This window comes from Ranitomeya imitator, chromosome 10, assembly GCF_032444005.1.
Source record: "Ranitomeya imitator isolate aRanImi1 chromosome 10, aRanImi1.pri, whole genome shotgun sequence".
NCBI lineage: Eukaryota > Metazoa > Chordata > Amphibia > Anura > Dendrobatidae > Ranitomeya > Ranitomeya imitator.
Window position 1 is genome coordinate 1,579,855 of NC_091291.1, and position 143,577 is coordinate 1,723,431.

Consider the following 143,577-nt stretch of genomic DNA (forward strand, 5'->3'; position numbering starts at 1 on the left):
GCCTCTCCCCATTTCCTGTAGCACCGACACTTGCCCCTGTTAGGGGTTCCTCAGCCATCTCACTCCGCAGAGCGACGTGGCTGGGCACACTTGTACCTATGGACACATTAACCTTCACAGAAAAATCATTATCAGGTTCAGTTGGCACAGGTACAACATTTTCACCATCAATCCTAGGGAAAAAATGGTTACTAGATGCATCATTGCAAGATAAAGCATGGTCAGATAACACATGCGATTTCCCATCATTATCATCATCATCATCATCATCATCAGGCTTGACGTTACCCTCATTAGTAGATTGCGGAAGGGTGTCAGGAACATAGTATGCAACCATCCTCCCCAAATCAGTCCCCAACAAAACATCAGTGGGCAAATTATCAGACAGCCCCATTTCCTTCACCCCGCTCCCGGCACCCCAATCAATATAAGCCCGGGCCATCGGTAAGGGACAGCTGATGCCCCCAATCCCAGTGACAGGGTTTTCCCCGGAATGATGTCTTCAGGGGCCGCCAGTTTGGGTCGGATGAGGGTTCGTTCAGCCCTGGTGTCCTTGAGGCCTGTAGCAACATGGCCTCCCACAGTGACGTGCTGCACGTTGTCACACACCCTCCCAACCACATCACCCACCAAAAGAACTGCTCATTAGGCCATGGGGCCTTGGCTGGGAGGTTCTTCTGCTTGTCTGGACAGTGGGTACTGATATGACCAGGCCGCCTGCAGTGGTAACGCTGGCGAGGTTTGGTGGTAGGTCTAGTGTTGTTGGCCACGGGGGCAGGACATTCTGGTGTGTTGGCTGGCAGGGGTACTGGCGTTGGATGCAGGCCTACCCCCTCTCCAGCTGGTGGTGACTGGCTTCCACGCTTCCGATCTACGGTTGGCCTCATAGGCATCGGCAATCTGCGCTGCTTTCGTCACATCTTTGGGTTCTCTGTCCATCACGAACTGCCGCACCTCAGCTGGGCAAAGATGAAAGAACTGGTCTTTGATCATCAGGTCTCGCAGCTGTGCAAAGGTGGTCACTGACAGTCCTTGGGTCCACTGGTCAAAGTGGGTCCCCAGTCCATGCACCACATCACTGTAACTGTCGTGTGGGCCACGTTGGAGGGTCCGGAACTTTCTACGGTACACCTCGGGAGTAAGCTGGTACTTGGTTATCAGGGCCTGCTTGATGATCTCATTGTCTCCATCTTGTTCTTGAGGGAGGGCAGCAAACGCCTCCAGAGCTTTGCCTATTCATCTGTAGGCAGCCGGTACTGTCTGCAGGCTTTCTCAAAGGCCCGCAGAAAAGTGTCCAAGTCCCCGTCCTTTTCCATAACAGGAAAGTGATCGGGCCGGGGCTTAGGTATCTGAGCGGTGCTGGGCTCACGGCTCTGGGTGGTGGAGGGCATCCCCACCTGCCGGAGCATCTCCAGTTCATGTTCTCGCTGGGCTTGGCGCTCGGCTCTCTCAGCCTCCCGCTCGGCTCGCTCCTGGTATTGCTGGATCAGCTGCAGACGTCTCTCTAGGTCATCTGCTGAGCATTGTTGCAGAGCCAGCTGCAGGAGGAGGTCTGCGCCCCCCTGGTTGCCAGTAGGGCCCGTATTCAGTGGTTGGACCTCTGCTGCAGCACCATGTTCGCTTGTGCTGGCTTCCGTGGCCTCTGGGCTCTGTGGCCTGGCTTGGTCTGCTTCAAATTGCACCAGGTCAGCAACCATTTGAGCCTTGGTCTTACCCTGGGGGTTCAGGCCATGGTACGTGCATATCCCAGCAAGAGTGTCCTTCTTCTGCTGGGTGTACCAGGCTTCTCCTTTCGCAGCCATGGTTGCCAAATAAAAGATAGGATAGAAAAACGAAGAGAAAGGGAAGGGATAATTACCAGTACATACAATTGTCTCAGGACTAATAAACACTGAGTTCGTTGTCCAAACTTATTTGCACAGAGTCCTCGCAAGAACTTTGCAAGTTTTTAGTGAGAGGAATGATTGCTCAAACCAAATCACTAATGCTCTAATATATCCCACCGCTTTGCCACCAATTTGTCACGATTCACACCGTGACCGTCACCCCGTCACGGGTCGGGGTAACTTTAGGCCAACAGACGGCTATCACATGTGCAGGGGGGGGGGGTTATCTTAGTTATCCCTCCACAATGTGATGAAAACACACACAAGGCTATTGACCTCTTAGTTTACGGCAGGGGCTTATTTTAGGTATCCCACTGCTCTTCAATATACCACGAACTGCAGGGATTTATGTATATCCCGCTTACAGTTCCACTTAAGACTTGCAGCTCTCTGGCGCCCCTCTTACTCTCAGGTCAGATTAGGTACTGCACCTGGGGTAATTAGTCGCCAGAAAGGCTGCCTGCTATGTACTGGCTATTGGGCACGCTGCAGCGACGCGATAAACTACTCCCACTCAGGCAGGAACAATAATTATCAACGCCGCAGTCTCTACAACGACACCCAAAAGCCTGCACACGGTATTGCTGCCACCAGCTTCGATTAAACAGGTCCGAAGCTAACCCAAAACAATAGCGTAATTTCCTTCAGGAGACGGGGTACGTTTTAGAACAGGAGAACGAATCTAGTATATTAAATATTATACTCCATAAATGATTTTCAGACAGTGTTTATAAAAAGTTATATAAAGATGTTACAATATGAGACAATTGAAAAATATGTACAAGGTAATTATAAAATAAACAAGGATTAAATGAGAAAAGGTACAACTCACATGTTCTCAGTCCATATCAGTTCAGGCAACTAGGCTAGGCCCATATGTCCCAATGCATTAGGACTGGTTAGCAACAGCTCTTCAGGTCAGACTCACATGGCTTCCAGCAGCAGACTGACTGCTGGAGTCTGGCCAACAAACTTATAGCTGCAGCCTGTGACATCACTGAAAGGGGTTGGATTACCCTGTCCCTCCTACCTCTTCAGTTTAACTAACTATAACCTAAATTCGTCTTATGCTTGTAACTCCGCTACAGAACATGTTATGGTCATAACAAACCCAGCATTCATCTCGTATTAACATTGGCATTCTAATATCAAATATGTCATATGTGGGATGCATAATTACAGAGAAATCCCTACTTTTTTACCTGATGGAGTTAGAAGCTCCTGTTTACAGCGGTTAACAGATCCGTCGCTGGACATAAAGAATATGTATTTTCCTTTTTTCTAGCCTAGCTCATTTGCCCAATATCTGATCATATTGGGACAAAGGACTCTCATGGATTTCTGGAAACTTCTAGACAGTTCTGCTAGAGGGAGATTTGAGCCTAGTCGTAAATACCTTTCGGCAATAAAACTCCCCCACATGCATTGGCAAGACAGGCTCTTGCCTGAGTGAAGGGGAAGGGGGGCGGGGAGGGGTTTGGCCCACCGTCTGGCTAACAAGAGAAACTAAACTTATATGATATTTCACACAATATCGTGACAAGTATCATCTCCATGCTGATGACACACAGATTTACATCTCTGGACCAGATATCACCTCCCTACTAACCAGAATCCCTCAATGTCTGTCCACTATTTCATCCTTCTTCTCCACTAGATTACTGAAACTTAACATGGACAAAGCAGAATTCATCATCTTTCCCCCATATCACGTGAGCCCCCCCCCCCATGAACCTATCCATTACAGTAAATGGCTGCCCACTCTCCCCAGTCCCACAAGCTTGCTGCCTCAGGGTTATCCTTGACGCTGATCTCTCTTTAAAACCACATATCCAAGCCCTTTCCACTTCCTGCCGACTTCAAATCAAAAATATTTCACGAATCCATTCATTCCTCAACCAAGAATCTGCAAAAACCCTAGTCCATGCCCTCATCATCTCTCGCCTCGACTACTGTAACCTCCTTCTCTGTGGCCTCCCCTCTAAGGGTACCGTTACACAGTGCCATTTTGATCGCTACGATGGTACGATTCGTGACGTTCCAGCGATATCGTTAAGATATCGCTGTGTCTGACACGCAGCAGCGATCAGGGATCCTGCTGAGAATCGTACGTCGTAGCAGATCGTTTGGAACATTCTTTCGTCGCTGGATCTCCCGCTGTCATCGCTAGATCGGTGTGTGTGACACCGATCTAGCGATGCGTTCGCTTGTAACCAGGGTAAACATCTGGTTACTAAGCGCAGGACCGCGCTTAGTAACACGATGTTTACCCTGGTTACCAGCGTAAATGTAAAAAACAAACAAACAGTACATACTTACATTCCGGTGTCTGTCCCTTGCCGTCTGCTTCCCGCACTCACTGACTGCCGGCCGTAAAGTGAAAGCAGAGCACAGCGGTGACGTCACCGCTGTGCTCTGCTTTCACTTTACGGGAGCAGTCAGTGAGTGCGGGAAGCAGACGGCAAGGGACAGACACCGGAATGTAAGTATGTACTGTTTTTTTTTTACGCTGGTAACCAGGGTAAACATCGGGTTACTAAGCGCGGTCCTGCGCTTAGTAACCCGATGTTTACCCTGGTTACCCGGGGACCTCGGCATCGTTGGTCGCTGGAGAGCTGTCTGTGTGACAGCTCTCCAGCGACCACACTACGACTTACCTACGATCACGGCCAGGTCGTATCGCTGGTCGTGATAATTGGTAAATCGTATAGTGTGACGGTACCCTTACAATCTCGCACCCCTCCAATCTATTCTAAACTCAGCTGCCCGACTAATCCACCTGGCCCCCCGCTATTCCCCAGCTTCTCCCCTCTGTCAATCCCTTCACTGGCTCCCCATTGCCCAGAGACTCCAGTACAAAACCCTAACCATGACGTACAAAGCCATCCACAACCTGTCTCCTTCATACATCTGTGACCTCGTCTCCCGGTACTTTCCTACACGCAACCTCCGATCCTCACAAGATCTCCTTCTCTACTCCCCTCTTATCTCCTCTTCCCACAATCATATACAAGATTTCTCTCGCGCATCCCCCTACTCTGGAACCCTCTACCACAGTGTTCCCCAACTTCGCTCCTCAAGAGCCACCAACAGGTCATGTTTTCAGGATTTCCTTAGTATTGCATAGGTGATAATTGCATCACCTGGACAGGTAAGCATTCAATCACCTGTGCAATACTACGGAAATCCTGAAAACATGACCTGTTGGTGGCTCTTGAGGACTGGAGTTGGGGAACAATGCTCTGCCACAACACATCAGACTCTCGCCTACCATCGAAACCTTCAAAAAGAACCTGAAGACCCACCTCTTCCAACAAGCCTACAATCTGCAGTAACCACCGATCGACCAAACCGCTGCATGACCAGCTCTATCCTCACCTACTGTATCCTCACCCATCCCCTGTAGATTGTGAGCCCTCGCGGGCAGGGTCCTCTCTCCTCCTGTATTCTCACCCATCCCTTGTAGATTGTGAGCCCTCGCGGGCAGGGTCCTCTCTCCTCCTGTATCCTCACCCATCCCTTGTAGATTGTGAGCCCTCGCGGGCAGGGTCCTCTCTCCTCCTGTATCCTCACCCATCCCTTGTAGATTGTGAGCCCTCGCGGGCAGGGTCCTCTCTCCTCCTGTATCCTCACCCATCCCTTGTAGATTGTGAGCCCTCACGGGCAGGGTCCTCTCTCCTCCTGTATCCTCACCCATCCCTTGTAGATTGTGAGCCCTCGCGGGCAGGGTCCTCTCTCCTACTGTATCCTCACCCATCCCTTGTAGATTGTGAGCCCTCGCGGGCAGGGTCCTCTCTCCTCCTGTATCCTCACCCATCCCTTGTAGATTGTGAGCCCTCGCGGGCAGGGTCCTCTCTCCTCCTGTATCCTCACCCATCCCTTGTAGATTGTGAGCCCTCGCGGGCAGGGTCCTCTCTCCTCCTGTATCCTCACCCATCCCTTGTAGATTGTGAGCCCTCGCGGGCAGGGTCCTCTCTCCTCCTGTATCCTCACCCATCCCTTGTAGATTGTGAGCCCTCGTGGGCAGGGTCCTCTCTCCTACTGTATCCTCACCCATCCCTTGTAGATTGTGAGCCCTCGCGGGCAGGGTCCTCTCTCCTCCTGTATCCTCACCCATCCCTTGTAGACTGTGAGCCCTCGCGGGCAGGGTCCTCTCTCCTCCTGTATCCTCACCCATCCCTTGTAGATTGTGAGCCCTCGTGGGCAGGGTCCTCTCTCCTCCTGTATCCTCACCCATCCCTTGTAGATTGTGAGCCCTCGCGGGCAGGGTCCTCTCTCCTCCTGTAACCTCACCCATCCCTTGTAGATTGTGAGCCCTCGCGGGCAGGGTCCTCTCTCCTCCTGTGTCCTCACCCATCCCTTGTAGATTGTGAGCCCTCGCGGGCAGGGTCCTCTCTCCTCCTGTATCCTCACCCATCCCTTGTAGACTGTGAGCCCTCGTGGGCAGGGTCCTCTCTCCTCCTGTACCAGTTGTGACTTGTATTGTTTAAGATTATTGTACTTGTTTTTATTATGTATACCCATCCTCACATGTAAAGCGCCATGGAATAAATGGCGCTATAACAAAAAATAATAATAATAAATAATAATAATACTGTGTGACATTAGGAGTATATACCGTGTGATAGTAGAGGCATATATACAGTGTGATATTAAAGCACTATATGCAGTGTGATATTAGAGGAGAATATACCGTGTGATATTAGAGAATATACAGTGTGATATTAGAGGAGTATATACAGTGTGATATTAGAGGAGTATATACAGTGTGATATTAGAGGGGTATATACAGTGTGACATTAGAGGGGAATATACAGTGTGATATTAGAAGAGTATATACAGTGTGATATTAGAGGAGTATATACAGTGTGATATTAGAGGGGTATATACAGTGTGATATTAGAAGAGTATATACAGTGTGATATTAGAGGAGTATATACTGTGTGATATTAGAGCAGTATATACCGTGTGATATTAGAGGAGTATATACAGTATGATATTAGGGGAGTATATACCGTGTGATATTAGGGGAGTATATACAGTGTGATATTAGGAGTATATACAGTGTGGTATTAGAGGAGTATATACAGTGTGATATTAGAGGAGTATATACAGTGTGATATTAGAGGAGTATATACAGTGTGATATTAGAGGAGTATATACAGTATGATATTAGAGGAGAATATACAGTGTGATATTAGAGGAGTATATACAGTGTGATATTAGGGGAGAATATACAGTGTGATATTAGAGGAGTATATACAGTGTGGTATTAGAGGAGTATATACAGTGTGATATTAGAGGAGTATATACAGTGTGATATTAGAGGAGTATATACAGTGTGATATTAGAGGAGTATATACAGTGTGATATTAGAGGGGAATATACAGTGTGATATTAGAGGAGTATATACAGTGTGATATTAGAGGGGAGTATATACAGTGTGATATTAGAGGAGTATATACAGTGTGATATTAGGGGAGTATATACAGTGTGATATTAGGGGAGTATATACAGTGTGATATTAGGGGAGTATATACAGTGTGATATTAGAGGAGTATATACAGTGTGATATTAGAGGGGAATATACAGTGTGATATTAGAGGAGTATATACAGTGTGATATTAGGGGGGGTATATACAGTGTGATATTAGAGGGGAATATACAGTGTGATATTAGGGGGGGTATATACAGTGTGATATTAGAGGAGAATATACAGTGTGATATTAGGGGAGTATATACAGTGTGATATTAGAGGAGTATATACAGTGTGATATTAGAGGAGAATATACAGTGTGATATTAGAGGAGTATATACAGTGTGATATTAGAGGAGAATATACAGTGTGATATTAGAGGAGAATATACAGTGTGATATTAGAGGGGTATATACAGTGTGATATTAGAGGAGTATATACAGTGTGATATTAGAGGGGTATATACAGTGTGATATTAGAGGAGTATATACTGTGTGATATTAGAGCAGTATATACCGTGTGATATTAGAGGAGTATATACAGTATGATATTAGGGGAGTATATACCGTGTGATATTAGGGGAGTATATACAGTGTGATATTAGGAGTATATACAGTGTGGTATTAGAGGAGTATATACAGTGTGATATTAGAGGAGTATATACAGTGTGATATTAGAGGAGTATATACAGTGTGATATTAGAGGAGTATATACAGTATGATATTAGAGGAGAATATACAGTGTGATATTAGAGGAGTATATACAGTGTGATATTAGAGGAGTATATACAGTGTGATATTAGAGGAGTATATACAGTGTGATATTAGAGGAGTATATACAGTGTGATATTAGAGGGGAGTATATACAGTGTGATATTAGAGGAGTATATACAGTGTGATATTAGGGGAGTATATACAGTGTGATATTAGGGGAGTATATACAGTGTGATATTAGGGGAGTATATACAGTGTGATATTAGAGGAGTATATACAGTGTGATATTAGAGGGGAATATACAGTGTGATATTAGAGGAGTATATACAGTGTGATATTAGGGGGGGTATATACAGTGTGATATTAGAGGGGAATATACAGTGTGATATTAGGGGGGGTATATACAGTGTGATATTAGAGGAGAATATACAGTGTGATATTAGGGGAGTATATACAGTGTGATATTAGAGGAGTATATACAGTGTGATATTAGAGGAGAATATACAGTGTGATATTAGAGGAGTATATACAGTGTGATATTAGAGGAGAATATACAGTGTGATATTAGAGGAGAATATACAGTGTGATATTAGAGGGGTATATACAGTGTGATATTAGAGGAGTATATACAGTGTGATATTAGAGGAGAATATACAGTGTGATATTAGAGGAGTATATACAGTGTGATATTAGAGGAGTATATACAGTGTGATATTAGAGGAGAATATACAGTGTGATATTAGAGGAGTATATACAGTGTGATATTAGAGGAGTATATACAGTGTGATATTAGAGGAGTATATACAGTGTGATATTAGAGGAGAATATACAGTGTGATATTAGAGGGGTATATACAGTGTGATATTAGGGGGGGTATATACAGTGTGATATTAGAGGAGAATATACAGTGTGATATTAGGGGAGTATATACAGTGTGATATTAGAGGAGTATATACAGTGTGATATTAGAGGAGTATATACAGTGTGATATTAGAGGGGAATATACAGTGTGATATTAGGGGAGTATATACAGTGTGATATTAGAGGAGTATATACAGTGTGATATTAGAGGAGTATATACAGTGTGATATTAGAGGAGTATATACAGTGTGATATTAGAGGAGTATATACAGTGTGATATTAGAGGAGTATATACAGTGTGATATTAGGAGAGTATATACAGTGTGATATTAGAGGAGTATATACAGTGTGATATTAGAGGAGAATATACAGTGTGATATTAGAGGAGAATATACAGTGTGATATTAGAGGGGAATATACAGTGTGATATTAGGGGGGGTATATACAGTGTGATATTAGAGGAGAATATACAGTGTGATATTAGGGGAGTATATACAGTGTGATATTAGAGGAGTATATACAGTGTGATATTAGAGGAGTATATACAGTGTGATATTAGAGGAGTATATACAGTGTGATATTAGAGGAGTATATACAGTGTGATATTAGAGGAGAATATACAGTGTGATATTAGAGGAGAATATACAGTGTGATATTAGAGGAGAATATACAGTGTAATATTAGAGGAGAATATACAGTGTGATATTAGAGGGGTATATACAGTGTGATATTAGAGGGGAATATACAGTGTGATATTAGGGGGGGTATATACAGTGTGATATTAGAGGAGAATATACAGTGTGATATTAGGGGAGTATATACAGTGTGATATTAGAGGAGTATATACAGTGTGATATAAGAGGGGTATATACAGTGTGATATTAGAGGAGTATATACAGTGTGATATTAGGGGAGTATATACAGTGTGATATTAGAGGAGTATATACAGTGTGGTATTAGAGGAGTATATACAGTGTGATATTAGAGGAGTATATACAATGTGATATTAGAGGAGTATATACAGTGTGATATTAGAGGAGTATATACAGTGTGATATTAGAGGAGAATATACAGTGTGATATTAGAGGAGTATATACAGTGTGATATTAGAGGAGTATATACAGTGTGATATTAGAGGAGAATATACAGTGTGATATTAGAGGAGAATATACAGTGTGATATTAGAGGGGAATATACAGTGTGATATTAGAGGGGAATATACAGTGTGATATTAGAGGGGTATATACAGTGTGATATTAGAGGAGTATATACAGTGTGATATTAGAGGAGAATATACAGTGTGATATTAGAGGAGAATATACAGTGTGATATTAGAGGGGTATATACAGTGTGATATTAGAGGGGAATATACAGTGTGATATTAGGGGAGTATATACAGTGTGATATTAGAGGAGTATATACAGTGTGATATTAGAGGAGAATATACAGTGTGATATTAGGGGAGTATATACAGTGTGATATTAGGAGAGTATATACAGTGTGATATTAGGGGAGTATATACAGTGTGATATTAGAGGAGTATATACAGTGTGATATTAGAGGGGAATATACAGTGTGATATTAGGGGAGTATATACAGTGTGATATTAGGAGAGTATATACAGTGTGATATTAGAGGAGTATATACAGTGTGATATTAGAGGGGTATATACAGTGTGATATTAGAGGGGAATATACAGTGTGATATTAGGGGAGTATATACAGTGTGATATTAGGAGAGTATATACAGTGTGATATTAGAGGAGAATATACGGTGTGATATTAGGGGAGTATATACGGTGTGATATTAGAGGAGTATATACAGTGTGATATTAGAGGAGTATATACAGTGTGATATTAGGGGAGTATATACAGTGTGATATTAGGGGAGTATATACAGTGTGATATTAGAGGAGTATATACAGTGTGATATTAGAGGAGTATATACAGTGTGATATTAGAGGGGAATATACAGTGTGATATTAGGGGGGGTATATACAGTGTGATATTAGAGGAGAATATACAGTGTGATATTAGAGGAGTATATACAGTGTGATATTAGGGGAGTATATACAGTGTGATATTAGAGGGGAATATACAGTGTGATATTAGGGGAGTATATACAGTGTGATATTAGAGGAGTATATACAGTGTGATATTAGGGGAGTATATACAGTGTGATATTAGGGGAGTATATACAGTGTGATATTAGAGGAGTATATACAGTGTGATATTAGAGGAGTATATACAGTGTGATATTAGAGGAGTATATACAGTGTGATATTAGGGGAGTATATACAGTGTGATATTAGAGGAGTATATACAGTGTGATATTAGAGGAGTATATACAGTGTGATATTAGGGGAGTATATACAGTGTGATATTAGAGGAGTATATACAGTGTGGTATTAGAGGAGTATATACAGTGTGATATTAGAGGAGAATATACAGTGTGATATTAGAGGAGTATATACAGTGTGATATTAGGGGAGTATATACAGTGTGATATTAGGGGAGTATATACAGTGTGATATTAGAGGAGTATATACAGTGTGATATTAGAGGGGTATATACAGTGTGATATTAGGGGGGGTATATACAGTGTGATATTAGAGGAGAATATACAGTGTGATATTAGAGGGGAATATACAGTGTGATATTAGAGGGGAATATACAGTGTGATATTAGGGGAGTATATACAGTGTGATATTAGAGGGGAATATACAGTGTGATATTAGGGGAGTATATACAGTGTGATATTAGGAGAGTATATACAGTGTGATATTAGAGGAGAATATACGGTGTGATATTAGGGGAGTATATACGGTGTGATATTAGAGGAGTATATACAGTGTGATATTAGAGGAGAATATACAGTGTGATATTAGAGGAGTATATACAGTGTGATATTAGGGGAGTATATACAGTGTGATATTAGAGGAGAATATACGGTGTGATATTAGGGGAGTATATACGGTGTGATATTAGGGGAGTATATACGGTGTGATATTAGAGGAGTATATACAGTGTGATATTAGAGGAGAATATACAGTGTGATATTAGAGGGGTATATACAGTGTGATATTAGGGGGGGTATATACAGTGTGATATTAGAGGAGAATATACAGTGTGATATTAGAGGAGTATATACAGTGTGATATTAGAGGAGAATATACAGTGTGATATTAGAGGGGAATATACAGTGTGATATTAGGGGAGTATATACAGTGTGATATTAGGAGAGTATATACAGTGTGATATTAGAGGAGTATATACAGTGTGATATTAGAGGAGTATATACAGTGTGATATTAGAGGAGTATATACAGTGTGATATTAGAGGAGAATATACAGTGTGATATTAGAGGAGTATATACAGTGTGATATTAGAGGAGAATATACAGTGTGATATTAGAGGGGTATATACAGTGTGATATTAGAGGGGAATATACAGTGTGATATTAGGGGGGGTATATACAGTGTGATATTAGAGGAGAATATACAGTGTGATATTAGGGGAGTATATACAGTGTGATATTAGAGGAGTATATACAGTGTGATATTAGAGGAGTATATACAGTGTGATATTAGAGGAGTATATACAGTGTGATATTAGAGGAGTATATACAGTGTGATATTAGAGGAGAATATACAGTGTGATATTAGAGGAGTATATACAGTGTGATATTAGGGGAGTATATACAGTGTGATATTAGAGGGGAATATACAGTGTGATATTAGAGGAGAATATACAGTGTGATATTAGAGGAGAATATACAGTGTGATATTAGAGGAGTATATACAGTGTGATATTAGAGGAGAATATACAGTGTGATATTAGAGGAGTATATACAGTGTGATATTAGAGGAGTATATACAGTGTGATATTAGAGGGGAATATACAGTGTGATATTAGAGGAGAATATACAGTGTGATATTAGAGGAGAATATACAGTGTGATATTAGAGGAGTATATACAGTGTGATATTAGAGGAGAATATACAGTGTGATATTAGGGGAGTATATACAGTGTGATATTAGAAGAGTATATACAGTGTGATATTAGAGGAGTATATACAGTGTGATATTAGAGGAGAATATACAGTGTGATATTAGAGGAGTATATACAGTGTGATATTAGAGGAGAATATACAGTGTGATATTAGAGGAGAATATACAGTGTAATATTAGAGGAGAATATACAGTGTGATATTAGAGGGGTATATACAGTGTGATATTAGAGGGGAATATACAGTGTGATATTAGGGGGGGTATATACAGTGTGATATTAGAGGAGAATATACAGTGTGATATTAGGGGAGTATATACAGTGTGATATTAGAGGAGTATATACAGTGTGATATTAGAGGAGTATATACAGTGTGATATTAGAGGAGTATATACAGTGTGATATTAGAGGAGTATATACAGTGTGATATTAGAGGAGAATATACAGTGTGATATTAGAGGAGAATATACAGTGTGATATTAGAGGGGTATATACAGTGTGATATTAGAGGAGTATATACAGTGTGATATTAGAGGAGTATATACAGTGTGATATTAGAGGAGTATATACAGTGTGGTATTAGAGGAGTATATACAGTGTGATATTAGGGGAGTATATACAGTGTGATATTAGAGGAGTATATACAGTGTGATATTAGAGGAGTATATACAGTGTGATATTAGAGGAGTATATACAGTGTGATATTAGAGGAGTATATACAGTGTGATATTAGAGGAGAATATACAGTGTGATATTAGAGGGGAATATACAGTGTGATATTAGAGGGGAATATACAGTGTGATATTAGAGGAGTATATACAGTGTGATATTAGAGTATATACAGTGTGATATTAGAGGAGTATATACAGTGTGGTATTAGAGGAGTATATACAGTGTGATATTAGAGGAGTATATACAGTGTGATATTAGAGGAGTATATACAGTGTGATATTAGAGGAGAATATACAGTGTGATATAAGAGGGGTATATACAGTGTGATATTAGAGGAGTATATACAGTGTGATATTAGAGGGGTATATACAGTGTGATATTAGAGGAGTATATACAGTGTGATATTAGAGGAGTATATACAGTGTGATATTAGAGGAGAATATACAGTGTGATATTAGAGGAGTATATACAGTGTGATATTAGGGGAGTATATACAGTGTGATATTAGAGGGGTATATACAGTGTGATATTAGAGGAGTATATACAGTGTGATATTAGAGGAGTATATACAGTGTGATATTAGAGGGGAATATACAGTGTGATATTAGAGGAGAATATACAGTGTGATATTAGAGGAGAATATACAGTGTGATATTAGAGGAGTATATACAGTGTGATATTAGAGGAGTATATACAGTGTGATATTAGAGGGGAATATACAGTGTGATATTAGAGGAGTATATACAGTGTGATATTAGAGGAGTATATACAGTGTGATATTAGAGGAGTATATACAGTGTGATATTAGAGGAGTATATACAGTGTGATATTAGAGGGGAATATACAGTGTGATATTAGAGGGGAATATACAGTGTGATATTAGAGGAGAATATACAGTGTGATATTAGAGGAGAATATACAGTGTGATATTAGAGGAGTATATACAGTGTGATATTAGAGGGGAATATACAGTGTGATATTAGAGGAGAATATACAGTGTGATATTAGAGGAGAATATACAGTGTGATATTAGAGGAGTATATACAGTGTGATATTAGAGGAGTATATACAGAGTGATATTAGAGGAGAATATACAGTGTGATATTAGAGGGGAATATACAGTGTGATATTAGAGGAGTATATACAGTGTGATATTAGAGGAGTATATACAGAGTGATATTAGAGGAGTATATACAGTGTGATATTAGAGGAGTATATACAGTGTGATATTAGAGGGGAATATACAGTGTGATATTAGAGGGGAATATACAGTGTGATATTAGAGGAGTATATACAGTGTGATATTAGAGGAGTATATACAGAGTGATATTAGAGGAGTATATACAGTGTGATATTAGAGGAGTATATACAGTGTGATATTAGAGGGGAATATACAGTGTGATATTAGAGGAGTATATACAGTGTGATATTAGAGGAGTATATACAGTGTGATATTAGAGGAGTATATACAGTGTGATATTAGAGGAGTATATACAGAGTGATATTAGAGGAGTATATACAGTGTGATATTAGAGGAGTATATACAGTGTGATATTAGAGGAGAATATACAGTGTGATATTAGAGGGGAATATACAGTGTGATATTAGAGGAGTATATACAGTGTGATATTAGAGGAGTATATACAGAGTGATATTAGAGGAGTATATACAGTGTGATATTAGAGGAGTATATACAGTGTGATATTAGAGGGGAATATACAGTGTGATATTAGAGGAGTATATACAGTGTGATATTAGAGGAGTATATACAGTGTGATATTAGAGGAGTATATACAGTGTGATATTAGAGGAGTATATACAGTGTGATATTAGAGGAGTATATACAGTGTGATATTAGAGGGGAATATACAGTGTGATATTAGAGGAGTATATACAGTGTGATATTAGAGGAGTATATACAGTGTGATATTAGAGGGGAATATACAGTGTGATATTAGAGGAGTATATACAGTGTGATATTAGAGGAGTATATACAGTGTGATATTAGAGGAGTATATACAGTGTGATATTAGAGGAGTATATACAGTGTGATATTAGAGGGGAATATACAGTGTGATATTAGAGGGGAATATACAGTGTGATATTAGAGGAGAATATACAGTGTGATATTAGAGGAGAATATACAGTGTGATATTAGAGGAGTATATACAGTGTGATATTAGAGGGGAATATACAGTGTGATATTAGAGGAGAATATACAGTGTGATATTAGAGGAGAATATACAGTGTGATATTAGAGGGGAATATACAGTGTGATATTAGAGGGGAATATACAGTGTGATATTAGAGGAGTATATACAGTGTGATATTAGAGGAGTATATACAGAGTGATATTAGAGGAGTATATACAGTGTGATATTAGAGGAGTATATACAGTGTGATATTAGAGGGGAATATACAGTGTGATATTAGAGGAGTATATACAGTGTGATATTAGAGGAGTATATACAGTGTGATATTAGAGGAGTATATACAGTGTGATATTAGAGGAGTATATACAGTGTGATATTAGAGGAGTATATACAGTGTGATATTAGAGGGGAATATACAGTGTGATATTAGAGGAGTATATACAGTGTGATATTAGAGGAGTATATACAGTGTGATATTAGAGGAGTATATACAGTGTGATATTAGAGGGGAATATACAGTGTGATATTAGAGGAGTATATACAGTGTGATATTAGAGGGGAATATACAGTGTGATATTAGAGGGGAATATACAGTGTGATATTAGAGGAGTATATACAGTGTGATATTAGTATATACTCTGCCCTTACCTTCCTCTCCTCGGGGCCATGCACCAGGCTCGTGCTCTCGTTTGCAGCAGGCTTCGCCTCTTTCTCTTCGTTTTCTGGCATTTTGAGGAATAATAATCTGGCACAGGAGACCCCCGAAGCCTCCTCCAATCCCTCCCTTCAATATCTCAGTCTCTAGGCTGCAGCTTCTGATGCTCCTTCCCGACTCTGCTGCTCCCAATGACATTCATCAACCTCCTCCTCCTGTATCTCCACCCCCTCCTCATCGTATATCTGCCCCTCCTCATCATATATCTGCCCCTCCTCATCGTATATCTGCCCCTCCTCATCGTATATCTGCCCCTCCTCATCGTATATCTGCCCCTCCTCATCGTATATCTGCCCCTCCTCATCGTACATCTGCCCCTCATCTTATCCCCGTATATCTGCCCCTCCTCATCTTATCCCCGTATATCTGCCCCTCCTCATCTTATCCCCGTATATCTGCCCCTCCTCATCATATCCCCGTATATCTGCCCCTCCTCATCTTATCCCCGTATATCTGCCCCTCCTCATCTTATCCCCGTATATATCTGCCCCTCCTCATCTTATCCCTGTATATCTGCCCCTCCTCATCTTATCCCCGTATATCTGCCCCTCCTCATCATATCCCCGTATATCTGCCCCTCCTCATCTTATCCCCGTATATCTGCCCCATCTCATCGTATATCTGCCCCTCCTCATCTTATCCCCGTATATCTGCCCCTCCTCATCTTATCCCTGTATATCTGCCCCTCCTCATCTTATCCCCGTATATCTGCCCCTCCTCATCTTATCCCCGTATATCTGCCCCATCTCATCGTATATCTGCCCCTCCTCATCTTATCCCCGTATATCTGCCCCTCCTCATATTCCTGTATATCTGCTCCTCCTCATCTTATCCCTGTATATCTGCCCCTCCTCATCTTATCCCCGTATATCTGCCCCTCCTCATCTTATCCCTGTATATCTGCCCCTCCTCATCTTATTCCCGTATATCTGCCCCTCCTTATCCCCGTATATCTGCCCCTCCTCATCTTATCCCTGTATATCTGCCCCTCCTCATATTCCTGTATATCTGCTCCTCCTCATCTTATCCCTGTATATCTGCTCCTCCTCATCTTATCCCCGTATATCTGCCCCTCCTCATCTTATCCCCGTATATCTGCCCCTCCTCATCTTATCCCCGAATATCTGCCCCTCCTCATCATATCCCCGTATATCTGCCCCTCCTCATCTTATCCCCGAATATCTGCCCTTCCTCATCTTATCCCCGTATATCTGCCCCTCCTCATCTTATCCCTGTATATCTGCCCCTCCTCATCTTATCCCCGTATATCTGCCCCTCCTCATCTTATCCCCGAATATCTGCCCCTCCTCATCATATCCCCGTATATCTGCCCCTCCTCATCTTATCCCCGAATATCTGCCCTTCCTCATCTTATCCCCGTATATCTGCCCCTCCTCATCTTATCCCCGTATATCTGCCCCTCCTCATCTTATCCCCGTATATCTGCCCCTCCTCATCTTATCCCCGTATATCTGCCCCATCTCATCGTATATCTGCCCCTCCTCATCTTATCCCCGTATATCTGCCCCTCCTCATCTTATCCCCGTATATCTGCCCCTCCTCATCATATCCCCGTATATCTGCCCCTCCTCATCTTATCCCCGTATATCTGCCCCTCCTCATCTTATCCCCGTATATCTGCCCCATCTCATCGTATATCTGCCCTTCCTCATCATATCCCCGTATATCTGCCCCTCCTCATCTTATCCCTGTATATCTGCCCCTCCTCATCATATCCCCGTATATCTGCCCCTCCTCATCTTATCCCCGTATATATCTGCCCCTCCTCATCTTATCCCCGTATATCTGCCCCTCCTCATCTTATCCCTGTATATCTGCCCTTCCTCATCTTATCCCCGTATATCTGCTCCTCCTCATCATATCCCCGTATATCTGCCCCTCCTCATCTTATCCCCGTATATATCTGCCCCTCCTCATCTTATCCCCGTATATCTGCCCCTCCTCATCTTATCCCCGTATATCTGCCCCTCCTCATCTTATCCCCGTATATCTGCCCCTCCTCATCTTATCCCCGTATATATCTGCCCCTCCTCATCTTATCCCTGTATATCTGCCCCTCCTCATCTTATCCCCGTATATCTGCCCCTCCTCATCTTATCCCCGTATATCTGCCCCTCCTCATCTTATCCCCGTATATCTGCCCCTCCTCATCTTATCCCCGTATATCTGCTCCTCCTCATCATATCCCCGTATATCTGCCCCTCCTCATCTTATCCCCGTATATATCTGCCCCTCCTCATCTTATCCCCGTATATCTGCCCCTCCTCATCTTATCCCCGTATATCTGCCCCTCCTCATCTTATCCCCGTATATCTGCCCCTCCTCATCTTATCCCCGTATATATCTGCCCCTCCTCATCTTATCCCTGTATATCTGCCCCTCCTCATCTTATCCCCGTATATCTGCCCCTCCTCATCTTATCCCCGTATATCTGCCCCTCCTCATCTTATCCCCGTATATCTGCCCCTCCTCATCTTATCCCCGTATATCTGCCCCTCCTCATCTTATCCCCGTATATCTGCCCCTCCTCATCATATCCCTGTATATCTGCCCCTCCTCATCATATCCCCGTATATCTGCCCCTCCTCATCTTATTCCCGGATATGCTGCCTTCCAGGTGCGATGATCAAGGATGTGACCGATAGGATACCAAAGCTCTTCAGCTCCAAGGACGTCCACCCATTTCTTCTGATACATGTTGGCACCAATGACACGGCAAGGAAGGACCTACCGACAATCTGCAAAGACTTTGAAGAGTTGGGGAAGAAAGTAAAGGAACTGGATGCACAGGTAGTTTTTTCTTCTATCCTTCCAGTAGACGGGCATGGCACCAGGAGATGGAACAGGATCCTTGATGCAAACAACTGGCTAAGACGATGGTGCAGACAACAAGGATTTGGATTCCTGGACCACGGTGTGAATTACTGGTATGATGGACTCCTCGCCAGAGACGGACTACACCTCAACAAACCTGGGAAACACACATTCGCCAGAAGACTCGCTACACTCATCAGGAGGGCGTTAAACTAGAAGAAGAGGGGACGGGAAGAAAAACATTAGACTCGAACAAAGACGACCCAGGAAAACATACTCAGATGGGAGGTAAGAACATTTCTAAAACAATCCACAGTGAGGAGATTGGAACAAAACAAAATCCTCTAAACTGCATGCTCGCAAACGCCAGAAGCCTGACAAATAAGATGGAAGAACTAGAAGCAGAAATATCTACAGGTAACTTTGACATAGTGGGAATAACCGAGACATGGTTAGATGAAAGCTATGACTGGGCAGTTAACTTACAGGGTTACAGTCTGTTTAGAAAGGATCGTAAAAATCGGAGAGGAGGAGGGGTTTGTCTCTATGTAAAGTCTTGTCTAAAGTCCACTTTAAGGGAGGATATTAGCGAAGGGAATGAGGATGTCGAGTCCATATGGGTTGAAATTCATGGAGGGAAAAATGGTAACAAAATTCTCATTGGGGTCTGTTACAAACCCCCAAATATAACAGAAAGCATGGAAAGTCTACTTCTAAAGCAGATAGATGAAGCTGCAACCCACAATGAGGTCCTGGTTATGGGGGACTTTAACTACCCGGATATTAACTGGGAAACAGAAACCTGTGAAACCCATAAAGGCAACAGGTTTCTGCTAATAACCAAGAAAAATTATCTTTCACAATTGGTGCAGAATCCAACCAGAGGAGCAGCACTTTTAGACCTAATACTATCTAATAGACCTGACAGAATAACAAATCTGCAGGTGGTTGGGCATTTAGGAAATAGCGACCACAATATTGTACAGTTTCACCTGTCTTTCACTAGGGGGACTTGTCAGGGAGTCACAAAAACATTGAACTTTAGGAAGGCAAAGTTTGAACAGCTTAGAGATGCCCTTAATCTGGTAGACTGGGACAATATCCTCAGAAATAAGAATACAGATAATAAATGGGAAATGTTTAAGAACACCCTAAATAGGCAGTGTAAGCGGTTTATACCTTGTGGGAATAAAAGGACTAGAAATAGGAAAAACCCAATGTGGCTAAACAAAGAAGTAAGACAGGCAATTAACAGTAAAAAGAAAGCATTTGCACTACTAAAGCAGGATGGCACCATTGAAGCTCTAAAAAACTATAGGGAGAAAAATACTTTATCTAAAAAACTAATTAAAGCTGCCAAAAAGGAAACAGAGAAGCACATTGCTAAGGAGAGTAAAACTAATCCCAAACTGTTCTTCAACTATATCAATAGTAAAAGAATAAAAACTGAAAATGTAGGCCCCTTAAAAAATAGTGAGGAAAGAATGGTTGTAGATGACGAGGAAAAAGCTAACATATTAAACACCTTCTTCTCCACGGTATTCACGGTGGAAAATGAAATGCTAGGTGAAATCCCAAGAAACAATGAAAACCCTATATTAAGGGTCACCAATCTAACCCAAGAAGAGGTGCGAAACCGGCTAAATAAGATTAAAATAGATAAATCTCCGGGTCCGGATGGCATACACCCACGAGTACTAAGAGAACTAAGTAATGTAATAGATAAACCATTATTTCTTATTTTTAGTGACTCTATAGCGACGGGGTCTGTTCCTCAGGACTGGCGCATAGCAAATGTGGTGCCAATATTCAAAAAGGGCTCTAAAAGTGAACCTGGAAATTATAGGCCAGTAAGTCTAACCTCTATTGTTGGTAAAATATTTGAAGGGTTTCTGAGGGATGTTATTCTGGATTATCTCAATGAGAATAACTGTTTAACTCCATATCAGCATGGGTTTATGAGAAATCGCTCCTGTCAAACCAATCTAATCAGTTTTTATGAAGAGGTAAGCTATAGGCTGGACCACGGTGAGTCATTGGACGTGGTTTATCTCGATTTTTCCAAAGCGTTTGATACCGTGCCGCACAAGAGGTTGGTACACAAAATGAGAATGCTTGGTCTGGGGGAAAATGTGTGTAAATGGGTTAGTAACTGGCTTAGTGATAGAAAGCAGAGGGTGGTTATAAATGGTATAGTCTCTAACTGGGTCGCTGTGACCAGTGGGGTACCGCAGGGGTCAGTATTGGGACCTGTTCTCTTCAACATATTCATTAATGATCTGGTAGAAGGTTTACACAGTAAAATATCGATATTTGCAGATGATACAAAACTATGTAAAGCAGTTAATACAAGAGAAGATAGTATTCTGCTACAGATGGATCTGGATAAGTTGGAAACTTGGGCTGAAAGGTGGCAGATGAGGTTTAACAATGATAAATGTAAGGTTATACACATGGGAAGAGGGAATCAATATCACCATTACACACTGAACGGGAAACCACTGGGTAAATCTGACAGGGAGAAGGACTTGGGGATCCTAGTTAATGATAAACTTACCTGGAGCAGCCAGTGCCAGGCAGCAGCTGCCAAGGCAAACAGGATCATGGGGTGCATTAAAAGAGGTCTGGATACACATGATGAGAGCATTATACTGCCTCTGTACAAATCCCTAGTTAGACCACACATGGAGTACTGTGTCCAGTTTTGGGCACCGGTGCTCAGGAAGGATATAATGGAACTAGAGAGAGTACAAAGGAGGGCAACAAAATTAATAAAGGGGATGGGAGAACTACAATACCCAGATAGATTAGCGAAATTAGGATTATTTAGTCTAGAAAAAAGACGACTGAGGGGCGATCTAATAACCATGTATAAGTATATAAGGGGACAATACAAATATCTCGCTGAGGATCTGTTTATACCAAGGAAGGTGACGGGCACAAGGGGGCATTCTTTGCGTCTGGAGGAGAGAAGGTTTTTCCACCAACATAGAAGAGGATTCTTTACTGTTAGGGCAGTGAGAATCTGGAATTGCTTGCCTGAGGAGGTGGTGATGGCGAACTCAGTCGAGGGGTTCAAGAGAGGCCTGGATGTCTTCCTGGAGCAGAACAATATTGTATCATACAATTATTAGGTTCTGTAGAAGGACGTAGATCTGGGTATTTATTATGATGGAATATAGGCTGAACTGGATGGACAAATGTCTTTTTTCGGCCTTACTAACTATGTTACTATGTTACTATGTATATCTGCCCCTCCTCATATCTCCGTATATCTGCCCCTCCTCATCTTATTCCCGTATATCTGCCCCTCCTCATCTTATCCCCGAATATCTGCTCCTCCTCATCATATCCCCGAATATCTGCCCCTCCTCATCTTATTCCTGTATATCTGCCCTTCATCTTATCCCCGAATATCTGCTCCTCCTCATCTTATTCCCGTATATCTGCCCCTCCTATCTCCGTATATCTGCCCCTCCTCATCTTATTCCTGTATATCTGCCCCTCCTCATCTTATTCCTGTATATCTGCCCCTCCTCATCTTATCCCCATATATCTGCCCTTCCTCATCATATCCCCGTATATCTGCCCCTCCTCATCTTATCCCCGTATATCTGCCCCTCCTCATCTTATCCCCGTATATCTGCCCCTTCTCATCGTATATCTGCCCCTCCTCATCTTATCCCTGTATATCTGCCCCTCCTCATCTTATCCCCGTATATCTGCCCCTCCTCATCGTATATCTGCCCCTCCTCATCTTATCCCTGTATATCTGCCCCTCCTCATCTTATTCCCGTATATCTGCCCCTCCTCATCTTATCCCCGTATATCTGCCCCTCCTCATCTTATCCCCGTATATCTGCCCCTCCTCATCTTATCCCCGAATATCTGCCCCTCCTCATCTTATTCCCGTATATCTGCCCCTCCTCATATCCCCGTATATCTGCCCCTCCTCATCATATATCTGCCCCTCCTCATCTTATCTCCGTATATCTGCCCCTCCTCATCTTATCCCCGAATATCTGCCCCTCCTCATATCCCCATATATCTGCCCCTCCTCATCTTATTCCCGTATATCTGCCCCTCCTCATATCCCCGAATATCTGCCCCTCCTCATCTTATCTCCGTATATCTGCCCCTCCTCATCATATCCCCGAATATCTGCCCCTCCTCATCATATCCCCGTATATCTGCCCTTCCTCATCATATCCCCGTATATCTGCCCCTCTTCATCTTATCCCCGTATATCTGCCCCTCCTCATCATATCCCCATATATCTGCCCCTCCTCATCATATCCCCGTATATCTGCCCCTCCTCATCTTATCTCCGTATATCTGCCCCTCCTCATCTTATCCCCGTATATCTGCCCTTCCTCATCTTATCCCTGTATATCTGCCCCTCCTCATCTTATCCCTGTATATCTGCCCCTCCTCATCTTATCCCTGTATATCTGCCCCTCCTCATCTTATCCCTGTATATCTGCCCCTCCTCATCTTATCTCCGTATATCTGCCCTTCCTCATCTTATCCCCGTATATCTGCCCCTCCTCATCTTATCCCCGTATATCTGCCCCTCCTCATCTTATCCCCGTATATCTGCCCCTCCTCATCTTATCCCCGTATATCTGCCCCTCCTCATCTTATCCCCATATATCTGCCCCTCCTCATCATATCCCCGTATACCTGCCCTTCCTCATCTTATCCCCGTATATCTGCCCCTCCTCATCTTATTCCCGTATATCTGCCCTTCCTCATCATATCCCCGTATATCTGCCCCTCCTCATCTTATTCCCGTATATCTGCCCCTCCTCATCTTATCCCCGTATATCTGCCCCTCCTCATCTTATCCCCGTATATCTGCCCCTCCTCATCTTATCCCCGTATATCTGCCCCTCCTCATCATATCCACGTATATCTGCCCCTCCTCATCTTATCCCCGTATATCTGCCCCTCCTCATCATATCCCCGTATATCTGCCCCTCCTCATCGTATATCTGCCCCTCCTCATCTTATCCCCGTATATCTGCCCCTCCTCATCATATCCCCGTATATCTGCCCCTCCTCATCATATCCCCGTATATCTGCCCCTCCTCATCTTATTCCCGTATATCTGCCCCTCCTCATCATATCCCCGTATATCTGCCCCTCCTCATCTTATCCCCGAATATCTGCCCCTCCTCATCTTATCCCCGTATATCTGCCCCTCCTCATCTTATCCCCGTATATCTGCCCCATCTCATCTTATCCCTGTATATCTGCCCCTCCTCATCTTATCCCCGTATATCTGCCCCTCCTCATCTTATCCCTGTATATCTGCCCCTCCTCATCTTATCCCTGTATATCTGCCCCTCCTCATCATATCCCCGTATATCTGCCCCTCCTCATCTTATCCCCGTATATCTGCCCCTCCTCATCTTATCCCCGTATATCTGCCCCTCCTCATCATATCCCCGTATATCTGCCCCTCCTCATCATATCCCCGTATATCTGCCCCTCCTCATCTTATTCCCGTATATCTGCCCCTCCTCATCATATCCCCGTATATCTGCCCCTCCTCATCTTATCCCCGAATATCTGCCCCTCCTCATCTTATCCCCGAATATCTGCCCCTCCTCATCTTATCCCCGTATATCTGCCCCTCCTCATCTTATCCCCGTATATCTGCCCCTCCTCATCTTATCCCCGTATATCTGCCCCTCCTCATCTTATCCCCGTATATCTGCCCCTCCTCATCTTATCCCCGTATATCTGCCCCTCCTCATCTTATCCCCGAATATCTGCTCCTCCTCATCATATCCCTGTATATCTGCTCCTCCTCATCTTATCCCCGTATATCTGCCCCTCCTCATCTTATCCCCGTATATCTGCCCCTCCTCATCATATCCCCGTATATCTGCCCCTCCTCATCATATCCCCGTATATCTGCCCCTCCTCATCTTATCCCCGAATATCTGCTCCTCCTCATCATATCCCTGTATATCTGCCCCTCCTCATCATATCCCCGTATATCTGCCCCTCCTCATCATATCCCCGTATATCTGCCCCTCCTCATCATATCCCCGTATATCTGCCCCTCCTCATCTTATCCCCGTATATCTGCCCCTCCTCATCTTATCCCCGTATATCTGCCCCTCCTCATCATATCCCCGTATATCTGCCCCTCCTCATCATATCCCCGTATATCTGCCCCTCCTCATCTTATCCCCGAATATCTGCCCCTCCTCATCTTATCCCCGTATATCTGCCCCTCCTCATCTTATCCCCGTATATCTGCCCCTCCTCATCTTATCCCCGAATATCTGCCCCTCCTCATCATATCCCCGTATATCTGCCCCTCCTCATCTTATTCCCGTATATCTGCCCCTCCTCATCATATCCCCGTATATCTGCCCCTCCTCATCATATCCCCGAATATCTGCCCCTCCTCATCATATCCCCGTATATCTGCCCCTCCTCATCATATCCCTGTATATCTGCCCCTCCTCATCATATCCCTGTATATCTGCCCCTCCTCATCATATCCCTGTATATCTGCCCCTCCTCATCATATCCCCGTATATCTGCTCCTCCTCATCTTATCCCTGTATATCTGCCCCTCCTCATCTTATCCCCGTATATCTGCCCTTCCTCATCATATCCCCGTATATCTGCCCCTCCTCATCATATCCCTGTATATCTGCCCCTCCTCATCATATCCCTGTATATCTGCCCCTCCTCATCATATCCCTGTATATCTGCCCCTCCTCATCTTATCCCCGTATATCTGCCCCTCCTCATCTTATCCCTGTATATCTGCCCCTCCTCATCTTATCCCCGTATATCTGCCCCTCCTCATCATATCCCCGTATATCTGCCCCTCCTCATCTTATCCCCGAATATCTGCCCCTCCTCATCATATCCCCGTATATCTGCCCCTCCTCATCTTATCCCTGTATATCTGCCCCTCCTCATCTTATCCCTGTATATCTGCCCCTCCTCATCTTATCCCCGAATATCTGCCCCTCCTCATCATATCCCCGTATATCTGCCCCTCCTCATCATATCCCTGTATATCTGCCCCTCCTCATCATATCCCTGTATATCTGCCCCTCCTCATCATATCCCTGTATATCTGCCCCTCCTCATCTTATCCCCGTATATCTGCCCCTCCTCATCTTATCCCTGTATATCTGCCCCTCCTCATCTTATCCCCGTATATCTGCCCCTCCTCATCTTATTCCCGTATATCTGCCCCTCCTCATCTTATCCCCGTATATCTGCCCCTCCTCATCATATCCCCGTATATCTGCTCCTCCTCATCATATCCCTGTATATCTGCCCCTCCTCATCATATCCCTGTATATCTGCCCCTCCTCATCTTATCCCTGTATATCTGCCCCTCCTCATCTTATCCCCGTATATCTGCCCCTCCTCATCTTATCCCCGTATATCTGCCCCTCCTCATCATATCCCCGTATATCTGCCCCTCCTCATCATATCCCCGAATATCTGCCCCTCCTCATCTTATCCCTGTATATCTGCCCCTCCTCATCATATCCCCGTATATCTGCCCCTCCTCATCATATCCCCGAATATCTGCCCCTCCTCATCTTATCCCCGTATATCTGCCCCTCCTCATCATATCCCCGTATATCTGCCCCTCCTCATCATATCCCCGAATATCTGCCCCTCCTCATCTTATCCCCGTATATCTGCCCCTCCTCATCTTATCCCCGTACATCTGCCCCTCCTCATCATATCCCCGTATATCTGCCCCTCCTCATCGTATATCTGCCCCTCCTCATCTTATCCCTGTATATCTGCCCCTCCTCATCTTATCCCCGTATATCTGCCCCTCCTCATCGTATATCTGCCCCTCCTCATCTTATCCCTGTATATCTGCCCCTCCTCATCTTATTCCCGTATATCTGCCCCTCCTCATCTTATCCCCGTATATCTGCCCCTCCTCATCTTATCCCCGTATATCTGCCCCTCCTCATCTTATCCCCGAATATCTGCCCCTCCTCATCTTATTCCCGTATATCTGCCCCTCCTCATATCCCCGTATATCTGCCCCTCCTCATCATATATCTGCCCCTCCTCATCTTATCTCCGTATATCTGCCCCTCCTCATCTTATCCCCGAATATCTGCTCCTCATCATATCCCCGAATATCTGCCCCTCCTCATCTTATTCCCGTATATCTGCCCCTCCTCATATCCCCGTATATCTGCCCCTCCTCATCTTATCTCCGTATATCTGCCCCTCCTCATCATATCCCCGAATATCTGCCCCTCCTCATCTTATCCCCGTATATCTGCCCCTCCTCATATCCCCATATATCTGCCCCTCCTCATCTTATTCCCGTATATCTGCCCCTCCTATCCCCGAATATCTGCCCCTCCTCATCTTATCTCCGTATATCTGCCCCTCCTCATCATATCCCCGAATATCTGCCCCTCCTCATCATATCCCCGTATATCTGCCCTTCCTCATCATATCCCCGTATATCTGCCCCTCTTCATCTTATCCCCGTATATCTGCCCCTCCTCATCATATCCCCATATATCTGCCCCTCCTCATCATATCCCCGTATATCTGCCCCTCCTCATCTTATCTCCGTATATCTGCCCTTCCTCATCTTATCCCTGTATATCTGCCCCTCCTCATCTTATCCCTGTATATCTGCCCCTCCTCATCTTATCCCTGTATATCTGCCCCTCCTCATCTTATCCCTGTATATCTGCCCCTCCTCATCTTATCCCCGTATATCTGCCCCTCCTCATCTTATCTCCGTATATCTGCCCTTCCTCATCTTATCCCTGTATATCTGCCCCTCCTCATCTTATCCCTGTATATCTGCCCCTCCTCATCTTATCCCTGTATATCTGCCCCTCCTCATCTTATCCCTGTATATCTGCCCCTCCTCATCTTATCCCCGTATATCTGCCCCTCCTCATCTTATCTCCGTATATCTGCCCTTCCTCATCTTATCCCTGTATATCTGCCCCTCCTCATCTTATCCCTGTATATCTGCCCCTCCTCATCATATCCCCGAATATCTGCTCCTCCTCATCTTATTCCCGTATATCTGCCCCTCCTCATCTTATCCCCGTATATCTGCCCTTCCTCATCTTATCCCTGTATATCTGCCCTTCATCTTATCCCCGAATATCTGCCCCTCCTCATCTTATCCCTGTATATCTGCCCCTCCTCATCTTATCCCTGTATATCTGCCCCTCCTCATCTTATCCCCGTATATCTGCCCCTCCTCATCTTATCCCCGTATATCTGCCCCTCCTTATCTTATCCCCGTATATCTGCCCTTCCTCATCTTATCCCTGTATATCTGCCCCTCATCATCATATCCCCGTATATCTGCCCCTCCTCATCATATCCCCGTATATCTGCTCCTCCTCATCTTATCCCCGTATATCTGCCCTTCCTCATCTTATCCCCGTATATCTGCTCCTCCTCATCTTATCCCCTGTATCTGCCCTTCCTCATCTTATCCCCGTATATCTGCCCCTCCTCATCCCCGTATATCTGCCCCTCCTCATCTTATCCCTGTATATCTGCCCCTCCTCATCTTATCCCCGTATATCTGCCCCTCCTCATCATATATCTGCCCCTCCTCATCTTATCCCCGTATATCTGCCCCTCCTCATCTTATCCCCGTATATCTGCCCCTCCTCATCTTATCCCCGTATATCTGCTCCTCCTCATCTTATCCCCGTATATCTGCCCCATCTCATCTTATCCCCGTATATCTGCCCCTTCTCATCGTATATCTGCCCCTCCTCATCTTATCCCCGTATATCTGCCCCATCTCATCTTATCCCCGTATATCTGCCCCTTCTCATCGTATATCTGCCCCTCCTCATCTTATCCCCGTATATCTGCCCCTCCTCATCGTATATCTGCCCCTCCTCATCTTATCCCCGTATATCTGCCCCTCCTCATCGTATATCTGCCCCTCCTCATCTTATCCCTGTATATCTGCCCCTCCTCATCTTATCCCTGTATATCTGCCCCTCCTCATCTTATCCCGTATATCTGCCCCTCCTCATCGTATATCTGCCCCTCCTCATCTTATCCCCGTATATCTGCCCCTCCTCATCTTATCCCTGTATATCTGCCCCTCATCTTATCCCTGTATATCTGCCCCTCCTCATCTCATCCCCATTTATCTGCCCCTCCTCATCATGTGCCTGTATATCTGCCTGTCACGAATCCCACCGGCTATGTCAGGGATCCCACCAATCTGTCACGGTTCACAGGGAGGATACCTTTATCATCCCCGCCACTCACATCAATTTGCCATGAACCGGGGTTGTTTGGTTGCCCCTAGTTGATTCTGAAGGGGGTTTATCTATATTCCACTTCCGGTTAGGAATTTGCAGCTCTCTGGTGCCTTCTTACCCTCAGGTCAGACAGGGTACTGCACCTAGGGTAATTAGTCGCCAGAACGGCTGCCTGCTATGTACTGGCTATTAGGCAGGCTGCAGCGAGGGTGATATAATTACTCCCACCCAGGCAGGAACAATAACTACCAACATCGCCGTCACTAAAAAGCCTCCCAACGCACAGCACAAATCCTGCTGCCACCAGCTCCGATTTTCCAAATATTAACAGGTTAGAGCCAACCCAATCAGTAACGTAATTCACCTCAGAGGACGCAACAGTTCATTATAGAGCAAGGAGGGACAAGCTAGTAATTTTATATTTTACTCCAAAAAAGGTAGGCAGAGTTTACAAAGTATAAAACGATATTATAAAGGAGACAAATCATATGTACAATACAATTACAAATAAAAAAAAGGATTAAAATTGAAAAGAACACTTACAGGTCGTAATGTCATTGCATCATCATGGCTGGCCGTGTGCTGAGGATGATGCACACATCTAAATGCATCACACATCTGTACAGCAGCTAGACCCCGGACAAAAGACACGTGAAGACTGCTGCTTCACAGTTATTTCCTAGCCTAAAACCAAAGCCCTCCCCCTGTGGTGACCTTACTTAGAGGCTGAAACCTCCCCTTTACTTAGAGGTATGAAATGCCATTTTTACGCTTATCTCGCTGTATGAACCTCGTATAAGAAAGACACTATGATCAGGAGGTGCACCACATCATGGGGATTCTTTTAAGTGTAAACAGGGAGTAATTACCTGAACCGCTTATGGAGAACTCCACTCTTTGCGTTTAGCTGCTATCGGTTTCAGGGTGTTATAAATCTATCGAGAGACATCCAGAATATATAATTCTTATATCTCTAGCCCTGATCAGTGCCCCTTTATATCACTTTAATAGAACAATAGAAGCTCATGGTTTCTCCACCAGTTTCAACCAGTACCAGGTGGGAGGGGGAATGAGTTTAGGGAGACTGGTCTGCCCGCAGCATAGAACCATATAAAATCTTGTGGGAGGCATGAAATTAGAGGTTTAGGATTCACTCACACACAGGCAGCAGAGTGAGAAGAGGGGGGTCAGAATGGCCCACAGCGTGTGTCTGCCATGGAACCTTCTGGAACTAATTTCACAATATGACATTTTTACATTATCGTGACACTGCCCTTCCTCATCTTATCCCCGTATATCTGCCCCTCCTCATCTTATCCCAGTATATCTGCCCCTCATCATCCTATCCCCGTATATCTGCCCCTCCTTTTCCTATCCCTGTATATCTGCCCCTCCTCATCATATACCTGTATATCTGCCCCTCCTCATCTTATCCCTGTATATCTGCCCCTCCTCATCTTATCCCTGTATATCTGCCCCTCATCTTATCCCAGTATATCTGCCCCTCATCATACACCTGTATATCTGCCCCTCCTCATCTTATCCCCGTATATTTGCCCCTCCTCATCCCTGTATATCTGCCCCTCCTCATCTTATCCCTGTATATCTGCCCCTCCTCATCTTATCCCCATATATTTGCCCCTCCTCATCTTATCCCCGTATACCTGCCCCGCCTCATCTTATCCCTGTATATCTACTATCTACCCCTCCTCATCTTATCCCTGTATATCTGCCCCTCCTCATCATATCCCCGTCTATCTGCCCTCATCTTATCCCCGTATGTCAGTCCCTCCTCATCATATCCCTGTATATCTGCCCCTCCTCATCATGTCCCTGTATATCTGCTCCTCCTCATCTTATCCCGTTATGTGTTACGGAACCACTCAGCACCCAGAATATGTTGTGCAGTTATATGTATGTATAACAGGTTCCATGTGCGATGCATGTCCCTAATGCATCGGCCTACAGGCTGCACCCCTGGGCAGAGGGGACACGATATTCCCCTTTTGTCCTCCCCCCACCTTTGTAATTCCCACAGTAAATATCGGCAGGCTCCGGCCACCTGCAGCTATTGTAATGTATGTCTGGCCTGCTGCTTTTCTATTGGCCTGCCCTCTGTATCTGTGTGATATTTTCTGTGTCCTGTGAGTAAAGTGTTGTCAGACTGTTAATAAGTGGAGAAGCTGTGATCTTTTATATGCGCCCATGTAACCAAGCAATTCCAGCCAGCGTCCTTCATTCAGACTCCAGCCAAAGCAGAGTGGACCTCCTGAAACACGGGGTGGTACTGAAAGAGGTACCCTAGCTTGGTAGACCCCGTTACACTGGTGGCAGACAGCGGGATATGATACCCCTTCTACAGGAGGAAAGGAATGAATGGAAAACAACTACCAGAAGTTAAAGAGGACTACATTAAAAGATCTGGTGGAAGCCCAAAGGTTGATCGCCAGCAACAAAACAAAAGCGGATTTGATAGCAGCCATCATGGAACACGACAGTGCAGCGCCCCCCAATGTGAATGTGGAGGAGACTGAATTCCAGAGGGAGATAAAGAACAGACTGGCATTCTATGGCCCAAACCCTGCAGTAGAGATCATATGAGAGGTGATGGCTGATGTGCGTACTGATCTGAAGGAAAAGATGGCCGAGCGGACCAGGATAGAGCTAGCCAAGATGGAGATGGCAGAGCGGAGAGTCAGTGAGCAGGAGGAGCTCTGGCCTTCGACCAGGTACCTTCAACAGTAAGCCACAAAAAGATCCAGTATAATGCCTTCTGACAGTTGGGGGAGGCAGAGGAAGACATTGATGGCTTTCTGCAGGACTTTGAGCGGCAGTGTGCCCTTCATCAAGTGAAGCTGGAGGAACGGGTTCAGATTCTGGCCAGCAAGCTGACAGGCCGGGCAGCGGACGCCTATCGCACGGTACCTGATGAGGACTGTATGGACTATGAGCAGATCAAAGAAGTGAACCTGGCCCGGTATGCGCTGACACCAGAGGCATACCGCCAAAAGTTCTGCTGACTTAAAAAACGTGTAACCGATACCCACGCTGAATGGGCCTGTAAATTACGGCGGTCACTGCTACAGTGGGTACAAGGGAGCCAAGCAACCACTAAGGAGGACGTCCTCCAGCTCTTCTTGTTAAAACGATTCTTTAATGGACTAAACCCCGAGACACAGGAATGGCTTCGGGACAGGCGGCCAACGACTCTTGAGGAAGCCGCTCGTCTGGCCGATGAACATCATGATGCCAGGAGGCCTCAGTTGTCCGGATCAAAGATGGTCACTAGGGGTCCGCCCATGGATCTGGAGGGCCCCAAACCACCGAAGATTGTAGGGGGACCAGCTAGAAACCCGGCCTACCACAGTTCCCCTGGGGCGTGATGCCACACCTGCCATCAGCTGGGCCACCTGCAAAGACAATCTCCCAACCGGACTCAGCATACTCAGTGGTCAAAGGTGGGAACAGCTACCTTCAGCCGGACTGCTGTACACTGCTACCAAGGCGAAGCTGACCCGGCATTGGGGGCTACAACTAACCAAGGGGTGGAAGACATGGAGGAAGTTCTGCATGAAGGAGACCCTGTGCAGGCAGCCTGGGCAGATAATCGACAACAGCATCGACAGGTCGTGTGGGTTAATGGGAAACGTATGCAGGGACTAAGAGATTCCGGGGCAACTTTGACCCTTGTGAAGCCTCATCTCGTCCGGGACCAAGAGAAGACGGACCGGACAGTGGCAGTCTGTGTAGCAGGGGGAGCTATACATCGACTGCCCACTGCCAGGATTCACCTGAACTGGGGAGTCGAGGATGGCCTTGTTGAGGTCGGCTTGATGGGAGGATTTGCCTGCAGACGTCTTGCTGGGAAATGACTTGGGGCCCATGTTGTCTGCCTTCTCAATTGCTCCTCTGGCTGAGACATATCCTGTGACCACCCGTAGACAAGCTCGATCTGCGGAGGCGGAATCACACTCAGAGGAGGCCCAGGTAAGACATCCCAGCCCTACACGTATTCCCATAGCCAGACACATTTCTTGGGCCACCCCAGATGAATTTAAGAGGGAGTTACTTGAGGATCCTTCATTGGAGGGATATCGTGGGAAGGCACAGGAGGGGAGAGGGGTACTGGAAGGGGAACAGTTTATATGGAAGCAGGGACTCCTCTACCGGATCACAGAGCAGCACCACACAGGGACGAGCCCCACTATAAAACGACAGCTGGTAGTTCCCAAGAAGTATAGGCAGGAGTTACTGCGAATCTCTCATGACATACCCTTGGCCGGGCACTTCGGCGTCAGTCGCACCAGGCATCGTCTGACACAAAACTTCTTTTGGCCGGGGGTAACCTATGATGTTCGTCAATACTGCCATACCTGTGACAGTTGCCAGCGTATTGGCAAGAGGGGAGATCGATGCAAGGCCAAATTACGCCCCCTCCCATTTGTGGAGGAACCATTTAGCCGAGTAGCGGTCGATCTGATAGGGCCATTAGCCAAACCCAGTCCGTCAGGGAAAAGGTATATATTGACAGTGGTAGATTATGCCACACGGTATCCAGAGGCGGTTGCGTTACCTAACATACTGGCAGAGACGGTGGCGGCAGCCCTGCTCCAGGTTTTCTCATGGGCTGGATTTCCCCGGGAGATTATCTCAGACCAGGGTACCCAGTTTACAGCAGAGGTGACCAACAAACTGTGAAAGTCCATTAGAAGTGCCCCGTACCACCCGCAAACCAATGGGTTGTGTGAACGCTTTAACGGGACGTTAAAACAACTCATTGGGACTTTTACCAGGACCTACAGGGACTGGGAGAAATTCTTGCCTCACCTCCTGTTTGCCTATCGGGAGATGCCCCAAGAATCCATGGGGTTCTCCCAGTTTGAACTGGTATACTAGAGACAGGTAAGGGTACCCCTAGACTCAGTGCTAGAACACTGGGAAGGGGAGGGCATCATAGAAGGGGTACCTATTGTACCCTATGTGCTGGAATTCCGGGACCGTCTACAGGAGCTGACCCAGGCTGTACGTGGGAACATGCAAGTGGCCTAGCGGCGCCAGCGCGTATGGTACGATCGGAGGGACAGAGAGCGCACCTTGGAAATAGGGCAGAAGGTCCTGGTGTTAGAGCCCACCAAGCAGAACAGGTTCCAAGCTGCATGGCAGCGGCCCTACCAGGTAGTGGGGAAAATAGCCGACACAACCTATGTCGCTGATTGTGACGACCCCAGGGTTATCCGCATGTTCCACGTGAATATGCTGAAGCCCTACCAGGAGCGCCCTGAAGAGGTAGTGGCCATCTGTGCACCTGAAGCAGAGGATTTAGCCGGACTTCCCTTGCCTGATGTCTTAGGGGAGAGGACTCAGTCTAAAACATGGGACCAGGTACACTGGGGTGAAGACTTAGGTCCCCGGGAGAGACAGCAGGCGGAGTTGTTGAGGCAGCGACAGAGGATGTTTTCGGGGAGACCAGGGTACACTCGCCTGGCACAATACAAGGTTGAGACCCAGGATCAGACCCCTCTGCGACAACCCCCCTTCCGCGTCCCTGAGTCTGTACGAGAGGGGATGCAACAAGAGATACAAGAGATGTTGCATTTAGCGGTCATTGAAGAGTCAGTCCCTGGGCATCCCCCGTAGTGTTAGTGCCCAAGAAGGATGGGACTACACGGTTTTGTGTAGACTATCGTAAGCTCTATGAGAAAACAGTGATGGATGCATATCCCATGCCGCTTGTGGATGAGTTGTTAGACCGGCTGGCGGGGGCAAAGTATTTTACCACCATTGATCTATGCAAAGGCTACTGGCAGATTCCCCTTAGTCCTAACGCTATTCGGCTTATTCCAGTTTCGAGTTATGCCATTTGGGATGAAGAATGCCCCGATGACATTCCAGAGGCTGGCTGACCGGCTTCTGGATGGTCTCCAGGACTATGCGTGTGCCTACCTGGATGACATAGCCATCTACAGCGCAACATGAGAAGAGCATCTAAATCACCTAGAGACAGTATTAGACAGGATCCACAAGGCCGGAATCACCCTGAACCCAAACAAGTGTCACGTGGGCAAAGCAGAGGTTCAGTATTTAGGGCATTGGTCCGGAAGTGGGAAACAGAGACCAGAACCAGCCAAGATTGAGGCCATAGCCAAATGGCCCACCCCACGCACTAAAACCCAGGTCATGGCGTTTCTAGGGACAGCGGGATATTAGAGGAAATTCGTTCCCAATTACAGCAGCGTGGCCAAGCCCCTCACTGATCTGACCCGTAAGAACCAACCCCGCCAGTTAACCTGAACCCCAGAGTGTGAGGAAGCCTTCCACCAACTAAAGGACGCCCTCACCAATACCCTTGTATTGGCCGCACCCGATCCAGCTAAACGTTTCCTTGTTCACACAGACGCTTCTATGTTTGGATTGGGGGCAGTACTGAGCCAAGTCGGGACGGATGCCCAAGAACACCCGGTAGCTTACCTGAGTTGGAAACTACTGCCCCATGAAGTAAGCTATGCGGCCATAGAGACGGAGTGCCTGGCGGTAGTATTGGCACTCAAAAAGTTGCAACCATATTTGTATGGACGACAGTTTTCCCTCCTAACGGACCATAATCCCTAAGTCTGGCTTAATCGGGTCCCCGGAGATACCACCAGATTGCTGTGGTGGAGTTTAGCTCTACAACCTCTGGACTTCACCATCCACTACAGACCCTGCAAACAAAACGGTAACGCCGATGGACTAAGTCGACAAACGGAACTTGTACCAACCCCATAAACTTCGGTCATCCCCAAACCGATCCGTTAAGGATCAGACTGTGTTTGCCGATCGCGTCGCTGAAAAGGGGAGCCGTGTTACGGAACCACTCGGCACCCAGAATATGTTGTGCTGTTATATGCATATATAATAGGTTCCATGTGAGATGCATGTCCCTATTGCATCAGCCCACAGGCTGTGCCCTGGGCAGAGGGGACACCATATTCCCCTTTTGTCCGCCCCACCACCTTTGTAATTCCCACAGTAAATATTGGCAGGCTCCGGCCACCTGCGGCTATTGTAATGTATGTCTGGCCTGCCGCTATTCTATTGGCCTGCCCTGTGTATCTGTGTTATATATTCTGTGTCCTGTAAGTAAAGTGTTGTCAGACTGGAAATACGAGGAAAAGCAGTGATCTTTTATATGCACCCATGTAACCAAGCAATTCCAGCCAGCGTCCTTCATTCAGACTCCAGCCAAAGCAGAGTGGACCTCCTGGAACACGGGGTGGTACTGAAAGAGGTACCCCAGCTTGGTAGACCCCCGTTACATCCCCGTATATCTGCCCCTCCTCATCATATCCCCGAATATCTGCCCCTCATCTTATCCCCGTATATCTTCCACTCATCTTATCCCCGTATATCTGCTACTCATCTTATCCCCGTATATCTGCCCCTCCTCATCTTATCCCTGTATATCTGCCCCTCCTCATCATATCCCCGAATATCTGCCCCTTCTCATCTTATCCCCGTATATCTGCCCCTCCTCAGCTTATCCCCGTATATCTGCCCCTCCTCATCTTATCCCTGTATATCTGCCCCTCCTCATATCCCCGTATATCTGCCCCTCCTCAGCTTATCCCCGTATATCTGCCCCTCCTCATACTCCTGTATATCTGCCCCTCATCAAATCCCCATATATCTGCCCCTCCTCATCATATCCCCGTATATCTGCCCCTCCTCATCTTATCCCCGTATATCTGCCCTTCCTCATCTTATCCCTGTATATCTGCCCCTCCTCATCATATCCCCATATATCTGCCCCTCCTTATCCCCGTATATCTGCCCCTCCTCATCATATCCCCATATATCTGCCCCTCCTCATCGTATCCCCGTATATCTGCCCCTCCTCATCATATCCCCATATATCTGCCCCTCCTCATCATTTCCCCGTATATCTGCCCCTCCTCATCTTATCCCCGTATATCTGCCCCTCTTCATCTTATTCCCATATATCTACCCCTCCTCATCTTATCCCTGTATATCTGCCCCTTCTCATCATATCCCCGTATATCTGCCCCTCATCTCATCCCCGTATATCTGCCCCTCCTCATCTTATCCCTGTATATCTGCCCCTCCTCATCTTATCCCTGTATATCTGCCCCTCCTCATCTTATCCCCGTATATCTGCCCCTCCTCATCTTATCCCTGTTTATCTGCCCCTCCTCATCTTATCCCCGTATATCTGGCCCACATCTTTTGTGGCCCCTACTGTTCTTTCCCTTCTGTGGCCCCTCCGGGTCTCCTGTGGCCCCTCCGAGTCTCTCTCTCCTTCTGTGGCCCCTCTGGGTCTCTCTCCTCTGTGGCCCCTCCTGGTCTCCTCTCCCTTCTGTAGCCCCTCCTGGTCTCTCCCTTCTGTGGCCCCTCCTGGTCTCTCTCTTCTGTGGCCCCTCGGGGTGTGGCCCCCCCTCTCTTCTGTGGCCCCTCCTGTCTCTTCTGTGTCCCCTCCTTGTCTCTTCTGTGGCCCGTCCTGGTCTCTTTTCTCTTCTGTGGCCCCTCCTGGTCTCCTGTCTCTTCTGTGGCCCCTCCGGGTCTCCTGTCTCTTCTGTGGCCCCTCCTGGTCTCTCTCTTCTGTGGCCCCTCCTGGTCTCGTCTCTTCTGTGGCTTCTCCTGGTCTCCTGTCTCTTCTGTGGCCCCTCCTGGTCTCCCTTCTGTGGCCCCTCCTTGTCTCCTCTGTGACCCCTCCTGGTCTCCTGTCTCTTCTGTGGTCCCTCCTGGTCTCCTGTCTCTTCTGTGGCCCCTCCTGGTCTCCTGTTTCTTCTGTAGCTCCTCCTGGTCTCCTGTCTCTTCTGTGGCCCCTCCTGGTCTCCTGTCTCTTCTGTGGCCCCTCCTGGTCTCCTGTCTCTTCTGTGGCCCCTCCGGGTCTCCTCACTCTTCTGTGGCCCCTCCGGGTCTCCTGTCTCTTCTGTGGCCCCTCCTGGTCTCCTGTCTCTTCTGTGGTCCCTCCTGGTCTCCTGTCTCTTCTGTGGCTCCTCCTGTTCTCCCTTCTGTGGCCCCTCCTTGTCTCCTGTCTCTTCTGTGGTTCCTCCTGGTCTCCTGTCTCTTCTATGGCTCCTCCTGGTCTCCTGTCTCTTCTGTGGCCCCTCCTGGTCTCCTGTTTCTTCTGTAGCTCCTCCTGGTCTCCTGTCTCTTCTGTGGCCCCTCCTGGTCTCCTGTCTCTTCTGTGGCCCCTCCTGGTCTCCTGTCTCTTCTGTGGCTCCTCCTGGTCTCCTGTCTCTCCTGTGGTCCCTCCGGGTCTCCTGTCTCTTCTGTGGCCCTTCCGGGTCTCCTGTCTCTCCTGTGGTCCCTCCGGGTCTCCTGTCTCTTCTGTGGCCCTTCCGGGTCTCCTGTCTCTTCTGTGGCCCCTCCGGGTCTCCGGTCTCTTCTGTGGCCCCTCCTGGTCTCCTGTCTCTTCTGTGGCCCCTCCTGGTCTCCTGTGGTCCCTCCGGGTCTCCTGTCTCTCCTGTGGTCCCTCCGGGTCTCCTGTCTCTTCTGTGGCCCTTCCGGGTCTCCTGTCTCTTCTGTGGCCCCTCCGGGTCTCCGGTCTCTTCTGTGGCCCCTCCTGGTCTCCGGTCTCTTCTGTGGCCCCTCCTGGTCTCCTGTCTCTTCTGTGGCCCCTCCTGGTCTCCTGTGGCCCCTCCTGGTCTCCTCTCTCTTCTGTGGCTCCTCCTGGTCTCCTCTCTCTTCTGTGGCCCCTCCTGGTCTCCTGTCTCTTCTGTAGACCCTCAGGGTCTCTTCTGTGGCCCCTCCTGGTCTCTTGTCCCTTCTGTGGCCCCTCCTGGTCTCCTCTCTATTCTGTGGCCACTCCTCGTCTCCGGTCTCTTCTGTGGCCCCTCCTGGTCTCCGGTCTCTTCTGTGGCCCCTCCTGGTCTCCTGTCTCTTCTGTGGCCCCTCCTGGTCTCCGGTCTCTTCTGTGGCCCCTCCTGGTCTCCTGTCTCTTCTGTGGCCCCTCCTGGTATCCGGTCTTTTCTGTAGACCCTCAGGGTCTCTTCTGTGGCCCCTCCTGGTCTCCTCTCTCTTCTGTGGCCCCTCCTGGTCTCCTGTCTCTTCTGTGGCCCCTCCGGGTCTCCTGTCTCTTCTGTGGTCCCTCCTGGTCTCCTCTCTCTTCTGTGGCCACTCCTGGTCTCCGGTCTCTCTTTTGTGGCCCCTCCTGGTCTCCTCTCTCTTCTGTGGCCCCTCCTGGTCTCTCTGTTCTGTGGCCCCTCCTGGTCTCCTGTTTCTTCTGTGGTCCCTCCTGGTCTCCTGTCTCTTCTGTGGCCCCTCCTGGTCTCTCTCTTCTGTGGCCCCTCCTGGTCTCTCTCTTCTGTGGCCCCTCCTGGTCTCCTGTCTCTTCTGTGGCCCCTCCTGGTCTGTCTCTTCTGTGGCCCCTCCTGGTCTCCTCTCTCTTCTGTGGCCCCTCCGGGTCTCCGGTCTCTTCTGTGGCCCCTCCGGGTCTCCTGTCTCTTCTGTGGCCCTTCCTGGTCTCCTCTCTCTTCTGTGGCCCCTCCTGGTCTCCTGTCTCTTCTGTGGCCCCTCCTGGTCTCCTCTCTCTTCTGTGGCCCCTCCGGGTCTCCTGTCTCTTCTGTGGCCCCTCCGGGTCTCCTGTCTCTTCTGTGGCCCCTCCGGGTCTCCTGTCTCTTCTGTGGCCCCTCCTGGTCTCCTGTCTCTTCTGTGGCCCCTCCTGGTCTCCTCTCTCTACTGTGGCCCCTCCTGGTCTCCTCTCTCTTCTGTGGCCCCTCCTGGTCTCCTCTCTCTTCTGTGGCCCCTCCTGGTCTCCTGTCTCTTCTGTGGCCCCTCCTGGTCTCCTCTCTCTTCTGTGTCCTCTCCTGGTCTCTTCTGTGGCCCCTCCTGGTCTCCTCTCTCTTCTGTGGCCCCTCCTGGTCTCCTCTCTCTTCTGTGGCCCCTCCTGGTCTCCTTTCTCTTCTGTGTCCCCTCCTGGTCTCTTCTGTGGCCCCTCCTGGTCTCCTGTCTCTTCTGTGGCCCCTCCGGGTCTCCTCTCTCTTCTGTGGCCCCCCAGGGTCACCTCTCTCTTCTGTGGCCCCTCCGGGTCTCCTCTCTCTTCTGTGGCCTCTCCGGGTCTCCGGTCTCTTCTGTGGCCCCTCCTGGTCTCCTGTTTCTTCTGTGGCCCCTCCTGGTCTCCTGTCTCTTCTGTGGCCCCTCCTGGTCTCCTCTCTCTTCTGTGGCCTCTCCGGGTCTCCGGTCTCTTCTGTGGCTCCTCCTGGTCTCCTCTCTCTTCTGTGGCCCCTCCGGGTCTCCTGTCTCTTCTGTGGCCCCTCCTGGTCTCCTGTCTCTTCTGTGGCCCCTCCGGGTCTCCTGTCTCTTCTGTGGCCCCTCCGGGTCTCCTGTCTCTTCTGTGGCCCCTCCTGGTCTCCTCTCTCTTCTGTGGCCCCTCCGGGTCTCCTGTCTCTTCTGTGGCCCCTCCTGGTCTCCTGTCTCTTCTGTGGCCCCTCCAGGTCTCCTGTCTCTTCTGTGGCTCCTCCTGGTCTCCTGTCTCTTCTGTGGCCCCTCCTGGTCTGTCTCTTCTGTGGCCCCTCCTGGTCTCCTCTCTCTTCTGTGGCCCCTCCGGGTCTCCGGTCTCTTCTGTGGCCTTTCCGGGTCTCCTGTCTCTTCTGTGGCCCCTCCTGGTCTCCTCTCTCTTCTGTGGCCCCTCCTGGTCTCCTGTCTCTTCTGTGGCCCCTCCTGGTCTCCTCTCTCTTCTGTGGCCCCTCCGGGTCTCCTGTCTCTTCTGTGGCCCCTCCTGGTCTCCTGTCTCTTCTGTGGCCTTTCCGGGTCTCCTGTCTCTTCTGTGGCCCCTCCTGGTCTCCTCTCTCTTCTGTGGCCCCTCCTGGTCTCCTGTCTCTTCTGTGGCCCCTCCTGGTCTCCTCTCTCTTCTGTGGCCCCTCCGGGTCTCCTGTCTTTTCTGTGGCCCCTCCTGGTCTCCTGTCTCTTCTGTGGCCCCTCCGGGTCTCCTGTCTCTTCTGTGGCCCCTCCTGGTCTCCTGTCTCTTCTCTGGCCCCTCCTGGTCTCCTCTCTCTTCTGTGGCCCCTCCGGGTCTCCTCTCTCTTCTGTGGCCCCTCCTGGTCTCCTCTCTCTTCTGTGGCCCCTCCTGGTCTCCTGTCTCTTCTGTGGCCCCTCCTGGTCTCCTCTCTCTTCTGTGGCCCCTCCTGGCCTCCTCTCTCTTCTGTGGCCCCTCCTGGTCTCCTCTCTCTTCTGTGGCCCCTCCTGGTCTCCTCTCTCTTCTGTGGCCCCTCCTGGTCTCCTCTCTCTTCTGTGTCCCCTCCTGGTCTCTTCTGTGGCCCCTCCTGGTCTCCTCTCTCTTCTGTGGCCCCTCCGGGTCTCCTGTCTCTTCTGTGGCCCCTCCTGGTCTCCTGTCTCTTCTGTGGCCCCTCCGGGTCTCCTGTCTCTTCTGTGGCCCCTCCTGGTCTCCTGTCTCTTTTGTGGCCCCTCCTGGTCTCCTCTCTTCTGTGGCCCCTCCTGGTCTCCTCTCTCTTCTGTGGCCCCTCCTGGTCTCCTGTCTCTTCTGTGGCCCCTCCTGGTCTCCTCTCTCTTCTGTGGCCCCTCCTGGTCTCCTCTCTCTTCTGTGTCCCCTCCTGGTCTCTTCTGTGGCCCCTCCTGGTCTCCTCTCTCTTCTGTGGCCCCTCCTGGTCTCCTCTCTCTTCTGTGGCCCCTCCTGGTCTCCTCTCTCTTCTGTGTCCCCTCCTGGTCTCTTCTGTGGCCCCTCCTGGTCTCCTGTCTCTTCTGTGGCCCCTCCGGGTCTCCTCTCTCTTCTGTGGCCCCCCAGGGTCTCCTCTCTCTTCTGTGGCCCCTCCGGGTCTCCTCTCTCTTCTGTGGCCTCTCCGGGTCTCCGGTCTCTTCTGTGGCCCCTCCTGCTCTCCTGTCTCTTCTGTGGCCCCTCCTGGTCTCCTGTCTCTTCTGTGGCCCCTCCTGGTCTCCTGTCTCTTCTGTGGCCCCTCCTGGTCTCCTGTCTCTTCTGTGGCCCCTCCGGGTCTCCTGTCTCTTCTGTGGCCCCTCCTGGTCTCCTGTCTCTTCTGTCGCCCCTCCTGGTCTCCTGTCTCTTCTGTGGCCCCTCCTGGTCTCCTGTCTCTTCTGTGGCCCCTCCTGGTCTCCTCTCTCTTCTGTGGCCTCTCCGGGTCTCCGGTCTCTTCTGTGGCTCCTCCTGGTCTCCTCTCTCTTCTGTGGTCCCTCCTGGTCTCTTCTGTGGCCCCTCCTGGTCTCCTCTCTCTTCTGTGGCCCCTCCTGGTCTCCTGTCTCTTCTGTGGCCCCTCCTGGTCTCCTCTCTCTTCTGTGGCCCCTCCTGGTCTCCTCTCTCTTCTGTGTCCCCTCCTGGTCTCTTCTGTGGCCCCTCCTGGTCTCCTGTCTCTTCTGTGGCCCCTCCGGGTCTCCTCTCTCTTCTGTGGCCCCCCAGGGTCTCCTCTCTCTTCTGTGGCCCCTCCGGGTCTCCTCTCTCTTCTGTGGCCCCCCAGGGTCTCCTCTCTCTTCTGTGGCCCCTCCGGGTCTCCTCTCTCTTCTGTGGCCTCTCCGGGTCTCCGGTCTCTTCTGTGGCCCCTCCTGGTCTCCTGTCTCTTCTGTGGCCCCTCCTGGTCTCCTGTCTCTTCTGTGGCCCCTCCTGGTCTCATGTCTCTTCTGTGGCCCCTCCTGGTCTCCTGTCTCTTCTGTGGCCCCTCCTGGTCTCCTGTCTCTTCTGTGGCCCCTCCGGGTCTCCTGTCTCTTCTGTGGCCCCTCCTGGTCTCCTGTCTCTTCTGTCGCCCCTCCTGGTCTCCTGTCTCTTCTGTGGCCCCTCCTGGTCTCCTGTCTCTTCTGTGGCCCCTCCTGGTCTCCTCTCTCTTCTGTGGCCTCTCCGGGTCTCCGGTCTCTTCTGTGGCTCCTCCTGGTCTCCTCTCTCTTCTGTGGTCCCTCCTGGTCTCTTCTGTGGCCCCTCCTGGTCTCCTCTCTCTTCTGTGGCCCCTCCTGGTCTCCTGTCTCTTCTGTGGCCCCTCCTGGTCTCCTCTCTTTTCTGTGGCCCCTCCTGGTCTCTTGTCCCTTCTGTGGCCCCTCCTGGTCTCCGGTCTCTTCTGTGGCCCCTCCTGGTCTCCTCTCTCTTCTGTGGCCCCTCCTGGTCTCCTCTCTCTTCTGTGGCCCCTCCTGGTCTCCTCTCTCTTCTGTGGCTCCTCCGGGTCTCCTGTCTCTTCTGTGGCCCCTCCTGGTCTCTTGTCTCTTCTGTGGCCCCTCCGGGTCTCCTGTCTCTTCTGTGGCCCCTCCTGGTCTCCTCTCTCTTCTGTGGCCCCTCAGTGTCTCTTCTGTGGCCCCTCCGGGTCTCCTCTCTCTTCTGTGGCTCCTCCTGGTCTCCTCTCTCTTCTGTGGCCCCTCCTGGTCTCCGGTCTCTTCTGTGGCTCCTCCGGGTCTCCTGTCTCTTCTGTGGCCCCTCCTGGTCTCTTGTCTCTTCTGTGGCCCCTCCGGGTCTCCTCTCTCTTCTGTGGCCCCTCCTGGTCTCCTCTCTCTTCTGTGGCCCCTCCTGGTCTCCTGTCTCTTCTGTGGCCCCTCAGGGTCTCCTGTCTCTTCTGTGGCCCCTCAGGGTCTCCTGTCTCTTCTGTGGCCCCTCAGGGTCTCCTGTCTCTTCTGTGGTCCCTCCTGGTCTCCTCTCTCTTCTGTGGCCCCTCCTGGTCTCCTGTCTCTTCTGTGGCCCCTCCTGGTCTCCTCTCTCTTCTGTGGCCCCTCAGGGTCTCCTGTCTCTTCTGTGGCCCCTCAGGGTCTCCGGGTCTCTTCTTTGGCCCCTCAGGGTCTCCGGTCTCTTCTGTGGCCCCTCAGGGTCTCCGGTCTCTTCTGTGGCCCCTCAGGGTCTCCTGTCTCTTCTGTGGTCCCTCCTGGTCTCCTGTCTTTTCTGTGGCCCCTCCTGGTCTGTCTCTTCTGTGGCCCCTCCTGGTCTCCTCTCTCTTCTGTGGCCCCTCCGGGTCTCCGTTCTCTTCTGTGGCCTTTCCGGGTCTCCCGTCTCTTCTGTGGCCCCTCCTGGTCTCCTCTCTCTTCTGTGGCCCCTCCTGGTCTCCTGTCTCTTCTGTGGCCCCTCCTGGTCTCCTCTCTCTTCTGTGGCCCCTCCGGGTCTCCTGTCTCTTCTGTGGCCCCTCCTGGTCTCCTGTCTCTTCTGTGGCCTTTCCGGGTCTCCTGTCTCTTCTGTGGCCCCTCCTGGTCTCCTCTCTCTTCTGTGGCCCCTCCTGGTCTCCTGTCTCTTCTGTGGCCCCTCCTGGTCTCCTCTCTCTTCTGTGGCCCCTCCGGGTCTCCTGTCTCTTCTGTGGCCCCTCCTGGTCTCCTGTCTCTTCTGTGGCCCCTCCGGGTCTCCTGTCTCTTCTGTGGCCCCTCCTGGTCTCCTGTCTCTTCTGTGGCCCCTCCTGGTCTCCTCTCTCTTCTGTGGCCCCTCCGGGTCTCCTCTCTCTTCTGTGGCCCCTCCTGGTCTCCTCTCTCTTCTGTGGCCCCTCCTGGTCTCCTGTCTCTTCTGTGGCCCCTCCTGGTCTCCTCTCTCTTCTGTGGCCCCTCCTGGCCTCCTCTCTCTTCTGTGGCCCCTCCTGGTCTCCTCTCTCTTCTGTGTCCCCTCCTGGTCTCTTCTGTGGCCCCTCCTGGTCTCCTCTCTCTTCTGTGGCCCCTCCTGGTCTCCTCTCTCTTCTGTGGCCCCTCCTGGTCTCCTCTCTCTTCTGTGTCCCCTCCTGGTCTCTTCTGTGGCCCCTCCTGGTCTCCTCTCTCTTCTGTGGCCCCTCCGGGTCTCCTGTCTCTTCTGTGGCCCCTCCTGGTCTCCTGTCTCTTCTGTGGCCCCTCCGGGTCTCCTGTCTCTTCTGTGGCCCCTCCTGGTCTCCTGTCTCTTCTGTGGCCCCTCCTGGTCTCCTCTCTTCTGTGGCCCCTCCTGGTCTCCTCTCTCTTCTGTGGCCCCTCCTGGTCTCCTGTCTCTTCTGTGGCCCCTCCTGGTCTCCTCTCTCTTCTGTGGCCCCTCCTGGTCTCCTCTCTCTTCTGTGTCCCCTCCTGGTCTCTTCTGTGGCCCCTCCTGGTCTCCTCTCTCTTCTGTGGCCCCTCCTGGTCTCCTCTCTCTTCTGTGGCCCCTCCTGGTCTCCTCTCTCTTCTGTGTCCCCTCCTGGTCTCTTCTGTGGCCCCTCCTGGTCTCCTGTCTCTTCTGTGGCCCCTCCGGGTCTCCTCTCTCTTCTGTGGCCCCCCAGGGTCTCCTCTCTCTTCTGTGGCCCCTCCGGGTCTCCTCTCTCTTCTGTGGCCTCTCCGGGTCTCCGGTCTCTTCTGTGGCCCCTCCTGGTCTCCTGTCTCTTCTGTGGCCCCTCCTGGTCTCCTGTCTCTTCTGTGGCCCCTCCTGGTCTCCTGTCTCTTCTGTGGCCCCTCCTGGTCTCCTGTCTCTTCTGTGGCCCCTCCTGGTCTCCTGTCTCTTCTGTGGCCCCTCCTGGTCTCCTGTCTCTTCTGTCGCCCCTCCTGGTCTCCTGTCTCTTCTGTGGCCCCTCCTGGTCTCCTGTCTCTTCTGTGGCCCCTCCTGGTCTCCTCTCTCTTCTGTGGCCTCTCCGGGTCTCCGGTCTCTTCTGTGGCTCCTCCTGGTCTCCTCTCTCTTCTGTGGTCCCTCCTGGTCTCTTCTGTGGCCCCTCCTGGTCTCCTCTCTCTTCTGTGGCCCCTCCTGGTCTCCTGTCTCTTCTGTGGCCTCTCCTGGTCTCCTCTCTCTTATGTGGCCCCTCCTGGTCTCTTGTCCCTTCTGTGGCCCCTCCTGGTCTCCGGTCTCTTCTGTGGCCCCTCCTGGTCTCCTCTCTCTTCTGTGGCCCCTCCTGGTCTCCTCTCTCTTCTGTGGCCCCTCCTGGTCTCCTCTCTCTTCTGTGGCTCCTCCGGGTCTCCTGTCTCTTCTGTGGCCCCTCCTGGTCTCTTGTCTCTTCTGTGGCCCCTCCGGGTCTCCTGTTTCTTCTGTGGCCCCTCCTGGTCTCCTCTCTCTTCTGTGGCCCCTCAGTGTCTCTTCTGTGGCCCCTCCGGGTCTCCTCTCTCTTCTGTGGCTCCTCCTGGTCTCCTCTCTATTCTGTGGCCCCTCCTGGTCTCTGGTCTCTTCTGTGGCTCCTCCGGGTCTCCTGTCTCTTCTGTGGCCCCTCCTGGTCTCTTGTCTCTTCTGTGGCCCCTCCGGGTCTCCTCTCTCTTCTGTGGCCCCTCCTGGTCTCCTCTCTCTTCTGTGGCCCCTCCTGGTCTCCTGTCTCTTCTGTGGCCCCTCAGGGTCTCCTGTCTCTTCTGTGGCCCCTCAGGGTCTCCTGTCTCTTCTGTGGCCCCTCAGGGTCTCCTGTCTCTTCTGTGGTCCCTCCTGGTCTCCTCTCTCTTCTGTGGCCCCTCCTGGTCTCCTGTCTCTTCTGTGGCCCCTCCGGGTCTCCAGTCTCTTCTGTGGCCCCTCAGGGTCTCCGGGTCTCTTCTGTGGCCCCTCAGGGTCTCCTGTCTCTTCTGTGGCCCCTCAGGGTCTCCGGTCTCTTCTGTGGCCCCTCAGGGTCTCCTGTCTCTTCTGTGGTCCCTCCTGGTCTCCTGTCTTTTCTGTGGCCCCTCAGGGTCTCCGGTCTCTTCTGTGGCCCCTCAGGGTCTCCTGTCTCTTCTGTGGCCCCTCAGGGTCTCCTGTCTCTTCTGTGGTCCCTCCTGGTCTCCTGTCTTTTCTGTGGCCCCTCAGGGTCTCCGGTCTCTTCTGTGGCCCCTCAGGGTCTCCTGTCTCTTCTGTGGCCCCTCAGGGTCTCCTGTCTCTTCTGTGGTCCCTCCTGGTCTCCTCTCTCTTCTGTGGCCCCTCCTGGTCTCCTGTCTCTTCTGTGGCCCCTCCTGGTTTGCTCTCTCTTCTGTGGCCCCTCAGGGTCTCCTGTCTCTTCTGTGGCCCCTCCGGGTCTCTTCTGTGGCCCCTCAGGGTCTCCGGTCTCTTCTGTGGCCCCTCAGGGTCTCCTGTCTCTTCTGTGGTCCCTCCTGGTCTCCTCTCTCTTCTGTGGCCCCTCCTGGTCCCCTGTCTCTTCTGTGGCCCCTCCTGGTCTCCTCTCTCTTCTGTGGCCCCTCAGGGTCTCCTGTCTCTTCTGTGGCCCCTCCGGGTCTCTTCTGTGGCCCCTCCTGGTCTCCGGTCTCTTCTGTGGCCCCTCAGGGTCTCCGGGTCTCTTCTGTGGCCCCTCAGGGTCTCCGGTCTCTTCTGTGGCCCCCTCAGGGTCTCCTGTCTCTTCTGTGGTCCCTCCTGGTCTCCTGTCTTTTCTGTGGCCCCTCAGGGTCTCCGGGTCTCTTCTGTGGCTCCACCGGGTCTCCTGTCTCTTCTGTGGCCCCTCCTGGTCTCCTGTCTCTTCTGTGGCCCCTCCGGGTCTCCTCTCTCTTCTGTGGCCCCTCCTGGTCTCCTCTCTCTTCTGTGGCCCCTCCTGGTCTCCTGTCTCTTCTGTGGCCCCTCAGGGTCTCCTGTCTCTTCTGTGGCCCCTCAGGGTCTCCTGTCTCTTCTGTGGCCCCTCAGGGTCTCCTGTCTCTTCTGTGGTCCCTCCTGGTCTCCTCTCTCTTCTGTGGCCCCTCCTGGTCTCCTGTCTCTTCTGTGGCCCCTCCTGGTCTCCTCTCTCTTCTGTGGCCCCTCAGGGTCTCCTGTCTCTTCTGTGGCCCCTCCGGGTCTCCAGTCTCTTCTGTGGCCCCTCAGGGTCTCCGGGTCTCTTCTGTGGCCCCTCAGGGTCTCCTGTCTCTTCTGTGGCCCCTCAGGGTCTCCGGTCTCTTTTGTGGCCCCTCAGGGTCTCCTGTCTCTTCTGTGGTCCCTCCTGGTCTCCTGTCTTTTCTGTGGCCCCTCAGGGTCTCCGGTCTCTTCTGTGGCCCCTCAGGGTCTCCTGTCTCTTCTGTGGCCCCTCAGGGTCTCCTGTCTCTTCTGTGGTCCCTCCTGGTCTCCTGTCTTTTCTGTGGCCCCTCAGGGTCTCCGGTCTCTTCTGTGGCCCCTCAGGGTCTCCTGTCTCTTCTGTGGCCCCTCAGGGTCTCCTGTCTCTTCTGTGGTCCCTCCTGGTCTCCTCTCTCTTCTGTGGCCCCTCCTGGTCTCCTCTCTCTTCTGTGGCCCCTCCTGGTCTGCTCTCTCTTCTGTGGCCCCTCAGGGTCTCCTGTCTCTTCTGTGGCCCCTCCGGGTCTCCGGGTCTCTTCTGTGGCCCCTCAGGGTCTCCGGTCTCTTCTGTGGCCCCTCAGGGTCTCCTGTCTCTTCTGTGGTCCCTCCTGGTCTCCTCTCTCTTCTGTGGCCCCTTCTGGTCTCCTGTCTCTTCTGTGGCCCCTCCTGGTCTCCTCTCTCTTCTGTGGCCCCTCAGGGTCTCCTGTCTCTTCTGTGGCCCCTCCGGGTCTCTTCTGTGGCCCCTCCTGGTCTCCGGTCTCTTCTGTGGCCCCTCAGGGTCTCCGGGTCTCTTCTGTGGCCCCTCAGGGTCTCCGGTCTCTTCTGTGGCCCCCTCAGGGTCTCCTGTCTCTTCTGTGGTCCCTCCTGGTCTCCTGTCTTTTCTGTGGCCCCTCAGGGTCTCCGGGTCTCTTCTGTGGCCCCTCAGGGTCTCCGGTCTCTTCTGTGGCCCCTCAGGGTCTCCTGTCTCTTCTGTGGTCCCTCCTGGTCTCCTGTCTTTTCTGTGGCCCCCCAGGGTCTCCGGTCTCTTCTGTGGCCCCTCAGGGTCTCCTGTCTCTTCTGTGGCCCCTCAGGGTCTCCGGTCTCTTCTGTGGCCCCTCCTGGTCTCCTGTCTCTTCTGTGGCCCCTCAGGGTCTCCGGTCTCTTCTGTGGCCCCTCCTGGTCTCCTGTCTCTTCTGTGGCCCCTCAGGGTCTCCGGTCTCTTCTGTGGCCCCTCAGGGTCTCCGGTCTCTTCTGTGGCCCCTCAGGGTCTCCTGTCTCTTCTGTGGCCCCTCAGGGTCTCCTGTCTCTTCTGTGGCCCCTCAGGGTCTCCTGTCTCTTCTGTGGCCCCTCAGGGTCTCCTCTCTCTTCTGTGGCCCCTCAGGGTCTCCTCTCTCTTCTGTGGCCCCTCAGGGTCTCCTCTCTCTTCTGTGGCCCCTCAGGGTCTCCGGTCTCTTCTGTGGCCCCTCAGGGTCTCCTGTCTCTTCTGTGGCCCCTCAGGGTCTCCTGTCTCTTCTGTGGCCCCTCAGGGTCTCCTGTCTCTTCTGTGGCCCCTCAGGGTCTCCTCTCTCTTCTGTGGCCCCTCAGGGTCTCCTCTCTCTTCTGTGGCCCCTCAGGGTCTCCGGTCTCTTCTGTGGCCCCTCAGGGTCTCCGGTCTCTTCTGTGGCCCCTCAGGGTCTCCGGTCTCTTCTGTGGCCCCTCAGGGTCTCCTGTCTCTTCTGTGGCCCCTCAGGGTCTCCTGTCTCTTCTGTGGCCCCTCAGGGTCTCCTGTCTCTTCTGTGGCCCCTCAGGGTCTCCTGTCTCTTCTGTGGCCCCTCAGGGTCTCCGGTCTCTTCTGTGGCCCCTCAGGGTCTCCGGGTCTCTTCTGTGGCCCCTCAGGGTCTCCTGTCTCTTCTGTGGCCCCTCAGGGTCTCCTCTCTCTTCTGTGGCCCCTCAGGGTCTCCTCTCTCTTCTGTGGCCCCTCAGGGTCTCCGGTCTCTTCTGTGGCCCCTCAGGGTCTCCGGTCTCTTCTGTGGCCCCTTCTGGTCTCCTGTCTTTTCTGTGGCCCCTCAGGGTCTCCGGGTCTCTTCTGTGGCCCCTCAGGGTCTCCGGTCTCTTCTGTGGCCCCTCAGGGTCTCCTGTCTCTTCTGTGGTCCCTCCTGGTCTCCTGTCTTTTCTGTGGCCCCCCAGGGTCTCCGGTCTCTTCTGTGGCCCCTCAGGGTCTCCTGTCTCTTCTGTGGCCCCTCAGGGTCTCCGGTCTCTTCTGTGGCCCCTCCTGGTCTCCTGTCTCTTCTGTGGCCCCTCAGGGTCTCCGGTCTCTTCTGTGGCCCCTCCTGGTCTCCTGTCTCTTCTGTGGCCCCTCAGGGTCTCCGGTCTCTTCTGTGGCCCCTCAGGGTCTCCGGTCTCTTCTGTGGCCCCTCAGGGTCTCCGGTCTCTTCTGTGGCCCCTCAGGGTCTCCGGTCTCTTCTGTGGCCCCTCAGGGTCTCCTGTCTCTTCTGTGGCCCCTCAGGGTCTCCTGTCTCTTCTGTGGCCCCTCAGGGTCTCCTGTCTCTTCTGTGGCCCCTCAGGGTCTCCTCTCTCTTCTGTGGCCCCTCAGGGTCTCCTCTCTCTTCTGTGGCCCCTCAGGGTCTCCGGTCTCTTCTGTGGCCCCTCAGGGTCTCCTGTCTCTTCTGTGGCCCCTCAGGGTCTCCTGTCTCTTCTGTGGCCCCTCAGGGTCTCCTGTCTCTTCTGTGGCCCCTCAGGGTCTCCTCTCTCTTCTGTGGCCCCTCAGGGTCTCCTCTCTCTTCTGTGGCCCCTCAGGGTCTCCGGTCTCTTCTGTGGCCCCTCAGGGTCTCCGGTCTCTTCTGTGGCCCCTCAGGGTCTCCGGTCTCTTCTGTGGCCCCTCAGGGTCTCCTGTCTCTTCTGTGGCCCCTCAGGGTCTCCTGTCTCTTCTGTGGCCCCTCAGGGTCTCCTGTCTCTTCTGTGGCCCCTCAGGGTCTCCTGTCTCTTCTGTGGCCCCTCAGGGTCTCCGGTCTCTTCTGTGGCCCCTCAGGGTCTCCGGGTCTCTTCTGTGGCCCCTCAGGGTCTCCTGTCTCTTCTGTGGCCCCTCAGGGTCTCCTCTCTCTTCTGTGGCCCCTCAGGGTCTCCTCTCTCTTCTGTGGCCCCTCAGGGTCTCCGGTCTCTTCTGTGGCCCCTCAGGGTCTCCGGTCTCTTCTGTGGCCCCTCAGGGTCTCCGGTCTCTTCTGTGGCCCCTCAGGGTCTCTCTCCCCGGAGGACCCGGATGAGCTGTGTAGTGATTCCGCTCCTGATTGGCTGTTGCTAGGTAACCCGGTGATGGCGGCCGCTGTGCCGGGACGCGTGCGCTCCTGTATCAGAACAAAAGCCGTGGAGACCGGAAGCGGCGGCAGAAGAGCAGAGCGGGTCCGGAGCCGCCGTCACACCGGCCGCAGAGCTGAGGGCCCCGGGACGCTGCAGGTGACCGGTGTACGGGGTGGGCGGAGACAAGAGCTCGGGGCGGAGCTACAGGGGCAGAGGATGTGTGTCTGGGGGGCTCCCGTGTGTCTGGGGGTCTGCCGTGTGTCTGGGGGTCTCCTGTGTCTGGGGGTCTCCTGTGTGTGTGGGGGTCTCCTGTGTCTGGGGGGCTCCTGTGTCTGGGGGGCTCCTGTGTGTCTGGGGGCTCCTGTGTGTCTGGGGGCTCCTGTGTGTCTGGGGGTCTCCTGTGTGTCTGGGGGTCTCCTGTGTGTCTGGAGGTCTCCTGTGTCTGGGGGTCTCCCGTGTGTCTGGGGGTCTCCTGTGTCTGGGGGCTCCCGTGTCTCTGGGGGTCTCCCGTGTGTCTGGGGTCTCCCGTGTGTCTGGGGGGTTTCCGTGTGTCTGGGGGTCTCCTGTGTGTCTGGGGGTCTGCCGTGTGTCTGGGGGTCTGCCGTGTGTCTGGGGGTCTCCCGTGTGTCTGGGGGTCTCCCGTGTGTCTGGGGGTCTCCTGTGTGTGTCTGGGGGTCTCCCGTGTGTCTGGGGGTCTCCTGTGTCTGGGGGTTTCCTGTGTGTGTGTGGGGGTCTCCCGTGTGTGTGGGGGTCTCCCGTGTGTCTGGGGGGTTTCCGTGTGTCTGGGGGATGCCTTGTGTGTCTGGGGGTCTCTTGTGTGTGTGTGTGTGTGTGTGTGTCTGGGGGTCTGCCGTGTGTCTGGGGGTCTGCCGTGTGTCTGGGGGGCTCCTGTGTCTGGGGGTCTCCCGTGTGTGTCTGGGGGTCTCCCGTGTGCGTCTGGGGGTCTCCCGTGTGTGTGGGGGTCTCCCGTGTGTCTGGGGGGTTTCCGTGTGTCTGGGGGATGCCTTGTGTGTCTGGGGGTCTCTTGTGTGTGTGTGTGTCTGGGGGTCTGCCGTGTGTCTGGGGGTCTGCCGTGTGTCTGGGGGGCTCCTGTGTCTGGGGGTCTCCCGTGTGTGTCTGGGGGTCTCCCGTGTGCGTCTGGGGGTCTCCCGTGTGTGCGGGGGTCTCCCGTGTGTCTGGGGGGTTTCCGTGTGTCTGGGGGATGCCTTGTGTGTCTGGGGGTCTCTTGTGTGTGTCTGGGGGGGCTCCCGTGTGTGTGGGCGGTTTCCGTGTGTCGGGGGGGGGGGGCTCCTGTGTGTCTGGGGGATGCCTTGTGTGTCTGGGGGGGCTCCCGTGTGTGTGGGCGGTTTCCATGTGTGTCGGGGGGGGGTTTCCTGTGTGTCTGGGGGATGCCTTGTGTGTGGGGGGGGGCTCCCGTGTGTGTGGGCGGTTTCCGTGTGTCGGGGGGGGGGGGCTCCTGTGTGTCTGGGGGATGCCTTGTGTGTGGGGGGGGCTCCCATGTGTGTGGGGTCTCCACTGTGTCTGGGGGGATGCCTTGTGTGTCTGGGGGTCTCTTGTGTGTGTGGGGTCTCCTCTGTGTCTGGGGGGTTTCCGTGTGTGTGGGGGATGCCTTGTGTGTCTGGGGGTCTCCTGTGTGTCTGGGGGGTTTCCGTGTGTCTGGGGGTCTCCTGTGTGTCTGGGGGGTTTCCGTGTGTCTGGGGGTCTCTTGTGTGTCTGGGGGGATGCCTTGTGTGTCTGAGGGTCTCTTGTGTGTGTGGGGTCTCCTCTGTGTCTGGGGGGTTTCCGTGTGTGTGGGGGATGCCTTGTGTGTCTGGGGGTCTCCCGTGTGTCTGGGGGGTTTCCGTGTGTCTGGGGGTCTCTTGTGTGTCTGGGGGGGCTCCTGTGTGTCTGGGGGGGCTCCCGTGTGTGTGGGGGTGTCCCGTGTGTGTGTGGGCGGTTTCCGTGTGTCGGGGGAGGGGGGGGGGCTCCTGTGTGTCTGGGGGATGCCTTGTGTGTCTGGGGGGCTCCCGTGTGGGGGGCCTTCTGTGTATGTGGTGTTTGTGTGTCTCGGGGTCTCCTCTGTCTCTGGTGAGCCCTATGAGTCTGGGGGGCTCCCGTGTGTGGCGTATGTGTGTCTAGGGAGACCCTGTGTGTGGCTCCTGTGTGTGTGGGGGTCTCTGCATTTTGCCTCCTTCTGCTCCTGCAATCCCTGTATTTCTGCAGATGACACCTCTCTTGTACTCGCACACGGATGATGGAGTACGGACCCCCTTCCTCCAGGAGACCCGCGGTCCCCCCCTCCAGAGCGGTGCATAGCGGGATCCCAGAGCGGCAGATGGTGAAGGTACTTGTCATACACTGACTGAGGGTCCTGACCCCACTGTGCACCTGAGGGGTATACCACGGTCCCACCACTCAGGGTGTCTGCGATGCAGTGACTAACAGCTTGACTAGCCAATCCAGTACAGAGGTCTGCTGAGCTGTCGGTGTGTTGATCGACAGGTCAACTAGCCAATCTGTGACTGGGGGCGTCGGCTGTCTCAGGTGTTCACTATCCCGGGTAATTACCATGCTACTTAACTGAGCAGCTTCTTCCAGACGTCTACAAAACGTACCTTCATCTTGTGAGGTTTGTGCTTCCTGTCTCTTGAGTTCTGTTTGCGTCATCTTTTGCCTGACCTTGGACTTTGTTCTGACCATTCGCCTGTTTAACCCCTTCAGCTCTGATCCGTTATCCTTCCGGTACTCTGACCTCAGAACGTTACCTGACTACTCTTCTGTCTCTTCCCTCTGTTTCTGATGTACCCTCCTGGCTTCTGACCTCAGAACGTTACCTGACTACACTTCTGTCTCTTCCCTCTGTTTCTGATGTACCCTCCTGGCTTCTGACCTCGGAACGTTACCTGACTACGCTTCTGTCTCTTCCCTCTGTTTCTGATGTACCCTCCTGGCTTCTGACCTCGGAACGTTACCTGACTACGGTTCTGTCTCTTCCCTCTGTTTCTGACGTACCCTCCTGGCTTCTGACCTCGGAACGTTACCTGACTACGGTTCTGTCTCTTCCCTTTGTTTCTGATGTACCCTCCTGGCTTCTGACCTCGGAACGTTACCTGACTACGCTTCTGTCTCTTCCCTTTGTTTCTGACGTACCCTCCTGGCTTCTGACGGCTTACTGCCTTACTCACTAGTGTCTCACAGGGATGCCCAGGATCGGTATGTGCCCTCTTGGCTTCTGACCTCGGAACGTTACCTGACTACGCTTCTGTCTCTTCCCTTTGTTTCTGACGTACCCTCCTGGCTTCTGACCTCGGAACGTTACCTGACTACTCTTCTGTCTCTTCCCTCTATTTCTGATGTACCCTCCTGGCTTCTGACCTCAGAACGTTACCTGACTACTCTTCTGTCTCTTCCCTCTGTTTCTGACGTACCCTCTTGGCTTCTGACCTCGGAACGTTACCTGACTACGGTTCTGTCTCTTCCCTTTGTTTCTGACGTACCCTCCTGGCTTCTGACCTCGGAACGTTACCTGACTACACTTCTGTCCCTTCCCTCTGTTTCTGATGTACCCTCCTGGCTTCTGACCTCGGAACGTTACCTGACTACGCTTCTGTCTCTTCCCTCTGTTTCTGACGTACCCTCTTGGCTTCTGACCTCGGAACGTTACCTGACTACGCTTCTGTCTCTTCCCTCTGTTTCTGATGTACCCTCCTGGCTTCTGACCTCGGAACTTTACCTGACTACGCTTCTGTCTCTTCCCTCTGTTTCTGATGTACCCTCCTGGCTTCTGACCTCGGAACTTTACCTGACTACGCTTCTGTCTCTTCCCTCTGTTTCTGATGTACCCTCCTGGCTTCTGACCTCGGAACGTTACCTGACTACGCTTCTGTCTCTTCCCTCTGTTTCTGACGTACCCTCCTGGCTTCTGACCTCGGAACTTTACCTGATTACGCTTCTGTCTCTTCCCTCTGTTTCTGACGTACCCTCCTGGCTTCTGACCTCGGAACTTTACCTGACTACGCTTCTGTCTCTTCCCTCTGTTTCTGATGTACCCTCCTGGCTTCTGACCTCGGAACTTTACCTGACTACGCTTCTGTCTCTTCCCTCTGTTTCTGATGTACCCTCCTGGCTTCTGACCTCGGAACTTTACCTGACTACGCTTCTGTCTCTTCCCTCTGTTTCTGATGTACCCTCCTGGCTTCTGACCTCGGAACTTTACCTGACTACGCTTCTGTCTCTTCCCTCTGTTTCTGATGTACCCTCCTGGCTTCTGACCTCGGAACTTTACCTGACTACGCTTCTGTCTCTTCCCTCTGTTTCTGATGTACCCTCCTGGCTTCTGACCTCGGAACTTTACCTGACTACGCTTCTGTCTCTTCCCTCTGTTTCTGATGTACCCTCCTGGCTTCTGACCTCGGAACTTTACCTGACTACGCTTCTGTCTCTTCCCTCTGTTTCTGACGTATCCTCTTGGCTTCTGACCTCGGAACTTTACCTGATTACGCTTCTGTCTCTTCCCTCTGTTTCTGACGTACCCTCCTGGCTTCTGACCTCGGAACGTTACCTGACTACGGTTCTGTCTCTTCCCTCTGTTTCTGACGTATCCTCCTGGCTTCTGACCTCGGAACTTTACCTGATTACGCTTCTGTCCCTTCCCTCTGTTTCTGATGTACCCTCCTGGCTTCTGACCTCGGAACTTTACCTGACTACGCTTCTGTCTCTTCCCTCTGTTTCTGATGTACCCTCCTGGCTTCTGACCTCGGAACTTTACCTGATTACGCTTCTGTCTCTTCCCTCTGTTTCTGACGTACCCTCTTGGCTTCTGACCTCGGAACGTTACCTGACTACGGTTCTGTCTCTTCCCTCTGTTTCTGATGTACCCTCCTGGCTTCTGACCTCGGAACTTTACCTGATTACGCTTCTGTCTCTTCCCTCTGTTTCTGACGTACCCTCCTGGCTTCTGACCTCGGAACGTTACCTGACTACGCTTCTGTCTCTTCCCTCTGTTTCTGATGTACCCTCCTGGCTTCTGACCTCGGAACTTTACCTGACTACGCTTCTGTCTCTTCCCTCTGTTTCTGATGTACCCTCCTGGCTTCTGACCTCGGAACGTTACCTGACTACGCTTCTGTCTCTTCCCTCTGTTTCTGATGTACCCTCCTGGCTTCTGACCTCGGAACTTTACCTGATTACGCTTCTGTCTCTTCCCTCTGTTTCTGACGTACCCTCTTGGCTTCTGACCTCGGAACGTTACCTGACTACGGTTCTGTCTCTTCCCTCTGTTTCTGATGTACCCTCCTGGCTTCTGACCTCGGAACGTTACCTGACTACGGTTCTGTCTCTTCCCTCTGTTTCTGATGTACCCTCCTGGCTTCTGACCTCGGAACGTTACCTGACTACGCTTCTGTCTCTTCCCTCTGTTTCTGATGTACCCTCCTGGCTTCTGACCTCGGAACGTTACCTGACTACGCTTCTGTCTCTTCCCTCTGTTTCTGATGTACCCTCCTGGCTTCTGACCTCGGAACGTTACCTGACTACGCTTCTGTCTCTTCCCTCTGTTTCTGACGTACCCTCCTGGCTTCTGACGGCTTACTGCCTTACTCACTAGTGTCTCACAGGGATGCCCAGGATCGGTATGTGCCCTCTGCTCGGTGGTACTCGCCATGCGGGTGCATCACATCTGTATCCCTGCTCTGTCATGCACCATTTTTAGGGTTTCACAAGCTTCTTGGTAACAAAGCGTTATACTCCACCACCTCTTCCTATGGTCTGCTGAAAAATGATGTGTGCACAACACCCTCACAAGGGCGCGCTTCCTGCAGAGGCTTCAGCAGAACCTCTGTGTGCACATCGCCTGAGGGAACATTGCAGAAGGCAGGTCCGTGGCGGACTATAGAGCAAGGGTATATAACTCCGAGCCCACGATATCACACCGGGTCTGAGATCAGGTGTCCTGTGATGCAGGTGATACGGCAGGTGCCCGAGACAGCGGCACGACAGGGGCCCGAGACGGTGGCACGGCAGGCACCCAGTACAGCGGCACAGTACCTGCAGCAGATGTACGCAGCTCAGCAGCAGCACCTAATGCTGCAAACCACAGCACTCCGACAGCAGGTAAGCCCACAGTCCTCCTGAGATCCAAGGGTCTTCTGCATAGAACTAACCTCTGCTGTTATTCTAGGCCAACAGAACGCCCCCCGCAGTCAGTGCCTCACAACCAACTCCATCCCAGCCGCTGATGGTGAGTGAACCCTCAAGTTTACAGCCCACCTTCCCAATGTATACACGCAGCCCATGTATCTGGGACTCCCTATGTAATCTGTGGGGGGGTGTAGAGAACAAATTGGGATACACCATGTCAGGGCACACTGTGTACTGATGTCTGGGTAGGGGGACGTATATCTGGGCGCTGATGGTGGGGCGCAGTCTGGGTAGGATGGATGTATATCTGGGCGCTGATGGTGGGGTGCAGTCTGGGTAGAGGGACGTATATCTGTGTGGTGCAGTCTGGGTAGAGGGACGTATATCTGGGCGCTGATGGTGGGGTGCAGTCTGGGTAGAGGGACATATATCTGGGCGCTGATGTCTAGGTAGGATGGATGTATATCCGGGCGCTGATGTCGGGGCACAGTTTTGGTAGGATGGATGTATATCTGGGCGCTGATGTTGGGGCACAGTCTGGGTATGATGGATGTATATCTGGGCGCTGATGTTGGGGCACAGTCTGGGTAGGATGGATGTATATCCGGGCGCTGATGGTGGGGCGCAGTCTGGGTAGAGGGACGTATATCTGGGAGCTGATGGTGGGGTGCAGTCTGGGTAGAGGGACGTATATCTGGGTGCTGATGTCTAGGTAGGATGGATGTATATCTGGGCGCTGATGTCGGGGCACAGTGGGTAGGATGGATGTATATCTGGGCGCTGATGTCGGGGCACAGTGGGTAGGATGGATGTATATCTGGGCGCTGATGGTGGGGTGCAGTCTGGGTATGATGGACGTATATCTGGGCGCTGATGTCTAGGTAGGATGGATGTATATCTGGGCGCTGATGTTGGGGCACAGTTTAGGTAGGATGGACATATATCTGGGCGCTGATGTCTGGGTTGGGGGACGTATATCTGGGCGCTGATGTTGGGGCACAGTCTGGGTAGGATGGATGTATATCCGGGCGCTGATGGTGGGGCGCAGTCTGGGTAGAGGGACGTATATCTGGGCACTGATGTTGGGGCACAGTCTGGGTAGAGGGACGTATATCTGGGTGCTGATGTCTAGGTAGGATGGATGTATATCTGGGCGCTGATGTCGGGGCACAGTTTTGGTAGGATGGATGTATATCTGGGCGCTGATGTCGGGGCACAGTTTTGGTAGGATGGATGTATATCTGGGCGCTGATGTTGGGGCACAGTCTGGGTATGATGGATGTATATCTGGGCGCTGATGTTGGGGCACAGTCTGGGTAGGATGGATGTATATCCGGGCGCTGATGGTGGGGCGCAGTCTGGGTATGATGGATGTATATCTGGGCGCTGATGTTGGGGCACAGTCTGGGTAGGATGGATGTATATCTGGGCGCTGATGTTGGGGCACAGTCTGGGTATGATGGATGTATATCTGGGCGCTGATGTTGGGGCACAGTCTGGGTAGGATGGATGTATATCCGGGCGCTGATGGTGGGGCGCAGTCTGGGTAGAGGGACGTATATCTGGGAGCTGATGGTCGGGTGCAGTCTGGGTAGAGGGACGTATATCTGGAAGCTGATGTCTAGGTAGGATGGATGTATATCTGGGCGCTGATGGTGGGGTGCAGTCTGGGTATGATGGACGTATATCCGGGCGCTGATGGTGGGGCGCAGTCTGGGTAGAGGGACGTATATCTGGGCACTGATGTTGGGGCACAGTCTGGGTAGAGGGACGTATATCTGGAAGCTGATGTCTAGGTAGGATGGATGTATATCTGGGCGCTGATGTTGGGGCACAGTCTGGGTATGATGGATGTATATCTGGGCGCTGATGTTGGGGCACAGTCTGGGTAGGATGGATGTATATCCGGGCGCTGATGGTGGGGCGCAGTCTGGGTAGAGGGACGTATATCTGGGAGCTGATGGTCGGGTGCAGTCTGGGTAGAGGGACGTATATCTGGAAGCTGATGTCTAGGTAGGATGGATGTATATCTGGGCGCTGATGTCGGGGCACAGTGGGTAGGATGGATGTATATCCGGGCGCTGATGGTGGGGTGCAGTCTGGGTATGATGGACGTATATCTGGGCGCTGATGTCTAGGTAGGATGGATGTACATCTGGGCGCTGATGTTGGGGCACAGTTTAGGTAGGATGGACATATATCTGGGCGCTGATGTCTGGGTTGGGGGACGTATATCTGGGTGCTGATGTCGGGGCACAGTGTGGATAGGATGGATGTACATCTGGGCACTGATGTTGGGGCACAGTCTGGGTAGAGGGACGTATATCTGGAAGCTGATGTCTAGGTAGGATGGATATATATCTGGTGTGAAGAAGCGGGGTCAGTGGGTGCTCTCGTCGGCTGGCCCGGCTGTCTTTAGCAAGACTGCATGGACCACGGCTCATACCACGGAACCATGGAACGCCCGCTCTATCTCCCAGTGGGCAATACACTACATAGACAACACAGGGTTAAGGTAAAACAGTGTGGCAATACTTTATTGAACCACAGCACACAATAGCAAACAGAACAATCCCCCCATGCCTGGAATTGCTTGGTTACATGGGCGCATATAAAATATCACTGCGTCTCCACGTATTTCCAGTATAACATGTCAGAGCTCCCAGGGTCGCTACTCCAGCTGTGGATGAACGCACAGAGAAGAGGTAACGACAAGCATAGGGAGATGACCAAGAACTGTCCATAGAGTCCATACAAGGTCCAAAGCCAGTTGACATGATGTCAGAGCTCCCAGGGTCGCTACTCCATCTGTGGAGGAACGCACAGAGAAGAGGTAACGACAAGCATAGGGAGATGACCAAGAACTGTCCATAGAGTCCATACAAGGTCCAAAGCCCGTTGACACGAGAGTCACCACCTGTCTTATCGGACCAGCTCCATGGAACCAGGCGACCAGCGGGTCCCAACCCTGGCTTTCTCCAAACATATCCATGGTTCAGAGATGGTCACTGGATCAGATCTGTGTCCTTCCAACCGGAGCTGAAAACCCCTAGGTTGTAGCCTATAGCATCCTAGACCAGTGTCCCTCGTGATGGTGCCATGATGAATTGGCTGCAGTCCTTTCTCTTGTCTGTTGGGTGGTTTGCAGAATGTCTGGCTGGTAGCTGTGTTACTTCCATATCCCAGGATGTGATCTCTGAGTCTTTTTATACCCAAGGCATGTAAACTATTTTTAGAATTACCCAGGGTCCTTCAGTCCAACATCAAGATAAGGTAAACAACGGTGATGGGATCAAGTAGCACTATTAGCATATAAGCACACATCAATAAACAAAGCTTAACCCACTCTATGTACAGTCACTATTACAGACTAAAGGTACCGTCACACATAACGATTTAGTTAACGATATCGTTGCAACGTCACGCTTTTTTGTGACGTAGCAACGATCCCGCTAACGATCTCGTTATGTGTGACAGCGACCAACGATCAGGCCCCTGCTGGGAGATCGTTGGTCGTGGGGAATGATCAGGATCTTTTTTTGGTTGCTGATCACCCGCTGTCATCGCTGGATCGGCGTGTGTGACGCCGATCCAGCGATGTGTTCACTTGTAACCAGGGTAAACATCGGGTTACTAAGTGCAGGGCCGTGCTTAGTAACCCGATATTTACCCTGGTTACCATTGTAAAAGTTAGAAAAAAAAAAAAAAACCAGTACATGCATTCCAAAGTCTGTCACGTCCCCCGCCGTCAGCTTCCCGCACTGACTGTCAGCGCCGGCCGTAAAGCAGAGCACAGCGGTGACGTCACCGCTGTGCTCTGCTTTACGGCCGGCGCTGACAGTCAGTGCGGGAAGCTGACGGCGGGGGACGTGACAGGAATGTGAGTATGTAGTTTTGTTTTTTTTTTACTTTTACAATGGTAACCAGGGTAAACATCGGGTTACTAAGCGCGGCCCTGCACTTAGCAACCCGATGGTTACCCGGGGACTTCGGCATCGTTGAAGACAGTTTCAACGATGCCAAAGTCGTTCCCCGGATCGTTGGTCGCTGGAGAGCTGTCTGTGTGACAGCGACCACACAACGACTTACCAACAATCACGGCCAGGTCGTATCGCAGGTCATGATCGTTGGTAAATGGTTTAGTGTAACGGTACCTTTACACAGTATATTCGATAGGATATCAGTTTGCAAGTCTGTCTTCTTGACCCACCAGACATAAACACTTAAATTCACAAGCCAATACACAGATGAAAAGCCAGTACTTTTGGTTTGCAAAAAACATGGTTGTCTGGGAAATTAAGATACAATCTGGTTTCTTCACATCTGATATACATCCATCCTACCCAGAGTCTGGGTAGGATGGGCGGGTCACTCTGCCTTCATCCTCGGGGGGGGGTGTCGCTCCACCATCATCCTCGGGGAGGGGATGGCAGAGCGACCCATCTGGGGTTCGCTCTGCGGGCCATTTTCTGGTAAGTGATGGTTCTCCAGCCCTGAGCTCCTCGCAGGCACGTGTGTATCTGCAGGCACGGATAATGTCGGTGGGCTGTCTTGGAGTCACGGGGGTCTGTGTGAGCTTTTACATTGGTGGTGCCCCCTCTGTCACCCCTACAGCAGTAAATGCCCGTCCGGCCAGGAGATGGTGGCTGACGAGAGGAGGCAGATTTGCCCTTCTGTGTCTGACATCCCAGGGCCGGCGTGCTGTGAATGGCGCCTCCCACATGACTGAGTGCTGACATCACACTCCTCCTCCGGATTGGTTGTTGTTTCCTCCTCCCACTTCTTTAGCTCACACTCTTCTGATTGGCTGATCAGTTCTGCGGGTGAGAGCAGAAAAAGGCTGATAACCCCCCCCCCACTTGGGAGGAGCCTTTTAGTGTGGGTGGGGCCTGCTGATGTCAGGTGATCACAGCTGGGCCCCTGTGCAGTAGGACAGCAATGGTGTCGCCATCCCATGGGGCCACAATCAGCCAGAGATGTGGGTCCTGCCGTGGCCTCATGGACATCCCTGACCGTCCTCCATGTTGTCCCTTTCAGCTGATATTTACCCCGGTCGCCTCTATGAGCAGCGTCCCAGCCGCGGTCACTCCAGGGGCCACTTCTCAGGTGAGTGACCACAAACCAAGTGTTGGGGTCTCAGAGGCCACGATCAGAAGACCACACTGACGTCTGATCTGTAGGTGCAGAATCTCACACTACGAGCAGGAAGCACTGCCCAATCACAGCCTCTCGGGCCCCCGGCAGCCGGGCCCCCCGAGACTGTTACCAGCAGCAACCAGGAGACTTCAAGCAAGACCCCGGAGCCCCTGACTGTGCAGCCCCCCAACACCCCAGGTGAGACTAAGCACGACTACAAAATGCTCTGTATATAATACGATGTCCCCCATTACTGACCCTGTACTCTGTATATAATACGGGATATATAGGGTGTTTGGGTGCTGCATGGGTGGATGGTGGGGTGAATGGATGGATCGGTGGTGGGCTGTGTGGATTGGTGGGGTGACCGGATGGATTGGTGGTGGGCTGTGTGGATTGGTGGAGTGACCGGATGGATTGGTGGTGGGCTGTGTTGATTGGTGGGATGACCGGATGGAGTGGTGGTGCTGGTGGGCTGTGTTGATTGGTGGGATGACCGGATGGAGTGGTGGTGCTGGTGGGCTGTGTGGATTCGTGGGGTGACCGGATGGATTGGTGGTGCTGGTGGGCTGTGTTGATTGGTGGGATGACCGGATGGAGTGGTGGTGCTGGTGGGCTGTGTGGATTGGTGGAGTGACCGGATGGATTGGTGGTGGGCTGTGTGGATTGGTGGGGTGACCGGATGGATTGGTGGTGGGCTGTGTTGATTGGTGGGATGACCGGATGGAGTGGTGGTGCTGGTGGGCTGTGTTGATTGGTGGGATGACCGGATGGAGTGGTGGTGCTGGTGGGCTGTGTGGATTCGTGGGGTGACCGGATGGATTGGTGGTGCTGGTGGGCTGTGTTGATTGGTGGGATGACCGGATGGAGTGGTGGTGCTGGCGGGCTGTGTGGATTGGTGGGGTGACCGGATGGATTGGTGGTGCTGGCGGGCTGTGTTGATTGGTGGAGTGACCGGATGGATTGGTGGCGGGCGGTGTTGATTGGTGGGATGAGCGGATGGATTGGTGGTGGGCTGTGTGGATTGGTGGAGTGACCGGATGGATTGGTGGTGCTGGCGGGCTGTGTACAGTGTTTGAGGGCTGCATGGATGGTGGCAGGCTGTGGCGTGAGTAGATGGATTGGTGGTGGTGGGCTGTGTTGATTGGTGGTGGGCTGTGTTTGGTGGGGTGACTGGATGGAGTGGTGGTGGTGGGCTGTGTGGATTGGTGGGGTGACCGGATGAATTGGTGGTGGTAGTGGGTTGGTGGGGTGACCGGATGGAGTGGTAGTGGTGGGGTGACCGGATAGATTGGTGGTGGTGGGCTGTGTTGATTGGTGGGGTGACCGGATGGATTGGTGGTGGGCTGTGTGGATTGGTGGAGTGACCAGATGGATTGGTTGTAGTGGGTTGACTTGGTGGGGTGACCGGGTGGGGTTGTGGATTGGTGGGGTGACCGGATGGAGTGGTGGTGGTGGGCTGTATTGATTGGTGGGGTGACCGGGTGGGTTGTGTGGATTGGTGGGGTGACCGGATGGATTGGTGGTGGGTGACCGGATGGATTGGTGGTGGTGGGTGACCGGATGGATTGGTGGTGTTGGTGGGGTGACCGGATGGATTGGTGGGCTGTGTGGGTAGGTGGGGTGACCAGATGGATTGGTGGTGGTGGGCTGTGTGGGTAGGTGGGGTGACCAGATGGATTGGTGGTGGGTTGGTGGGGTGACCGGATGGATTGGTGGTAGAGGGGTGACCGGATGGATTGGTGGTGGTGGGCTGTGTGGGTAGGTGGGGTGACCAGATGGATTGGTGGTGGGGTGACCGGATGGATTGGTGGTAGTGGGTTGGTGGCGTGACCTTATGGATTGGTGGTGGTGATGGGCTGTGTAGGTTGGTGGGGTGACCGGGTGGGTTGGTGGTGGTGAGCTGTGTGGGTAGGTGGGCTGACGGGATTGATTGGTGGTGGTGGGCTGTGTGAGTAGGTGGGCTGACCGGATGGATTTGTGGTGGTGAGCTGACCGGATGGATTGGTGGGCTGTGTGGGTAGGTGGGGTGACCGGATGGATTGGTGGTGTGACCGGATGGATTGGTGGGCTGTGTGGGTAGGTGGGGTGACCGGATGGATTGGTGGGCTGTGTAGGTTGGTGGGGTGACCGGATGGATTGGTGGTGGTGGGGTGACCGGGTGGGTTGTGTGGATTGGTGGGGTGACCGGATGGATTGGTGGTGGTGGGGTGACCGGGTGGGTTGTGTGGATTGGTGGGGTGACCGGATGGATTGGTGGTGGTGGGGTGACCGGGCGGGCTGTGTGGGTAGGTGGGCTAACCGGATGGATTGGTGGGCTGTGTGGGTAGGTGGGGTGACCGGATGGATTGGTGGTGGGTTGGTGGGGTGACCGGATGGATTGGTGGTGGTGGTGGTGGGCTGTGTGGGTAGGTGGGGTGACCGGATAGATTGGTGGTGTGACCGGATGGATTGGTGGGCTGTGTGGGTAGGTGCGGCGACCGGATGGATTGGTGGTGGTGGGCTGACCGGATGGAGTGATGGTGGTGGGCTGACCGGATGGATTGGTGGTGGTGGGCTGACCGGATGGATTGGTGGTGGTGGGCTGACCGGATGGATTGGTGGTGGTGGAGTGACCGGATGGATTGGTGGTGGTGGGCTGACCGGATGGATTGGTGGTGGTGGAGTGACCGGATGGATTGGTGGTGGTGGGCTGACCGGATGGATTGGTGGGCTGTGTGGGTAGGTGGGGTGACCGGATGGATTGGTGGTAGTGGGTTGATGGGGTGACCGGATGGATTGGTGATGGGCTGTGTAGGTTGGTGGGGTGACCGGATGGAGTGGTGGTGGTGGTGGTGGGCTGTGTGGGTAGGTGGGGTGACCGGATGGATTGGTGGTAGTGGGTTGATGGGGTGACCGGATGGATTGGTGGTGGTGGGGTGACCGGGTGGGTTGTGTGGATTGGTGGGGTGACCGGATGGATTGGTGGTGGTGGGCTGTGTGGGTAGGTGGGCTGACCGGATGGATTGGTGGTGGTGGGCTGACCGGATGGATTGGTGGGCTGTGTGGGTAGGTGGGGTGACCGGATGGATTGGTGGTAGTGGGTTGATGGGGTGACCAGATGGATTGGTGATGGGCTGTGTGGATTGGTGGGGTGACCGGATGGATTGGTGGTGGTGGGGTGACTGGGTGGGTTGTGTGGATTGGTGGGGTGACCGGATGGATTGGTGATGGGCTGTGTGGATTGGTGGGGTGACCGGATGGATTGGTGGTGGTGGGCTGTGTGGGTAGGTGGGCTGACCGGATGGATTGGTGGTGGTGGGGTGACCGGATGGATTGGTGGTGGCAGGCTGTGTGGAGTGACCGGATGGATTGGTGGTGGTGGGCTGACCGGATGGATTGGTGGTGGCAGGCTGTGTGGAGTGACCGGATGGATTGGTGGTGGTGGGCTGACCGGATGGATTGGTGGGCTGTGTGGGTAGGTGGGGTGACCGGATGGATTGGTGGTAGTGGGTTGATGGGGTGACCGGATGGATTGGTGATGGGCTGTGTGGATTGGTGGGGTGACCGGATGGATTGGTGGTGGTGGGCTGTGTGGGTAGGTGGGCTGACCGGATGGATTGGTGGTGGTGGGGTGACCGGATGGATTGGTGGTGGCAGGCTGTGTGGAGTGACCGGATGGATTGGTGGTGGTGGGCTGACCGGATGGATTGGTGGGCTGTGTGGGTAGGTGGGGTGACCGGATGGATTGGTGGTAGTGGGTTGATGGGGTGACCGGATGGATTGGTGATGGGCTGTGTGGATTGGTGGGGTGACCGGATGGATTGGTGGTGGTGGGGTGACTGGGTGGGTTGTGTGGATTGGTGGGGTGACCGGATGGATTGGTGGTGGTGGGTGACCGGATGGATTGGTGGTGTTGGTGGGGTGACCGGATGGATTGGTGGGCTGTGTGGGTAGGTGGGGTGACCAGATGGATTGGTGGTGGGTTGGTGGGGTGACCGGATGGATTGGTGGTAGAGGGGTGACCGGATGGATTGGTGGTGGTGGGCTGTGTGGGTAGGTGGGGTGACCAGATGGATTGGTGGTGGGGTGACCGGATGGATTGGTGGTAGTGGGTTGGTGGCGTGACCTTATGGATTGGTGGTGGTGATGGGCTGTGTAGGTTGGTGGGGTGACCGGGTGGGTTGGTGGTGGTGAGCTGTGTGGGTAGGTGGGCTGACGGGATTGATTGGTGGTGGTGGGCTGTGTGAGTAGGTGGGCTGACCGGATGGATTTGTGGTGGTGAGCTGACCGGATGGATTGGTGGGCTGTGTGGGTAGGTGGGGTGACCGGATGGATTGGTGGTGTGACCGGATGGATTGGTGGGCTGTGTGGGTAGGTGGGGTGACCGGATGGATTGGTGATGGGCTGTGTAGGTTGGTGGGGTGACCGGATGGATTGGTGGTGGTGGGGTGACCGGGTGGGTTGTGTGGATTGGTGGGGTGACCGAATGGATTGGTGGTGGTGGGGTGACCGGGCGGGCTGTGTGGGTAGGTGGGCTAACCGGATGGATTGGTGGGCTGTGTGGGTAGGTGGGGTGACCGGATGGATTGGTGGTGGGTTGGTGGGGTGACCGGATGGATTGGTGGTGGTGGTGGGCTGTGTGGGTAGGTGGGGTGACCGGATAGATTGGTGGTGTTGGTGGTGTGACCGGATGGATTGGTGGGCTGTGTGGGTAGGTGCGGCGACCGGATGGATTGGTGGTGGTGGGCTGACCGGATGGAGTGATGGTGGTGGGCTGACTGGATGGATTAGTGGTGGTGGGCTGACTGAATGGATTGGTGGTGGTGGGCTGACCGGATGGATTGGTGGTGGTGGGCTGACCGGATGGATTGGTGGTGGTGGAGTGACCGGATGGATTGGTGGTGGTGGGCTGACCGGATGGATTGGTGGGCTGTGTGGGTAGGTGGGGTGACCGGATGGATTGGTGGTAGTGGGTTGATGGGGTGACCGGATGGATTGGTGATGGGCTGTGTAGGTTGGTGGGGTGACCGGATGGATTGGTGGTGGTGGTGGGCTGACCGAATGGATTGGTGGTGGTGGGCTGACCGGATGGATTGGTGGGCTGTGTGGGTAGGTGGGGTGACCGAATGGATTGGTGGTAGTGGGTTGATGGGGTGACCGGATGGATTGGTGGTGGTGGGGTGACCGGGTGGGTTGTGTGGATTGGTGGGGTGACCGGATGGATTGGTGGTGGTGGGCTGTGTGGGTAGGTGGGCTGACCGGATGGATTGGTGGTGGTGGGCTGACCGGATGGATTGGTGGGCTGTGTGGGTAGGTGGGGTGACCGGATGGATTGGTGGTGGTGGGTTGATGGGGTGACCGGATGGATTGGTGATGGGCTGTGTGGATTGGTGGGGTGACCGGATGGATTGGTGGTGGTGAGCTGTGTGGGTAGGTGGGCTGACCGGATGGATTGGTGGTGGTGGGGTGACCGGATGGATTGGTGGTGGCAGGCTGTGTGGAGTGACCGGATGGATTGGTGGTGGTGAGCTGTGTGGGTAGGTGGGCTGACCGGAGGATTGGTGGTGGTGGGGTGACCGGATGGATTGGTGGTGGCAGGCTGTGTGGAGTGACCAGATGGATTGGTGGTGGTGTTGGTGGGTGGCTGTATTCTCCTCGGCCCCCTTGTGTTGGAGCCTGTTGCGCTCACTGACTGTCCGCTTTTCTCGCAGCTTTGTCCCCTGCGCTGTCAGGAGCACTGAAGATTCCACCTCGCCAGCTTTTGCCCCCCACCCAAGTCCCCCAATGTCTTGGCTCTGCACCTGTCGCATCAGCGGTCCCTTGTGCCATGGCCAATGGGCCCAGAGGGGGTCTCGGAGCGCCCTGGAGTCCTGCGGAAGTGTCTGTACAGCGCCAGCTTCTCCTCGGCAGCCCGGCCGCCGTCCTGCAGATTGCCGCTGCTCCTGGTGCGGTGAGTGGAGGGGTCCGTACAAACTATAGGGCCGGACCCCTGTGACTTGTTCTGCTCCTGGGGCACAGCTGAAGGTTGGTTACAGTGTATCAGTGCAGACTGCTGTGACCTGTACATTGTAACAAGTCCTCAGCTGTGCGCAGTTATTGTTCCACCTCCGGATGTTTCTATTCACTGACAGCAAGCAGAGAATGTGTGAAGCCTCCAGCCGAGGCCGTGCTCTGACTTGTGGCTTCTGGGGGGCGCCATGTTTCCTCTTCATTTCCTCTCTTCTCTGTCTTGCAGAGCCCTCCGGCCGCAGAGACCCCCTATAATCCTTCCCTGAAGGGGTGTTCCCCTGTCCCCGCCGCGGAGTCCATCCCCGGAGCCTTGGACCGGTGCCCGGTGCACGGTGAGTGCAGCTCTGGAGGCTGTCAGCAGGAAGGCGCCCCCTCCTGTCCGTGTGCGGGATGACGCGGAGCTGCAGTACCCAACACCACCACAGACAGGAGGGGGCGCTGAGCGTGCAGTGATCCTGGCACGGGGGGACGGTGGTCACTGATCAGCAGAGAATAGGCGCAGGGGGTGGGCACACATTGTTCTGCGAGACCCCCACCACCTGCCACAGAGCGCGCTCATGAAATAGTAATCAACTGCAGGGTCACGGCCCCCTCAGAGAATGAGCCCCCTGAAGTGCTGCTCCCCTCCCCCACACACAGGACCCCAGAGATGGCTGACCCCTGCCTGCTGGGCATCCGAAGTCCCCCATGCTTTACACTGCCACACTGATCACTGGCCTCATCTGTAAACCCCAGAGCTGGTGACCCTGAACGCCCCATCACCTGAGCCCCGAGGTGTCCTGTCCGTCAGGGTGGGGTGTCCTCCTTGTGTCACTCTCTATGATCACCCTCTTCTGCAACTGCACCTCGGTGGGTGCCCCTGTTTGGGAGGGTGAGTGACCCGGTTGTGCACTGGGTGACCTGGTCTGGTGGTGGCGGTGGGTGACCTGGTCTGGTGGTGGCGGTGGGTGACCCGGTTTAAGGGTGGGTGACCCGGTTTGGTGGTGGCGGTGGGTGACCCGGTTTGGTGGTGGCGGTGGGTGACCTGGTTTGGGGCGCTCTGACAGCTGCTGCTGGCCCTCTTCCCCGCAGGCAGACAGCTGGCTTTCTTGCTGGCAGCTGCTGGGTCGCCTCCTCCTCCTCCTCCTCCTCCTTGTTTTGCTTGCTGCCTCGCCTGCCTCTGGGATTGGAGGAGGAGGAGGAGGGACGGGCGGGCGAGGGGGCGACTCACAAAGGGCTGAGCCTCTCATTCATTGTCTGGGCCGTGTGGACAATGTGGAGTCCTAGGCCGGGACCAGCACTTTCCTGAGCGGCTGCAACTCTTGTCTACCGGGGTCACAACAAAGAGCGGTGCACCCCGCAGAGGCTGCGACTCCCGGCCTCCACCGCACCCCGCAGAGGCTGCGACTCCCGGCCTCCACCGCACCCCGCAGAGGCTGCGACTCCCGGCCTCCACCGCACCCCGCAGAGGCTGCGACTCCCGGCCTCCACCGCACCCCGCAGAGGCTGCGACTCCCGGCCTCCACCGCACCCCGCAGAGGCTGCGACTCCCGGCCTCCACCGCACCCCGCAGAGGCTGCGACTCCCGGCCTCCACCGCACCCCGCAGAGGCTGCTTTTGGGGTCACTCTGATGGCCGGCATGTGGGTGTCTGGAGGTGGTGGCTCTTGTGGAGTGGGGTCCTATGTGTGAACTTTCCATGAAAAGTCCATATCTCTGAAGAAGCCGCTGACCAGAGTCGCCTACAGGTCAGTGAATGTGTGGGGGAAGGTAAATCTCCGGGGTTCACAGCAATCAAAAATGATATCCCGAGCTGACAACTGCGCCTGCCTCAGTGTCCTCCCGAACTGACAACTGCGCCTGCCCCAGTGTCCTCCCGAGCTGACAACTGCGCCTGCCCCAGTGTCCTCCCGAGCTGACAACTGCGCCTGCCCCAGTGTCCTCCCGAGCTGACAACTGCGCCTGCCTCAGTGTCCTCCCGAGCTGACAACTGCGCCTGCCTCAGTGTCCTCCCGAGCTGACAACTGCGCCTGCCCCAGTGTCCTCCCGAGCTGACAACTGCGCCTGCCCCAGTGTCCTCCCGAGCTGACAACTGCGCCTGCCTCAGTGTCCTCCCGAGCTGACAACTGCGCCTGCCCCAGTGTCCTCCCGAGCTGACAACTGCGCCTGCCCCAGTGTCCTCCCGAGCTGACAACTGCGCCTGCCCCAGTGTCCTCCCGAGCTGACAACTGCGCCTGCCTCAGTGTCCTCCCGAGCTGACAACTGCGCCTGCCCCAGTGTCCTCCCGAGCTGACAACTGCGCCTGCCCCAGTGTCCTCCCGAGCTGACAACTGCGCCTGCCCCAGTGTCCTCCCGAGCTGACAACTGCGCCTGCCCCAGTGTCCTCCCGAGCTGACAACTGCGCCTGCCTCAGTGTCCTCCCGAGCTGACAACTGCGCCTGCCCCAGTGTCCTCCCGAGCTGACAACTGCGCCTGCCCCAGTGTCCTCCCGAGCTGACAACTGCGCCTGCCTCAGTGTCCTCCCGAGCTGACAACTGCGCCTGCCCCAGTGTCCTCCCGAGCTGACAACTGCGCCTGCCTCAGTGTCCTCCCGAGCTGACAACTGCGCCTGCCTCAGTGTCCTCCCGAGCTGACAACTGCGCCTGCCCCAGTGTCCTCCCGAGCTGACAACTGCGCCTGCCCCAGTGTCCTCCCGAGCTGACAACTGCGCCTGCCCCAGTGTCCTCCCGAGCTGACAACTGCGCCTGCCTCAGTGTCCTCCCGAGCTGACAACTGCGCCTGCCCCAGTGTCCTCCCGAGCTGACAACTGCGCCTGCCCCAGTGTCCTCCCGAGCTGACAACTGCGCCTGCCTCAGTGTCCTCCCGAGCTGACAACTGCGCCTGCCCCAGTGTCCTCCCGAGCTGACAACTGCGCCTGCCTCAGTGTCCTCCCGAGCTGACAACTGCGCCTGCCTCAGTGTCCTCCCGAGCTGACAACTGCGCCTGCCCCAGTGTCCTCCCGAGCTGACAACTGCGCCTGCCCCAGTGTCCTCCCGAGCTGACAACTGCGCCTGCCCCAGTGTCCTCCCGAGCTGACAACTGCGCCTGCCCCAGTGTCCTCCCGAGCTGACAACTGCGCCTGCCCCAGTGTCCTCCCGAGCTGACAACTGCGCCTGCCTCAGTGTCCTCCCGAGCTGACAACTGCGCCTGCCCCAGTGTCTTCCCGAGCTGACAACTGCGCCTGCCCCAGTGTCCTCCCGAGCTGACAACTGCGCCTGCCCCAGTGTCCTCCCGAGCTGACAACTGCGCCTGCCCCAGTGTCCTCCCGAGCTGACAACTGCGCCTGCCCCAGTGTCCTCCCGAGCTGACAACTGCGCCTGCCCCAGTGTCCTCCCGAGCTGACAACTGCGCCTGCCCCAGTGTCCTCCCGAGCTGACAACCGCGCCTGCCCCAGTGTCCTCCCGAGCTGACAACCGCGCCTGCCCCAGTGTCCTCCCGAGCTGACAACCGCGCCTGCCCCATTTCCCCCCCCCCCCCCCCGGCTGATTACCGCGCCTGCCCCATTTCCCCCCCCCCCCCGGCTGACAACCGCGCCTGCCCCAGTGTCCTCCCGAGCTGACAACCGCGCCTGCCCCAGTGTCCTCCCGAGCTGACAACCGCGCCTGCCCCATTTCCCCCCCCCCCCCGGCTGATTACCGCGCCTGCCCCATTCCCCCCCCCCCCCCCCCCGGCTGATTACCGCGCCTGCCCCATTCCCCTTCCCCCCCCAGCTGTGAGCAGGTTGAGTTTCCAGCCTTTTCCGGTGCTTCCTTTCTTGCTCAGTAAGACCCTGTTCACACTCTGACCAGAAGGGGCCCCTGACTGTGGCCATGCGATAGGACGCTGCTCTGTCCAGTTTGGGGCTGCGTCCAGAGACTCACACGACCTTACCACCCCCGCCATCGCCACCCGTTCTGTAATGTACACCGTCACTTTATGGCGTCACCAGTAGATATTAATGATCCGTGCTGGGCCGGAGGAGAAGCCGGGTGTGAACGAGCCCTTACGGCACAGTATCGGGGGTCTCATGTGCCATCTCTCTGCTCCCAGACTCCGCTCCCCCGGGCTCCCCGGACTCTCGCCCTCCGCTGGACATGACATCAGGAAATGGTTCATCTCCAATTCCAGCCGCCGCCACTGGCAACGCCCCGCAGAACGGTGAGAGCCACCCGCCGCAGGCCGCGGTCAAGCCGCAAATCCTCACTCACGTCATCGAAGGCTTCGTGATCCAGGAGGGAGGCCAGCCGTTCCCGGTACGCGGGGGGCCGAGTGGATGGGGGGAGTTGTAGTGCCATGTCTCATTCTTGTCTCTTCTTACTCTGCAGTCGCACCGGAGCAGAGCCGTCCGCGAGGTGGGTTCGCGCTCAGCCCCAGTCATTGCCTGCACGGCACCAGGCCCTGGAGCCTGAGGGGCCTCAAAGCCCCTCTACGGCAATGTCACACGTGGCCAGTGCTAGGGGATGGGGGATGCCCCCTGTACATGTGTGGGGTGCATTACACTTCTGAACTACTGCATGTTACTGAGCAGAGCTGAGGGTTTGGTACAATGTCTGATTGCCCCCATCGGGTCAGGTAAGAGCACGGCCCATTCACTGACAGGAAGCATTGATGGCGGCAGCAGGTGTGGTGATTTTCTCCTGATGTCAGAAAGCTTCTGTGTCAGGAAATGTCCGAGAGGTGCAGCAGCAGCCCCCAGTCTGTCCATCCCGCGGGGTCCCAGTGTTGGCTCCAGGAGCAGCGTACAGCAGCAGCCCCCAGTCTGTCCATCCCGCGGGGTCCCAGTGTTGGCTCCAGGAGCAGCGTACAGCAGCAGCCCCCAGTCTGTCCATCCCGCGGGGTCCCAGTGTTGGCTCCAGGAGCAGCGTACAGCAGCAGCCCCCAGTCTGTCCATTACACGGGGTCCCAGTGTTGGCTCCAGGAGCAGCGTACAGCAGCAGCCCCCAGTCTGTCCATCCCGCGGGGTCCCAGTGTTGGCTCCAGGAGCAGCGTACAGCAGCAGCCCCCCGTCTGTCCATTACACGGGGTCCCAGTGTTGGCTCCAGGAGCAGCGTACAGCAGCAGCCCCCAGTCTGTCCATCACACGGGGTCCCAGTGTTGGCTCCAGGAGCAGCGTACAGCAGCAGCCCCCAGTCTGTCCATCCCGCGGGGTCCCAGTGTTGGCTCCAGGAGCAGCGTACAGCAGCAGCCCCCAGTCTGTCCATTACACGGGGTCCCAGTGTTGGCTCCAGGAGCAGCGTACAGCAGCAGCCCCCAGTCTGTCCATCACACGGGGTCCCAGTGTTGGCTCCAGGAGCAGCGTACAGCAGCCCCCAGTCTGTCCATCCCGCGGGGTCCCAGTGTTGGCTCCAGGAGCAGCGTACAGCAGCCCCCAGTCTGTCCATCCCACGGGGTCCCAGTGTTGGCTCCAGGAGCAGCGTACAGCAGCCCCCAGTCTGTCCATCCCGTGGGGTCCCAGTGTTGGCTCCAGGAGCAGCGTACAGCAGCAGCCCCCAGTCTGTCCATCCCACGGGGTCCCAGTGTTGGCTCCAGGAGCAGCGTACAGCAGCAGCCCCCAGTCTGTCCATCCCGCGGGGTCCCAGTGTTGGCTCCAGGAGCAGCGTACAGCAGCAGTCCCCAGTCTGTCCATCCCGCGGGGTCCCAGTGTTGGCTCCAGGAGCAGCGTACAGCAGCAGTCCCCAGTCTGTCCATCCCACGGGGTCCCAGTGTTGGCTCCAGGAGCAGCGTACAGCAGCAGCCCCCAGTCTGTCCATTACACGGGGTCCCAGTGTTGGCTCCAGGAGCAGCGTACAGCAGCAGCCCCCAGTCTGTCCATCCCGCGGGGTCCCAGTGTTGGCTCCAGGAGCAGCGTACAGCAGCAGCCCCCAGTCTGTCCATTTTACGGGGTCCCAGTGTTGGCTCCAGGAGCAGCGTACAGCAGCAGCCCCCAGTCTGTCCATCCCGCGGGGTCCCAGTGTTGGATCCAGGAGCAGCGTACAGCAGCAGCCCCCAGTCTGTCCATTACACGGGGTCCCAGTGTTGGCTCCAGGAGCAGCGTACAGCAGCAGCCCCCAGTCTGTCCATTTTACGGGGTCCCAGTGTTGGCTCCAGGAGCAGCGTACAGCAGCAGCCCCCAGTCTGTCCATTACACGGGGTCCCAATGTTGGCTCCAGGAGCAGCGTACAGCAGCAGCCCCCAGTCTGTCCATTACACGGGGTCCCAATGTTGGCTCCAGGAGCAGCGTACAGCAGCAGCCCCCAGTCTGTCCATCCCGCGGGGTCCCAGTGTTGGCTCCAGGAGCAGCGTACAGCAGCCCCCAGTCTGTCCATCCCGCGGGGTCCCAGTGTTGGCTCCAGGAGCAGCGTACAGCAGCAGCCCCCAGTCTGTCCATTACACGGGGTCCCAGTGTTGGCTCCAGGAGCAGCGTACAGCAGCAGCCCCCAGTCTGTCCATTACACGGGGTCCCAGTGTTGGCTCCAGGAGCAGCGTACAGCAGCAGCCCCCAGTCTGTCCATTACACGGGGTCCCAGTGTTGGCTCCAGGAGCAGCGTACAGCAGCAGCCCCCAGTCTGTCCATCCCGCGGGGTCCCAGTGTTGGCTCCAGGAGCAGCGTACAGCAGCCCCCAGTCTGTCCATCCCGCGGGGTCCCAGTGTTGGCTCCAGGAGCAGCGTACAGCAGCAGCCCCCAGTCTGTCCATCCCACGGGGTCCCAGTGTTGGCTCCAGGAGCAGCGTACAGCAGCAGCCCCCAGTCTGTCCATCCCGCGGGGTCCCAGTGTTGGCTCCAGGAGCAGCGTACAGCAGCAGCCCCCAGTCTGTCCATCCCGCGGGGTCCCAGTGTTGGCTCCAGGAGCAGCGTACAGCAGCCCCCAGTCTGTCCATCCCGCGGGGTCCCAGTGTTGGCTCCAGGAGCAGCGTACAGCAGCAGCCCCCAGTCTGTCCATCCCGCGGGGTCCCAGTGTTGGCTCCAGGAGCAGCGTACAGCAGCAGCCCCCAGTCTGTCCATCCCGCGGGGTCCCAGTGTTGGCTCCAGGAGCAGCGTACAGCAGCAGCCCCCAGTCTGTCCATTTTACGGGGTCCCAATGTTGGCTCCAGGAGCAGCGTACAGCAGCAGCCCCCAGTCTGTCCATTACACGGGGTCCCAGTGTTGGCTCCAGGAGCAGCGTACAGCAGCAGCCCCCAGTCTGTCCATCCCGCGGGGTCCCAGTGTTGGCTCCAGGAGCAGCGTACAGCAGCCGCCCCCTGGAGTCCCACCATTCTGCGGGATCAGCTACACTGGGCGGTTGTGTTTTTGGCTCTGCTAGTCCCCGTTCACACGGTAGGATAGTTGCCTCGCCTCCTAACTGCAGCTGCTTTTGTGTGACAGGTGGGCCCACAGGAGAAGCAGCAGACGGAAAATCTGCCCAAGCAACACGACCCCAACACCACCACCGACTCTGAGATGGAGGAAACCTTCACAACAGGTGAGCGGCTCCAGATACCTGTCCCAGGAGCTAACGGTCAGGACTGCCCCCCGAGAGCGGCAGCCGCCCTGTCCCACCGGCAGACGCAGCACTTCATTCATTCTTATGTGTTTCCTCAGTGTCCAAAGAAGAAGGGAATCCCCCCAAGCTGAAGTGCGAGCTCTGCGGCCGAGTGGACTTCGAGTACAAGTTCAAACGCTCCAAGCGCTTCTGCTCAATGGCGTGCGCCAAACGGTGATTATATACAGGGGACAGGAGGAGGTGTATACAGGGGACGGGAGGAGGTGTATACGGGGACAGGAGGAGGTGTATACGGGGGACGGGAGGAGGTGTATACGGGGACAGGAGGAGGTGTATACGGGGGACGGGAGGAGGTGTATACGGGGACAGGAGGAGGTGTATACGGGGGACGGGAGGAGGTGTATACGGGGGACGGGAGGAGGTGTATACGGGGACGGGAGGAGGTGTATACGGGGGACGGGAGGAGGTGTATACGGGGGACGGGAGGAGGTGTATACGGGGGACGGGAGGAGGTGTATACTGTATACGGGGGACGGGAGGAGGTGTATACGGGGGACGGGAGGAGGTGTATACGGGGGACGGGAGGAGGTGTATACGGGGGACGGGAGGAGGTGTATACGGGGGACGGGAGGAGGTGTATACGGGGGACGGGAGGAGGTGTATACGGGGGACGGGAGGAGGTGTATACGGGGGACGGGAGGAGGTGTATACGGGGGACGGGAGGAGGTGTATACGGGGGACGGGAGGAGGTGTATACGGGGGACAGACGGAGGTGTATACGGGGGACAGGAGGAGGTGTATACTGTATATGGGGGACAGGAGGAGGTGTATACGGGGGACAGACGGAGGTGTATACTGTATACGGGGGACAGGAGGAGGTGTATACGGGGGACAGACGGAGTGTATACTGTATACGGGGGACAGGAGGAGGTGTATACGGGGGACAGGACGAAGTGTATACTGAATACGGGGACGGGAGGAGGTGTATACGGGGGACAGACGGAGGTGTATACTGTATACGGGGGACAGGAGGAGGTGTATATGGGGGACAGACGGAGGTGTATACAGGGGACAGGAGGAGATGTATACGGGGGACAGGAGGAGGTGTTTACTGTATATGGGGGACAGGAGGAGGTGTATACTGTATACGGGGGACAGACGGAGTGTATACTGTACACGGGGGACAGGAGGAGGTGTATACGGGGGACAGACGGAGGTGTATACGGGGGACAGGAGGAGGTGTATACTGTATACGGGTGACAGGAGGAGGTGTATACGGGGGACAGGAGGAGGTGTATACTGTATACGGGCGACAGGAGGAGGTGTATACTGTATACGGGCGACAGGAGGAGGTGTATACTGTATACGGGGGACAGGAGGAGGTGTATACGGGGGACAGGAGGAGGTGTATACTGTATACGGGTGACAGGAGGAGGTGTATACTGTATACGGGGGACAGGACGAAGTGTATACGGGGACAGGAGGAGGTGTATACGGGGGACAGGAGGAGGTGTATACTGTATATGGGGGACAGGACGAGGTGTATACTGTATACGGGGGACAGGAGGAGGTGTATACTGTATACGGGGGACAGGAGGAGGTGTATACTGTATACGGGGGACAGGAGGAGGTGTATACTGTATACGGGGGACAGGAGGAGGTGTATACTGTATACGGGGGACAGGAGGAGGTGTATACGGGGGACAGGAGGAGGTGTATACAGGTGACAGGAGGAGGTGTATACGGGGGACAGGAGGAGGTGTATACTGTATACGGGGGACAAGAGGAGGTGTATACTGTATACGGGGGACAGGAGGAGGTGTATACTGTATACGGGGGACAGGAGGAGGTGTATACGGGTGACAGGAGGAGGTGTATACGGGGGACAGGAGGAGGTGTATACTGTATACGGGGGACAGGAGGAGGTGTATACTGTATACGGGGGACAGGAGGAGGTGTATACTGTATACGGGGGACAGGAGGAGGTGTATACTGTATACGGGGGACAGGAGGAGGTGTATACTGTATATGGGGGACAGGAGGAGGTGTATACTGTATACGGGGGACAGGAGGAGGTGTATACTGTATACGGGGGACAGGAGGAGGTGTATACTGTATACGGGGGACAGACGGAGTGTATACTGTATACGGGGGACAGGAGGAGGTGTATACTGTATACGGGGGACAGGAGGAGGTGTATACGGGGGACAGGAGGAGGTGTATACTGTATACGGGGGACAGACTGAGTGTATACTGTATACGGGGGACAGGAGGAGGTGTATACTGTATACGGGGAACAGGAGGAGGTGTATACTGTATACGGGGGACAGGAGGAGGTGTATACTGTATACGGGGGACAGGAGGAGGTGTATACTGTATACGGGGGACAGGAGGAGGTGTATACTGTATACGGGGGACAGGAGGAGGTGTATACTGTATACGGGGGACAGGAGAAGGTGTATACTGTATACGGGGGACAGGAGGAGGTGTATACGGGGGACAGGAGGAGGTGTATACTGTATACGGGGGACAGGAGGAGGTGTATACTGTATACGGGGGACAGACGGAGTGTATACTGTATACGGGGGACAGGAGGAGGTGTATACTGTATACGGGGGACAGGAGGAGGTGTATACGGGGGACAGGAGGAGGTGTATACTGTATACGGGGGACAGACTGAGTGTATACTGTATACGGGGGACAGGAGGAGGTGTATACTGTATACGGGGGACAGGAGGAGGTGTATACTGTATACGGGGGACAGGAGGAGGTGTATACTGTATACGGGGGACAGGAGGAGGTGTATACGGGGGACAGGAGGAGGTGTATACTGTATACGGGTGACAGGAGGAGGTGTATACGGGGGACAGGAGGAGGTGTATACTGTATACGGGGGACAGACGGAGGTGTATACGGGGGACAGACGGAGGTGTATACTGTATACGGGGGACAGGAGGAGGTGTATACTGTATACGGGGGACAGACGGAGGTGTATACGGGGGACAGACGGAGTGTATACTGTATACGGGGGACAGTAGGAGGTGTATACGGGGGACAGGAGGAGGTGTATACTGTATACGGGGACAGGAGGAGGTGTATACGGGGACAGGAGGAGGTGTATACGGGGGACAGACGGAGTGTATAATGTATACGGGGACAGTAGGAGGTGTATACGGGGGACAGGAGGAGGTGTATACTGTATACGGGGGACAGGAGGAGGTGTATACGGGGGACAGACGGAGGTGTATACTGTATATGGGGGACAGACGGAGGTGTATACGGGGGACAGGACGAGGTGTATACTGTATACGGGGGACAGGACGAGGTGTATACTGTATACGGGGGACAGGAGGAGGTGTATACTGTATACGGGGGACAGGAGGAGGTGTATACTGTATACGGGGAACAGACGGAGTGTATACTGTATACGGGGGACAGGAGGAGGTGTATACGGGGGACAGACGGAGGTGTATACGGGGGACAGGACGAGGTGTATACGGGGGACAGACGGAGGTGTATACTGTATACGGGGGACAGGAGGAGGTGTATACGGGGGACAGACGGAGGTGTATACTGTATATGGGGGACAGACGGAGGTGTATACTGTATACGGGGGACAGACGGAGGTGTATACTGTATACGGGGGACAGGACGAGGTGTATACTGTATACGGGGGACAGTAGGAGGTGTATACTGTATACGGGGGACAGACGGAGGTGTGAGGTGTATACGGGGGACAGGAGGAGGTGTATACTGTATACGGGGGACAGACGGAGGTGTGAGGTGTATACGGGGGACAGGAGGAGGTGTATACTGTATACGGGGGACAGGAGGAGGTGTATACTGTATACGGGGGACAGGAGGAGGTGTATACTGTATACGGGGGACAGGAGGAGGTGTATACTGTATACGGGGGACAGGAGGAGGTGTATACGGGGGACAGACGGAGGTGTATACGGGGGACAGGAGGAGGTGTATACTGTATACGGGGGACAGGAGGAGGTGTATACGGGGGACAGGAGGAGGTGTATACTGTATACGGGGGACAGACGGAGGTGTATACGAGGGACAGACGGAGGTGTATACGGGGGACAGACGGAGTGTATACTGTATACGGGGGACAGGAGGAGGTGTATACGGGGGACAGGAGGAGGTGTATACTGTATACGGGGGACAGGAGGAGGTGTATACTGTATACGGGTGACAGGAGGAGGTGTATACGGGGACAGGAGGAGGTGTATACTGTATACGGGGGACAGACGGAGGTGTATACGGGGGACAGGAGGAGGTGTATACTGTATACGGGGGACAGACGGAGTGTATACTGTATACGGGGGACAGTAGGAGGTGTATACGGGGGACAGGAGGAGGTGTATACGGGGGACAGGAGGAGGTGTATGGTGTATACGGGGGACAGACGGAGGTGTATACGGGGGACAGGAGGAGGTGTATACTGTATACGGGGGACAGGAGGAGGTGTATACTGTATACGGGGGACAGGAGGAGGTGTATACTGTATACGGGGGACAGGAGGAGGTGTATACTGTATACGGGGGACAGACGGAGGTGTATACTGTATATGGGGGACAGACGGAGTGTATACTGTATACGGGGGACAGGAGGAGGTGTATACTGTATACGGGGGACAGGAGGAGGTGTATACTGTATACGGGGGACAGGAGGAGGTGTATACTGTATACGGGGGACAGACGGAGGTGTATACTGTATATGGGGGACAGACGGAGGTGTATACTGTATACGGGGGACAGGAGGAGGTGTATACGGGGGACAGACGGAGGTGTATACTGTATATGGGGGACAGGACGAGGTGTATACTGTATACGGGGGACAGGACGAGGTGTATACTGTATACGGGGGACAGTAGGAGGTGTATACTGTATACGGGGGACAGACGGAGGTGTATACTGTATACGGGGGACAGGAGGAGGTGTATACGGGGGACAGGAGGAGGTGTATACGGGGGACAGACTGAGTGTATAATGTATACGGGGACAGTAGGAGGTGTATACTGTATACGGGGGACAGGAGGAGGTGTATACTGTATACGGGGGACAGGAGGAGGTGTATACTGTATACGGGGGACAGGAGGAGGTGTATACTGTATACGGGGGACAGGAGGAGGTGTATACGGGGGACAGACGGAGGTGTATACGGGGGACAGGAGGAGGTGTATACTGTATACGGGGGACAGGAGGAGGTGTATACGGGGGACAGGAGGAGGTGTATACTGTATACGGGTGACAGGAGGAGGTGTATACTGTATACGGGGGACAGGAGGAGGTGTATACTGTATACGGGGGACAGACGGAGGTGTATACGAGGGACAGACGGAGGTGTATACGGGGGACAGACGGAGGTGTATACGGGGGACAGGAGGAGGTGTATACTGTATACGGGGGACAGACGGAGTGTATACTGTATACGGGGGACAGGAGGAGGTGTATACGGGGGACAGGAGGAGGTGTATACGGGGGACAGGAGGAGGTGTATACTGTATACGGGGGACAGGAGGAGGTGTATACTGTATACGGGTGACAGGAGGAGGTGTATACGGGGACAGGATGAGGTGTATACTGTATACGGGGGACAGACGGAGGTGTATACGGGGGACAGACGGAGGTGTATACGGGGGACAGGAGGAGGTGTATACTGTATACGGGGGACAGACGGAGTGTATACTGTATACGGGGGACAGGAGGAGGTGTATACGGGGGACAGGAGGAGGTGTATACGGGGGACAGGAGGAGGTGTATGGTGTATACGGGGGACAGACGGAGGTGTATACGGGGGACAGGAGGAGGTGTATACTGTATACGGGGGACAGTAGGAGGTGTATACGGGGGACAGGAGGAGGTGTATACGGGGGACAGGAGGAGGTGTATACTGTATACGGGGGACAGACGGAGGTGTATACTGTATACGGGGACAGGAGGAGGTGTATACGGGGGACAGACGGAGTGTATAATGTATACGGGGACAGTAGGAGGTGTATACTGTATACGGGGGACAGGAGGAGGTGTATACTGTATACGGGGGACAGGAGGAGGTGTATACTGTATACGGGGGACAGGAGGAGTTGTATACGGGGGACAGACGGAGGTGTATACGGGGGACAGACGGAGGTGTATACGGGGGACAGACGGAGGTGTATACTTTATACGGGGGACAGGACGAGGTGTATACTGTATACGGGGGACAGGAGGAGGTGTATACGGGGGACAGACGGAGGTGTATACTGTATATGGGGGACAGACGGAGGTGTATACTGTATACGGGGGACAGGAGGAGGTGTATACGGGGGACAGACGGAGGTGTATACTGTATATGGGGGACAGACGGAGGTGTATACTGTATACGGGGGACAGACGGAGGTGTATACTGTATATGGGGGACAGGACGAGGTGTATACTGTATACGGGGGACAGGAGGAGGTGTATACGGGGGACAGACGGAGTGTATACTGTATACGGGGGACAGTAGGAGGTGTATACTGTATACGGGGGACAGGAGGAGGTGTATACTGTATACGGGGGACAGTAGGAGGTGTATACTGTATACGGGGGACAGGACGAGGTGTATACTGTATACGGGGGACAGGAGGAGGTGTATACTGTATACAGGTGACAGGAGGAGGTGTATACAGGGGACAGACGGAGGTGTATACTGTATACGGGGGACAGGACGAGGTGTATACTGTATACGGGGGACAGACGGAGGTGTATACTGTATACGGGGGACAGGACGAGGTGTATACTGTATACGGGGGACAGGACGAGGTGTATACTGTATACAGGTGACAGGAGGAGGTGTATACTGTATACAGGTGACAGGAGGAGGTGTATACTGTATACAGGTGACAGGAGGAGGTGTATACAGGGGACAGACGGAGGTGTATACTGTATACGGGGGACAGGACGAGGTGTATACTGTATACGGGGGACAGACGGAGGTGTATACTGTATACGGGGGACAGGACGAGGTGTATACTGTATACGGGGGACAGGACGAGGTGTATACTGTATACGGGGGACAGACGGAGGTGTATACTGTATACGGGGGACAGGACGAGGTGTATACTGTATACGGGGGACAGGACGAGGTGTATACTGTATACGGGGGACAGTAGGAGGTGTATACTGTATACGGGGGACAGACGGAGGTGTATACTGTATACGGGGGACAGGAGGAGGTGTATACGGGGGACAGGAGGAGGTGTATACTGTATACGGGGGACAGACTGAGTGTATACTGTATACGGGGGACAGGAGGAGGTGTATACTGTATACGGGGGACAGGAGGAGGTGTATACTGTATACGGGGGACAGGAGGAGGTGTATACTGTATACGGGGGACAGGAGGAGGTGTATACGGGGGACAGACGGAGGTGTATACGGGGGACAGGAGGAGGTGTATACGGGGGACAGGAGGAGGTGTATACTGTATACGGGGGACAGACGGAGGTGTATACGAGGGACAGACGGAGGTGTATACGGGGGACAGACGGAGTGTATACTGTATACGGGGGACAGGAGGAGGTGTATACTGTATACGGGGGACAGGAGGAGGTGTATACTGTATACGGGTGACAGGAGGAGGTGTATACGGGGACAGGAGGAGGTGTATACTGTATACGGGGGACAGACGGAGGTGTATACGGGGGACAGGAGGAGGTGTATACTGTATACGGGGGACAGACGGAGTGTATACTGTATACGGGGGACAGTAGGAGGTGTATACGGGGGACAGGAGGAGGTGTATACGGGGGACAGGAGGAGGTGTATGGTGTATACGGGGGACAGACGGAGGTGTATACGGGGGACAGGAGGAGGTGTATACTGTATACGGGGGACAGGAGGAGGTGTATACTGTATACGGGGGACAGACGGAGTGTATACTGTATACGGGGGACAGGAGGAGGTGTATACGGGGGACAGGACGAGGTGTATACGGGGGACAGACGGAGGTGTATACTGTATACGGGGGACAGGAGGAGGTGTATACGGGGGACAGACGGAGGTGTATACTGTATACGGGGGACAGGACGAGGTGTATACGGGGGACAGACGGAGGTGTATACTGTATACGGGGGACAGACGGAGGTGTATACTGTATATGGGGGACAGACGGAGGTGTATACTGTATACGGGGGACAGGAGGAGGTGTATACGGGGGACAGACGGAGGTGTATACTGTATATGGGGGACAGGACGAGGTGTATACTGTATACGGGGGACAGGACGAGGTGTATACTGTATACGGGGGACAGTAGGAGGTGTATACTGTATACGGGGGACAGACGGAGGTGTATACTGTATACGGGGGACAGGAGGAGGTGTATACGGGGGACAGGAGGAGGTGTATACTGTATACGGGGGACAGACTGAGTGTATAATGTATACGGGGACAGTAGGAGGTGTATACTGTATACGGGGGACAGGAGGAGGTGTATACGGGGGACAGGAGGAGGTGTATACTGTATACGGGGGACAGGAGGAGGTGTATACGGGGGACAGGAGGAGGTGTATACTGTATACGGGTGACAGGAGGAGGTGTATACGGGGGACAGGAGGAGGTGTATACTGTATACGGGGGACAGACGGAGGTGTATACGAGGGACAGACGGAGGTGTATACGGGGGACAGACGGAGGTGTATACGGGGGACAGGAGGAGGTGTATACTGTATACGGGGGACAGACGGAGTGTATACTGTATACGGGGGACAGTAGGAGGTGTATACGGGGGACAGGAGGAGGTGTATACGGGGGACAGGAGGAGGTGTATACTGTATACGGGGGACAGGAGGAGGTGTATACTGTATACGGGTGACAGGAGGAGGTGTATACGGGGACAGGATGAGGTGTATACTGTATACGGGGGACAGACGGAGGTGTATACGGGGGACAGACGGAGGTGTATACGGGGGACAGACGGAGGTGTATACGGGGGACAGGAGGAGGTGTATACTGTATACGGGGGACAGACGGAGTGTATACTGTATACGGGGGACAGTAGGAGGTGTATACGGGGGACAGGAGGAGGTGTATACGGGGGACAGGAGGAGGTGTATGGTGTATACGGGGGACAGACGGAGGTGTATACGGGGGACAGGAGGAGGTGTATACTGTATACGGGGGACAGACGGAGTGTATACTGTATACGGGGGACAGTAGGAGGTGTATACGGGGGACAGGAGGAGGTGTATACGGGGGACAGGAGGAGGTGTATACTGTATACGGGGGACAGACGGAGGTGTATACTGTATACGGGGACAGGAGGAGGTGTATACTGTATACGGGGGACAGGAGGAGGTGTATACTGTATACGGGGGACAGACGGAGTGTATAATGTATACGGGGACAGTAGGAGGTGTATACTGTATACGGGGGACAGGAGGAGGTGTATACTGTATACGGGGGACAGGAGGAGGTGTATACGGGGGACAGATGGAGGTGTATACTGTATATGGGGGACAGACGGAGGTGTATACGGGGGACAGGACGAGGTGTATACTGTATACGGGGGACAGGAGGAGGTGTATACTGTATACGGGGGACAGGAGGAGGTGTATACTGTATACGGGGGACAGGAGGAGGTGTATACGGGGGACAGGAGGAGGTGTATACGGGGGACAGGAGGAGTTGTATACGGGGGACAGACGGAGGTGTATACGGGGGACAGACGGAGGTGTATACGGGGGACAGACGGAGGTGTATACTTTATACGGGGGACAGGACGAGGTGTATACTGTATACGGGGGACAGGAGGAGGTGTATACGGGGGACAGACGGAGGTGTATACTGTATATGGGGGACAGACGGAGGTGTATACTGTATACGGGGGACAGGAGGAGGTGTATACGGGGGACAGACGGAGGTGTATACTGTATATGGGGGACAGACGGAGGTGTATACTGTATATGGGGGACAGACGGAGGTGTATACTGTATATGGGGGACAGGACGAGGTGTATACTGTATACGGGGGACAGGAGGAGGTGTATACGGGGGACAGACGGAGTGTATACTGTATACGGGGGACAGTAGGAGGTGTATACTGTATACGGGGGACAGGAGGAGGTGTATACTGTATACGGGGGACAGTAGGAGGTGTATACTGTATATGGGGGACAGACGGAGGTGTATACTGTATACGGGGGACAGGAGGAGGTGTATACGGGGGACAGACGGAGGTGTATACTGTATATGGGGGACAGACGGAGGTGTATACTGTATATGGGGGACAGACGGAGGTGTATACTGTATATGGGGGACAGGACGAGGTGTATACTGTATACGGGGGACAGGAGGAGGTGTATACGGGGGACAGACGGAGTGTATACTGTATACGGGGGACAGTAGGAGGTGTATACTGTATACGGGGGACAGTAGGAGGTGTATACTGTATACGGGGGACAGTAGGAGGTGTATACTGTATATGGGGGACAGACGGAGGTGTATACTGTATATGGGGGACAGGACGAGGTGTATACTGTATACGGGGGACAGGAGGAGGTGTATACGGGGGACAGACGGAGTGTATACTGTATACGGGGGACAGTAGGAGGTGTATACTGTATACGGGGGACAGGAGGAGGTGTATACTGTATACGGGGGACAGTAGGAGGTGTATACTGTATACGGGGGACAGGACGAGGTGTATACTGTATACGGGGGACAGGAGGAGGTGTATACTGTATACAGGTGACAGGAGGAGGTGTATACTGTATACAGGTGACAGGAGGAGGTGTATACAGGGGACAGACGGAGGTGTATACTGTATACGGGGGACAGGAGGAGGTGTATACTGTATACGGGGGACAGACGGAGTGTATAATGTATACGGGGACAGTAGGAGGTGTATACTGTATACGGGGGACAGGAGGAGGTGTATACTGTATACGGGGGACAGGAGGAGGTGTATACGGGGGACAGATGGAGGTGTATACTGTATATGGGGGACAGACGGAGGTGTATACGGGGGACAGGACGAGGTGTATACTGTATACGGGGGACAGGAGGAGGTGTATACTGTATACGGGGGACAGGAGGAGGTGTATACTGTATACGGGGGACAGGAGGAGGTGTATACGGGGGACAGGAGGAGTTGTATACGGGGGACAGACGGAGGTGTATACGGGGGACAGACGGAGGTGTATACGGGGGACAGACGGAGGTGTATACTTTATACGGGGGACAGGACGAGGTGTATACTGTATACGGGGGACAGGAGGAGGTGTATACGGGGGACAGACGGAGGTGTATACTGTATATGGGGGACAGACGGAGGTGTATACTGTAAACGGGGGACAGGAGGAGGTGTATACGGGGGACAGACGGAGGTGTATACTGTATATGGGGGACAGACGGAGGTGTATACTGTATATGGGGGACAGACGGAGGTGTATACTGTATATGGGGGACAGGACGAGGTGTATACTGTATACGGGGGACAGGAGGAGGTGTATACGGGGGACAGACGGAGTGTATACTGTATACGGGGGACAGTAGGAGGTGTATACTGTATACGGGGGACAGGAGGAGGTGTATACTGTATACGGGGGACAGACGGAGGTGTATACTGTATATGGGGGACAGACGGAGGTGTATACTGTATACGGGGGACAGGAGGAGGTGTATACGGGGGACAGACGGAGGTGTATACTGTATATGGGGGACAGACGGAGGTGTATACTGTATATGGGGGACAGACGGAGGTGTATACTGTATATGGGGGACAGGACGAGGTGTATACTGTATACGGGGGACAGGAGGAGGTGTATACGGGGGACAGACGGAGTGTATACTGTATACGGGGGACAGTAGGAGGTGTATACTGTATACGGGGGACAGGAGGAGGTGTATACTGTATACGGGGGACAGTAGGAGGTGTATACTGTATATGGGGGACAGACGGAGGTGTATACTGTATATGGGGGACAGGACGAGGTGTATACTGTATACGGGGGACAGGAGGAGGTGTATACGGGGGACAGACGGAGTGTATACTGTATACGGGGGACAGGAGGAGGTGTATACTGTATACGGGGGACAGTAGGAGGTGTATACTGTATACGGGGGACAGGACGAGGTGTATACTGTATACGGGGGACAGGAGGAGGTGTATACTGTATACAGGTGACAGGAGGAGGTGTATACTGTATACAGGTGACAGGAGGAGGTGTATACAGGGGACAGACGGAGGTGTATACTGTATACGGGGGGACAGGACGAGGTGTATACTGTATACGGGGGACAGACGGAGGTGTATACTGTATACGGGGGACAGACGGAGGTGTATACTGTATACGGGGGACAGACGGAGGTGTATACTGTATACGGGGGACAGGACGAGGTGTATACTGTATACGGGGGACAGGACGAGGTGTATACTGTATACGGGGGACAGACGGAGGTGTATACTGTATACGGGGGACAGGACGAGGTGTATACTGTATACGGGGGACAGACGGAGGTGTATACTGTATACGGGGGACAGACGGAGTGTATACTGTATACGGGGGACAGGACGAGGTGTATACTGTATACGGGGGACAGACGGAGGTGTATACTGTATACGGGGGACAGACGGAGTGTATACTGTATACGGGGGACAGGAGGAGGTGTATACTGTATACGGGGGACAGGAGGAGGTGTATACAGGGGACAGACGGACGTGTATACTGTATACAGGGGACAGGAGGAGGTGTATACTGTATACAGGGGACAAACGGAGGTGTATACTGTATACGGGGGACAGACGGAGGTGTATACTGTATACAGGGGACAAACGGATGTGTATACGGGGGACAGGAGGAGGTGTATACTGTATATAGGGGACAGGAGGAGGTGTATACTGTATACGGGGGACAGGAGGAGGTGTATACTGTATACGGGGGACAGGAGGAGGTGTATACGGGGGACAGGAGGAGGTGTATACTGTATACAGGGATGATGTTCTGTCCCTGCACCCTCCTGATAGACTCCTGTGAGGACCTTATTGTACAGATGTAGATGCAGCGATAACACGATTGATGAATATAATTGGTGCCGGATAGTGACAATGGGGAGGGGCCAGAACCGATCGTTTCCACCCTCTTGGGTCGTATTCATGTAGTTGGCAGAGTTCACTGAATGGTGGGATCCTGCTGGGTCCTGGTAGGCCCGGATTGTAGGGGGCAGCGGCTGGACCCTTGTAGGATCACTCTGCCCCTATATCCTTGTCACGATTCGTCACGATTCACACCGTGACCGTCACCCCTGCGTCACGGATCGGGGTGACTTTAGGCCAACAGACGGCTATCACATGTGCAGGGGGGCTTATCTTAGTTATCCCTCTACTGCTACAATGTGATGAAAAACCACACACAAGGCTATTGACCTCTTAGTTTACAGCAGGGGCTTATTCTAGGTATCCCACTGCTCTTCAATATACCACGAACTGCAGGGATTTATGTATATCCCGCTTACAGTTCCACTTAACACTTGCAGCTCTCTGGCGCCCCCTTACTCTAAGGTCAGATTAGGTACTGCACCCTGGGTAATTAGTCGCCAGAAAGGCTGCCTGCTATGTACTGGCTATTGGGCACGCTGCAGCGACGCGATAACTACTCCCACTCAAGCAGGAACAATAATTATTAAAGCCGCAGTCGCTACAACGCCACCCAACTATCCAGTACAAACGTATGCTGCCACCAGCTTCGATTAAACGGGTCCGAAGCTAACCCAAAACAGTAGCGTAATTCCCTTCAGAAGACTTGGGGTACGTTTTAGAGCATGAAGAACGAATCTAGTATTAAATATTATACCCCATTAAAGTTTAGGCAGTGTTAATATAAAAATATTACAAGGATGTTACAAAAGAGACAATTGCAAATATGTACAGAGGTAATTATAAAAATAACAGGGATTAAATGAGAAATCAACACTTACATGTGTTCAGAGCATTGCAGGCAACCAGGCTAGTTCCATATGTCCCAATGCATGAGGACTGGCAGTCCGGGCTTCCCAGGTAAAACGCAGACTCACTCTCTCCCTGCTGGGTGCCTGGCATAAGACTTGTAGCTCAGCCTGGTGACATCACCAACAGGGCTGGCTTACCCAGTCCGTCCTACCTCTTCAGTCTTACTAGATTTAACACAAGTTTGTCTAATGCCTGTATCTCCGCTACAGAACATGTCAGGATCATAACACACCCAGCATTCCTCTTGTATTAACATTTGCTCTCTATAAATACTAAATTCAGGCTAGTAGGGACACTCCATTCCCGAGAAATCCGTACTCTGTCCCTGTTGGAACTAGAAGCCTGCGTTTACCGTGGCGGATAGATCCGCCGGTGGACGTTAACATTATGTATTTATTATTCTCTTAGCCCAAGTCGTTGGCCCAATATCTTGCTATAACAGAACAAAGAGCCTCATGTTTTAAAAGAACTTCTAAACCAGTTTCTGCTGGAGGAAGATTTGAGCCTAGTCGTAAAAATTATTTTGGGAGGGGCAGGAGGGGTTTGGGAGCTGAAAGTCAGGAATTTGCAGCAAGAAGCAATAAAAAAGCTCTTCTACATCCATTGAAAAGAAAAGCTAAACCCTGACTTAAGGAAAAGGGGGGTCATCGCCCACCCTATGGTGCTAACAAGCAGGGAAACTAAAACTTATATTATACATTTTCCTCACAATCCTCTAGGTATAATGTCGGCTGCACGAAGCGCGTCGGCCTGTTTCATCCGGACCGCTCCAAGTTACAGAAACCAGTGTCAGCGAAGCCGCAACGTCGGAGATCACGGAAGAGGAACCTGCAGAGTCCGAGCGTGGAGAGGATGATGCCGGTACGGAGCATGGGGGGCGAACGGACAGATTCTGGGGGCCGCGGCTGCAGTACCTGAAGGCTCATGTAGGGGCGCCATGTGCAGTGGGCGGATGGTATTGCTGGGTTTGTTGGGGGCTGTTTTGGCTTTGAAGTAGCAGAAGATTTTAGGGTCAATGTCACTAGAGCTGAGGGGTGGGGGTATTCTCTAGCGCTGGCTGTAGTGGGGTCTGGGGTGGGGTGCACTAGAGCTGAGGGGTGGGGTATTACTTCTCTAGCGCTGGCTGTAGTGGGATCAGGGGTCTTCTCTGGGGTGGGGTGCACTAGAGCTGAGGGGTGGGGGTATTACTTCTCTAGCACTGGCTGTAGTGGGGTCAGGGGTCTGGGGTGGGGTGCACTAGAGCTGAGGGGTGGGGGTATTCTCTAGCGCTGGCTGTAGTGGGGTCAGGGGTCTGGGGTGGGGGGCACTAGAGCTGAGGGGTGGGGGTATTCTCTAGCACTGGCTGTAGTGGGGTCAGGGGTCTGGGGTGGGGGGCACTAGAGCTGAGGGGTGGGGGTATTACTTCTCTAGCACTGGCTGTAGTGGGATCAGGGGTCTTCTCTGGGGTGGGGTGCACTAGAGTTGAGGGGTGGGGGTATTACTTCTCTAGCACTGGCTGTAGTGGGGTCAGGGGTCTTCTCTGGGGTGGGGGGCACTAGAGCTGAGGGGTGGGGTATTACTTCTCTAGCACTGGCTGTAGTGGGATCAGGGGTCTTCTCTGGGGTGGGGTGCACTAGAGCTGAGGGGTGGGGGTATTACTTCTCTAGCACTGGCTGTAGTGGGGTCAGGGGTCTGGGGTGGGGTGCACTAGAGCTGAGGGGTGGGGGTATTCTCTAGCGCTGGCTGTAGTGGGGTCAGGGGTCTGGGGTGGGGGGCACTAGAGCTGAGGGGTGGGGGTATTCTCTAGCACTGGCTGTAGTGGGGTCAGGGGTCTGGGGTGGGGGGCACTAGAGCTGAGGGGTGGGGTATTACTTCTGTAGCACTGGCTGTAGTGGGATCAGGGGTCTTCTCTGGGGTGGGGGGCACTAGAGCTGAGGGGTGGGGTATTACTTCTCTAGCACTGGCTGTAGTGGGATCAGGGGTCTTCTCTGGGGTGGGGGGCACTAGAGCTGAGGGGTGGGGTATTACTTCTCTAGCACTGGCTGTAGTGGGGTCAGGGGTCTTCTCTGGGGTGGGGGGCACTAGAGCTGAGGGGTGGGGTATTACTTCTCTAGCACTGGCTGTAGTGGGGTCAGGGGTCTTCTCTGGGGTGGGGGGCACTAGAGCTGAGGGGTGGGGTATTACTTCTCTAGCACTGGCTGTAGTGGGATCAGGGGTCTTCTCTGGGGTGGGGGGCACTAGAGCTGAGGGGTGGGGTATTACTTCTCTAGCGCTGGCTGTAGTGGGGTCAGGGGTCTTCTCTGGGGTGGGGGGCACTAGAGCCGAGGGGTGGTGGTATTACTTCTCTAGCACTGGCTGTAGTGGGATCAGGGGTCTTCTCTGGGGTGGGGGGCACTAGAGCTGAGGGGTGGGGTATTACTTCTCTAGCGCTGGCTGTAGTGGGATCAGGGGTCTTCTCTGGGGTGGGGGGCACTAGAGCTGAGGGGTGGGGTATTACTTCTCTAGCACTGGCTGTAGTGGGGTCAGGGGTCTTCTCTGGGGTGGGGTGCACTAGAGCTGAGGGGTGGGGTATTACTTCTCTAGCGCTGGCTGTAGTGGGGTCAGGGGTCTTCTCTGGGGTGGGGGGCACTAGAGCTGAGGGGTGGGGTATTACTTCTCTAGCGCTGGCTGTAGTGGGGTCAGGGGTCTTCTCTGGGGTGGGGGGCACTAGAGCCGAGGGGTGGTGGTATTACTTCTCTAGCACTGGCTGTAGTGGGATCAGGGGTCTTCTCTGGGGTGGGGGGCACTAGAGCTGAGGGGTGGGGTATTACTTCTCTAGCGCTGGCTGTAGTGGGATCAGGGGTCTTCTCTGGGGTGGGGGGCACTAGAGCTGAGGGGTGGGGTATTACTTCTCTAGCACTGGCTGTAGTGGGGTCAGGGGTCTTCTCTGGGGTGGGGTGCACTAGAGCTGAGGGGTGGGGTATTACTTCTCTAGCGCTGGCTGTAGTGGGGTCAGGGGTCTTCTCTGGGGTGGGGGGCACTAGAGCTGAGGGGTGGGGTATTACTTCTCTAGCACTGGCTGTAGTGGGGTCAGGGGTCTTCTCTGGGGTGGGGTGCACTAGAGCTGAGGGGTGGGGTATTACTTCTCTAGCGCTGGCTGTAGTGGGGTCAGGGGTCTTCTCTGGGGTGGGGGGCACTAGAGCTGAGGGGTGGGGTATTACTTCTCTAGCACTGGCTGTAGTGGGGTCAGGGGTCTTCTCTGGGGTGGGGTGCACTAGAGCTGAGGGGTGGGGTATTACTTCTCTAGCGCTGGCTGTAGTGGGGTCAGGGGTCTTCTCTGGGGTGGGGGGCACTAGAGCTGAGGGGTGGGGTATTACTTCTCTAGCACTGGCTGTAGTGGGATCAGGGGTCTTCTCTGGGGTGGGGGGCACTAGAGCTGAGGGGTGGGGTATTACTTCTCTAGCGCTGGCTGTAGTGGGATCAGGGGTCTTCTCTGGGGTGGGGGGCACTAGAGCTGAGGGGTGGGGTATTACTTCTCTAGCGCTGGCTGTAGTGGGGTCAGGGGTCTTCTCTGGGGTGGGGGGCACTAGAGCTGAGGGGTGGGGTATTACTTCTCTAGCACTGGCTGTAATGGGGTCAGGGGTCTTCTCTGGGGTGGGGGGCACTAGAGCTGAGGGGTGGGGTATTACTTCTCTAGCACTGGCTGTAGTGGGATCAGGGGTCTTCTCTGGGGTGGGGGGCACTAGAGCTGATGGGTGGGGTATTACTTCTCTAGCACTGGCTGTAGTGGGATCAGGGGTCTTCTCTGGGGTGGGGGGCACTAGAGCTGAGGGGTGGGGTATTACTTCTCTAGCGCTGGCTGTAGTGGGGTCAGGGGTCTGGGGTGGGGGGCACTAGAGCTGAGGGGTGGGGTATTACTTCTCTAGCGCTGGCTGTAGTGAGGTCAGGGGTCTTCTCTGGGGTGGGGGGCACTAGAGCTGAGGGGTGGGGTATTACTTCTCTAGCACTGGCTGTAATGGGGTCAGGGGTCTTCTCTGGGGTGGGGGGCACTAGAGCTGATGGGTGGGGTATTACTTCTCTAGCACTGGCTGTAGTGGGATCAGGGGTCTTCTCTGGGGTGGGGGGCACTAGAGCTGATGGGTGGGGTATTACTTCTCTAGCACTGGCTGTAGTGGGATCAGGGGTCTTCTCTGGGGTGGGGGGCACTAGAGCTGAGGGGTGGGGTATTACTTCTCTAGCACTGGCTGTAGTGGGGTCAGGGGTCTTCTCTGGGGTGGGGGGCACTAGAGCTGATGGGTGGGGTATTACTTCTCTAGCACTGGCTGTAGTGGGGTCAGGGGTCTTCTCTGGGGTGGGGTGCACTAGAGCTGAGGGGTGGGGTATTACTTCTCTAGCGCTGGCTGTAGTGGGGTCAGGGGTCTGGGGTGGGGGGCACTAGAGCTGAGGGGTGGGGTATTACTTCTCTAGCGCTGGCTGTAGTGAGGTCAGGGGTCTTCTCTGGGGTGGGGGGCACTAGAGCTGAGGGGTGGGGTATTACTTCTCTAGCACTGGCTGTAGTGGGATCAGGGGTCTTCTCTGGGGTGGGGGGCACTAGAGCTGAGGGGTGGGGTATTACTTCTCTAGCGCTGGCTGTAGTGGGGTCAGGGGTCTGGGGTGGGGGGCACTAGAGCTGAGGGGTGGGGTATTACTTCTCTAGCACTGGCTGTAGTGGGATCAGGGGTCTTCTCTGGGGTGGGGGGCACTAGAGCTGAGGGATGGGGTATTACTTCTCTAGCACTGGCTGTAGTGGGGTCAAGGGTCTGGGGTGGGGGGCACTAGAGCTGAGGGGTGGGGGTATTACTTCTCTAGCACTGGCTGTAGTGGGGTCAGGGGTCTTCTCTGGGGTGGGGGGCACTAGAGCTGAGGGGTGGGGTATTACTTCTCTAGCGCTGGCTGTAGTGGGGTCAGGGGTCTTCTCTGGGGTGGGGGGCACTAGAGCCGAGGGGTGGGGTATTACTTCTCTAGCACTGGCTGTAGTGGGGTCAAGGGTCTGGGGTGGGGGGCACTAGAGCTGAGGGGTGGGGTATTACTTCTCTAGCGCTGGCTGTAGTGGGGTCAGGGGTCTGGGGTGGGGGGCACTAGAGCTGAGGGGTGGGGGTATTACTTCTCTAGCACTGGCTGTAGTGGGATCAGGGGTCTTCTCTGGGGTGGGGGGCACTAGAGCTGAGGGATGGGGTATTACTTCTCTAGCACTGGCTGTAGTGGGGTCAAGGGTCTGGGGTGGGGGGCACTAGAGCTGAGGGGTGGGGGTATTACTTCTCTAGCGCTGGCTGTAGTGGGGTCAGGGGTCTTCTCTGGGGTGGGGGGCACTAGAGCTGAGGGGTGGGGTATTACTTCTCTAGCGCTGGCTGTAGTGAGGTCAGGGGTCTTCTCTGGGGTGGGGTGCACTAGAGCTGAGGGGTGGGGTATTACTTCTCTAGCGCTGGCTGTAGTGAGGTCAGGGGTCTTCTCTGGGGTGGGGGGCACTAGAGCTGAGGGGTGGGGTATTACTTCTCTAGCACTGGCTGTAGTGGGGTCAGGGGTCTTCTCTGGGGTGGGGGGCACTAGAGCTGAGGGGTGGGGTATTACTTCTCTAGCGCTGGCTGTAGTGGGATCAGGGGTCTTCTCTGGGGTGGGGGGCACTAGAGCTGAGGGGTGGGGTATTACTTCTCTAGCACTGGCTGTAGTGGGATCAGGGGTCTTCTCTGGGGTGGGGGGCACTAGAGCTGAGGGGTGGGGGTATTACTTCTCTAGCACTGGCTGTAGTGGGATCAGGGGTCTTCTCTGGGGTGGGGGGCACTAGAGCCGAGGGGTGGGGTATTACTTCTGTAGCACTGGCTGTAGTGGGGTCAGGGGTCTTCTCTGGGGTGGGGGGCACTAGAGCTGAGGGGTGGGGGTATTACTTCTCTAGCACTGGCTGTAGTGGGGTCAGGGGTCTTCTCTGGGGTGGGGGGCACTAGAGCTGAGGGGTGGGGTATTACTTCTCTAGCACTGGCTGTAGTGGGGTCAGGGGTCTTCTCTGGGGTGGGGGGCACTAGAGCTGAGGGGTGGGGTATTACTTCTCTAGCACTGGCTGTAGTGGGGTCAGGGGTCTTCTCTGGGGTGGGGGGCACTAGAGCTGAGGGGTGGGGTATTACTTCTCTAGCGCTGGCTGTAGTGGGGTCAGGGGTCTTCTCTGGGGTGGGGGGCACTAGAGCTGAGGGGTGGGGTATTACTTCTCTAGCACTGGCTGTAATGGGGTCAGGGGTCTTCTCTGGGGTGGGGGGCACTAGAGCTGAGGGGTGGGGTATTACTTCTCTAGCACTGGCTGTAGTGGGGTCAGGGGTCTTCTCTGGGGTGGGGGGCACTAGAGCTGAGGGGTGGGGGTATTACTTCTCTAGCACTGGCTGTAGTGGGATCAGGGGTCTTCTCTGGGGTGGGGGGCACTAGAGCTGAGGGGTGGGGTATTACTTCTCTAGCGCTGGCTGTAGTGAGGTCAGGGGTCTGGGGTGGGGGGCACTAGAGCTGAGGGGTGGGGTATTACTTCTCTAGCACTGGCTGTAGTGGGGTCAGGGGTCTTCTCTGGGGTGGGGGGCACTAGAGCTGAGGGGTGGGGGTATTACTTCTCTAGCACTGGCTGTAGTGAGATCAGGGGTCTTCTCTGGGGTGGGGGGCACTAGAGCTGAGGGGTGGGGTATTACTTCTCTAGCACTGGCTGTAGTGGGGTCAAGGGTCTGGGGTGGGGGGCACTAGAGCTGAGGGGTGGGGTATTACTTCTCTAGCACTGGCTGTAGTGAGGTCAGGGGTCTTCTCTGGGGTGGGGGGCACTAGAGCTGAGGGGTGGGGTATTACTTCTCTAGCACTGGCTGTAGTGGGGTCAGGGGTCTTCTCTGGGGTGGGGGGCACTAGAGCTGAGGGGTGGGGGTATTACTTCTCTAGCACTGGCTGTAGTGGGATCAGGGGTCTTCTCTGGGGTGGGGGGCACTAGAGCTGAGGGGTGGGGTATTACTTCTCTAGCGCTGGCTGTAGTGAGGTCAGGGGTCTGGGGTGGGGGGCACTAGAGCTGAGGGGTGGTGGTATTACTTCTCTAGCACTGGCTGTAGTGGGGTCAGGGGTCTTCTCTGGGGTGGGGGGCACTAGAGCTGAGGGGTGGGGGTATTACTTCTCTAGCACTGGCTGTAGTGAGATCAGGGGTCTTCTCTGGGGTGGGGGGCACTAGAGCTGAGGGGTGGGGTATTACTTCTCTAGCACTGGCTGTAGTGGGGTCAAGGGTCTGGGGTGGGGGGCACTAGAGCTGAGGGGTGGGGTATTACTTCTCTAGCACTGGCTGTAGTGAGGTCAGGGGTCTTCTCTGGGGTGGGGGGCACTAGAGCTGAGGGGTGGGGTATTACTTCTCTAGCACTGGCTGTAGTGGGGTCAGGGGTCTTCTCTGGGGTGGGGGGCACTAGAGCTGAGGGGTGGGGGTATTACTTCTCTAGCGCTGGCTGTAATGGGGTCAGGGGTCTTCTCTGGGGTGGGGTGCACTAGAGCTGAGGGGTGGGGTATTACTTCTCTAGTGCTGGCTGTAGTGGGATCAGGGGTCTTCTCTGGGGTGGGGGGCACTAGAGCTGAGGGGTGGGGTATTACTTCTCTAGCACTGGCTGTAGTGGGGTCAGGGGTCTTCTCTGGGGTGGGGGGCACTAGAGCTGAGGGGTGGGGTATTACTTCTCTAGCACTGGCTGTAGTGGGGTCAAGGGTCTGGGGTGGGGGGCACTAGAGCTGAGGGGTGGGGTATTACTTCTCTAGCACTGGCTGTAGTGGGGTCAGGGGTCTTCTCTGGGGTGGGGGGCACTAGAGCTGAGGGGTGGTGGTATTACTTCTCTAGCACTGGCTGTAGTGAGGTCAGGGGTCTTCTCTGGGGTGGGGGGCACTAGAGCTGAGGGGTGGTGGTATTACTTCTCTAGCACTGGCTGTAGTGGGGTCAGGGGTCTTCTCTGGGGTGGGGGGCACTAGAGCTGAGGGGTGGGGTATTACTTCTCTAGCACTGGCTGTAGTGGGGTCAGGGGTCTTCTCTGGGGTGGGGGGCACTAGAGCTGAGGGGTGGGGTATTACTTCTCTAGCACTGGCTGTAGTGGGATCAGGGGTCTTCTCTGGGGTGGGGGGCACTAGAGCTGAGGGGTGGGGTATTACTTCTCTAGCGCTGGCTGTAATGGGGTCAGGGGTCTTCTCTGGGGTGGGGGGCACTAGAGCTGAGGGGTGGGGTATTACTTCTCTAGCACTGGCTGTAGTGGGGTCAGGGGTCTTCTCTGGGGTGGGGGGCACTAGAGCTGAGGGGTGGGGTATTACTTCTCTAGCACTGGCTGTAGTGGGGTCAGGGGTCTGGGGTGGGGGGCACTAGAGCTGAGGGGTGGGGGTATTACTTCTCTAGCACTGGCTGTAGTGAGGTCAGGGGTCTTCTCTGGGGTGGGGGGCACTAGAGCTGAGGGGTGGGGTATTACTTCTCTAGCACTGGCTGTAGTGAGGTCAGGGGTCTTCTCTGGGGTGGGGGGCACTAGAGCTGAGGGGTGGGGTATTACTTCTCTAGCACTGGCTGTAGTGGGGTCAGGGGTCTGGGGTGGGGGGCACTAGAGCTGAGGGGTGGGGGTATTACTTCTCTAGCACTGGCTGTAGTGAGGTCAGGGGTCTTCTCTGGGGTGGGGGGCACTAGAGCTGAGGGGTGGGGTATTACTTCTCTAGCACTGGCTGTAGTGAGGTCAGGGGTCTTCTCTGGGGTGGGGGGCACTAGAGCTGAGGGGTGGGGTATTACTTCTCTAGCACTGGCTGTAGTGGGGTCAGGGGTCTGGGGTGGGGGGCACTAGAGCTGAGGGGTGGGGGTATTACTTCTCTAGCACTGGCTGTAGTGAGGTCAGGGGTCTTCTCTGGGGTGGGGGGCACTAGAGCTGAGGGGTGGGGTATTACTTCTCTAGCACTGGCTGTAGTGAGGTCAGGGGTCTTCTCTGGGGTGGGGGGCACTAGAGCTGAGGGGTGGGGTATTACTTCTCTAGCACTGGCTGTAGTGAGGTCAGGGGTCTTCTCTGGGGTGGGGGGCACTAGAGCTGAGGGGTGGGGGTATTACTTCTCTAGCACTGGCTGTAGTGGGGTCAGGGGTCTGGGGTGGGGGGCACTAGAGCTGAGGGGTGGGGGTATTACTTCTCTAGCGCTGGCTGTAGTGGGGTCTGGGGTGGGGGGCACTAGAGCTGAGGGGTGGGGTATTACTTCTCTAGCACTGGCTGTAGTGGGATCAGGGGTCTTCTCTGGGGTGGGGGGCACTAGAGCTGAGGGGTGGGGTATTACTTCTCTAGCGCTGGCTGTAGTGGGGTCAGGGGTCTGGGGTGGGGGGCACTAGAGCTGAGGGGTGGTGGTATTACTTCTCTAGCACTGGCTGTAGTGAGGTCAGGGGTCTTCTCTGGGGTGGGGGGCACTAGAGCTGAGGGGTGGGGTATTACTTCTCTAGCACTGGCTGTAGTGGGGTCAGGGGTCTTCTCTGGGGTGGGGGGCACTAGAGCTGAGGGGTGGGGGTATTACTTCTCTAGCACTGGCTGTAGTGGGGTCAGGGGTCTTCTCTGGGGTGGGGGGCACTAGAGCTGAGGGGTGGGGTATTACTTCTCTAGCACTGGCTGTAATGGGGTCAGGGGTCTTCTCTGGGGTGGGGGGCACTAGAGCTGAGGGGTGGGGTATTACTTCTCTAGCACTGGCTGTAGTGGGGTCAGGGGTCTGGGGTGGGGGGCACTAGAGCTGAGGGGTGGGGGTATTACTTCTCTAGCACTGGCTGTAGTGAGGTCAGGGGTCTTCTCTGGGGTGGGGGGCACTAGAGCTGAGGGGTGGGGTATTACTTCTCTAGCACTGGCTGTAGTGAGGTCAGGGGTCTTCTCTGGGGTGGGGGGCACTAGAGCTGAGGGGTGGGGTATTACTTCTCTAGCACTGGCTGTAGTGAGGTCAGGGGTCTTCTCTGGGGTGGGGGGCACTAGAGCTGAGGGGTGGGGGTATTACTTCTCTAGCGCTGGCTGTAGTGGGGTCTGGGGTGGGGGGCACTAGAGCTGAGGGGTGGGGGTATTACTTCTCTAGCGCTGGCTGTAGTGGGGTCTGGGGTCTTCTCTGGGGTGGGGTGCACTAGAGCTGAGGGGTGGGGTATTACTTCTCTAGCACTGGCTGTAGTGGGGTCAGGGGTCTGGGGTGGGGGGCACTAGAGCTGAGGGGTGGGGGTATTACTTCTCTAGCACTGGCTGTAGTGGGATCAGGGGTCTTCTCTGGGGTGGGGGGCACTAGAGCTGAGGGGTGGGGTATTACTTCTCTAGCACTGGCTGTAGTGGGATCAGGGGTCTTCTCTGGGGTGGGGGGCACTAGAGCTGAGGGGTGGGGTATTACTTCTCTAGCACTGGCTGTAGTGGGATCAGGGGTCTTCTCTGGGGTGGGGGGCACTAGAGCTGAGGGGTGGGGTATTACTTCTCTAGCACTGGCTGTAGTGGGATCAGGGGTCTTCTCTGGGGTGGGGGGCACTAGAGCTGAGGGGTGGGGGTATTACTTCTCTAGCACTGGCTGTAGTGGGGTCAGGGGTCTTCTCTGGGGTGGGGGGCACTAGAGCTGAGGGGTGGGGGTATTACTTCTCTAGCACTGGCTGTAGTGGGGTCAGGGGTCTTCTCTGGGGTGGGGGGCACTAGAGCTGAGGGGTGGGGGTATTACTTCTCTAGCACTGGCTGTAGTGGGATCAGGGGTCTTCTCTGGGGTGGGGGGCACTAGAGCTGAGGGGTGGGGTATTACTTCTCTAGCACTGGCTGTAGTGGGGTCAGGGGTCTTCTCTGGGGTGGGGGGCACTAGAGCTGAGGGGTGGGGTATTACTTCTCTAGCACTGGCTGTAGTGGGGTCAGGGGTCTTCTCTGGGGTGGGGGGCACTAGAGCTGAGGGGTGGGGTATTACTTCTCTAGCACTGGCTGTAATGGGATCAGGGGTCTTCTCTGGGGTGGGGGGCACTAGAGCTGAGGGGTGGGGTATTACTTCTCTAGCACTGGCTGTAGTGGGGTCAGGGGTCTTCTCTGGGGTGGGGGGCACTAGAGCTGAGGGGTGGGGTATTACTTCTCTAGCACTGGCTGTAATGGGATCAGGGGTCTTCTCTGGGGTGGGGGGCACTAGAGCTGAGGGGTGGGGGTATTACTTCTCTAGCACTGGCTGTAGTGGGGTCAGGGGTCTTCTCTGGGGTGGGGGGCACTAGAGCTGAGGGGTGGGGTATTACTTCTCTAGCGCTGGCTGTAGTGGGATCAGGGGTCTTCTCTGGGGTGGGGGGCACTAGAGCTGAGGGGTGGGGTATTACTTCTCTAGCGCTGGCTGTAGTGGGATCAGGGGTCTTCTCTGGGGTGGGGGGCACTAGAGCTGAGGGGTGGGGTATTACTTCTCTAGCGCTGGCTGTAGTGGGATCAGGGGTCTTCTCTGGGGTGGGGGGCACTAGAGCTGAGGGGTGGGGGTATTACTTCTGTAGCACTGGCTGTAGTGGGATCAGGGGTCTTCTCTGGGGTGGGGGGCACTAGAGCTGAGGGGTGGGGGTATTACTTCTCTAGCGCTGGCTGTAATGGGGTCAGGGGTCTTCTCTGGGGTGGGGGGCACTAGAGCTGAGGGGTGGGGTATTACTTCTCTAGCACTGGCTGTAGTGGGGTCAGGGGTCTTCTCTGGGGTGGGGGGCACTAGAGCTGAGGGGTGGGGTATTACTTCTCTAGCACTGGCTGTAGTGGGATCAGGGGTCTTCTCTGGGGTGGGGGGCACTAGAGCTGAGGGGTGGGGGTATTACTTCTGTAGCACTGGCTGTAATGGGGTCAGGGGTCTTCTCTGGGGTGGGGGGCACTAGAGCTGAGGGGTGGGGTATTACTTCTCTAGCACTGGCTGTAGTGGGGTCAGGGGTCTTCTCTGGGGTGGGGGGCACTAGAGCTGAGGGGTGGGGGTATTACTTCTCTAGCACTGGCTGTAGTGGGGTCAGGGGTCTTCTCTGGGGTGGGGGGCACTAGAGCTGAGGGGTGGGGTATTACTTCTCTAGCACTGGCTGTAGTGGGATCAGGGGTCTTCTCTGGGGTGGGGGGCACTAGAGCTGAGGGATGGGGTATTACTTCTCTAGCGCTGGCTGTAGTGGGATCAGGGGTCTTCTCTGGGGTGGGGGGCACTAGAGCTGAGGGATGGGGTATTACTTCTCTAGCGCTGGCTGTAGTGGGATCAGGGGTCTTCTCTGGGGTGGGGGGCACTAGAGCTGAGGGGTGGGGTATTACTTCTGTAGCACTGGCTGTAGTGGGGTCAAGGGTCTGGGGTGGGGGGCACTAGAGCTGAGGGATGGGGTATTACTTCTCTAGCGCTGGCTGTAGTGGGATCAGGGGTCTTCTCTGGGGTGGGGGGCACTAGAGCTGAGGGGTGGGGTATTACTTCTCTAGCGCTGGCTGTAGTGAGGTCAGGGGTCTTCTCTGGGGTGGGGGGCACTAGAGCTGAGGGATGGGGTATTACTTCTCTAGCGCTGGCTGTAGTGGGATCAGGGGTCTTCTCTGGGGTGGGGGGCACTAGAGCTGAGGGATGGGGTATTACTTCTCTAGCGCTGGCTGTAGTGGGATCAGGGGTCTTCTCTGGGGTGGGGGGCACTAGAGCTGAGGGGTGGGGTATTACTTCTCTAGCGCTGGCTGTAGTGGGATCAGGGGTCTTCTCTGGGGTGGGGGGCACTAGAGCTGAGGGGTGGGGTATTACTTCTCTAGCGCTGGCTGTAGTGGGGTCAGGGGTCTTCTCTGGGGTGGGGTGCACTAGAGCTGAGGGGTGGGGGTATTACTTCTCTAGCGCTGGCTGTAGTGAGGTCAGGGGTCTTCTCTGGGGTGGGGGGCACTAGAGCTGAGGGGTGGGGTATTACTTCTCTAGCGCTGGCTGTAATGGGGTCAGGGGTCTTCTCTGGGGTGGGGGGCACTAGAGCTGAGGGGTGGGGGTATTACTTCTCTAGCGCTGGCTGTAGTGAGGTCAGGGGTCTTCTCTGGGGTGGGGGGCACTAGAGCTGAGGGGTGGGGTATTACTTCTCTAGCACTGGCTGTAGTGGGATCAGGGGTCTTCTCTGGGGTGGGGGGCACTAGAGCCGAGGGGTGGGGTATTTCTTCTCTAGCACTGGCTGTAATGGGGTCAGGGGTCTTCTCTGGGGTGGGGGGCACTAGAGCCGAGGGGTGGGGTATTACTTCTCTAGCACTGGCTGTAATGGGGTCAGGGGTCTTCTCTGGGGTGGGGGGCACTAGAGCCGAGGGATGGGGGTATTACTTCTCTAGCGCTGGCTGTAGTGAGGTCAGGGGTCTTCTCTGGGGTGGGGGGCACTAGAGCTGAGGGGTGGGGTATTACTTCTCTAGCACTGGCTGTAGTGGGGTCAGGGGTCTTCTCTGGGGTGGGGGGCACTAGAGCTGAGGGGTGGGGTATTACTTCTCTAGCGCTGGCTGTAGTGGGGTCAGGGGTCTTCTCTGGGGTGGGGGGCACTAGAGCCGAGGGGTGGGGGTATTACTTCTGTAGCACTGGCTGTAGTGGGATCAGGGGTCTTCTCTGGGGTGGGGGGCACTAGAGCTGAGGGGTGGGGTATTACTTCTGTAGCACTGGCTGTAGTGGGATCAGGGGTCTTCTCTGGGGTGGGGGGCACTAGAGCTGAGGGGTGGGGGTATTACTTCTCTAGCACTGGCTGTAGTGGGATCAGGGGTCTTCTCTGGGGTGGGGGGCACTAGAGCTGAGGGGTGGGGTATTACTTCTCTAGCACTGGCTGTAGTGGGGTCAGGGGTCTTCTCTGGGGTGGGGGGCACTAGAGCTGAGGGGTGGGGGTATTACTTCTCTAGCGCTGGCTGTAGTGGGGTCAGGGGTCTTCTCTGGGGTGGGGGGCACTAGAGCTGAGGGGTGGGGGTATTACTTCTGTAGCACTGGCTGTAGTGGGGTCAGGGGTCTTCTCTGGGGTGGGGGGCACTAGAGCTGAGGGGTGGGGTATTACTTCTCTAGCGCTGGCTGTAGTGAGGTCAGGGGTCTTCTCTGGGGTGGGGGGCACTAGAGCTGAGGGGTGGGGTATTACTTCTCTAGCACTGGCTGTAGTGGGGTCAGGGGTCTTCTCTGGGGTGGGGGGCACTAGAGCTGAGGGGTGGGGTATTACTTCTCTAGCACTGGCTGTAGTGGGATCAGGGGTCTTCTCTGGGGTGGGGGGCACTAGAGCTGAGGGGTGGGGTATTACTTCTCTAGCACTGGCTGTAGTGGGATCAGGGGTCTTCTCTGGGGTGGGGGGCACTAGAGCCGAGGGGTGGGGTATTCTCTAGCGCTGGCTGTAGTGGGATCAGGGGTCTTCTCTGGGGTGGGGGGCACTAGAGCTGAGGGGTGGGGTATTACTTCTCTAGCACTGGCTGTAGTGGGATCAGGGGTCTTCTCTGGGGTGGGGGGCACTAGAGCTGAGGGGTGGGGTATTACTTCTCTAGCACTGGCTGTAGTGGGATCAGGGGTCTTCTCTGGGGTGGGGTGCACTAGAGCTGAGGGGTGGGGTATTACTTCTCTAGCACTGGCTGTAGTGGGGTCAGGGGTCTTCTCTGGGGTGGGGGGCACTAGAGCTGAGGGGTGGGGGTATTACTTCTCTAGCACTGGCTGTAATGGGATCAGGGGTCTTCTCTGGGGTGGGGGGCACTAGAGCTGAGGGGTGGGGTATTACTTCTCTAGCACTGGCTGTAGTGGGATCAGGGGTCTTCTCTGGGGTGGGGGGCACTAGAGCTGATGGGTGGGGTATTACTTCTCTAGCACTGGCTGTAGTGGGATCAGGGGTCTTCTCTGGGGTGGGGGGCACTAGAGCTGAGGGGTGGGGTATTACTTCTCTAGCACTGGCTGTAGTGGGATCAGGGGTCTTCTCTGGGGTGGGGGGCACTAGAGCTGAGGGGTGGGGGTATTACTTCTCTAGCGCTGGCTGTAGTGGGGTCAGGGGTCTTCTCTGGGGTGGGGGGCACTAGAGCTGATGGGTGGGGTATTACTTCTCTAGCACTGGCTGTAATGGGGTCAGGGGTCTTCTCTGGGGTGGGGGGCACTAGAGCTGAGGGATGGGGGTATTACTTCTCTAGCGCTGGCTGTAGTGGGATCAGGGGTCTTCTCTGGGGTGGGGGGCACTAGAGCTGATGGGTGGGGTATTACTTCTCTAGCACTGGCTGTAATGGGGTCAGGGGTCTTCTCTGGGGTGGGGGGCACTAGAGCTGAGGGGTGGGGTATTACTTCTCTAGCACTGGCTGTAGTGGGGTCAGGGGTCTTCTCTGGGGTGGGGGGCACTAGAGCTGAGGGGTGGGGGTATTCTCTAGCGCTGGCTGTAGTGGGGTCAGGGGTCTTCTCTGGGGTGGGGGGCACTAGAGCTGAGGGGTGGGGGTATTACTTCTGTAGCACTGGCTGTAGTGGGGTCAGGGGTCTTCTCTGGGGTGGGGTGCACTAGAGCTGAGGGGTGGGGTATTACTTCTCTAGCACTGGCTGTAGTGGGGTCAGGGGTCTTCTCTGGGGTGGGGGGCACTAGAGCTGAGGGGTGGGGTATTACTTCTCTAGCACTGGCTGTAGTGGGATCAGGGGTCTTCTCTGGGGTGGGGGGCACTAGAGCCGAGGGGTGGGGTATTACTTCTCTAGCGCTGGCTGTAGTGGGGTCAGGGGTCTTCTCTGGGGTGGGGGGCACTAGAGCTGAGGGGTGGGGTATTACTTCTCTAGCACTGGCTGTAGTGGGATCAGGGGTCTTCTCTGGGGTGGGGGGCACTAGAGCTGAGGGGTGGGGTATTACTTCTCTAGCACTGGCTGTAGTGGGGTCAGGGGTCTTCTCTGGGGTGGGGGGCACTAGAGCTGAGGGGTGGGGGTATTGCTTCTCTAGCACTGGCTGTAGTGGGGTCAGGGGTCTTCTCTGGGGTGGGGGGCACTAGAGCCGAGGGGTGGGGGTATTACTTCTCTAGCGCTGGCTGTAGTGGGGTCAGGGGTCTTCTCTGGGGTGGGGTGCACTAGAGCTGAGGGATGGGGGTATTACTTCTCTAGCACTGGCTGTAGTGGGGTCAGGGGTCTTCTCTGGGGTGGGGTGCACTAGAGCTGAGGGGTGGGGGTATTACTTCTCTAGCACTGGCTGTAGTGGGGTCAGGGGTCTTCTCTGGGGTGGGGTGCACTAGAGCTGAGGGATGGGGGTATTACTTCTCTAGCACTGGCTGTAGTGGGGTCAGGGGTCTTCTCTGGGGTGGGGTGCACTAGAGCTGAGGGGTGGGGGTATTACTTCTCTAGCACTGGCTGTAGTGGGGTCAGGGGTCTTCTCTGGGGTGGGGTGCACTAGAGCTGAGGGATGGGGGTATTACTTCTCTAGCACTGGCTGTAATGGGGTCAGGGGTCTTCTCTGGGGTGGGGTGCACTAGAGCTGAGGGGTGGGGTATTACTTCTCTAGCACTGGCTGTAGTGGGATCAGGGGTCTTCTCTGGGGTGGGGGGCACTAGAGCTGAGGGGTGGGGGTATTACTTCTCTAGCACTGGCTGTAGTGGGATCAGGGGTCTTCTCTGGGGTGGGGGGCACTAGAGCTGAGGGGTGGGGGTATTACTTCTCTAGCGCTGGCTGTAGTGGGGTCAGGGGTCTGGGGTGGGGGGCACTAGAGCTGAGGGGTGGGGGTATTACTTCTCTAGCACTGGCTGTAGTGGGGTCAGGGGTCTTCTCTGGGGTGGGGTGCACTAGAGCTGAGGGGTGGTGGTATTACTTCTCTAGCACTGGCTGTAGTGAGGTCAGGGGTCTTCTCTGGGGTGGGGTGCACTAGAGCTGAGGGGTGGGGTATTACTTCTCTAGCGCTGGCTGTAGTGAGGTCAGGGGTCTTCTCTGGGGTGGGGGGCACTAGAGCTGAGGGGTGGGGTATTACTTCTCTAGCACTGGCTGTAGTGGGATCAGGGGTCTTCTCTGGGGTGGGGGGCACTAGAGCTGAGGGGTGGGGTATTACTTCTCTAGCGCTGGCTGTAGTGGGATCAGGGGTCTTCTCTGGGGTGGGGGGCACTAGAGCTGAGGGGTGGGGTATTACTTCTCTAGCGCTGGCTGTAGTGGGGTCAGGGGTCTTCTCTGGGGTGGGGGGCACTAGAGCTGAGGGGTGGGGGTATTACTTCTCTAGCACTGGCTGTAGTGGGGTCAGGGGTCTTCTCTGGGGTGGGGGGCACTAGAGCTGAGGGGTGGGGTATTACTTCTCTAGCGCTGGCTGTAGTGGGGTCAGGGGTCTGGGGTGGGGGGCACTAGAGCTGAGGGGTGGGGGTATTACTTCTCTAGCACTGGCTGTAGTGGGGTCAGGGGTCTGGGGTGGGGGGCACTAGAGCTGAGGGGTGGGGGTATTACTTCTCTAGCGCTGGCTGTAGTGGGATCAGGGGTCTTCTCTGGGGTGGGGGGCACTAGAGCTGAGGGGTGGGGGTATTACTTCTCTAGCACTGGCTGTAATGGGATCAGGGGTCTTCTCTGGGGTGGGGGGCACTAGAGCTGAGGGGTGGGGGTATTACTTCTCTAGCACTGGCTGTAGTGGGATCAGGGGTCTTCTCTGGGGTGGGGGGCACTAGAGCTGAGGGGTGGGGTATTACTTCTCTAGCACTGGCTGTAGTGGGATCAGGGGTCTTCTCTGGGGTGGGGGGCACTAGAGCTGAGGGGTGGGGGTATTACTTCTCTAGCACTGGCTGTAGTGGGATCAGGGGTCTTCTCTGGGGTGGGGGGCACTAGAGCTGAGGGGTGGGGGTATTACTTCTCTAGCGCTGGCTGTAGTGGGGTCAGGGGTCTGGGGTGGGGGGCACTAGAGCTGAGGGGTGGGGGTATTACTTCTCTAGCACTGGCTGTAGTGGGGTCAGGGGTCTGGGGTGGGGGGCACTAGAGCTGAGGGGTGGGGGTATTACTTCTCTAGCGCTGGCTGTAGTGGGATCAGGGGTCTTCTCTGGGGTGGGGGGCACTAGAGCTGAGGGGTGGGGGTATTACTTCTCTAGCACTGGCTGTAATGGGATCAGGGGTCTTCTCTGGGGTGGGGGGCACTAGAGCTGAGGGGTGGGGGTATTACTTCTCTAGCACTGGCTGTAGTGGGGTCAGGGGTCTTCTCTGGGGTGGGGGGCACTAGAGCTGAGGGGTGGGGGTATTACTTCTCTAGCACTGGCTGTAGTGGGATCAGGGGTCTTCTCTGGGGTGGGGGGCACTAGAGCTGAGGGGTGGGGTATTACTTCTCTAGCGCTGGCTGTAGTGGGGTCAGGGGTCTTCTCTGGGGTGGGGGGCACTAGAGCTGAGGGGTGGGGTATTACTTCTCTAGCACTGGCTGTAGTGGGATCAGGGGTCTTCTCTGGGGTGGGGGGCACTAGAGCTGAGGGGTGGGGTATTACTTCTCTAGCGCTGGCTGTAGTGGGATCAGGGGTCTTCTCTGGGGTGGGGGGCACTAGAGCTGAGGGGTGGGGTATTACTTCTCTAGCGCTGGCTGTAGTGGGGTCAGGGGTCTTCTCTGGGGTGGGGGGCACTAGAGCTGAGGGGTGGGGTATTACTTCTCTAGCACTGGCTGTAGTGGGATCAGGGGTCTTCTCTGGGGTGGGGGGCACTAGAGCTGAGGGGTGGGGTATTACTTCTCTAGCACTGGCTGTAGTGGGATCAGGGGTCTGGGGTGGGGTGCACTAGAGCTGAGGGGTGGGGGTATTACTTCTCTAGCACTGGCTGTAGTGGGATCAGGGGTCTTCTCTGGGGTGGGGGGCACTAGAGCTGAGGGGTGGGGGTATTACTTCTCTAGCACTGGCTGTAGTGGGGTCAGGGGTCTTCTCTGGGGTGGGGGGCACTAGAGCTGAGGGGTGGGGTATTACTTCTCTAGCGCTGGCTGTAGTGGGATCAGGGGTCTGGGGTGGGGGGCACTAGAGCTGAGGGGTGGGGGTATTACTTCTCTAGCACTGGCTGTAGTGGGATCAGGGGTCTTCTCTGGGGTGGGGGGCACTAGAGCTGAGGGGTGGGGGTATTACTTCTCTAGCACTGGCTGTAGTGGGATCAGGGGTCTTCTCTGGGGTGGGGGGCACTAGAGCTGAGGGATGGGGGTATTACTTCTCTAGCACTGGCTGTAGTGGGATCAGGGGTCTTCTCTGGGGTGGGGGGCACTAGAGCTGAGGGGTGGGGTATTACTTCTCTAGCGCTGGCTGTAGTGGGGTCAGGGGTCTTCTCTGGGGTGGGGGGCACTAGAGCTGAGGGGTGGGGTATTCCTTCTCTAGCACTGGCTGTAGTGGGATCAGGGGTCTGGGGTGGGGGGCACTAGAGCTGAGGGGTGGGGTATTACTTCTCTAGCGCTGGCTGTAGTGGGGTCAGGGGTCTTCTCTGGGGTGGGGGGCACTAGAGCTGAGGGGTGGGGTATTACTTCTCTAGCACTGGCTGTAGTGGGATCAGGGGTCTTCTCTGGGGTGGGGGGCACTAGAGCTGAGGGGTGGGGTATTACTTCTCTAGCGCTGGCTGTAGTGGGGTCAGGGGTCTGGGGTGGGGGGCACTAGAGCTGAGGGGTGGGGTATTACTTCTCTAGCGCTGGCTGTAGTGGGATCAGGGGTCTTCTCTGGGGTGGGGGGCACTAGAGCTGAGGGATGGGGTATTACTTCTCTAGCGCTGGCTGTAGTGGGATCAGGGGTCTTCTCTGGGGTGGGGGGCACTAGAGCTGAGGGGTGGGGTATTACTTCTCTAGCGCTGGCTGTAGTGAGGTCAGGGGTCTTCTCTGGGGTGGGGGGCACTAGAGCTGAGGGATGGGGTATTACTTCTCTAGCGCTGGCTGTAGTGGGATCAGGGGTCTTCTCTGGGGTGGGGGGCACTAGAGCTGATGGGTGGCGTATTACTTCTCTAGCGCTGGCTGTAGTGAGGTCAGGGGTCTTCTCTGGGGTGGGGGGCACTAGAGCTGAGGGGTGGGGTATTACTTCTCTAGCACTGGCTGTAGTGGGATCAGGGGTCTTCTCTGGGGTGGGGGGCACTAGAGCTGCGGGATGGCATATTACTTCTCTAGCACTGGCTGTAGTGGGATCAGGGGTCTTCTCTGGGGTGGGGGGCACTAGAGCTGAGGGGTGGGGTATTACTTCTCTAGCGCTGGCTGTAGTGGGATCAGGGGTCTTCTCTGGGGTGGGGGGCACTAGAGCTGAGGGGTGGGGTATTACTTCTCTAGCACTGGCTGTAGTGGGGTCAGGGGTCTTCTCTGGGGTGGGGGGCACTAGAGCTGAGGGGTGGGGTATTACTTCTCTAGCACTGGCTGTAGTGGGGTCAGGGGTCTTCTCTGGGGTGGGGGGCACTAGAGCTGAGGGGTGGGGTATTACTTCTCTAGCGCTGGCTGTAATGGGGTCAGGGGTCTTCTCTGGGGTGGGGGGCACTAGAGCTGAGGGGTGGGGTATTACTTCTCTAGCGCTGGCTGTAGTGAGGTCAGGGGTCTTCTCTGGGGTGGGGGGCACTAGAGCTGAGGGGTGGGGTATTACTTCTCTAGCACTGGCTGTAGTGGGGTCAGGGGTCTTCTCTGGGGTGGGGGGCACTAGAGCTGAGGGGTGGGGTATTACTTCTCTAGCGCTGGCTGTAATGGGGTCAGGGGTCTGGGGTGGGGGGCACTAGAGCTGAGGGGTGGGGTATTACTTCTGTAGCACTGGCTGTAGTGGGGTCAGGGGTCTTCTCTGGGGTGGGGGGCACTAGAGCTGCGGGATGGCGTATTACTTCTCTAGCGCTGGCTGTAGTGGGATCAGGGGTCTTCTCTGGGGTGGGGGGCACTAGAGCTGAGGGGTGGGGTATTACTTCTCTAGCACTGGCTGTAGTGGGATCAGGGGTCTTCTCTGGGGTGGGGGGCACTAGAGCCGAGGGGTGGGGTATTACTTCTCTAGCGCTGGCTGTAGTGAGGTCAGGGGTCTTCTCTGGGGTGGGGGGCACTAGAGCCGAGGGGTGGGGTATTACTTCTCTAGCGCTGGCTGTAGTGGGATCAGGGGTCTTCTCTGGGGTGGGGGGCACTAGAGCTGAGGGGTGGGGTATTACTTCTCTAGCACTGGCTGTAGTGGGATCAGGGGTCTTCTCTGGGGTGGGGGGCACTAGAGCTGAGGGGTGGGGGTATTACTTCTCTAGCACTGGCTGTAGTGGGATCAGGGGTCTTCTCTGGGGTGGGGGGCACTAGAGCTGAGGGGTGGGGGTATTACTTCTCTAGCGCTGGCTGTAGTGAGGTCAGGGGTCTGGGGTGGGGGGCACTAGAGCTGAGGGGTGGGGGTATTACTTCTCTAGCGCTGGCTGTAGTGAGGTCAGGGGTCTGGGGTGGGGGGCACTAGAGCTGAGGGGTGGGGTATTACTTCTCTAGCGCTGGCTGTAATGGGGTCAGGGGTCTTCTCTGGGGTGGGGGGCACTAGAGCTGAGGGGTGGGGTATTACTTCTCTAGCGCTGGCTGTAATGGGGTCAGGGGTCTTCTCTGGGGTGGGGGGCACTAGAGCTGAGGGGTGGGGTATTACTTCTCTAGCACTGGCTGTAGTGGGGTCAGGGGTCTTCTCTGGGGTGGGGGGCACTAGAGCTGAGGGGTGGGGTATTACTTCTCTAGCACTGGCTGTAGTGGGATCAGGGGTCTTCTCTGGGGTGGGGGGCACTAGAGCCGAGGGGTGGGGTATTACTTCTCTAGCGCTGGCTGTAGTGGGATCAGGGGTCTTCTCTGGGGTGGGGGGCACTAGAGCTGAGGGGTGGGGTATTACTTCTCTAGCACTGGCTGTAGTGGGGTCAGGGGTCTTCTCTGGGGTGGGGGGCACTAGAGCTGAGGGGTGGGGTATTACTTCTCTAGCACTGGCTGTAATGGGGTCAGGGGTCTTCTCTGGGGTGGGGGGCACTAGAGCTGAGGGGTGGGGTATTACTTCTCTAGCACTGGCTGTAGTGGGATCAGGGGTCTTCTCTGGGGTGGGGGGCACTAGAGCCGAGGGGTGGTGGTATTACTTCTCTAGCACTGGCTGTAGTGGGGTCAGGGGTCTGGGGTGGGGTGCACTAGAGCTGAGGGGTGGGGTATTACTTCTCTAGCACTGGCTGTAGTGGGGTCAGGGGTCTGGGGTGGGGTGCACTAGAGCTGAGGGGTGGGGTATTACTTCTCTAGCACTGGCTGTAGTGAGGTCAGGGGTCTTCTCTGGGGTGGGGGGCACTAGAGCTGAGGGGTGGGGTATTACTTCTCTAGCGCTGGCTGTAGTGGGATCAGGGGTCTTCTCTGGGGTGGGGGGCACTAGAGCCGAGGGGTGGTGGTATTACTTCTCTAGCACTGGCTGTAATGGGGTCAGGGGTCTTCTCTGGGGTGGGGGGCACTAGAGCCGAGGGGTGGGGGTATTACTTCTCTAGCACTGGCTGTAGTGGGGTCAGGGGTCTTCTCTGGGGTGGGGGGCACTAGAGCCGAGGGGTGGGGGTATTACTTCTCTAGCACTGGCTGTAGTGGGGTCAGCGGGGGCTTCGTACGGTTGAGCTCGGGGAGCATTCTGTTCACGTCTCGCGGTTCTCCCCACAGATGTCGGAGACCATCACTCCCATCAGTGTTGCGCCTCTGACTACAACTTCCAACCTCAATCACAATAACAGCCAGGAGGACTCCAGCCGCTGCTCGGACCACTCCAGCTATGAGGAGCCCTTATCCCCCATGTCCGCCATCTCCTCCCTGTCCCGCCGTCGCCACTTTGAGCGTGGTCTGGAGCTGACGGGTCTACAGCGGGGTCTTCACAACTTCTTACCGCGTGATCCCACCAAGTGGAACGTGGAAGATGTCTACGAGTTCATCCGGTCCTTGCCAGGTGTGTGATTCTTGACCCAGTGGGGGGTCTCCACATCGGAGATGGTGGCCGCTCCTCTGTCAGGACCCCCATCTCCATGTCTTCTTCTCTGTGCAGGGTGTAAGGAGATCTCTGAGGAGTTTCGTGTCCAGGAGATTGATGGCCAGGCCTTGCTGTTGCTGAAGGAGGACCACTTGATGGGCGCCATGAACATTAAGCTGGGGCCAGCGCTGAAGCTGTACGCCCGAATCAGCATGCTGAAGGACTCGTAACCAGCGGAGGGCTCGGCGGATCGTTGTGGGGGCAGCGACATCTGCGGGGCTGTTGGCCTCCGGGGAACTGTTATTTATAGGAGTTTTCCTTGTTTTCTATATTTTTATGAGCAGATTCTCTATTTTATACGGTTTCTCCCGTTTTCGGCAGAATGAATTTGTAGCTTTGTATCCACCGCCATTTCATTGTTGGGAGCCTTTTTTGATTCCCGTTATGAGGCTGGTCGTTGGAGGTGACCTGTCCTCAGACTTCAGGGAAGTAGTGCTGGCAGCGGGGCCCATTCTGTCCCCTCAGTCTCCTGTAGTGGCTGAGCCAGACTGGTGTGGCCCTCGCTGACTGGAGGGGCCCGTCCTCTACCATCAGGACAGCGGCAGCCTCCATATTACATGGACAGATGACGATTGTCCTCGTACCCTGGGGAATGGTCTTTGCTCATGCCATGACTTTCTCTGACCACATCATCCCTGGTAGAGGCCCAGACTACTGCAGACTGTCAGGGATCGGTGGCAGCGCTCTTGGTGCTCGCGTATAAAGGCCGTGTTATCTTTATTTTATAAATAAAGTTGCAGTTGTATTAATGCCGTTTCGGCTGTTTCATCATTTCACATTCCCGTGTGCGGTTCTCGCCATCCGGTGATAAATGTGTGATTAATATCACATTGGCCTCCGGGACCTTCCTGGGGGTCTGCAGTGGTCACACCACAAAGTCCAGGAAAACCTCTGCTCCAGATCCTTCCTGGCAGAGGCTGGAGCCTTCCCAAGAGAGTAACAACCTCCCTCCGCCGGACCCAGGGCTCCAATAAAAGAAGCCGGTCTGATCAGCGCTGTCTGATGGGCGCTGCTCGCTTTGTCTTTCTACTTTCCTCCCCTTATACCTAGGCTGAAGTTCTGTGCTGCTGCACGCTCCTCTGACGTGTGTGCACGCTCCTTGGTCGTGTTCGCTCTTTGGCCGTGTACACTCCTCCGCCGTGTTAGCTCTCCTGCTGTGCACACTCCTCTGATCTTTGGCCGTGAACGTGCTCCTCATATGTGTGTGTGTGTGCGCGCTCTTCCACCGTGTCACAGATCCCTTCTCTGTGGTGTAACTAATTTGTCACGTGCCCACTCTCAGCACGTGACTTAGATTAACCCTAGCAAGCACAACCCATCTTCCCACTCTTAGTCCAGTATTCAACCTCTGCCCTATGCTGTAATGGGAGCATAAATCACACACCGACCCAGGCCACACACCCGCTCATACGTGCTGCCACCACTCACTGAATACACTGGCGATCAGTCCCAGAAATATTAATACTAATAATGTCTATCACTCATAAGGCTCACACACCTTAGGCTATGGATTCTTTTAGAACATTCAAGGTTCAACTTGTTAAAGTTTTATACTTTAATACAAAAAAGGTACAGTGCTTACAGTAAGAAAAAGTTATAAAAATATGATAAAGACATACAACTTATGCAAAACAGTATAAAATAACAGGAGAAAACTTACAGAAATCATCCAACTAGTAGTCTGCTTTCTGCTCCCTGCGGGGGGGTGAATGGAGTTGGTGGAACACATCAGCGTCTCAGGCTGCCCTTACATGTGAACACGATTCTCTGTATACAGCCCTAATTTGTAGCTTTGGTCTGGAGGTCAGGTTTCTAGACCAGCAACTCAGGTTAATATCATAATTGCTTGTTTTTTGATTGGACCACGGCCGCGCCCCCAAATAAATATTATTTTCTCTTGAGTTCCTTTGTGTAATGGCTCTGAGATACTATCAGGCCGTAATTGACATCTCTCTTCCAAGAGAGAGGAGGTGTCAAATGTTACTTTTCGTCTTGGGTTCCAGCAGGACCCCCTGGTGAGATTGGAGACAGAATTCTACTTGTCCCAGGAAAATACATATTAACACCTGGGTGCGAACCTGCAGCCTTCAGGACAGATGTGTGTGTGTGTGTATGTGTATATACATACATACATACATACATACATACATACATATTTCACACCTGCCTCCTTATGAACGTGTGTGGGGGTTGACTTACAGGTCAGATCCTGAGCACGTATCTGGTTCCGCCCCACCTTGGCGAGAGAGGCCATCAGCATTACCATGATCAACTCCCTTCTTATGCTGAATTGTGAAATCATATTGCTGAAGTATCAAACTCCATCTAAGCAATTTCCCATTGTCCCCAACTACTCTGTTGAGCCAACTCAATGGGTTATGATCTGTTATCCCGGTGAAGTTTCGCCCATAGAGGTATGGTTGCAGCTTCTGCAGAGCCCACACAATTTCCAAACATTCCTTCTCAGTGGTGGCATAAGCCACTTCTCTGGTCAGGGGTTTCTGTCAGTATCCCCTACTCAGGTCCATGATGGTGAGGTACGATGCTTTAGCTAGCTGCTCTAACAGCTCATCTATCCTCGGTAGGGGGTAGACCTCACATGTAGTCAGTATATTTAATTTCCTGTAGTCTACACAGAACCGGGTAGTACGGTCGTTTTTTGGGACAAGAACCACAGGCGAGGCCCAGGCACTCTGGGATTTTTGTATCACCTTGAGTTTCAGCATCTCCTCTACCTGTTCCCTCATGTGTGCCTTCACCTCTGCTGACACACGGTGTGCAGACTGCCGTACTGGGGGATTAGTACCAGTGTCCACATGGTGAACTGCTAAGTGTGTCCTCCCAGGCTCCCCTGTGAAGACTTCGGTGAACTCGCTGAGTGCCCCCATCAGCTCAGACCTCTGACTGTGGGATAGCTCAGGGTTAGACTCTGCTGACTCCAGGGACTCCATGTACTGAGTCCCGGCCCCCACATCTAATAACAGATCAGCCTCCCCCTCTTCAGGCCGGCTACAGACAGGTAAGACACAGGCCTCCCTGCCATGATGAGCCTTCAGCATATTCACATGAAACACTTTCTGACGCTTTGCATGCTCATCTAGTGTCACCACCTAATTAACATCATTCAGCCGCTTATATACAGTATATGGTCCCTCCCATGCGGCCTGCAATTTATTCTGTAACATAGGGACCAACACCCAAACCTCCTGCCCTTCCTCGTAGGCCCTTAGTCTGGCATTACGGTCGTACCAGACCTTCTGGGTGATTTGGGCCTGGGTCACGTTCTCATGGGCCAGGTTGCTCAGTTTTTGCATTCTCTGAGCCGCAGTACATATTCGACCACTGAGACTCCAGTAGTTCTGGGGTCGTCCTCCCAACAGTCCTTAATCAAATCAAGTGGCCCCCTGACCCTCCTCCCATAAACCAGTTCAAAGGGGGAGAATCCAGTAGACGCCTGCGGTACCTCTCTGTAGGCAAACAGCAGATGGGGGAGATACCGCTCCCAGTCTCTCCCTTCAGTCTCCACCAGCATTCTGAGCATTTGCTTTAATGTTCCATTAAAACGCTCGCAGAGTCCGTTGGTTTGGGGATGACAGGCGCTGGCCACAACATGCTGTACTTGTATTCTTTCACAGAGGCTTTCCATCAGATCAGACATGACCTGGGTTCCCTGATCGGTCAACATTTCCCTAGGGAAACCCACACGAGAGAACACAGTCAGTAAAGCATCCGCCACTTTGTCTGCTGGGATGGAGGACAGTGCCGCAGCTTCCGGGTATCGTGTAGCATAGTCCACCACTGTGAGGATGTACTTTTTGCCAGAGCTGCTAGGGATTGCAAGTGGCCCTATGATATCCACAGCCACTCGCTGGAAGGGTTCATCGATCGCAGGCAGTGGTATCAATGGAGCTTTCTGTATATTCCCGGACTTTCCAACTCTGACAAACTACACACGATCGGCAGTAATTGGCAATATCTGTCCCCATCTTGGGCCAATAGAAGTTATGTGTCAGGCGAGCTTTAGTCTTTTGTATTCCAAGATGTCCGGCCAAAGGAATTTCATGGGCAATCCTCAATAATTGTTCCCTAAATGGATAAGGGACGATCAGCCGCCATTCATAGTCCCAAGATTCTGTAGTATCCGTGGGGATAGTCTCTGTATACAGTCTGCCCTGGTCGCAGTATACTCTCTCTTTGTCAGAAGCAGCAGGGGGTCGGTCTGCAAGACATCTGAGCTCCTCCAGACTGACATCTGTCTGCAGGGCCTCCTGGAAGCTCTGACAGTCAGCCTGCAGGCCCCGGCCTAGTGTGACTGCCAGGCACTGGTCTGAAGCTGAGTCTTCAGTGTCGGTTATCAGGGACCTTGGTGGGTCTGCCATGTATGGAGGCTCCGGGACCACAGTATGGGCCTCCTGGAAGCTCTGATGGTCAGCCTGCAGGCCCCGGCCTAGTGTGACTGAAGACTCAGCTTCAGACCAGTGCCTGGCAGTGTCGGTTATCAGGGACCTTGGTGGGTCTGCCATGTATGGAGGCTCCGGGACCACAGTATGGGCCTCCTGGAAGCTCTGATGGTCAGCCTGCAGGCCCCGGCCTAGTGTGACTGCCAGGCACTGGTCTGAAGCTGAGTCTTCAGTGTCGGTTATCAGGGACCTTGGTGGGTCTGCCATGTATGGAGGCTCCGGGACCACAGTATGGGCCTCCTGGAAGCTCTGACGGTCAGCCTGCAGGCCCCGGCCTAGTGTGACTGCCAGGCACTGGTCTGAAGCGGAGTCTTCAGTGTCTGTTATCAGGGACCTTGGTGGGTCTGCCATGTACGGAGGCTCCGGGACCACAGTATGGGCCTCCTGTCCTGGCAGTTCTGTCTGAGACTCATCCTCTAATCTCTGGGCCCGAGTCTGAGCTGCAGCCTGACTCCGGGTCACAGCTGCCACATAATTACAGTCCTGTGCATTGGGGCATTTTCCCGCCTCGCACGGGATCTCAGGTGGGTCACTTGCTTCCACCTTCTCTGTAGCATTTCCTTGCAAGGGAGGAACATAGTGGGACACCATCCTCCCCAGGTCCATGCCTAGCAGCACATTGGTGGGAATAGCCTCTGATACTCCCACTTCTCTCAGTCCCTTCCCTGCTCCCCAGTCCAGGTACACACGGGCCATGGGCACGGCAGGGCTGACCCCTCCAATCCCGGTTATAGACATCGTCTTTCCTGGTATGATATTGGCAGTTGTTATCATGGCTGGACGCACCAGGGTCACCTCTGCCCCAGTGTCTCTGAGACCAATGGTGACTTTATTCCCAACAGTGACAGATTGACAGTTCTCATTAGCCCTCGCATCAGAGGCGGCCACAAAGAGGACAGACAGTGGGGACACAGACGGCTTTATGGTGGTAGTTGGGCGTTTCTCCCTATCAGGGAAGACAGCGCTAACATGTCCCACTTTGTTGCAGGAGAAGCACCGGCGTGCATCGCCTAGAGAATGTCTATTTCCCGGGGCCCCATAGAAGGTGGGCTTGGACAGCACTGGTGATCGGCGGCAGAGGGAGAAGGGTCCCCGTTTGGCTTACCCCCCCTCCAGCTGAATCCCGATGGCTTCCGCACCTCAGGCATCCTGTTCGCCACATAGCAGTCCGCAATCCTTGCAGCCTGATCCGCAGTTTGTGGCTCCCGATCACACATAAATTGTCGTACATCTGTGAGGCACATGTGAAGAAATTGATCCTTGACCATAAGATCCGTTCAGTCCTCAAAAGTGTTAACAGAAAGTCCCCGGATCCATTGGTGGAACGTGGTCCTCAAGGTGCTCACAACATCCGCATAGCTGTCAGTTGATCCACGTTGTAGGTTCCGGAACTTTCTCCGATACACTTCTGGTGTCAGGTTGTATTTCCTCATCAGGGCCTCTTTTATGGCCTCATAGTTCGCATCTAGCTCTGGTGGGAGGCCAGCAAAAACTTCCAGGGCTTTGCCTCTCAACCTTGGAGTTAGATACTGTGCCCACAGCTCACGGGGTAGATGGTACTGCCTGCAGGTTTTTTCAAACCTCCGAAGGAAAGTATCTAAGTCCGTATCCTTCTCCATCACAGGGAAGTTTTCCAGACGTGGTCTTCTTGGATTTATGTCCTGGGAGGGGGTTATCTGAGGACTGATACCCCGCTCTATGGGAGCCATCTGAAGATGGAAAACTCTCTCCTCCCGGCGTTCTGCAACCTCTCTCTCAGCCTGTCGGTCCTGGCGTTCTGTAGCCTCTCTCTCAGCCTGTCGGTGCTGTAGAATAAGCTGCATGCGCAGATTGGGATCACTTGTTCCCAGCCGTTGTAAGTCCATTTGTAAAGTACAGTCCATAGGCTCCTCAGCACTGGCATTTCCATCAGGTATCTCCGATGCAAGAGCTGGCATTGCTGGGTCTCTATGAGGTGGGCTCTCTCCTAGCCCAGATGTTCCAGCACCTTGCTCTGTCTTGCTCGACCAAGGCGCATAGCAACAGCTCTCTGGATCTGTCGGCTGTCTCTATTCCTCTCTGCTCACAGAGGTCGGTCAGAGCCTCTTTGCTCTGCTTCTTGCACTGGGCTGCCATATCGATGAACAGCCTTTGCCAAATTAAAGATAGAAAAGAAAAACGGGGAGGGGAAATTGTTTGCAAGTATGTCTAAGTAAGCACTGAGTTGAACCTTGTAGAACTGGTGCACTCGTCGCAAGGATACCAATTCTTTAGTACAGGGAATAATTGCTTAAACCATGCACTAATGCTCTAACAGAAATAATTCTATCCCACCGCTCGCCACCAACTGTCACGGATTCCACTCCGTGTCACTAATTCATCACGTACCCACTCTCAGCACGTGACTTGGGGTTGTGCCTACAAAGGTTAATCTATCTCCCCACTCTCAGTCCAGCATTCAACCTCTGTCCTATGTTGTAATGGGAGCATAAATCACATACTGACCCAGGCCACACACCCGCTCATACACGCTGCCACCACTCACCGAATACGCGGGCGATGAGTTCCGGAAATATTAGTACTAATAATGTCTACCACTCATAAGGCTCATACACTTTAGGCTAAGGATTCTTTTAGAACATTCAAGGTTTAACTTGTTAAAGTTTTATACTTTAATACAAAAAGGTTCAGTGCTTACAGTAAGAAAAGGTATAAAAATATGATAATAAAAAGACATACAACTTATGCAAAACAATATAAAATAACAGGAGAAAACTTACAGAAATCATCTAACTAGTAGTTGCTTTCTGCTTCGAGGGTAGGATGAATGTAGATTGGATCACACCAGCTCGGCCGCCCCCATTATGTGAACACGTCTCTGTATACAGGTCTAATTTATAGCTTTAGTCTGGAGGTCAGGTTTCTAGACCAACCCCTCAGGTTAATATCATAATTGCTTGGTTTTTGATTGGACCACGGCCGCCCCCCCAATGAACATATTATTTTCTCGAGATCCTTTGTGTAAAAGCTCTCACAGAGATACTATCAGGCCGTAATTGACATCTCTCTTCCAAGAGCTAAGAGGTGCCAAACGTTCCCTTTCTTCTTGGCTTCCAACAGGACCCACTGGTGAGATGGGAGACAGAATTCTACTTGTCCCAGGAAAATACATATTAACACCTGGGTGCGAACGTGCAGCTTTCAGGACAGATGTTCCTAGTCCCACAATACCTATACATAAGGTCACTGCACATTAGATATATATATATATATACATACATACATATACACACACACTCACACACATTTCACCACAGGCCGTGATCGCTCTTCTTCGGCCGTGTACATTCCTCGGTCGTATTAGTTCTCCTGCTGTGCACGCTCCTCTGATATGTGTGCTCCTCGGCCATGTACGCTCCTATGATGTGTGTGCACGCTCCTCGGCCGTGCACACTCCTTGGCTGCGTTAGCTCTCCTGCCGTGCATGCTCCTCTGCTGATGTGTGCGTGTTCTTTGGCCTTGTACGCTCTTCGGCCGTGTACGCTCCTCCAATGCGCGCTCCTCAGTCAGGCTTTTGTGTGCCGCATGCGCGTCCTCCTAGGTGCTGCGCAGAAGCAATAAGGCCAGCAGAGCCGCACGCGTTATACGAAGGCTGCATGTACAAGTTTATTTCCACAACAGATACAAAGAGCAACTTGGATTTTTTTTCTTGTTATTTTTATACATAATAAAGCCGTGAGTTAGTTCAGTCGTAGATCGGAGGCGTATAACCCCCCCTTATTTCCTTGCATGGGATAGCTACGCTCTACATACATGTGGCTTGTACATTATATAGAAAAGAAAGTGTTAATCAGTATCAGCGCCTGTACATATTATTACATGCCGAGGGGTAAGGGCCGTCATGTCAGGATTGGAGAGGCAGCCGAAGTCAGCGAGAAAGAAAGGACCAGATGAAGGGATTCATCGGTGGACAGCACAGTGCCGGAGGGCACCAGGTGGAGGACCCCCGAAGGACCCTGCCGACCTGTGGGCAGGGGAGCACCAGGTAACCGAACCCCGCAGGACCCCCTCACCGGCAGGGGAGCACCAGGTGAACGACCCCTGCAGGATCCCAGTGACGGCCTGTGAGCAGGGGAGCACCAGGTGGACAACCCCCACAGGACCTCAGCGCCAGCAGGGGAGCACCAGGTGAATGACCCCTGCAGGATCTCAGCGCCAGCAGAGGAGCACCAGGTGAACGACTCCTGCGTCTGCCTGTGAGCAGGAGAGCACCAGGTGGACAACCCCCGCAGGACCCTAATGCCGGCAGGGGAGCACCAGATGGACAACCCCCACAAGACCCCAGCGCCAGCAGGGGAGCACCAGATGGACAACCCCCGCAGGACCTCGACAGGGGAGCACCAGGTGGACAACCCCCACAGGACCTCAGCGCCAGTAGGGGAGCACCAGGTGAACGGCCCCCACAGGACCACAGCTTCGGCCTGTGAGCAGGGGAGCACCAGGTGAACGACCCCAGCGTCAGCCTGTGAGCAGGGGAGTATCAGGTGGACAATCCCTGCAGGACCCCTACACTAGCAGGGGAGCACCAGGTGGACCCCATAGGACCTCAGTGCCAGCAGGGGAGCACCAGGTGCACAACCCCCACAGGACCTCAGCACCGGCTCTCTCCCCGCAGAGGAGACAAAAATACAGGACATAAGGGGCAGTACATAGGCCCGGGATACCTGTGACCCCCGGGACATTATGGTGGGGGGCACAAGAGGAGAGGTAACTGGTTTTGAGGTTAGGCAACACAAACTGTAAAAAAAAAAAAAACAGATGGGCGCCGCTTTGACACGACGAATGGTCTGATGGAGCATGAGTTTGATCCCTGGGAGGGCAAAAAAGTGCAAGAAGTCATTCACTCGTCTCCTGGAGACAGCAGGATCCACGTGAAGATCTCCGACGGGATCAACTTTCCAAAAAATGCTGGAGACGCAGTCACGGCTGACACCATCATCTACTCATCCGCTAATGGCGGGAGGGTCACGGGTGAACGAATTCTCCCTATGTTATATGGACATGAAACCCCCAGTCACAAGTGCGTGGAGTGAAGGGCGACCGAGTGCAGGCACCACGGGGTTACGGATCACGGCCACCGGATGTTGGAGCCGAGTGGCCCCAGCCCAGTATGCCCATGTGACAATCAAGGCCCGGAGAAGACATGGCGCCCACCCAGTCGGCCATACAGAACATGGCAGAAAACAAGAGACTGACGAATGCATTCACCCAGTCCAGCAGTGGTCACACAGGGCCGTCGCGGGCACACATGGCGGCCTGCAACGCCTCGGTGCTGCCATCTACAGGAAATCACCACACATGCCAAGTGCTATACTCCGTAGGTTACCCCAGATCCGGCTCGTACCTGGGGCAGAATCAGCAAGAGTCCTGAGAAAAGAGTCCGAGAGGTAAGTGGCCCCCGAGGGCCCAGCCTGACCCTCCATCACAAGGAGTCTGAGCTCCACAGTTCAGCGAGCATCATGCAGCCCCCCGGTCCGGGCACACAGCCGCTACTGCTGCATGTACCCCCCAAACTGCGGGGCACTAAATGTCCCTGCACCTGCGCTGTGTGCGCTCAGACGAGCCGAGAGGGAAGCGTGCACGGCCCGACACGCGGTGAGGATGACCGAGGTATGTGCCACACGTCTGCCCAGCCCCAGAAAACATCAGGGCGCAGCACTGGGCTTCCTGGAGGGGCCGGGACCCCCGTCCTCCACTTAGTCTCTTTTCCCAGATTAGCAGCACCAGATTCGTGGCCAATAAATAGGATTTTTTTTTTTAATTATTTTCTTTTATGTAAAAAATGGAGGATAAAAAAGAAAAAAAAAAAATAGATTGAAAGTGCTGGAGCGGGGCGTCACCACCCGACCGCCATGGCAGGTGGTCTGCGACTCCGGGGAAATGTCCGCTCATCTCTGGTCTGACGTAGCAGGAATCCCAAGGGCGACCAGTGAGAAGATGAGAATCCAGAGGCCATGAAGTGGGGCGAGACCCCCACAGCGGCTGCACAGTCCAGGAATGAGGGGCGGCCGGAGAGCGGCGCCGCCCGTCTGGTCACCCTCAGCCGTGCGCTCCTTATATGAGGGAGATTCGGACTGGAATGCCGGGGGACTCCGTCCGCTGAGGAGAATGGTGGTTCACCAGGTGCTCCACCACCGTGTGCTTGGACATGTGCTTCATCAGATAGGTCTCCTGCAGAAGAGAAGACAGCGTCACCTGTGAGCCGGACCACCAGAGATAGGCCACAGGGGTCCGAGCACACTGGTCACACAGAGAGGCGCTACTCACGGATGTGTACGCCCTCCCGCACATACTGCAGCAGTACGCCTTGGCGTGCTTCACCGCGTGGGCCGACAGGTGGATCTGCAGCGAGGCCGAGTCCGTGTACGCCCGGTAGCAGTTTGGACACTTGTACGGTTTGTCTTTGTTGTGCTGTCGCTGGTGAGACTGAAAGATAAGAGTCAGCACATTGTGTGGAAGCGTCAGCCATCATCGCCCATCGCCCAACCCCGCGGGCACAAACCTGCAGGTTGGAGAGTTGTGTGAAAGCCTTTTCACAGGCCGGCTGCGGGCACTTGTACGGCCGGTCCCCGGTGTGAATCCTAAAAAAACAAGAGAAGCAGGACACTATCAGGAGACCTCAGCCCTGCGCCATCTCACAGCACCCTGCTGCCATCCGACATCGGCCCTGCGCCATCTCACAGCACCCTGCTGCCATCCGACATCGGCCCTGCGCCATCTCACAGCACCCTGCTGCCATCCGACATCGGCCCTGCGTCACCCAACATCAACCCCACCTCACAGCACCCTGCTGCCATCCGACATCAGCCCTGCGCCATCTCACAGCACCCTGCTGCCATCCGACATCGGCCCCGCGACATCTCACAGCACCCTGCTGCCATCCGACATCGGCCCTGCGTCACCCAACATCAACCCCGCATCACCCGACATCGGCCCCGCGTCACCTGACATCAGCCCCACGCCATCTCACAGCACCCTGCTGCCATCCGACATCGGCCCCGCGCCATCTCACAGCACCCTGCTGCCATCCGACATCGGCCCCGCGACATCTCACAGCACCCTGCTGCCATCCGACATCGGCCCCGCGCCATCTCACAGCACCCTGCTGCCTTCCGACATCGGCCCCGCGCCATCCGACATCAGCCCCGCATCACCCGACATCGGCCCCGCATCACCCGACATCGGCCCCGTGTCACCTGACATCAGCCTCACGTCACCCGATATCAGCCCCACGCCACCTCACAGCACCCTGCTGCCATCCGACATCGGCCCCGCGCCATCTCACAGCACCCTGCTGCCTTCCGACATCGGCCCCGCGCCATCTCACAGCACCCTGCTGCCTTCCGACATCGGCCCCGCGCCATCCGACATCAGCCCCGTATCACCCGACATCAGCCCCACGCCACCTCACAGCACCCTGCTGCCATCTGACATCGGCCCCGCGCCATCTCACAGCACCCTGCTGCCATCCGACATCGGCCCCACGCCACCTCACAGCACCCTGCTGCCATCAGACATCGGCCCCGCGTCACCTCACAGCACCCTGCTGCCATCCGACATCGTCCCCGCGTCACCTCACAGCACCCTGCTGCCATCCGACATCGGCCCCGCGTCACCTCACAGCACCCTGCTGCAATCCGACATCGGCCCTGCGTCACCTGACATCAGCCCCACGTCACCCGACATCAGCCCCACGCCACCTCACAGCACCCTGCTGCCATCCGACATCGGCCCCGCGTCACCTCACAGCACCCTGCTGCCATCCGACATCGGCCCCACGCCACCTCACAGCACCCTGCTGCCATCCGACATCGGCCCCACGCCACCTCACAGCACCCTGCTGCCATCCGACATCGTCCCCGCGCCACCTCACAGCACCCTGCTGCCATCCGACATCGTCCCCGCGTCACCTCACAGCACCCTGCTGCCATCCGACATCGTCCCCGCGTCACCTCACAGCACCCTGCTGCCATCCGACATCGTCCCCGCGTCACCTCACAGCACCCTGCTGCCATCAGACATCGGCCCCGCGTCACCTCACAGCACCCTGCTGCCATCCGACATCGTCCCCGCGTCACCTCACAGCACCCTGCTGCCATCCGACATCGTCCCCGCCCCACCTCACAGCACCCTGCTGCCATCCGACATCGTCCCCGCGTCACCTCACAGCACCCTGCTGCCATCCGACATCGTCCCCGCGCCACCTCACAGCACCCTGCTGCCATCTGACATCGTCCCCGCGCCACCTCACAGCACCCTGCTGCCATCCGACATCGTCCCCGCGTCCCCCGACATCGGCCTCGCGTCACCTCACAGCACCCTGCTGCCATCCGACATCGGCCCCACGCCACCTCACAGCACCCTGCTGCCATCCGACATCGTCCCCGCGCCACCTCACAGCACCCTGCTGCCATCCGACATCGGCCCCGCGTCACCTCACAGCACCCTGCTGCCATCTGACATCGGCCCCGCATTACCCGATATCGGCCCTGCGCCATCTCACAGCACCCTGCTGCCATCCGACATCGGCCCCGCGTCACCTCACAGCACCCTGCTGCCATCCGACTTCAGCCCCGCGCCATCCGACATCAGCCCCGCGCCATCTGGCATCACTCCCGCCCCACTCTCATCACTCTGGGCCATCACCATCAGTCCACAATTGTGGAAAGCCGGCGTCTCATCACTCCCCGCAACGACACCGCCACAGAGCAGTGGAGCCCAGGATGGCAGTGCAGCCATTACCTGGTGTGCTGCTGGAGGTGCGAGAGCTGGCGGAAGGACTTCTCGCAGTACGAGCAGTGGTACGGCTTCACTCCCAAGTGGATGCGCAGATGCTGGGCCAGGTACGAGGCGTTGGCAAAAGACTTGGAGCAGTGCGGGCACTTGTGGGGTTTGGCCTCTGTGTGAGACTTGGAGTGAATCTGCATCTCAGACTTGGTGAAGAAGGTCAGAGGGCAAACCTTACACCTAGAGGGGCGAGAAGATCCTAGAGTCACACGGCCGTCCACACCTGGGGAAGGTAAGGCCCCCCTTCCCCTCAATGGCTATGACCCAACTGCAAGCCCGGCCGGGGACACCACCAGAAACCCCCCCGGCTACAGCAACCATCAAAAACCCTCCTGCCGAGGCAACCACCAAAAGCCCCCTGGCTACAGCAACCCCCAGAAACCCCCCGGCTACAGCAACCGCCAGAAACCCCCTGACTACAGCAACCTTCAGAAACCCTCCTGCCAGGCAACCCCCAGAAGCCCCCCAGCTACAGCAACGGCCAGAAACCCCCCTGACTACAGCAACCGCCAGAAAGAAACCCTCGTGCCGGGGCAACCACCCAGAAACCCCCTGGCTACCACAACCCCCAGAAACCCCCCAGCTACAGCAACCGCCAGAAACCCTCCTGCCATAGCAACCCCTAGAGACCCCCGGCCACAGCAACTGCCAGAAGCCCCCCGGCTACAAACACCCCTAGAAACCCTCCTGCCAGGCAACCACCAGAAACCCTCTAGCTACCACAACCCCCAGAAACCCCCTAGCTACAGCAACCGCCAGAAACCCCCCGGCTACAGCAACCATCAAAAACCCTCCTGCCGAGGCAACCACCAAAAGCCCCCCGGCTACAGCAACCCCCAGAAACCCCCCGGCTACAGCAACCCCCAGAAACCCTCCTGCCGGGGCAACCCCTAGAGACCCCCGGCCACAGCAACTGCCAGATGCCCCCCGGCTACAAACACCCCTAGCAACCCTCCTGCCAGGCAACCACCAGAAACCCCCTGACTACAGTAACCTTCAGAAACCCTCCTGCCAGGCAACCCCCAGAAGCCCGCCAGCTACAGCAACGGCCAGAAACCCCCCTGACTACAGCAACCGCCAGAAAGAAACCCTCGTGCCGGGGCAACCACCCAGAAACCCCCTGGCTACCACAACCCCCAGAAACCCCCCAGCTACAGCAACCGCCAGAAACCCTTGTGCCGGGGACACTCCCAGAAACCCCCTGTGATGAACGAGAGAGGGGAGAATACGGATATCCCCCCGCAGTGACCAATCTGTGACGGAGCTTACACAGCTCTCTGGCCATGTGCCAGGGTCCTGTTCTTTTGGAAATTTGTGTACTTATCATTAGTGGGGGCCACGGTCAGAAACAGGTGGCGATCTCTGAACGATATATGGGCCTGGAATTAATTAATCCAAAATGGAGTCTCCCTGGTCTCACACCCTCCCGCCCAGGCAACTGCCGGAAACCACCAGAAAGCCCCCCAGAGCCAGCAAAAAAACTGCAACCAGCCATAGCAAAATCCACTACAAGAATCAGAAGTCGTGAACTCCTCATTATGTCACTGCCTGATGAAGAACCAGTGTGTTCAGTGCAGAATAAAAGCTCTGAGGCCCCGAAGGAGATCTGCACCAACACAGAGGAGTGCGGGGGTCTCCATAGCCGGCCCTCACGGGCATACACACAACCTCGGACCGCTCCACCCTGATGGATTTAGGACACTGACCTGTAGGTTTTCCCTTCTTTCCCGATATCCCCAGACGCCAGGATCGGGTAGGGGACGACGAGCACGGGTGGGCCCGGTGGGTTCTCTGCCTTGATTTTCTTGCGCCCCCTCTCTGGCTTGGTTGGGCCAAGCAGGCTGTGGCCTTGGATGGTCTTGATGGAGTCCAGCATGGGTGAACTGGCGAAGCCCGAGATCAGGGTGGGGGAGGTTGCGATGAGCCGTGTCTGACTGCTGGAAGTGGGAGTGGAGGGCGAGCCACTGGTGCCGGACTCCGAGGTGCTGATATTGGAGCGGGAGGACGACTGCCCCAGCCCTGAAACACAACAAAGGGCAGAGAAGGTGGAGACCTGGGTGGAGCACCAAAACGAGGGCCGTGCACAGCACCACCCCGTGGGCCGCCCCCCCAACACCACCCCGAGGGCCGCGCCCAGCACCACCCCGCTGGCCACGCCCAGAACCACCCCCAAGGGCCGCACCCAGCGGCACCCCGAGGGCCGTGCCCAGAACCACCCCGAAGGCCGCGCCCACCACCACCCCGCGGGCCGCACCCAGAACCACCCCCAAGGGCCGCACCCAGCGGCACCCCGAGGGCCGCGCCCAGAACCACCCTCCAAGGGCCGCGCCCAGCAGCAGCCCGAGGGCCGCGCACAAAACCACCAAGGGCCGAACCCAGCACCACCCGAGGGCCGCGCCCAGAACCACCCCCAAGGGCCGCACCCAGCAGCACCCCGACGGCCGCGGCCAGAACCACCCTCCAAGGGCCGCGCCCAGCAGCACACCGAGGGCCGTGCACAGAACCACCGAGGGCCGAACCCAGCACCACCCGAGGGCCGCGCCCAGCACCACACCGAGGGCCGAACCCAGCACCACCCGAGGGCCGCGCCCAGCACCACCCCGAGGGCCGAACCCAGCACCACCTGAGAGCCGCGCCCAAATCACCTCGAGGGCCGAACCCAGCACCATCCGAGGGCCGCGCCCAAACCACCCCGAGGGCCGTGCCCTGAACCACCCCCCAAGGGCCACACACAGCAGCACCCCGAGGGCCGCGCCCAAATCACCTCGAGGGCCGAACCCAGCACCATCCGAGGGCCGCACCCAGCACCACCCGCGGGCCATGCCCAGAACCACCCCCCAAGGGCCACACACAGCAGCACCCCGAGGGCCGCGCCCAGCACCACCCGAGGGCCACGCCCAAACCACCTCGAGGGCCGCACCCAGCACCACCCCGAGGGCCGAACCCAGCACCACCCCGAGGGCCGAACCCAGCACCACCTGAGAGCCGCGCCCAAACCACCTCGAGGGCCGAACCCAGCACCACCCCGAGGGCCGAACCCCGCACGACCCGAGGGCCACGCCCAAACCACCTTGAGGGCCGCGCCCAGCACCACCCCGAGGGCAGCACACAGCACCACCCAGAGGGCCACGCCCAGCACCTCCACGAGGGCCACGCCCAGAACCACCCCGAGGGCCACGCACAGAACCCCCAATACAAGGTTAGTTGAGGTACCTATGATGGAGCTGGTGGCGGGCCGGGCGTGCAGTGCCACATCGGGCTGGGGAACCGCTTGCGGGTGCAGGCCAGGGACTTGCTGCAGCTTCTGCAGGGACATGACGGACTGGCTGGTCTCGGCGGGGGACGGGGGAACGAGCAGCGGCTGCTGTGAAGGGACGGAGGTGGGGGGCAGATGCGGAGGTCGAATCTTCTCGGCCATAAGCTGCTCCTTGATCTTATTGATCAACACCAGATTGTCCAACTGTGGAGAAAGGTGAAGGGTTCATGAGGAGAAAGTGCCAAGATGCAACCAGACCGGAGGAGGGGCGGCCGAGGGCCCAGAAACCGGAGAAGGGGCGGACGAGGGCCCAGAGACCGGAGGAGGAGCGGACGAGGGCCCAAAGACCGGAGGGAGGGGGCAGACAAGGGCTCAGAGGACGGAGGAGGGGCGAACGACGGGGTGTACAGACATTACTAATCCAGAGTTACATCCTGTAATATACCCCAGAGCTGCACTCACTATTCTGCTGGTGCAATCACTGTGTACATACATTACATTACTGATTCTGAGTTACATCCTGTATTATACTCCAGAGCTGCACTCACTATTCTGCTGGTGCAGTCACTGTGTACATACATTACATTACTGATCCTGAGTTATATCCTGTATTATACTCCAGAGCTGCACTCACTATTCTGCTGGTGCAGTCACTGTGTACATACATTACATTACTGATCCTGAGTTACATCCTGTATTATACCCCAGAGCTGCACTCACTATTCTGCTGGTGCAATCACTGTGTACATACATTACATTACTGATTCTGAGTTACATCCTGTAATATACCCCAGAGCTGCACTCACTATTCTGCTGGTGCAGTCACTGTGTACATACATTACATTACTGATCCTGAGTTATATCCTGTATTATACTCCAGAGCTGCACTCACTATTCTGCTGGTGCAGTCACTGTGTACATACATTACATTACTGATCCTGAGTTACATCCTGTATTATACCCCAGAGCTGCACTCACTATTCTGCTGGTGCAGTCACTGTGTACATACATTACATTACTGATCCTGAGTTACATCCTGTATTATACCCCACAGCTGCACTCACTATTCTGCTGGTGCAGTTACTGTGTGCATACATTACATTACTGATCCTGATCGCCCTCTCACCCATGTATTAGGTTGCCCTTCATTTCCCCTCTATGCCCTTATATTAGGGGGTGTCATCCCTTCGCACTCCCTCTCACCCCTGTATTAAGAGGTTTTCCCTCATGTCCCTGGAGGGAGAGACAGACACCAAAAGACTGCAGAGAAAGGTGGGAGAGGCAGATCCCCAAACACTGTAGAGAAATGAGGAGAGACAGACCCCTAAAGACTGCAGAGAAAGGAGGGAGAGTGTCGCGTATCCGCTCTCAGCATGTGACTTGGGTTGTGTCTGCAAGGGTTAATCTATCTCCCGTCTCGCAGTCCAGCATCCAACCTCTGTCCTATGCTGTAATAGGAGCATAAATCACACACCGACCCAGGCAACACACCCGCTCATACGCGCTGCCACCACTCACTGAATACATGGGCGATGAGTCCCGGAAATATTAATACTTATAACGTATACCACTCATAAGGCTCACACACCTTAGGCTATGGATTCTTTTAGAACATTCAAAGTTCAACTTGTTAAAGTTTTATACTTTAATATACAAAAGGTTCAATGCTTACAGTAAGAAAAAGTTATAAAATATGATAATAAAAAGACATGCAACTTATGCAAAACAGTATAAAATAACCGGAGAAAACTTACAGAAATCATCTAACTGGTAGTTTGCTCTCTGCTCCCAGAGGGGGGGTCGGCGGGGGGCAAATGAATGGTGCTCACAGTCAGTGCAGAGAAGCACAGCGCCGGGGGACAGACACCGGAATGTAAGTATGTAGTGTTTGGTTTTTTTACGTTTACGCTGGTAACCAGGGTAAACATTGGGTTACTAAGCACGACCCTGCGCTTAGTAACCCGATGTTTACCCTGGTTACCAGTGGACTTCGCATAGTTGGTCGCTGGAGAGCTGTCTGTGTGACAGCTCTCCAGCGACCACACAGAGACACTGCAGCGATCGGGATCGTTGTCTAGATCGCTGCAGCGTCGCTAAATGTGACGGTACCTTTAATCAAATCAAGCGGCCCCCTGACCCTCCTCCCATAAACCAGTTCAAAGGGGGAGAATCCAGTAGACGCCTGGGGTACCTCTCTGTAGGCAAACAGCAGATGGGGAGGTACCGCTCCCAGTCTCTCCCTTCAGTCTCCACCAGCGTATTCAGCATTTGCTTTAATGTTCCATTAAAACGCTCGCAGAGTCCGTTGGTTTGGGGATGATAGGCGCTGGCCACAACATGCTGTACTTGTATTCTTTCACAGAGGCTTTCCATCAGATCAGACATGAACTGGGTTCCCTGATCGGTCAACATTTCCCTGGGGAAACCCACACGAGAGAACACAGTCAGTAAAGCATCCGCCACTTTGTCTGCTCGGATAGAGGATAGTGCCGCAGCTTCCGGGTATCGTGTAGCATAGTCCACCACTGTGAGGATGTACTTTTTGCCAGAGCTGCTAGGGATTGCCAGTGGCCCTATGATATCCACAGCCACTCGCTGGAAAGGTTCATCGATCACAGGCAGTGGTATCAATGGAGCTTTCTGTATATTCCCGGACTTCCCAGCTCTCTGACAAACTACACATGATCGGCAGTAATTGGCAATATCTGTCCCCATCTTGGGCCAATAGAAGTTATGTGTCAGGCGAGCTTTAGTCTTTTGTATTCCAAGGTGTCCGGCCAAAGGAATTTCATGGGCAATTCTCAATAATTGTTCCCTAAATGGATAAGGGACGATCAGCCGCCGTTCATAGTCCCAAGATTCTGTAGTATCCGTGGGGATAGTCTCTGTATACAGTCTGCCCTGGTCCCAGTATACTCTCTCTTTGTCAGGAGCAGCAGGGGGTCGGTCTGCAAGACATCTGAGCTCCTCCAGGCTGACATCTGTCTGCAGGGCCTCCTGGAAGCTCTGACTGTCAGCCTGCAGGCCCCGGCCTAGTGTGACTGCCAGGCCCCGGCCTAGTGTGACTGCCAGGCCCTGGTCTGAAGCTGAGTTTTCAGTGTCTGTTATCAGGGACCTTGGTGGGTCTGCCATGTATGGAGGCTCCGGGACCACAGTATGGGCCTCCTGGAAGCTCTGACGGTCAGCCTGCAGGCACCCGGCCTAGTGTGACTGCCAGGCCCTGGTCTGAAGCGGAGTCTTCAGTGTCTGTTATCAGGGACCTTGGTGGGTCTGCCATGTATGGAGGCTCCGGGACCACAGTATGGACCTCCTGGAAGCTCTGACGGTCAGCCTGCAGGCCCCGGCCTAGTGTGACTGCCAGGCACTGGTCTGAAGCTGAGTTTTCAGTGTCTGTTATCAGGGACCTTGATGGGTCAGCCATGTATGGAGGCTCCGGGACCACAGTATGGGCCTCCTGGAAGCTCTGACGGTCAGCCTGCAGGCCCCGGCCTAGTGTGACTGCCAGGCCCTGGTCTGAAGCTGAGTCTTCAGTGTCTGTTATCAGAGACCTTGGTGGGTCTGCCATGTATGGAGGCTCCGGGACCACAGTATGGGCCTCCTGTTCTGGCAGTTCTGTCTGAGACTCATCCTCTAATCTCTGGGCCTGAGTTTGAGCCGCAGCCTGACTCCGGGTCACAGCTGCCATATAATTACAGTCCTGTGCATTGGGACATATTCCCTCCTCGCACGGGATCTCAGGTGGGTCACTTTCTTCCACCTTCTCTGTATTATTTACTTGCAAGGGAGGAACATAGTGGGACACCATCCTCCCCAGGTCCGTGCCTAGCAGCACATTGGTGGGAATAGCCTCTGATACTCCCACTTCTCTCAGTCCTTTCCCTGCTCCCCAGTCCAGGTACACACGGGCCATGGGCACGGCAGGGCTGACCCCTCCAATCCCGGTGATAGACATAGTCTTTCCTGGTATGATATCGGCAGGGGTTATCATGGCTGGACGCACCAGGGTCACCTCTGCCCCAGTGTCCCCGAGACCAATGGTGACTTTATTGCCAACAGTGACAGATTGACAGTTCTCATTAGCCCTCACATCAAAGCCGGCTACAAAGAGGACGGACGGTGGGGGCACAGACGGCTTTGTGGTGGTAGTTGGGCGTTTCTCCCTATCAGGGCAGACAGCGCTAACATGTCCCACTTTGTTCCAGGAGAAGCACCGGCGTGCATCACCTAGAGAATGTCTATTTCCCGGGGCCCCATAGGAGGTGGGCTTGGACAGCACAGGTGATCGGCCGGCAGAGGGAGAAGGGTCCCCGTTTGGCTTACCTCCCCTCCAGCTGAATCCCGATGGCTTCCGCACCTCAGGCATCCTGTTCGCCACATAGCAGTCCGCAATCCTTGCAGCCTGATCCGCAGTTTGTGGCTCCCGATCACACACAAATTGTCGTACATCCGTGGGGCACATGTGAAGAAATTGATCCTTGACCATAAGATCCGTTCAGTCCTGAAAACTGTTAACAGAAAGTCCCCTGATCCATTGGTGGAACGTGGTCCTCAAGGTGCCCACAACATCCGCATAGCTGTCAGTTGATCCACGTTGTAGGTTCCGGAAGTTTCTACGATACACTTCTGGTGTCAGGCTGTATTTCCTGATCAGGGCCTCTTTTATGGCCTCATAGTTCGCATCTAGCTCTGGTGGGAGGCCAGCAAAAACTTCCAGGGTTTTGCCTCTCAACCTTGGAGTTAGATACTGTGCCCACTGCTCACGGGGTAGATGGTACTGCCTGCAGGTTTTTTCAAATCGCCGCAGGAAAGTATCTAAGTTCGTATCCTTCTCCATCACAGGGAAGTTTTCAAGACGTGGCCTCCTTGGATTTATGTCCTGGGAGGGGGTTATCTGAGGACTGACACCCCGCTCTAGTTGAGCCATCTGAAGCTGGAAAGCTCTCTCCTCCCGGCGTTCTGCAGCCTCTCTCTCAGCCCGGCGTTCTGCAGCCTCTCTCTCAGCCTGTCGGTACTGTAGAATCAGCTGCATGCGCAGATTGGGATCACTTGTTCCCAGCCATTGTAAGTCCATTTGTAAAGTACAGTCCATAGGCTCCTCAGCGCTGACATTGCCGGCACTACCATCAGGCATCTCCGGTGTAAGAGCTGGCATTGCTGGGTCTCTCTGAGGTGGACTCTCTCTTTGCCCAGACGTTCCAGCACTTTTCTCTATGTCCTGCTAGACCAAGGCGCGTATCAGAAGCTCCCTGGATCTGTTGGCTGTCTCTATTCCTCTCTTCTCACAGAGGCCGGTCAGAGCCTCTTTGCTCGGCTTCTTGTACTGGGCTGCCATCTCGATGAACAGCCTTTGCCAAATAAAAGATAGAAAAGAAAAACGGGGAGGGGAAACTGTTTGCAAGTATGTCTAAGTAAGCACTGAGCTGAACCTTGTAGAACTGGTGCACTCCTCGCAAGGATACCAATTCTTTAGTACAGGGAATAATTGCTTAAACCATGCACTAATGCTCCCAATAGAAATAATTCTATTCCACTGCTCTGCCACCAATTTGTGACGTACCCACTTCTCAGCATGTGACTTGGGGTTGCGCCTGCAAGGGTTAATCTATCTATCAGTCCAGCATTCAACCTCTGTCCTATGCTGTAATAAATCACACACCGACCCAGGCCACACACCTGCTCATACACGCTGTCACCACTCATGGAACACATGGGCGATGAGTTCCGGAAATATTACTACTACTGTCTGCCAATCATAAGGATCAAATACTTTAAGGCTGTGGATTCTTGAGAACATACAAGGTTCAAATTGTTAAAGTTTTATGCTTTAATACAAAAAGGTACAGTGCTTACAATAAAGAATAAGGTATAAAAATATGGTAATAAGAAGACATACAAATATGCAAAACAGTTATAAAATAAACAGGAGAAAACTTACAGAAATAGCTAACTTGTAGTCTGCTTTCTGCTCCCAGAGGGGGTGGTAAATATGAACTGGAACACATCAGCTAGGCTGCCCCTCAATCTGTGAACACAATTCTATGTATACAGGCCTGATTTATAGAGTCACCCTGGAGGTCAGATTTCTAGACCAGCCTTTCAGGTTAATATTATAATTGCTTGTTTTTCATTGGCCCATGGCCACTCCACCAATGAATATATTATTTTCTCTGAAATTCTTGGTATAAAGTTTCCCACAGATAGATAGTTGTGACTGGGTATGCGACAGAGCAGGAAGAGACACCATGCCGATAAACAACCCAACAAGATTTATTGGAACAGAGAACTGAGACAACTCAAATGAAAGTAATTCTGCAGTGTCGGTAAGTAGTCCACAACGAGTTCCCACAATGAGTCCACACAAAAAGCAGATCCGGGGGCGCCACCCGGCAATCCGACGCCAGGGAAATAGAAATAGTCCTTGAGTGAATTCAATGGCTCCAGCAGATGAGGGACACTGTTGTGAGTTCTGTTTTTGGGCTCCCTCTGGTGGTTACTGATGGTACTGGGTGATTTGTGTTCTGCGGTCTCTGGTGTCCACCTGTTCTATTAGGATTTGGGAGTTTCCTATTTAACCGGGCCTTCTTGTCATTTCCTGGCCGGCTATCAAGGTTATCAGAGTGTTTTGTTACCTCAGCTTCTGGCCTCAGTAATCTTCAGGACTAGCTAAGTTTTTGATTTTCTTGTTCCACGTTTGCTTTATTTTTGTCTTGTCCAGCTTGCATTGACGTGTTTCTTTGCTGCTGGTTGCTCTAGCGGGCTGTAATTGCTCCTCATGTTCCATGAGTTGGAACATGAGTTCAAGTAATTACAGGATGGTTTTTTGAAGGGTTTTTTGCTGACCGCACAGTTTACTTTTGTATCCTCTGCTACTAGTTTTAGCGGGCCTCATTTTGCTGAATCTGTTTTCATACTGTGTATGTGCCTTCCTCTCATTTCACCGTCATTATATGTGGGGGGCTGCTATTTCTGTGGGGAGTTTCTCTGGAGGCAAGAGAGGTCTGTGTTTCTTCTAATAGGGGAAGTTAGATCTTCGGCTGGTGCGAGACGTCTAGGATCAACGTAGGCACGTTCCCCGGCTATTGTTATTTGTGTGTTCAGGTTTAGGGTCGCGGTCAGCTCAGGTTCCATCACCCTAGAGCTCGTTGGTGCTTGTCCTTTTGTGATTCCCTGCCATTGGAATCATGACAGGACACAACACAGTCCCTCGTGGCAATTCTAACAATTCACACGGTCACCAGGAACTCGCCTCTGCATAAATCCCAGCCCTTCGCAAGTCACCACACAACAACAGTCTTCAGATTCAGTCCTTAAATCCAGTAGGGTGGTGAGACATCACAATTCCATGTGGCAAAATGATCTCCAATCTCCATACATGATACCAGGATCCAGCTGCAGATGCAGATCCTTGTCCTTCAAAGGACACAGCATCGACTAACAGTGCTTATTGTCCTACCACTCTTAATATCTCTGCCCAATAAAAGGGGCTGATCCCAACACTCACCCCATTAATCATAGCTCCAAGGATTAAGAACTTTCCAGAAACCCTGTCTGCAGTCTCTCTACAGGTTTGTGTATTGGAGATGCCCCCTGCAGAGGGGAACAAAGACAAGCAGCCCCCCACCAGATACAGGGCAAGGAATGCTAATGTAGGCCTGATTACAGTATGGTCCATGTGTGCAGGCTGGGGGGACACTGTTACAATAGTGTCTGGCTGTAATTGACATCTCTCTTCAAAAGAGCTAGAAGGTGTGAAATGTTTCCACCTTTTTCCTGGTTCTTAGCAAGACCCTCTGTCGAGATTGGAGACAGCAGACTGATTGCTCAGGATACCATATGCTGTGACCCCTGTGAGACCTGCAGCCTTTAAGACAGACGTTAAATTACTGCTAGTCACACATATAAACCTATACATATTTCAATACAAACATATATACCTAAACATAATCCACCACAATACTCCAGAGCTGCACTCACTATTCTGCTGGTGCAGTCACTGTGTACATACATTACATTACTGATCCTGAGTTATATCCTGTATTATACCCCAGAGCTGCACTCACTATTCTGCTGGTGCAGTCACTGTGTACATACATTACATTACTGATCCTGAGTTACATCCTGTATTATACTCCAGAGCTGCACTCACTATTCTGCTGGTGCAGTCACTGTGTACATACATTACATTACTGATCCTGAGTTATATCCTGTATTATACCCCAGAGCTGCACTCACTATTCTGCTGGTGCAGTCACTGTGTACATACATACATTACTGATCCTGAGTTACATCCTGTATTATACTCCAGAGCTGCACTCACTATTCTGCTGGTGCAGTCACTGTGTACATACATTACATTACTGATCCTGAGTTACATCCTGTATTATCCTCCAGAGCTGCACTCACTATGCTGCTGGTGCAGTCACTGTGTACATACATTACATTACTGATCCTGAGTTACATCCTGTATTATCCTCCAGAGCTGCACTCACTATTCTGCTGGTGCAGTCACTGTGTACATACATTACATTACTGATCCTGAGTTACATCCTGTATTATACCCCAGAGCTGCACTCACTATTCTGCTGGTGCAGTCACTGTGTACATACATTACATTACTGATCCTGAGTTACATCCTGTATTATACTCCAGAGCTGCACTCACTATTCTGCTGGTGCAGTCACTGTGTACATACATTATATTACTGATCCTGAGCTACATCCTGTATTATATCCCAGAGCTGCACTCACTATTCTGCTGGTGCAGTCACTGTGTACATACATTACTGATCCTGAGTTACATCCTGTATTATACTCCAGAGCTGCACTCACTATTCTGCTGGTGCAGTCACTGTGTACATACATTATATTACTGATCCTGAGCTACATCCTGTATTATATCCCAGAGCTGCACTCACTATTCTGCTGGTGCAGTCACTGTGTACATACATTACTGATCCTGAGTTACATCCTGTATTATACCCCAGAGCTGCAGTCACTATTCTGCTGGTGCAGTCACTGTGTACATGCATTACATTACTGATCCTGAGTTACATCCTGAATTATACTCCAGAGCTGCACTCACTATTCTGCTGGTGCAGTCACTGTGTACATACATTACATTACTGATCCTGAGTTACATCCTGTATTATACCCCAGAGCTGCACTCACTATTCTGCTGGTACAGTCACTGTGTACATACATTACTGATCCTGAGTTACATCCTGTATTATACTCCAGAGCTGCACTCACTATTCTGCTGGTGCAGTCACTGTGTACATACATTACATTACTGATCCTGAGTTACATCCTGTATTATCCTCCAGAGCTGCACTCACTATGCTGCTGGTGCAGTCACTGTGTACATACATTACTGATCCTGAGTTACATCCTGTATTATACCCCAGAGCTGCAGTCACTATTCTGCTGGTGCAGTCACTGTGTACGTACATTACATTACTGATCCTGAGTTACAGCCTGAATTATACTCCAGAGCTGCACTCACTATTCTGCTGGTGCAGTCACTGTGTACATACATTACTGATCCTGAGTTACCTCCTGTATTATACCCCAGAGCTGCACTCACTATTCTGCTGGTGCAGTCACTGTGTACATGCATTACATTACTGATCCTGAGTTACATCCTGTATTATACCCCAGAGCTGCACTCACTATTCTGCTGGTGCAGTCACTGTGCACATACATTACATTACTGATCCTGAGTTACCTCCTGTATTATACTCCAGAGCTGCACTCACTATTCTGCTGGTGCAGTCACTGTGTACGTACATTACATTACTGATCCTGAGTTACATCCTGAATTATACCCCAGAGCTGCACTCACTATTCTGCTGGTGCAGTCACTGTGTACGTACATTACATTACTGATCCTGAGTTACAGCCTGAATTATACTCCAGAGCTGCACTCACTATTCTGCTGGTGCAGTCACTGTGTACATACATTACTGATCCTGAGTTACCTCCTGTATTATACCCCAGAGCTGCACTCACTATTCTGCTGGTGCAGTCACTGTGTACATACATTACATTACTGATCCTGAGTTACATCCTGTATTATACTCCAGAGCTGCACTCACTATTCTGCTGGTGCTGTCACTGTGTACATACATTACATTACTGATCCTGAGTTACAGCCTGTATTATACTCCAGAGCTGCACTCACTATTCTGCTGTTGCAGTCACTGTGTGCATACATACATTACTGATCCTGAGTTACATCCTGTATTATACTCCAGAGCTGCACTCACTATTCTTTTGGTGTAGTCACTGTGTACATACATTACATTATTGATCCTGAGTTACATCCTGTATTATACCCCAGAGCTGCACTCACTATTCTGCTGGTGCAGTCACTGTGTACATACATTACATTACTGATCCTGAGTTACCTCCTGTATTATACTCCAGAGCTGCACTCACTATTCTGCTGGTGCAGTCACTGTGTACATACATTACATTACTGATCCTGAGTTACATCCTGTATTATCCTCCAGAGCTGCACTCACTATTCTGCTGGTGCAGTCACTGTGTACATACATTACATTACTGATCCTGAGTTACATCCTGTATTATACTCCAGAGCTGCACTCACTATTCTGCTGGTGCAGTCACTGTGTACATACATTACATTACTGATCCTGAGTTACCTCCTGTATTATACCCCAGAGCTGCACTCACTATTCTGCTGGTGCAGTCACTGTGTACATACATTACTGATCCTGAGTTACCTCCTGTATTATACTCCAGAGCTGCACCCACTATTCTGCTGGTGCAGTCACTGTGTACATACATTACATTACTGATCCTGAGTTATATCCTGTATTATACCCCAGAGCTGCACTCACTATTCTGCTGGTGCAGTCACTGTGTACATACATTACATTACTGATCCTGAGTTACATCCTGTATTATACCCCAGAGCTGCACTCACTATTCTGCTGGTGCAGTCACTGTGTACATACATACATTACTGATCCTGAGTTACATCCTGTATTATACTCCAGAGCTGCACTCACTATTCTGTTGGTGTAGTCACTGTGTACATACATTACATTACTGATCCTGAATTACCTCCTGTATTATACTCCAGAGCTGCACTCACTATTCTGCTGGTGCAGTCACTGTGTACATACATTACTGATCCTGAGTTACATCCTGTATTATACCCCAGAGCTGCACTCACTATTCTGCTGGTGCAGTCACTGTGTACATACATTACTGATCCTGAGTTACATCCTGTATTATACTCCAGAGCTGCACTCACTATTCTGCTGGTGCAGTCACTGTGTGCATACATTACTGATCCTGAGTTACCTCCTGTATTATACTCCAGAGCTGCACTCACTATTCTGCTGGTGCAGTCACTGTGTACATACATTACACTACTGATCCTGAGTTACATCCTGTATTATACTCCAGAGCTGCACTCACTATTCTGCTGGTGCAGTCACTGTGTACATACATTACATTACTGATCCTGAGTTACAGCCTGTATTATACTCCAGAGCTGCACTCACTATTCTGCTGGTGCAGACACTGTGTACATACATTACATTACTGATCCTGAGTTACATCCTGTATTATACTCCAGAGCTGCACTCACTATTCTGCTGGTGCAGTCACTGTGTACATACATTACATTACTGATCCTGAGTTACATCCTGTATTATACGCCAGAGCTGCACTCACTATTCTGCTGGTGCAGTCACTGTGTGCATACATTACTGATCCTGAGTTACCTCCTGTATTATACGCCAGAGCTGCACTCACTATTCTGCTGGTGCAGTCACTGTGTACATACATTACATTACTGATCCTGAGTTACCTCCTGTATTATACGCCAGAGCTGCACTCACTATTCTGCTGGTGCAGTCACTGTGTACATACATTACATTACTGATCCTGAGTTACCTCCTGTATTATACGCCAGAGCTGCACTCACTATTCTGCTGGTGCAGTCACTGTGTGCATACATTACTGATCCTGAGTTACATCCTGTATTATACGCCAGAGCTGCACTCACTATTCTGCTGGTGCAGTCACTGTGTGCATACATTACATTACTGATCCTGAGTTACATCCTGTATTATGCTCCAGAGCTGCACTCACTATTCTGCTGGTGCAAGCACTGTGTGCATACATTACATTACTGATCCTGAGTTACCTCCTGTATTATACCCCAGAGCTGCACTCACTATTCTGCTGGTGTAGTCACTGTGTACATACATTACATTACTGATCCTGAGTTACCTCCTGTATTATACGCCATAGCTGCACTCACTATTCTGCTGGTGCAGTCACTGTGTACATACATTACATTACTGATCCTGAGTTACATCCTGTATTATACTCCAGAGCTGCACTCACTATTCTGCTGGTGCAGTCACTGTGTACATACATTACATTACTGATCATGAGTTACATCCTGTATTATACCCCAGAGCTGCACTCACTATTCTGCTGGTGCAGTCACTGTGTGCATACATTACTGATCCTGAGTTACATCCTGTATTATACGCCAGAGCTGCACTCACTATTCTGCTGGTGCAGTCACTGTGTGCATACATTACTGATCCAGAGTTACATCCTGTATTATACGCCAGAGCTGCACTCACTATTCTGCTGGTACAGTCACTGTGTGCATACATTACTGATCCTGAGTTACCTCCTGTATTATACGCCAGAGCTGCACTCACTATTCTGCTGGTACAGTCACTGTGTGCATACATTACTGATCCTGAGTTACATCCTGTATTATACGCCAGAGCTGCACTCACTATTCTGCTGGTGCAGTCACTGTGTGCATACATTACTGATCCAGAGTTACATCCTGTATTATACGCCAGAGCTGCACTCACTATTCTGCTGGTGCAGTCACTGTGTACATACATTACTGATCCTGAGTTACATCCTGTATTATACTCCAGAGCTGCACTCACTATTCTGCTAGTGCAGTCACTGTGTACATACATTACATTACTGATCATGAGTTACATCCTGTATTATACTCCAGAGCTGCACTCACTATTCTGCTGGTGCAGTCACTGTGTGCATACATTACTGATCCTGAGTTACCTCCTGTATTATACTCCAGAGCTGCACTCACTATTCTGCTGGTGCAGTCACTGTGTACATACATTACTGATCCTGAGTTACATCCTGTATTATACTCCAGAGCTGCACTCACTATTCTGCTAGTGCAGTCACTGTGTACATACATTACATTACTGATCCTGAGTTACTTCCTGTATTATACCCCAGAGCTGCACTCACTATTCTGCTGGTGCAGTCACTGTGTACATACATTACATTACTGATCCTGAGTTACTTCCTGTATTATACTCCAGAGCTGCACTCACTATTCTGCTGGTGCAGTCACTGTGTACATACATTACATTACTGATCCTGAGTTACCTCCTGTATTATACTCCAGAGCTGCACTCACTATTCTGCTGGTGCAGTCACTGTGTACATACATTACATTACTGATCCTGAGTTATATCCTGTATTATACCCCAGAGCTGCACTCACTATTCTGCTGGTGCAGTCACTGTGTACATACATTACATTACTGATCCTGAGTTACATCCTGTATTATACTCCAGAGCTGCACTCACTATTCTGCTGGTGCAGTCACTGTGTACATACATTACATTACTGATCCTGAGTTACCTCCTGTATTATACTCCAGAGCTGCACTCACTATTCTGCTGGTGCAGTCACTGTGTACATACATTACATTACTGATCCTGAGTTATATCCTGTATTATACCCCAGAGCTGCACTCACTATTCTGCTGGTGCAGTCACTGTGTACATACATTACTGATCCTGAGTTACATCCTGTATTATACTCCAGAGCTGCACCCACTATTCTGCTGGTGCAGTCACTGTGTACATACATTACATTACTGATCCTGAGTTACTTCCTGTATTATACCCCAGAGCTGCACTCACTATTCTGCTGGTGCAGTCACTGTGTACATACATTACATTACTGATCCTGAGTTACCTCCTGTATTATACTCCAGAGCTGCACTCACTATTCTGCTGGTGCAGTCACTGTGTACATACATTACTGATCCTGAGTTACATCCTATATTATACCCCAGAGCTGCACTCACTATTCTGCTGGTGCAGTCACTGTGTACATACATTACATTACTGATCCTGAGTTACATCCTGTATTATACTCC

The 143,577-nt window shown here is 53.9% G+C and overlaps 2 protein-coding genes across 3 annotated transcripts in view; one reads left to right on the top strand and one right to left on the bottom strand.

The window, feature by feature from the left end:
* The first annotated feature begins 51,435 nt into the window (after nt 1-51,435).
* Nucleotides 51,436-113,571, top strand: LOC138651560 (polyhomeotic-like protein 2). Its single transcript, XM_069741854.1, has 15 exons — nt 51,436-51,526; nt 53,573-53,693; nt 57,311-57,460; nt 57,528-57,587; nt 62,525-62,593; nt 62,668-62,821; nt 68,317-68,555; nt 68,841-69,006; nt 72,661-72,863; nt 72,936-72,962; nt 75,952-76,048; nt 76,168-76,282; nt 90,769-90,910; nt 112,464-112,743; nt 112,840-113,571. The coding sequence occupies exons 2-15, from the start codon at nt 53,601-53,603 to the stop codon at nt 112,992-112,994; spliced, it is 1,950 nt and encodes a 649-aa protein (XP_069597955.1). The 5' UTR covers nt 51,436-51,526; nt 53,573-53,600; the 3' UTR covers nt 112,995-113,571.
* Nucleotides 113,572-120,904: 7,333 nt separating this feature from the next.
* ZNF362 (zinc finger protein 362) overlaps nt 120,905-143,577 on the bottom strand; it is a 33,844-nt gene continuing 11,171 nt past the window's right edge. Inside the window, exons 3-8 of one of the 2 annotated variants that reach the window (XM_069741921.1) lie at nt 129,324-129,570; nt 127,817-128,129; nt 126,066-126,290; nt 123,826-123,904; nt 123,591-123,749; nt 120,905-123,494 (exon numbers count right to left, since the gene is read on the bottom strand). In XM_069741921.1, coding sequence (XP_069598022.1) covers nt 123,378-123,494; nt 123,591-123,749; nt 123,826-123,904; nt 126,066-126,290; nt 127,817-128,129; nt 129,324-129,570 — 1,140 coding nt within the window. In that variant the 3' untranslated portion in view covers nt 120,905-123,377. The remainder of the gene's footprint in view (nt 123,495-123,590; nt 123,750-123,825; nt 123,905-126,065; nt 126,291-127,816; nt 128,130-129,323; nt 129,571-143,577) is intronic. The other variant, XM_069741922.1, reaches the window with a different exon arrangement.

Excerpts from the sequence above, each read along its gene's own strand:
- LOC138651560 (XM_069741854.1), top strand. The coding sequence starts at position 53,601 with ATGATGGAGTACGGACCCCCTTCCTCCAGGAGACCCGCGGTCCCCCCC. Across the intron at positions 57,461-57,527 it reads CCACAGCACTCCGACAGCAG|GCCAACAGAACGCCCCCCGC; the intron begins GTAAGCCCACAG and ends CTGTTATTCTAG. Across the intron at positions 76,049-76,167 it reads GGAGGAAACCTTCACAACAG|TGTCCAAAGAAGAAGGGAAT; the intron begins GTGAGCGGCTCC and ends GTGTTTCCTCAG.